Source organism: Hemicordylus capensis, chromosome 2, assembly GCF_027244095.1.
Source record: "Hemicordylus capensis ecotype Gifberg chromosome 2, rHemCap1.1.pri, whole genome shotgun sequence".
Classification (NCBI taxonomy): Eukaryota; Metazoa; Chordata; class Lepidosauria; order Squamata; family Cordylidae; genus Hemicordylus; species Hemicordylus capensis.
Genome location: NC_069658.1, coordinates 248009950 through 248153647, shown reverse-complemented (window position 1 = coordinate 248153647; position 143698 = coordinate 248009950). Strand labels below are relative to the sequence as shown.

Genomic DNA, 143698 nt, shown 5'->3' with positions numbered 1-143698 from the left:
CAGGGAGCCATCTTATTTTTTTATTATTTCTCTGTGTAAACTGCCCTGAGCCATTTTTGGAAGGGCGATATAGAAATCAAATAACAATAATAATAAAAACAGATAACCACTGGCAGACTTTCTATCTGTCTCCAGCCCAATCTGAATCCACATATCCAGTTAGATCCCATTCAGAAGTTGCTGGAAGTCATAGCTTCAGGTGTAAAGTTCCTTTAAGGTAACATATAACCCTTTTCGCTGCATTCCAATCCTTCTGACTTGGTGCCGAGACCTTCCTGCATAAGATCCCAATTGCTGAACACAGAGGCGTATCTAGGGAAAATAGCGCCTAGGGCAAGTACTGAAATTGCGCCCCCTGTCCAAACATCTGACACCCATCTTTCAGATAACTTTACCACAATATCAGCTGAAAAATACAAGTCAAGCTCGTTAATCTTTTCATATTTCAAAAACTATTTAGCAGTGGACATAGCCAGACCAAAAAATGCTGGAAAACTACAAATTTCAGTATGCTGGGGCTCATGAAATACCCAAATACTATGTGGAGGTGTACTTGTGCCTGTCTAATTCTCTACTATGCATTGTAGCATCACTATTACATAAGTTTTAAAAATCAATGGAGAATTTGACTTTTCCCAGATACTCTGTAAATAATTAAAGGATATGCAGAGGAAACTGTGTCACTGCTTGGAATATATTCTAGTATTTCAGAAGGACAGTTAAAATGAGAGAAAGAGAGCAAGAAACTCTCAGTGGGGCTTAATATTAAGGATTTCACACTGATTCAAAGACAAATTCACCATTAATAGCCATATTAGCAAGACATCACATTTAACTCACTTATCACAAGAAGCAAAGTAAGAGCAAATGAATATAATCCTAGCTCTTAAGCGTCAGCTCAGTATTCACAAGCCCTGATTCTCTGTACATAGTGCCAATCTGAATATGTGTACAGTGTCTTATATTATATTTTTATTATTATTATTTTTACCCGTAGCCCCTTTGGGGGGCTTCCTAAAGGCTGGGGGGGGGGTTTGCAAAGATTCCCCCTCACCCCGCTGGCCTCTAGGGCCTCGCAGGGACCATTTGAGCATGTGCAGTGGTCGTTTTTAAAAATAATCTTTTTTTTTTAAAAAGGCCACTGAAAACAAAATGGCCACCGCGCATGCTCAAATGGCCTCTGCAAAGCCTGGCATGACCTAGAGCCTCACAGAGGCCATTTGAGCATGCACGGTGGCCATTTTGTTTTTGGCAGCCATTTTTTTAAAAAAAATTAATTTTACAAAATGGTGCCCCCTTCAAGTGGCGCCCGGGGCACGTGTCCTGCCTGCCCTAACCCTAGATACGCCCCTGGCTGAACAAACTACAACAGAAGAGAGCAGAATCCTGCTACCCTAATCAGATTATTTGTTTGTTCATATCTATGTAAACTTGCTTTGGGATTCAAAAAGCAGTATATAAATATTTGTCATATTCACATTCAGGATGTGGAGCCCAACCAAAATGCTGATTGTGTGCTGCTTATAGAATAACATCTCACCTGGGCTCCTACCCACCTCACAATGGTCATGTGAACAGTCCTATACAAATACAACAAATATTTATATACTGCTTCTCAACAAAAGTTCCTAAAGAGGTTTACATAGATATAAATAAATAAATGAAATGAAATGAAATGAAATGAAATGAAATGAAATGAAACGAAACGGCTACCTGTCCCAAAGAGCTCGCAATTTTAAAAAGAAACTTAAGATAGACACCAGCAACAGCCACTGGAGGGATGCTGTGCTGGGGATGGATACAGCCAGTTGCTCTCCCCCTGCTCAGTAAAGAGAATCACCACTTTTAAAAGGTGCCTCTTTCCTCAGTTATCAGGGAACTATAGAATTTTAGATTTGGAAGGGTGGCGATCTGCTGATTGAGTGGTGAGGGCAAAAATTGACAACTTCCTCTTTCCCAGGAAGTACTCTGTGCCATGTGAAAATGTGTTGCAATTTGTGCAGCCCTCAAGGACATCTTTTCAGGTAAGACAGAGGGCTTCTGTGGGAAAGGGAGGTCATTGAAATACCCCACATATACACCAGCACTGGTGCTTCTTTTGTCTGGAACTCTTCAGAAGCACTGGCACTGTGCATCTCCCTTTGCACTGGTGCTTAGGATCTCAACCATTATTCTGAGTGGAGTCTGACCAGCAGATAATAGAGTGGAAATCCAATTTTGAAGCATGGGAGGGACACCTTTTGAGGTCTATGAACCGTTGTTGCTCTGCTATAGGAAAGGAGAATAATAATAATTTTATTTCTGAGGGATAGTTAGGAAGCAGAATTTAGTGGGCAACGTAGTGATTCTGGGTGCAGGACATGAACCAATACACCTTTCTTTAAATGCCTTTTAAAGTCGAGTGCTTATGAATGAGCAGCACTTCCTAAATAAACAGCAGTTGTGGGGATTGGCTAGGACTGGAATGAATACCTTCTTCCTTTGCCTTATGAACAGAGCAAATGCTCTGCCACTGAGCTATGGCCCTATGCCCTTGTGCACACAGCAGTGCACTCCATAGGCTGCGCCCGCTGAGCTTCAGGCTTCAGTATCTGCACCCGCAAGCTCAGAGGCGTATCTAGGGAAAACAGCGCCTAGGGCAAGCACTGAAATTGCGCCCCCTGTCCAAGCACCTGACACCCATCTTTCAGATAACTTCGCCATAATATCAGCTGAAAAATACAAGTCAAGCTCGTTAATCTTTTAATATTTCAAAAACTATTTAGCAGTAGACGTAGCCAAACCAAAAAATGCTGGAAAACTACAAATTTCGGTATGCTGGGGCTCATGAAATACCCAAATACTATGTGGAGGTGTACTTGGGAAACTAAACAGAGTGCCTGTCTAATTCTCTACTATGCATTGTAGCATCACTATCACATAAGTTTTAAAAATAAATGGAGAATTTGACTTTTCCCAGATACTCTGAAAATAATTAAAGGATATGCAGAGTAAACTGTGTCACCACTTGGAATATATTCTAGTATTTCAGAAAGACAGTTAAAATGAGAGAAAGAGAGCAAGAAACTCCTAGTGGGCCTTATACTAAGGATTTCACACCGATTCAAAGACAAACTCACCATTCCCCCTCCCCCCGCTGGCCTCTTAATTCACCGCCATAGCCCGTCCCGGGCTGATTTTTGGGCCTGTTCGGGCCTGCAAAGATCGGCTTGGTGGCCATTTTGGAAGCTGCAATGCATGTTCAAATGGCCTCTGTGAGGCCTGGCAAGGCCTAGGACCTCACAGGGACCATTTGAGCACAAGCAGTGGCCATTTAATTTTTTAAAAAATGGCCTCAGAAAACAAAATGGCCACTGCCTGCTCAAATGGCCTCTGCAAGGCCTGGCATGGTCTAAGGCCTCTTAGAAGCCATTTGAGCATGCATGGTGGCCATTTTGTTTTTGGCGGCCATTTTTTTAATTTTAAGAAATGGCGCCCCCCTTCAAGTGGCGCCCGGGGCACGTGCCCTGCCTGCCCCACCCTAGATATGTCCCTGCGCAAGCTGAAGGTACTGTGCACCGTGTAGCTGAGCTTGAGAACTTGCCTTCCAGATAATGATTTGGAGGTGGGCTCCCACATCCCTTGGCAAAACCATAGGCAACTGCTGATATTCTGTGTGTCTATCTACGTCAGGCCTGCTCAGCTTAGGCCTCCCAGCTGTTTTTGGACTACAACTCCCATCATCTCCAGCCACAGTGGCCAATAGCCAGGGATCATGGGAGCTGTAGGCCAACATCTGCAGGAGGGCCAAAGTTGACCTGATCTAGGTCAATGCTTCCCCCTGCCTTGCTTTCATTCTTGCTAATTATGTGAAGTAATGAGAAGCAATCAAATACTTTTGTAATATCACTAGCATATAACAAAGAATTTAGTACACGTTGAAGCAAATTCTGTGGATCAAATGGTTTTCCTCACCTTGTTAAACCATATGGGCCACATAATTGCATCCTGGTGAACAGTGAGCTTTATATCTGACCACTTCTGTCTCTCTAGACTCCCGACTTCCACTGTAGCAGTGGAGTAATTGCGAAACACCACCCAATTCACAATATCAAAGTTGGATGCCAGTTCTCCATTCTCATCTAAATAAACTCCATCCATGAAAGTATTGTTAATCTGGAAGTTCTTCAGGAAATGGTGAAACTGCAATGATAGAGGAAATGAAACACAAGAATTAAGAAAACGGAAATGATCCTGGATATCTGAATCCTGCTCTGAAATGTTCAGATATGAAGCTCACCATTTGGAGCTCTGATCTCCTGGGGAATCTGAACACCTCTTCTAGATTGAAAGACCATATCCTTATGTCCCCCTCCCTTCCCGCCTCACCATTTACAATCATTCTCAAAACTATTCCTGTTGACAATCTCTGCTTCAGCATTTAGGGGGAGAGGCGTTCAATATAGTGACTTGCTCAACATTGGACACAAGGGGTGTGGTGAGTACTGGGCTACTGGCCTCGCTAGGAGCAAGGCGGTGAGGGGAGGGGCACCTGAACCAGCCAATGAAACACTGGCTAGGAAGGACAGGGAGGCACCTCATGCTTCCAGTCAGTGAGTGCTTCATTAGCCAGCTGGTTGTGGGAGGGGGCAAGGGGGGTTCCTTGGCTGCCCCCCAGACCCTGGTGGCTGGGGGATGCTCATCCCCCCCTTCCTCTATTGTCTCCAAGCCCCTGCTTTTGGGACAGAGGACTATCTTGTTCGATATTTAGTTTCCTGTGTAAACTACTTTTAGAGCTTTTGTTGAAAAGCAGTATAAAAAGTATGAGGCAGAATAAACTGAAGCTGAATCCAGATAAGATGGAGGTACTTATTGTGTGGGGTCAGAACTCTAGAGACGATTTTGATCTCCCTGTTCTAGATGGGGTCACACTTCCCCAAAGGGAACAGGTTCGCAGTCTGGGAGTACTTCTGGATTCACACCTCTCCCTGGTTTCTCAGGTTGAGGTGGTAGCCAGGGGTGCGGTCTATCAGCTCTGGCTGATACGCCAGCTGTGCCCGTTTCTCGAGATCAATGACCTCAAAACAGTGGTACATTTGTTGGTAACCTCCAGACCTGACTTCTGTAATGCGCTCTACATCGGGCTGCCTTTGTACGTAGTCCGGAAACTTCAGTTAGTTCAAAATGCGGCAGCCAGGTTGGTCTCTGGGTCATCTCGGACCATGTTACTACTTTACTGATGGAGAGTTACACGGGCTGCCAATAGGTTTCCGGGCAAATACAGTTATAACTTACAAAGCCCTAAACAGCTTAGGCCCTGGGTATTTAAGAGAGCGTCTTCTTCAGTACAAGCCCCACCGCCCATTGAGGTCATCTGAGGAGATCTGTCTCCAGTGCCGCCAACTCGTTTGGTGGCTACACAGAGACGGGCCTTCTCAGCTGCTGCCCCAAGATTGTGGAATGCATTCCCTAATAAGATACGAGCCTCTCCATCTCTGGCAATTTTTAAGAAACTACTGGAAACGCATCTCTTTAACCAAGCTTTCTCAGCTTTAAAAAACTTGTTTTTAAATTGTTTTGGCTATTTAATTGGTGTTTTATGATGTTTTAATTGTTAATTATTATTTTATGTAGTTTATAATTTTTGTTTTGTTAATTGATTTTAATGGTGTTTTAATGTAAAACACCCTGAGCCTTTTGGAAGGGTGGTATAAATTTTTTAATAATAAATAAAAAGAGTTGTAGTGGTGGTGATAGGAGCACACGTACTATGTTAGTCAGGATGTTAGCTGGTATTTTATATTTGTTAGCTGCACTGGTTCTCCCCATGGTGCTGCAAACCAGGCACTGGTCCTACTTTACTCGCAAACAGGGTGTGGCCCCATTTGTGGTGTGGATATGCCCCCTGTGTGTCTGATGTCATATGCAGAGGCCAGGAGCCTAGCAAGGTTGGAGTGGGCCCAGAGACAAGATTTTAAAATGCCCCCCCCCCAAGCTGAACTCATGAAGTAAAGAAATCTTAAATGAGACTGAATAGTGGTAACAAAAAGCATAGTTATACACACACACACACACATCCTATGTTCCATAATAGAATATCATCCTAAATTATTTTTTTAAAGGTTTTGTAAACTGTGGACGATGCAAGTCATTTAATGGTACTAGAGAAAGACATGCTGTTCTGGTAGCTCCAGGTCTTAACACTCACATCAGTTTTGGAGGGTGAATACAACTGAAGGAAGTCTGGGCGGGTGCGTGGCTGGGGGCGTCAGTCATGTGACTTGCCTCTGAGGGCCCCCCCAGGCAGTGGGCCCCCCAGACAACTGTCTCCCCTTGCCCTATTATAGCTACGCCCCTGGCAGGGGCGTGGCTAGTTGCCACAGACCACAGTGGCAGCTATACAGAAGCCGCTGGTGGCATTGCTACACCCCTTCAGTAGAGGGACACTGTGCTGGGATGGAATATGACCAGCTGCTCTCCTCTTGGGTTGACAAGCAGGGGGAAATGCTCCTCACAGTACTGCAAATGCAATGCTGGCCATACTTTACCAGGGCCGGACTGGGGGCACTGAGAGGGCGGTGGAATGTATGTGGGGAGGGCGCCAGGTTTAGATCAGAATAGGTAACTAAGGGTGGGAGTTGGGGCGCAGGGGCGCCGCGTGGGTAGGGCACACCGGGAATATGCCCTGTTGCCCTGTGGGCCAGTCTGAGCCTGTACTTTACTCGCAAATGGGGCACACGTTTTGCCAATGAGGGGAAACGGCACCCTTTTGCGATGCAGACACAGCCCCTGTGTGTCTGACATCAGATGCAGGGGTGTGGCTGGGGGAGCCAGGTATGGCCTCTGGGACATGGAGGCCTGGGTTATTTAAACCCATTCGCACAATGCTCTAGCCAGCGTGGTGTAGTGGTTAGAGTGCTGGACTAGGACCGGGGAGACCCGAGTTCAAATCCCCATTCAGCCATGATACTAGCTGGGTGACTCTGGGCCAGTCACTTCTCTCTCAGCCTAACCTACTTCACAGGGTTGTTGTGAGGAGAACCTGAAGTATGTAGTACACCGCTCTGGGCTCCTTGGAGGAAGAGCGGGATAAAAAATGTAAAATAATAATAATAATAGTGCCTGTTGATGGTTTTCTCCCTTTTACTGTAGTTCCTTTATTCTGTGAGCCTCATTGGGAACTATTTTTAGTTCCATTTCCTCATTCCTTCTCCTATATAAACCACTATGCGAACTTTTTGTTTAAAAGTGATGTATAAATATCTCAGTAATAAGAATAATGGTGTATAATAGCTAATATACCCAGTGACTAATACTGGACATGCTGTGTCATAATGTAGTCAAAAGGGGGCAAGCTACTAGAAGTATCACAAGCCAGGGAGAAGTCCAAGCAGCAAGTTTTTTTAACTTGAAAACAAATAGTAATGTGAGTTTATCTGCAGAATCCAGATGATGTTAGAAGACATTGTTATATTTCTTGAAAAGCGGGGGTTTTCATGGCTTGTTAAGAAATGGCCAGAAGATGACGCTGAAAAATATCAGAACGTCCTCTTATGTCATCTGGAATGGATCCCATGGAAAATCTTTTGTAGAAATTTGTTCATGTTAACATGAATTTTGTTAGAATACATGTTAGCATTTGGGAAGTCTGCTAGAATTGCTTTGGACATGCATAACCTTTCACTACAGCACGATGTTTGAAACACAGAGCCTGGATTACAATTACAGTGGTTTACAAGTGTCTGTTGTTTTCAGTGGTGTACTGTGTGAAGGAAAAGAGATACCTGCCAAGGTTGTACCCTTTGAAGTCCCATCCTGAGTCCACTTGCTACCATCATCCTATTGGCTCTGGATGAGTAAGCAGCATTTAAGGCATGTGCCCAACTCCAGACACTATTGTAAAGAATGTAGTGGTCTTGAGCCAGGATCCTATCAATTAAATCTTGATCCAAGGTAGTCTTGGTCATTTTCTTTGTACACATTTTCTGGGTTTTCACAGATAATTTATGTTTTGAATATGAACAATCAAATGTGTCTTTCACATACTCCCAGGCAGTATCTAAAGGTTCTAGAAATTTGTCATATTGTGGCCTTTTCTTTGTATGGATTGTGAAGGACAAAGTACCATTAATGTACCGGAGAAATTCAAATCCTCGTCGCCTGGTATATGTGTGATCCCACAAAGCTGCTGTGATCCAAACTTTTCTCAGATTGACTTTGCGGTTGCTGCCAAACCCGACTATAAACTGTTTTATATCTGCCATGGAACGAGAATCTCCATAATAAAAAAATACATTGGCCTGTGTCTTCCTGAGTAACAAAATCATGTATTCAAATGTATGAGGGAATCTGTGTTGAAAATCAGTAACCATGGGGATGCTGAGTGAGAAGGCAATGCAGATACTATTCCTGATGAGTGCAGATGTCAAGCTGCTCATGAACTTTTTTGCATTGTCATTAACTGGAGAAATGAGACCGATCCAGTTCCACCTGAAATGCTGGAGGAGTTTGACAATCCCCAAGTATGGGGGTGTTTCTTTTGGGACCATCCGGTGGATAAATGGGAACCGAGTTTTATCATTAACTACATCAGAGACAAAACCATAACTGATCTAGTAAGAAAAAGAAGATGTTTATTTTGCTTTGTTTTGGGGACAAAACTCATTATTTCTTCGTCAAAAAACATTAATATGCTGCAACATGCCCTTTATCATGACAAAGGGAGGGATGGTTTTTTTTCATGGGAGGGGAAACAAACTATCCACTCCTATATTTATAAAACAAAATGGGAACTATTAAGATTCTATGAGACCTTCATAGATGGTGCTTGACTGTAGTTTGCAGAAATGTCACACTGCCTTACGGTAATATACTGCACATAATATTCTGCAAAATGTGCCTGGTTGGAGGAGAGGGAGAGCAGGGAAGCGTGAAAGAGGAGGAAGATAAAATCTTATATTCCTCTCAGGTGTACCCGAGGATAAGGGGTACACATGAGAGATTTGTTAGGCACTGGGATGCATTTCGTGACAAGATGAGCCTGTACAAAAGGGATGGGGTCCACATGAACCAAGATGGAACCAGTTTGCTGGCGCTTAAAATCAAAAAGGTCACAAAGCAACTTTTAAAATGACTCCTGGGGGGTAGCCGACAGGAGCTGGGCAGTATCTGGTTTGGCAAATGCCATCCCGTAAGGGGGTGCAAGGGTGTAAAAGATTCAGATAAAACAGAAGAGGACAGAGTAGAACCAGATAAAGAGCAGGCAGAATGCTGTGCTAGCTTGTCAAAGAGATGAAATGGCCAAAAGAAAGATAGCAGACACCAGGTAAGAGATTCAGCGTATAGGTGCCTATATGCCAATGCGACAAGCTTCCAAGCCAAGATGGCCAAGCTGCAATGCTTGGTTGCTAATGGGGGGAAATATAGTGGGCATAACAGAAACATGGTGGAACAGTGAGAACCAGTGGGACACTGTTATCCCTGGATATAAAAACTATAGAAAGGACAGAGAGGGGCGCCTTGGAGGTGGAGTAGCACTGTATGTTAAAGCAGGGATAGAATCTAACAAGCTAGAAAACCAAGGAAGTCCAGAGTCCACCATAGAAACTCTGTGGGTGACAATACAATGTGACAATGTAAAGAACCATCCTGGTCATACAGATCAATTTTACTTGGATGTTTTATTGTCAAATTTTAAACTTGTTACTTCTATAAACGTGGGCAAGTTCTGTTTTGTTGCATCCAAACTTCGTAGAGCTTGTATTAGCAATCTGAATATTTTGTAAATTATAATTGTATTACTTTAAATGTTAAGCTGGTCTAAGGACCATAATAAATTTACTACTACTACTACTACTACTACTACTACTATGTGACAATACAGACAGAGGTGACGTCAATTACCCACACATAGACTAAGTACATTCACATTCCAGTAATGAAAAAGAGGCCAGATTTCTAGATACACTGAATGACTGTGCCCTAGAACAGATGATTATGGAATCGGCCAGAGAGAAGGCGACCTTGGACTTAATCCTGAATGGTACACAGGACCTGGTGTGAGATGTCAGTGTCGTGGAACATTTAGGGAACAGTGCCCATAGTGTGATCCAATTCAGCACACATGCAAGGAGTGAATAGCCAAGGAAGTCTCACACAGACACTTTGAATTTCCGAAGAGGAAACTTCTCCAAAATGAGGAGTTTGGTGGAAAGAAAACTGCAAGGGAGAATCAGCAGAGTCACTTTGCTCCACAATGCATGGGGTTTATCAACAATCATAGAAGCCCAGTTATAATGCGTACCAAAAATCTTATTTATAATTTATTTATTTAAAATATGTATACCCCGCGCCTCCAGTGCACTACTGCTTGGGGCGGCTCACAACAATAAAGGAGGAAAGGTACCACCAAGTCCAGGAGGATGCCAGCATGGCTTACATGTAAAGTCAAGGAAGCTATAAAGGAGAAGTGGACGTCCTTCAGAAATTGGCCTGTCCAGATGAAGCGAACAGAAAGGAGCACAAACTCTGGCAAAAGAAATGCAAGGTGACAATAAGGGAGGCCAAAAGAGAGTTTGAGGAACATTTAGCTAAAAGCATCAAGGGCAATAACAAAAACTTCTTTAAATATATTAGAAGCAGGCAACCTGCCAGGGAGGCAATTGGACCATTAGATGATGAGGGAATGAAAGGGATTATTAAAGATGATATGGAGATTGCAAGGAAGCTAAATGAGTTCTTTGCATCTGTCTTCATGGCAGAAGATACTGAGCGTATACCTGTGCCTAAACTAGGCTTCTCAGGGATAGAGGATAAAGAACTGAGTCAGATGGAGGTGATGAGAGATGATGTTCTAAACTGTCTGGAAAAAATTAAAATTAACAAATTGCCAGGGCCAGGTGGCATCTACTCGAGGCCTTAGAGAACTCAAATGTGAAATTGCAGACCTCCTTGCAAAATTTACAAAATATACAAATATAGAAAATATCCCTACAATCAGGCTCTGTACCTGAGGACTGGAAAGTAGCCAATGTAACACCAATTTTCAAAAAGGGATCCAGGGAGGATCCATGAAATTACAGGCCGGTTAGCTTAACGTCTGTCTCAGGCAAACTGATTGAAAGCATTCTCAAGGATAAAATTGTGAAGCACATAGAACAATGGACCCTGCTGAGGGAGAACCAGCATGGCTTCTGCAAAAGTAAATCTTGCCTCACCAGCCTTTTGGAGTTTTTAGATAGTGTCAATAGGTGTATGGATAAAGCTGATGCAGTTGACATAGTATACGTGGACTTTTAAAAAGCTTTTCACAAAATTCCTTATCAAAGACTCTTGAGAAAACTTATCATTCATGGGATAAGGGAACAGGTTTGTGTGTGGATTGGTAACTTGTTGAACAACAGGAAACAGAGGGTAGGTATAAATTGAGAGTTTTCACAATGGAGGGAAGTAAGAAGAAGACAGGGATCTGTACTGGGACTGGTGCTTCTTAAATTTTCCATAAATGATCTAGAAGTTGGGGTAAGCAGCGAGGCAACCAAATTTGCAGATGACACCAAACTCTTCCGGGTAGTGAAATCCAAAACGGATTGTGAGCAGCTCCAAAAGGATCTCTCCAAACTGGGTGAGTGGATGACAAAATGGCAAATGCGGTTCAATGCTGGCAAGTGTAAAGTGATGCATATTGGAGCAAAAAACCCCAATTACACATAGAAACTGAGCTGTCGGTGACTGACCAGGAGAGGGATCTTATGGTCATGGGGGACATGATGCAGCGCCACGGTCCGCCAATCAGAAGGCCACCGGTGCCGTCTTTGTGCATGATGTCACATGCAAATGTGGCATGGCCCAGCCTTCTGAGCTAATTTCCAACCAGCATGGCTGCCTTTATTTTCCTTTCTCTCCCTCCTTGGAGGGAGATAAAGTGAAATAAATTCATCCATTTAAAATAAAAGGGCTAGGCTGCTTGTAAGAACCACCTTATTCCCTGCTGGAGCAAGAGGCTTAACATCTCTGGTGGTATTCAGGAAGGCTTGAAAATCTTAAATGTTTTATTGTTTTTAACTTTTTAATTTATTTTATTTGTAATTGTTTTGTTATCTTTCCCCCCCTTTAAACCATGGTATGATTTTATAGTTTGCAATATAAATATGCATTCAATTCATCATTAAGAATTTGAGTGGTCTCTTTCTGAGTCTGCTGGAGAGGAAGGTTGCAGGAATCTAGAACCGAGATGGCTAGGCATTCGAAATTTCCCTCACTGTTTCTTCAGGTGATGAAAAGGGAAGTCAGACTAAGATGGAGAATTCTTAGCACCGAGAGACTGGGCTAAAGGAAACACACAGGATATTATATGGGTCTAAAGAGCAACAGGGAAAGGAGTCCGTGTCGGGGTGGAGCCAGCATTGTGCAAATGGGTTCAAAGAACCCGGGCCGCCAATGGAAAGGGCCGCTGAAGCCCACATGGGGGCGTGGCTTGGGCTCCAGAAGAGCCCTGAACAAACTCCCCCTGCTCACACCCGGGCTCCTGAGAGCCCCGACTGAGCTCTCCCCTATGCTTTTCAGGCAACCTTTCTATCCAAAGAGGGAGAGAAAGGGAAAACAGATGCTTTCAGGCAGCAAACGCTGCCTGAAATGACAAGGGAGCACTCGGGCTCAACATACTTGGCCTCAAGCTCCGACAAGCCCGAGAGAGTTCTCCCCTGTCATTTCAGGCAGCGCTTGCTGCCTTTTCAATGCTGCCTGAAAAGCACAGGGGAGAGCTTGCTCAGGGCTCTCTGGAGCCCAGGCAGGGGGCCACTGGGCAGGGCTGGACTCAGGCCACCATTCAACTGGCTCCACATCTGGTTGGTGTAGCGATGTGGTGAGCTCACACAGAAGATCTTACAGCCTTATTCGCCCTTGCACATACTGCAGAGATGGCAAAAACCTTTTGTTTCTTTCATACATGTTGGCAAAAAGGTGAGACTTTGTCATAGTGGACATATACAAAAACATCTCGGGGAGGGGATTCCAGTTGTACCTGCTTAGTTTGAAGCCTCACATCTCCAGAATATTGTATGGTGTTGGCTGATTAAGAAGTCAAACCTTGGTCTAAAATAGAAATCCCTGAAAGGTATCTACATAATATAAAAAGCCTGCCTTTTCTGCCAGATCTTTGCAAGAATTCAAAAGTATTTGATAACCCATTCTTGATTGCCATGTTTAAAATTGGGGGGGGAATGGTATAAGACTTTAGCTCCACCATTCTCTCCTCTTATTCCATTCTTCAGTCATCCAAATTAACCCGAGATATATATAAATTATAACCTGGAAGCGAACAGGCAACCAGTGCAGAGACTGCAAAAGAGGTGTGACACTATTTAATATGGACATAATGATACTGAAGTTAGGAGGATACAAGTTGGACAGAAAATTCCCTGAACTCACTCATGACTCAGATTTAAAGCTGCAATTTCAGCAACATACTTTACCAAAGCTGAAGTTTTCTGTTAGTAAAAAACACACACCCAGCATTGGCAAGGGGAGCTATGATCCAGCTGTTGCCATTTGGTACCAGTTATTTTGCAAGCAAGCTTGCTCATGATGATGATGGAGGAGGAGGAGGGGGGTGGGGGGGGAACTGACTAGTGGCTGGAACTTGCAAGTTTATATAGGAATATCATTGGAATCAAGTCTGCAAGAAGAAGAAAATCCTATGTGCCTAATTATAAATGATGCATTTTTAAATCATGAGGAATTTTAACAGTTTGCCATAGTAAAATAGCATTATGTATGGTGCACATGGACTAGAATTTAACACAAGCTTCATTTATTACAGACCTTATTTCAGTTTTGGGGTGAGTTAATAGTGCATAGAAGGCTCATTCGTGCAATTATTATTAGCGAAGGACAAGGACCGTTGGGGAGCTGTGGCTGCTCCCATGTTCTGATCACCTGTGCGTTAGAAGCAAGGCCAGAGGTTGGGTGCTTGAAGGTGTGCTCATCCCCAGCCGCGCAGGATGAGCGCACCCTACCCAGAGTCTGTCCACCACTTCAGTTCAAGGTCAGAAGAAAAACTACCCTGCCCGGCCGGGCCTTGGCACATGATCAAGCTCCCCACCTCTGACCTTGTTTCTAACTCACAGATGATCAGAACATGGAAGCACGTGCAGCTTCTGAACGGGGGTAGGATGCTTGTCCGACCCTAACAATAATCAGTTGAACAAGCCTAGCCTACTGCTAAGTTTTTGTTATCTAGCTCCACTTTGTGAATGTTTTTCCTTGAAAAATGGTATTCTGTGTCTGTCTGTCTATTTACCTGCCATTTAGTGCCAGCCTCTTTTTAAAGCTACTCTTCTGAGCAACTGCCTAGCTCTGATCAGACCTTTTGTTGCTCAGAGCCGTTTCTTGACATCTCTAGAGAGATTGCAGGGATAAACGTAACCATGTACACTGCTCTGGGCTCCTTGGAGGAAGAGTGGGATATAAATGTAAAAACAAACAAACAAATAAGGTGGCTTTAGATTCAGGACATCTAATTTCTCTCCCACACATATACACTGTAATCATACCTGGGCGATTTTGTAGAGGCTCAAAATGGTTGAAATCTGAAATGACATTTCAGGGTCAGCCCCTTCAAGGGCTGCCAATAGGTTATCCTGTCTTCTTCCACAGGAATAATTTGGGACATTCTTCTGACCATTAGACACCAGGTGCAGCATGGCCTCAGAGGTACCTTTTTGATCGAAAAAGCTGTCATATATGTTGTAGCCCAGGGTGATGTTGGGTAAGATGCTGGGATTCTGGCTGATTTCATGAATAGCGATGATGAAAGACAGCAGTTGCAAGTAGTTTATCCGTCCTGAACTGCAAATAGGTGTATGTCTGTGTTACATCATCTTGTACTATTGAGCAAAACAGCAGATCCAAATCTTGCTTCTTTTAAGCCCCATTCAGATGTTATTGAGGGCAGCAGTGCTCACGGTTCGGGCTCTGAAAGCGAAGAGGATGCCCCACTCTGTCAGTGTCACTCCTCCCCTCCTGCCAGTCGCTCGTGGTTAACGGTGCCATTTGTGTGATGGGGAAAGTGCTGTAACCATGATGGCGGGAGTTCCCACAGGTGGTAGCCTCCAGTGATTCAGGCTGCCACTCGTGGAAACACTGGCCATCACAGTTACAGCATTTCCACCCTTCACTGTAACCATTAGCATTTCTGTTGGAAATTCTCTATGGTAAGAGAATCCCTTTCTCGTTATAGCAGAGTGCACAGAGGCACAACACAGCGGAATTTGCTTAGGCATGTGTCTATGCTGAGAGTAAAGTAACTTGGGGCCAATTCATAGTTTCAAATCAATATATAAGGCATTTATTAAGGAACTCCATTCTAGATAGGAAAGTGAGGAGTTAGGATCTCTAATCTATCTATCTAGCTGGATGCAGATGGATTCTGCATCTTCTCTGCACCCATGGTGCAGGGAGAGGAGCTTTCCATGTTGCAAGGTAGAAGGGCAGGTAGGGAAGAGAGAGAGGAAGGAAGTTAATCCCTAAGAGTACCAATCTACATTTCAAAGGGATAGTGTCAGAGCAGTAGAGAAGGGATTACCATTGTCTTGACCTTCTAGCCCTCTGACTCACTAGTCTGTTCTCCACTGTCTGAGACAAGAGACAGCGCAAAGTCCTTTAACTTCCAACAATTTTGAGATGGGGCTTTTCGCTCATTTCTCATCCGGAATGGAGGGTGTGAGTTCACATATCGGACAGATTTATCCTGAAGTCCCTGTGAGCTATCCGGGAGCACTCCAGATACTATTTGGGTTTTTCATTGAGCATTAGAGCGGACCCCGATTTAAGTCTCTGTGAGCAGGTGGCTGTGGTACTACTGGGGTTCATTCTGGAGGTCACTATCACCACCGCCCTCAATCCGGGGCTGAGAAGGTCCAGGAAGCAGAAGTACATCCCACTGCTCCTCCTCAGTCTCTGACAGGGGCTGTCACTGCCAGTAGGGTTTGGGGAGGGTGGAGAGAGTGATCTGACTGGGCTAACAGCCACCAACACTTCCTCCTCGGCTGCCCTGGGAAGAGCTGATTCCCTGACAGGCAGCTGTGCTGCGAGACCAGGCTTCTATGGATGGGTGAGCCAGCGTGCCATCGCAGCTGTTGGGGCGACTTGTGGAGTAGGCCCCTCTCGCCATCGCCCATGACAACCAGCAGAATTCATTATTGATTTTATTTATGTATTTATTCAATTTTTATACCGCCCTTCCAAAATGCTCAGGGCGGTTTGCAATTAAAACAAAACCATTAAAATCAGTTAACCATTAAAACAGAAATCATAAAACAGTATAAAACAGCAACAATTAACAATTAAAACATCATAAAACAGCAATTAAACAATCACAACAATTTAAAAAAATACTGAAAACCAGGTTACAACATTAAAACCAATTACAGCTATTTAAAAACCCTGGAAGGCCAGGCCAAACAGATAGGTTTTAAGGGCTCTCCTGAAGGCCAGTAAAGAATTCAAATTGCGGATTTCTGCCGAGAGTGCATTCCACAGCCCAGGAGCAGCTACAGAGAAGGCCCGCCTCTGGGTCACCACAAGATGAACCCATGGCAACTGGAGACGGACCTCCTCAGATGACCTTAATGTGCAGTGGGGATCATGCAGAAGAAGGCGCTCTCTAAGATAACTCGGACCTAAGCTGTTCAGGGCTTTAAAAGTAATAACCAAAAGCAATAAACCAGCACTTTGAATTTTGGCAACCAGTGCAGTTGTTTCAAAACAGGCATAATATTGTCTCTCCGGGTTGCCCCAGAGACCAATCTGGCTGTCGCATTCTGAACTAACTAAAGTTTCCAAACTATGTACAAAGGGCAGCCCTACGTAGAGCGCATTGCAATAGTCAAGCTGGGAGGTTACCAGCTGATGCACCACTGTTTTGAGGTCATCCTCTTCAAGGAATGGGCGCAGCTGTCAAATCAGCTGAAGCTGATAGAAAGCACTCCTGGCCATGGCCTCCACCTGAGATACCAGGGTGAGGCCCGGGTCCAGAAGTACTCCCAAGCTGCACACCTGCTCCTTCTGGGTGAGTGTAACCCATCCAGCACAGGAAGATCTAACTCACCCCTCAGATTCTGAGCCCCTACAAGCAAGCGCCTCCGTCTTGCTTGGGTTCAGTTTCAATTTGTTATCCCTCATCCAGCCCATTACTGCCTTTTGGCAGGCATTTAGAGAATGAGTGCCATTTCCTGAGGATGAAAAGGAGAAGTAGCTTTGGGTGTCATCAGCATACTATGCCGGATTCACGTAGTAGCAAAATTAGCATTTGCTATGGGCCCCGCATTTTTGAGGGCCCCGCACACCCAGCTTGAACAGCCCCTCTTCTTTCTGCTCTCTACTACTTGTGCCGCCTCTCTCCTCGCTGCCTGGTGCTCCCGCCCATTCTCCTGAGTTCTGAGTTGGCCACCGCCTGATTCCAATTGGCTGCCTGCCCCCCTGTCGCCCACGTGCTCCTTCTTCTGGGGCTAATAGGTGCAGGCAACCCGCCCCACGCTCCCTCCCTTCTCATGCCTGCGGGGCCCACACAACCTCCTTTATTATTCAGTGAAAACGACAATGACCGATGCACGCTTGCTTGTCGCCCATAGCCGCTCCACCAGCCTTCTCTCGCACACATACGATGCCATATTTCTGTGTGTGCTCATGAAGAAAGCATATCACTGACTGTCTACCCACCCCCACCACTCCCCACTGCCGCCATTTCCTACAGGGTGTGCTGCTGCCTGTGTGCTGAACCAAACCCACTAACCACCCCCCAAAACGAATCTGAAGAGCCGGGGCTGCTGCCAGGCACACCAGGTATGCGTGGGGAAACTTAAAGAGCGTGCACTGCTGAGAAGTGAGCTAATTCCTCCGGCTCCTGCCATGGTGACTCCTGTCTGCGTGCAGATTATTGAACACAAAAGAGGACTGGGGGACATTTTGCAAAGTTGTTTACAAAGCAAAGGTCAATTGACTTTGCTCTGTCTCATGTCTCAGTGACAAAGGGGGACAGACTAGTGAGTCAGAGGGCTAGAGAGGTCACATTGGTCATCCCTTCTCTACTGCTCTGACACTATCCCTTTGGTATGTAGATTGCTGTTCTTAGGAACTTCCTGCCTGCCTGCCTGGCCACTTCCTCTATCCTCTTCCTCCTCTCTTTCCTTTCTTCTGCCTTGCTGCAACATGCAAGCTCCTCTCTCCCCCTGCACCATGTGTGCAGAGATGCATCCATGTGCATCCAGCTAGCTAGCTAGATGAGAGATCCTATCTCTCCACTTTACCATCTAGAATGGAGTTCACTAATAAATACTCTTTATATTGATTTGAAACTATGAACTGGCTCCAAGTTATTTTACTCTTAGCATACACACATGCCTGGGCAGACTCCACTGAGTTGTGCCTCAGTGCACTCTACTATATTAGATTCCAGGGGTGTAACTACTATTAGGCAAGGGGAGGCGGCTGCCTGGGGGCCCACACGCCTCAAGGGCCCCCCCCAGAGGCAAGTCACATGTGAAGTGTGTGTGTGTGTGTGTGTGTGTATCAGCGAGGGGCCCATTGTAAAATTTTGTCTTTGGGCCCACTCCAGCCTTGTTACGCCCCTGTTAGATTCCCAACAAGTTTTGGGTTATTATTAGTTGCAAACTTTTTCCTGCCCATTAGATTAGTGCTCTGCTTACCATGGGTCAAACCAGGATGCCTCACCCACTGTTTTACCTGCTCTCCCCCTGCCACTGTCTTATGTTTGCTAGGATTGTTTCATGGCACAAAAACCATTGGCCTCAGGGCTGATGCAATGTGGTTTTGTTTGTTTTGTTTGCTCACAATGTCAAGGCATAAATAATGCTAACAATTGTATTCAATGATGGGGAAGTGTCTAAAAATGATATGCTTCCAACCACACACCATACTCTCTATCAGTCTGTGTGTGAACAAGGCACGTTTAAATTGTAGGTTTCTTACTTTTGACATTTGAAAGTAATAGTATTACTGAAGTGTCAGACATTTGTCATATTATCTGGCTGTATAGCAAATGAAAAAATTGAATTACTTTACTATGCAAGTAAATTTATGTTTCAATATTTATGTGCATTTTTAAAATTTGGGGCCCCTTCATAACATATGCTACAGGTCCCGCACTAGCTTAATCCGGCCCTGTCAGCATACTGATAACACCCAGCACCAAATCTCCTCATGACCTCACCCAGTGGTTTCATGTAGACATTGAAAAGCATTGGTGACAGAATGGAGCCCTGAGGGACTCCATATAACAGCTCCTGTTTTGAGGAGCAACAGTCACCAAGCTAAACCATCTGGAATCTGCCTGAGAGATAGGAGCGGAACCACTGCAAAGCAGTGTCCCCTGTCCTCAACTCCCCCAGGTGATCTAGAGGATACCATGGTCGATGGTATTGAACGCTGCCAAGAGATCCAGAAGAACCAGCAGTCACACTCCCTCTGTCGATTCCCCGGTAAAGGTCATCCATCAGGCCAGCCAAGGCTGTCTCAACCCCATAGCCAGCTCTAAAGCCAGTTTGAAATTAGTCTAGGTAATTTCCTCCAAGACTGCCTGGAGCTAGTCGGCCACCACCCTCTCAATCACCTTGCCCAACCAAGGGAGATTGGAGACTGGCCTGTAACTATCCATCGCTAAGGGGTCCAGGGAAGGCTTCTTTAAGAGTGGTCTAGCCATTGCCTCCTTCAGGCAGGGGGGCACCCTACCCTCCCTCAGCGATGCATTTATTATATTAACTAGGCCACCTCCAACAATCTCCCTGCTAGATAGAAGCAGCCAAGTTGGGCAAGGGTCCAGAGAACAGGTGGTAGGTCGCACCACCCCAAGCAGAATCACCCTTCGCTCTGCCTGGCAGTCTGCTCCTGGCCCTGCCTCGCACCTTCACACCTTCTGAGACATCTTGAGGTGTTTCAAATTGAAGCTCTAACTCTGATGGGGTGGTGGGAGAAGAAGCACCTTTTAGGTGGGTATTTTTAAAAGGGTTGTGGGGTCGGGGTGGTCTATTTATGCTGTATGTTCCACAGACAGTGCTATCTATAGCACACTGTGTACACACTGAAGCTAGGTGTTGCACTCAGAGGCACTTGGGCCAAGCAGACATGGAGACTCAAGAGCTGGGGGGAGGGCAGGTGGGCACCAGTCAGGCACCCAGCCACCGCCAAAATAATAATTTTTAAAAACCCTGAAAAGGGTGGAAACAGAAAGAGCCTGGCAGGCTGGGCACCAGACAGAAGTTAACAGACCAGCCTACAAGAACAAAAAATGAATCCAGGCAGGCACACAGCAGCAACAAAGGTGCAGCTTAGGGCTAAAAAGAAAAATAATTTTAAAAAATGAGCATGGCACCCCAGTTATTAAAGCCACTGGGGGTTGGCTACAACTACAAGCAAGAAGAAGAAATCCAAATAGGATTGAAATCAAAATAGGGGTTGCTGTTGGTACAATTAAAAATAAATAAAAACAATGAACAGTTGGGTTAAGAGAAGAATAAATAGATAAACCACAGGGCAAGAAAACAAGTAGGCAAGTCACAGAGGCCACCACCAGTGCTGAGCTGCTGCGGTCGCTCTCTAATCCGTCTCCTCTGAGGCACAAAATGGCTTTCTGTCTCTCTGCCTCCAAGCAGTCCCTTAAATACATTTTAAAAATCCCTCCTTTGGCCTCCCCCTCCCTGCTCTCTCCCCCAACAGCCAATGGGGGCACAGTTGCCCATGCCAACACTTGATCTGAGTGATAACAAGCCAACCTAGAAGCAAGGAGATCTCAAGCCAATCGGAAGCCAGTGCCAGAAAATCAATCAAACATGGAGACAAAATGGCACTCGAATCACTTGACTCGGTTTAAGCTTGAATCAGGATCAATTCGATCTGAACTTGAATCAAGCCCTTTGTTCTAAAGGCCATTCGATCTGAGTTTGAATCAGCCCAATTCAAGCTCAAATCAATTTGACACAAATTGATTTGTACAACTCTACTCGATATTAGCCCTGTTCACATGTTACATTCAACGCCTGTACAATGTGTATAGTTTGTATATACAGACTGTATATACAAACACAGTTACAGATCTCTATACAAGGACAGTTATTCATACATTATTTTGATCACAGGTACAGCAATACACTTCTTACCTGTATTCTGCTATTCAAGGGTCCTGTATCCAGGTTCACTTTTAACATGAACACAAGTACGGTCATTCACACAAAAACATGTACAAGTCTACTGACATCTTTATACTTGTACAACGTAATGTCTGAATAGGGCTGGTGTCTTAGTGTTCGTGCGTAACTAAATTTTTCCCTTGGGCGTAAACAAATAGATACCTGGGAGATTTGAAACAGGGAATATATCTGTTCTATAGGCAGGGGCGTAGCAAGGTTGGAGTGGGCCCAGAGACAAGATTTTAAAATGGGCCCCTCCCTCACTGAAGCTCAGCTCATGAAGTAAAGAAATCTTAAATGAGGCTGAATAGTGGTAACAAAAAGCATAGTTATACATACACACACACACCCCTACACCTATGTGCCACAATAGAACATCATCTTTTTTAACACATCCTTTTTAGAACACATTATTTTTTTAAAGGTTTTGTAAATTGTAGATGATCCGTCATTTAATGGTACTAGAGAAAGACATGCTCTTCTGGTAGCTCCAGGTCTTAACACCCACATCAATTTGGGAGGATGAATACAACTGAAGGAAGCCCGGGCAGGTGCGCAGCTGGGGGAGTCAGTCATGTGACTTGCCTCGGGGGGGGCCCAAGGCAGTGGGCCCCCAGACAACTGTCTCCTCTTGCCCTATTATAGTTACGCCCCTGTCTATAGGATATATCGCTCATGAAACTGGATAACACTAGATTTATCTAGATAGTAACACTAGATTACTAGATAGTAACTAGATATTAACTAAACTAGATAGTAACTAGATATTACTAGATCATAACACTAGATTTATCAGTTCATGACTACTTACAATTTAATGATGGCAGCTGGAGTCTTGTTGAAATCATATGGATAATATATATCTGGTCTTGAGGCTATGACGCCAGTAATTAGGTAGTCTCCAGGCTGGTAAAAAATTTTTGTGCCTCTGAAATCCTTTGCCAAATTCAGTGAGCATTTGGAGTTCTGCATATTTCAGGCTGCATGTGGAAGCAGCAGGAGAAACAGCAGCAGCAGAAGAAGCATTCAAGGCAGCTTTTAACAGTCACACCCTTTGTGACTCCTCTCTAGGATGTATCTAGCTAATGAAAAGCCAAAAGCCCTTTAGCAAGGCCACTGTGACTGTCCTAATCAAGGTGGAGGCCAGTCGTGGAGTTCAGAACTGAAGGGGCTGGTTCTGAAGCGGCTGGTTTTAAACTTCACACTGACACCCTCCTCCTGACACCTGCCCTAAATCTCAGCCCAAGTGCTCAGTGGCAGAGATGGTATTGATGCACCAGCCTTTGCAGGTTCAGTGCAAGACGTTCCCTCATGTTGCACTCGATTCTGATGTTGATTGCTTTCAAACCCTCTATTGGAAAAAGAATTCCCCAGGCTTCAGTGAGCAGAATAAATCACCATGTTTGAGACAATTATAAGGGGGAAACATCACCTGTGGCACTTCCTGGATTGTGTGGCTCCATGTGCGGCTGCACACCTGGAGAAAACATGTTTGTGAGAACGCAACAAATGCAGCTCTGCATTTGCACATAGGGCAGTAATGGGATGGAGGAACTTGTCCTGACCTTGACTGAGGAGTTTCCTTGATAACTGTCAGGATCAAGGTATTAGCTAACAGACAGGACTGGCTCTGGAGCTGCCCTTGGCGAAGTATGACTTTACTGCCCCTCCCCAGCTGAGTAATGCCAAGTATGCCCACCAGCCAGGAGTGATGTGTTGGAAGTTAAGGACTTTGCGCTGTCTCTTGTCTCAAAGACAGTGGAGGACAAACTAGTGAGTCAGAGGGCTAGAGGGTCAAGACATTGGTCATCCCTTCTCTACTGCTCTGACACTATCCCTTTGGATATGTAGATTGCTAATCTTAGGGACTTCCTTCCAGCCACTTCCTTCCTCTCTCCCTTCTCTTCCTGTTCCTACTACCTTGCAACATACAAGCAAGCTCCTCTCCCTGCACCATGTGTGCAGAGAAGATGCAGAATCCATCTGCATCCAGCTAGCTAGCTAGATTAGATATCCTAACTCCTCACTTTCCTATCTAGAATGGAGTTCTCTAATAAATGCCATATATATTGATTTGAAAATATGAACTGGCTCCAAGTTACTTTGCTCTCAGCATACACACATGCCTACTAAATTCCTCTGTGTTGTGCCTCTGTGCACTCTGCTATAATGAAAAAGGGTTTCTCTACCAGAGAGAATTCCCAAAATGATGCACCTGCACATATGTGGGGGGGGGAGCTCCTCCTTTCACCCCACCCTCAAGCCCTGAGCCAGTGTAGGCTGCCCTGCATGCCTGGGGAGTAAGAGGTCATTCACACAATCAAAAACTGTGTTCTACCTGGGTTTGGGAGCTGTGTGTGCTCTGAGTCTTATTGAACTCAGTGGAGTTTCATTTTAAGTAAACATGCATAGGGTCGGTCTTGCAAGCCTAAACATACATGAGAGTGCCCAGAAAATCCAAATAAACATATATGATGATGCTATTAAAGGACACTGTTACTGTTGGCAGTTAAGGACTTTGCGCTGTCTCTTGTCTCAAAAGACAGTGGAAGACAGACTAGTGAGTCAGAGGGTCAAGACATTGGTCATCCCTTCTCTACTGCTCTGACACTATCCCTTTGGAATGTAGATTGCTAATCTCAGGTTGACTTCCCTCCTCTCTCTCTTCTCTTCCTGTTCCTCTACCTTGGAACATGGCAAGCTCCTCTCCCTGCACCATGTGTGCAGAGAAGATGCAGAATCCATCTGCATCCAGCTAGCTAGCTAGCTTAGAGATCTTAACTCCTCACTTTCCTATCTAGAATGGAGTTATCTAATAAATGCCTTATATATTGATTTGAAACTATGAATTGGCTCCAAGTTTACTTTACTCTCAGTATACACGCATGCCTAAGTAAATTCCGCTGTGTTGTGCCTCTGTGCACTCTGCTAGAATGAAAAAGGGATTCTCTCACCAAAGAGAATTCCCAACAGTTACAACATGTAGAGCAAGCCATTGCTCCCAAGTACACTGTGGAAACTTGGCAGCAAGGGCTAACCTGGGCGCGGACTTGGAAATGGTACAAAACATAGATAAGCTGCTAATGCAAAATACTAATTTATTGAATGACAAATAAAGCACACAATCTTATTTGGGGAATCAATAGAATAGGTATCTGATTGTAATGCTAGCAAACCAAATTATTAACGTGAGAAATTTTGGAGACTAAACTTACTTGCATTTATAGTAACAAAGAAACAATGCATTCAGATTCCTTTATTATGGTCATCGACCAGCTAAATAATCATCATACATAACAAACTGGGAAAGAGTGAGTGGGGGTTACATCAAGTATCTCCTTACCAATTGTACAGGTTACAAAACAGAGTTTAGCCCCATTTAAGGAAATTGAATCAGTGTAATCAGACAACAAATGCTGATGATAATATATATCAATCTGTGCTGGATAATTTACTAAAAATTGGGAAATAAACCTATTACGGATATCCTTATAAAACATAGTAAATCATGTGCAGTTGTTTCAATAGCTCTGGTACCACAAGAGTATAACTGAGCTGTATAAAGTATTTCCTTTTATTTCCCATCTAAGACTGCTGTAGGAAATATGTTGAATTGGGCAAGAGTCCAAGATGTTCTAAATGTTGTTGTCGTTAGATGATTAAATGCATTCCGTAATGACCATTGAAATGAGTGGAATAACTATAGAATTTCAAAAGATGTGACTCCTAGAGAGTCTCCTTGATGTTGCAGTTAGGGATGTGCACGGAACCCACTGGTCTGGTTCGGTTCAAGTCTGAACCGGACCAGGCCAGTTCAGTCTGGCACCCCCTTGCCCCCCGCCCCCGGTTTGATCCAGTACAGGGCTTCATGAGGTCTTAAATTTTTTTTATTTTTTTTTTAAACTTACGCCCTCTGGGGGGATTCTACGAGGCAGCAGGAGGTGGGGTCCGCAGAAGTTCCCCCTCCCCCTGCCAGCCTCGCTACAGTCCAAAACTGACCCATTCGGCCATTCTTCGGCCTGTTCAGACCTTCCCCCCAGCACGGTGGCCATTTTGGAGGCCGCCATGCCTGCGCAATGGGCCTTTGCATGGCCTGTCATGACCCAGGCCTTGCAGAGGCCCATTGCGCAGGTGTGGCAGCCTCCAAAATGGCCACTGCACCGGGGGAGGAAGGCTTGAACAGGCTGAAGAACAGCTGAACAGGCTGGTTTTGGAATGAAGGGAGGCCGGTGGGGGACAGAGAATGTCCACGGACACATACCCCACCACCTCGGAGACACCCCCCCAGGGGTAAGTTTTAAAAAATTAAAGCTTTTTAAAAAAAAACTCACAACCCCCCCCATCCCGGACCAACCCCACTCCCACTCCACCGAATGGGGTGGGGGTGGGGTTGGTCCGGTATTGGACCGAACAGGGGGTGCTTCAGTTTGACCCCAAATCATTGAACCGAACCAGTTCGACGTCGAGCACGTTCAGTGTCAAACCTGTTTGTACATCCCTAGTTGCACTAGCTGTTTAACATGGCAACACTATGTGGGGATGGTTCCTGAGATAGGCAGGGAGTTAGTTGACGCACGATTGCTTTATTCTGCTAGTATGTTTGTATTTTTAAACTATGTACACGACAATAGGGATTCATAAGCTAGACGGTCTACAAATGCAATAAATAAATACATAAAGTGGGTTGCTCAGTATATAGAGAATCAGATGCCATCTTTAGGTTTCAACATCAGATGCTCCTTTGTATTCAAATCAGGCCTCAATAAAATGATGTAGCATTTGGGAATAAAGATGCAGCCCAGTAACCCTGTACTCGAGGCCAAGATAGAGAAGACCTGCACAGCCACCATGTATTTCCCCTTTGTGCTCAGGTAGGTTGGCACAAAGGTCACCCAAACACTGCAAAAGACCAGCATGCTGAACGTCATCAACTTGGCTTCATTGAATGCCCCAGGCAGCTTCCTTGCTCTTAAAGCAACAGTGAAACAGATGGCCGCCAGGAAGAACATGTAGCCAAGGGCAGCATAAAGCATGGTGACAGAGCCTTCGTTACATTGCAGTACAACCTCTCTAGACAGGGACTGTTTGTCAATGTCTGGGAAGGGAGGAGAGATTCCCAGCCAGACAGTGCAGATGCTGCCTTGAACAGCAGAACAGGAAATGACAATGTAGTTTGCAAAATTCTTCCCCATCCATTTTCTCATCTTATTCCCTGGCTTTGTAGCTATGAAGGCCAGCACCACGGTGATCGTTTTTGCCAACAAGGAAGAAACAGCAACAGAAAAGATGATGCTGAAGGCAGTTTGTCGGAAAAGGCAGGTCAGCTTCTGAGGCCGGCCAATGAACAGGAAGGAGGACAGGAAGGAAAGCAGGAGGGAGACAAGGAGAACATAGCTCAGATCACGGTTGTTGGCTTTGACCACTGGAGTTTCTAGGTACTTAATGAATATCCCTAAAATAAAACTTGTGTTTAGGGTCAAGAATAGGGCAAAGAAAACTAGGATGATCCCCAAAGGTTCTTGATAGGACAGAAAAGTTATAACCTTGGGGATACATCCATTTTGGTCCTGGTTTGGATACATATCATCCGGACACTCGCGGCAATAGTCAGCATCTGAAAAGAAAAAGAGTGACTAATGTCATGAATATCTCCCATACTCTGCTAATCATCCATATTCTAGTACACTTCATTAGGCTTGAGCTCGAAATGTTTCGAAGGCCATTATAAAGGCCTCCGAAACGTTTTGGCTCCGGGGGCCATTTCAGCACCGGCAGGGGTGGTACTTTAAGGGCGAGAGAGGATGCACTCACCCCTCCCGCCACATTTCCCCCACCAGCGCTCTGTTAATTTCAAGCCCTTCGGGGCGGCAGCGTTCCTCCCTGCTGCCCCGTTGCCGTCATTGGTACCAATTGCGCATGCGCCCATTGCGGGCATGCGTGCATACGTCAGACAGGTGCACACACGCAATTGGTACTTCCAGCTGATGACGGCAACGGGGCAGCAGGGAAGAACGCTGCTGCCCCGAGGGGCTTGAAATTAACGGAGCACCGGTGGGGGAAATGCGGTGGGAGGGGTGAGTGCATCCTCCCCCGCCCTTAAAGTACCACCCCCGCCAGCGCCAAAGTACTTTTTGGCACATCCCTACACTTCATAAAATATATATTTGGTGCAGTAAATTTACAGGCTACAAGAGCTAGACAATAAAAGGATGGGGCAAAAGGCAGAAATTGGCTAGGTGTAAATGGAATTATGAGAGTCTAAAGTTGTGTTGTAGGTCATGCTTAAGAACATATGAAAAGCGGCGCTGGATCAGGCCCAAAGCCCATCTAGTCTAGCATCTTGTATCCCACAGCAACCCATCAAATGCCCCTGGGAAGCCCAGGAAAAACAACAAATATTAATATACTGCTTTTCAACAAACGTTTCCAAAGTGGTTTACATAGAGAAATAATAAATCAATTATGCAGGAGATGAAGGAATGCCTCCTTTCATAAGAACAGCCCTGATGTATCAGGCCCAAGGCCCATCTAGTCCAGCGTCCTGTTTCACACAGTCAGAGGTGCACCTCGGTAATTTTGGAGCCTGGACCTAAAGGCTTTTGGAGGCCCCCACTCCCTTCAAATTAAGTATCATCATGTTCGGCTGGGCAACCACACCACCCGGGACAAACTAAAGAGGATGGGGGGGAGGGGCTGTGGAGGCCCTGGACTTTGGTCCTGAAGTCCAGGGGTAAGAACACCTCTGCACACAATGGCCCACCACACACCACTGGGAAGTCCACAGGAAAGAGCTGAGGGCATGCCCTCTTTCCTACTGTTACTTCCCTGCAACTGGTACTCAGAGGCACCCTGCCTTTGAGGCTGGAGGTGGCCCACAGCCCTCAGACTAGTAGCCATTGACAGACCTCTCCTCCACGAAGTTATCCAAACTCCTCTTAAAGCCATCCAGGTTGTTGGCTGTCACCACATCTTGTGGCAGAGAATTCCACATGTTGATTATGTGTTGTGTGAAAAAGTACTTCCTTTTGTTTGTCCTAAATTTATTGGCAATCAGTTTTATGGGATTACCCCTGGTTCTAGTATTATGCGAGAGGGAGAAACATTTCTCTCTATCAACTTTCTCCACACCATGCAGATCTATCATGTTGCCCCTCAGTCATCTTTTTTCTAAACTAAATAGCCTCAGGTGCTATAGTCTCACCTCGTAAGGAAGGTGCTGCAGCTCCTGATCATCCTGGTTGCCCTCTTCTGCACCCTTTCCAGTTCTACAATGTCCTCCTTAAGATACAATGACCACAACTGTATGCAGTACTCCAAGTGTGGCCACACCATAGTTTGGAATAAGGGCATTATAATATTAGCAGGTTATTTTCAATCCTCTTCCTAACGATGCCTCTCAGTACCAGTTGCAGGAGAGCAACAGCAGGAGAGAGGGCATGCACATACCTCTTGCCTGTGGGCTTCTCAGAGGCATCTGGTGGGCCACTGTGTGAAACAGGATGCTGGACTAGATGGGCCTTGGGCCTGATCCAGCAGGGCTGTTCTTATGTTCTTATGATCCCTAGTGTGACATTGGCCTTTTTCACAGCTGCTGGACATTGAGTCAACACTTTCAATGAGCTGTCCACCACAACCCCTAGGTCCCTCTCCTGGTCAGTCACCGACAGCTCAGATCCCATCTGTGTATATGTGAAGTTGGGTTTTTTTTGCCCCAATATGCATCACTTTACACTTGCCAACTCTGAACTGCATTTGCCATTTTGTTGCCCACTCCCCCAGTTTGGAAACATCATTTTGGAGTTCCTTGCAATCTCTTTTGGATTTCACTACCCTAAATAGTTTGGTGTCATCAGCAAATTTGGTCACCTCGCTGCTTACCCCAATTTCTAGATCATTTATGAATAAATTAAAAAGCACTGGGCCCAGTACAGATCCCTGGGGGACCCCACTTCTTACTTCTCTCCATTTAAAGAACTGTCAATGCATGCCTACGCTCCAGCTCCATTTCCTGCCATTGCTTCCCTACAGCTGGTATTCAGAGGCATGCTGAGAACGGAGGTGGCCTACAGCCATCAGGACTACTAGCCATTGATAGACCTGTCCTCCATGAATCCGTCTAAGCCCCTTTTACAGCCATCTAGGCTGGCAGCCATCACCAAATCCTGTGGTAGATAATTCCATAGATTATGTACTGTGTGCAAAAGTAATTTCTTTTGTTAGTCCTAAATCTCCTGGCAATCAGTTTCAGGGGATGACTTGTGGTTCTAGCAGTGTGAAAGAGAGAGAATTTCTTCCTATCCACAATCTCCACACCATGTGTAATTTTATAAATCTAATTATGCATGATGTAGAGAGAATGGATGCTGTGTAAGAGAATGTTCTAGGACTACTATCTGGCATCTCCACTGCAGAACATCCTAGGATCACGATCTCCACTCCAATAGGATCTTGGGCCAATCCTCTGACTGAGACTTTGGAAAGTTACTGCCAATCAGAGTTGACAGACCACAAGTGTTTAGCACTGTTCAAACAGAAATGATGTAGCAGATAAAATGAGCCAAATTGTTTTTAGCACAAGATAGGGACATTATTGCCGCTCCATTAGAAGGGCCAGCTGCCATCTGTCCCCCTCCCCTCTTCCCATCCGCTCCCACACAGCCATTGCCATCACTCTGCAGCAGAGAGTGAAGCAAGTAGCAAGGCCCATCCATCAGCCTGAGAAAGACCAACTGCCATCTGGTCCTGCCCCATCCTTAGGAATGGGGCCATATCTTAGTGGCAGAGCATCTGCTTGGCTTGTAGGCGGCCCCTGCTAACTTGGCAAAGAGGCACCTTCTAATGTGGTGACTCCCTTTATTGAACTGGTCTACCACGAACCGGGCCAGTTCATAGTGTTAGGGTTCAGGAGTTGCCAATGAGTTACCCCTGCTAACTTGGCAAAGAGGTACCTTTTAACGTGATGATTCTCTTTATTTAGCAGGGGGAGAGTAACTGGCCCTCTCCACCACCAGCACAGTACCTGCTGTGACTGTTGCTGGTGTCTATCTTATGTTTCTTTTTAGATTGTGAGCCCTCTGGGGACAGGGATCCATCTTATTTATTTATTATTTCTCTGTGTAAACCACTCCGAGCCATTTTTGGAAGGGCAGTATAGAAATCGAATTAATCTTCATTATCCCTGGCAGCATCTCCAGGTAGGGCTGGGAAAGACTGCCAGTCAACATGGACACTACTGAGCTGCAAGGACCAAGGATCTGCAGTAGAAGGCCATTTCCTCTGAGAAGAACGGAGTCCTCTGCAGCCTCTGCTATCAGGCTGCAGCAGAGGGTGAAGCAGATCAGTGAGACCCCTCCATTGGCTGAAGAAGACCAACTGCCACCTCAAAAGATTCTGAGCCCCTTGAAGGCAGGACTATTAAGAAAGAAAACATTCTGGTAAAAACTAATCTGCCTACTTTCCTTTCTCTACAATCTTAATGGATAATTACCATCTTTGCATGTTAGCCCAATTCCACCTTAAGTGTTCATGCATCCACCATCTTGAATTGGGCTGGATGACATCATCACAAACTATGCCACTGAGGTGTCCCTACATGTACCTACAATGGTACCAAATTTGGTCCAAATCAGGCAGTTCACAAGCTAGCCCACTTGCACCTCAAACGTGCACATATCTGACATCTTGAATTGGGGTGGAAGACATCATCATAAACTCCACTGTTGACGTATCCATATGTTCCCTACAGCTGTTCCAAATCTGGTTCAAATTGGTTAGGTTCACCAATTAGCCCACTTTTGCCTCAAATGTTCACACAACCGTCCACTTGAATTGGGTTGGATGACATCATCATGAACTATGCCATTGAGGTGTCCCTATTTATCTCTACAACAGTACCAAATTTGGTTCGAATCAGTTAGGCAGTTCACAAGTTAGCCCTCAATGATCATGTGCCCTCCATCTCAAATGATCATGCACCTCAAATGATCATGCACCCACCATCTTGAATTCAGGAGGATAACATGATCACCAACTACATTATTGAGGTGTCCCTATGTGTTCCTACAGCTGTTCCAAATTTGGTTCAAATCGGTTAGGCAGTTCAGAAGTTATTCCCCTTGTGCCTTAAACATCCTTGCATCCACCATCTTGGATTGAGGTGGATGACATCATCAGAAATGACACCATTGATGTGTCACTACAATTCTACCCCATTTGGTTCAGAAAGAGAGAGAGCGCGAGCACACGCGCGAGCTGGGTGATCTCATAAGCTTGCTTTCCTTAAGGCAACTAGGCTAAAAATGCTGTAAGCTGCTCTGAGACTATGGGACAGAGTGGGATATAAATCTAACAAAGAAAGAAAGAACCAACTAATATGAGCTAACATGATCCAGAGTGTTACATCGCTGTAACTCTCCGCCCTGGGGCTGCTGCAGACTTGGAAGCATCCCAACTCTGTGCAGAACCAACAGATGCACAGTGTAGTTTCTCCCATTGCAGTGAATGGGGGAAACTGCAGAGGCATGGCTTGCACAACTGCTGGTTCTGAACAATTCAGAATCCGTATGGGCAGGGTGGAAGGCAGGAAACAAGTTGCACGTGAGAGCTCCTTCCAGATCTCCGCTCCCAGGGCCATCCCTAGGGGTGTGTGGAGCTGGGGCGAATCAGCATGTGCGGGGCCTCCTTAACATTTCATATAATTACCAAATCATACTGATTGATGACATACAGTGTAGTGTGAGTGAGGTTTTTGAACATGTCCAACCAGCTTTAGAAATGCATTTCTAAAGAAATAAAAATAAAAAGCACAACACATGCTTCTGGGTCGCCAATCAACTTGAACATAGTGCATTCATAAATAAATAAATAAATAAATAAATAAATTTGTTTGTTCCAGAAGATTTTGTAATTTTCTGCCATGAAACAAACCACTTATAGGACTTTTGCAATGGGTTTTATAAAACACACACACACACACAACCCAACAATTTGTCCAATCCACTTCAATTTAAATATACATATTCCTCCCACCCTGCCCTACATCTCTGCTCAATACCAAAGCCCTATGGAAAGCCAATCCCTAAATATTCAAGGGTGGGGGGAATAACCACAAAAAGGAAATCACATCATACCTCCATTACTAAGGCTGAGCTGCCCTGGGTTGGGCAGAGAGTCCACAGAGAGAGCTCTGGTGCTGGATACTCCCTGCCTGCCTCCTTCTTTCCTGAACTTCAGGCTTCAGTGAGGCCTGCATGGAGACCTCTCTGGAAACCCCACCCACCTACCAAACAGCTGAGTGGCAGAGAGAGGGAACTCTGGGAGCCTTTAAAGCTGCATACAGACACAAAAGATCAGCTGCAGGGAAAGATAAGTGGCTGAGACTGGGGGAGAGAGGAGGGCAGGCTGCACTGTGGTGTGCCAAGAGCAGAGCCTGTGCCAGCACGGGGCTCTCAGGGCAGTTGCCCCGCCCTAAGGACATTGCCCCTCTTGTCCAACTCTGAGGACTTCCTGGAACCACTGCCAGCGATAGAGGAATCACTGCCCCAATGGAGAAGCTTACGTTTACAAAATAGGTCATGACCCCTTTAAATATAGCTGCCTCTGAAAACAGAGAGAGGAGCCTGAGGCTGGATACTGGGGCATGCCTATTTAAGGACTCGGTCTGGAAGAAGCGACACTGAAGCTTTGGTAACATCCAGATCAGGGGCGTAGCAAAGAACATCATCCTAAAAGGTTTTGTAAATTGTGGGTGATGCAAGTCATTTAATGGTACTAGTAGAGAAAGACATGCTGTTCTTGAGTGCATGCATGTGCCTGTTGCGGTGCGTGCGTGCCCATTGCTGCCGCCTCACGCGCCGCACACGTCACACATTGTGTGCACACACAACATGTGACGTGTGCGGCAGGTGCATGGCAGCGATGGGCATGCGCGTGCCACAACGGGCACATGCGTGCACTCAACTTCCCTTTTTGCCGGGCAACAACGGGGGCAGGGGCAGCAGGGAGGAACGCTGCCACCCCAAAAACTTTGATTAAAAGTCAAGCACCGGAGGGGGAAAAGCGGCAGGAGGGGTAAGTACTACCCCCCCGCACTTAAAGCTCCTTACCCTCCAGCAAGGGCATAACTACTATTAGGCAAGGGGAGGCGGCTGTCTGGGGGCCCCCACACCTCGAGGGGCCCCCCAGAGGCAAGTCACATGACTATATATTGTGAAGTGTGTGTATCAGCGAGCGGCCCATTTTAAAATTTTGTCTCTGGGCCCACTCCAGCCTTGTTACGCCCCTGCCCCCCAGTGCCGGACTGCCGGACTGGCCCCGATCCGGACCAGTTTGGAGCCCTCTACCATGGCCCTGGACCAGTCCGGTGCACATCCCTATCTTCAAGAAATTATTGAAGACCATCTTTGTAGAAAGGCATTTAGCTGCTGCTTATAACTGGAGGGTTTTAACTATTACTGTTTTAACGGGTAATTTTAAATTTGCTTTTAAAAGTCTTTTTTAATCAGAAGAGGCTTGCTTTGTATTATTACTTTTAAATTAGTTTTTAAGAGCGTATTTGTTTTACTGATTTGGTTAGCCATCCCAAGCGTAGTGTACTGGAGAGGTGGGGCATCCATATGGTTGAGCGAATCCCCCAACATGGTTGAGTGACTCTTTGCTCCATTCCCCAAGGGCTGCCTTTTCACTTACCGTTCTCAGTGGAGATTGTAATTCCCGTGCATCGAGCACAGCCTTTGCAACAAAACAAGTTCCCTTCCACAATCACGTTGGCATATCCTGGGTGGCAGGTTTTGGAACAGCTAGAAATAGGCACTGCCTAAGCATAAAAGGGGTTTAGACAGATTCATGGAGAACAGGTCTCTCAATGGCTAGTAGTCTGATGGCTGTGGGCCATCTCCAGCCTCAGAGGCCAGTTGCAGGGGAGCCACAGCAGGAGAGAGGGCATGCACATACCTCTTGCCTGTGGGCTTCCCAGAGGCATCTGGTTGGCCACTGTGAGAAACAGGATGCTGGACTAGATGCCAGCAGGGCTGTTGGCTGTTGTTCTTATGTGAGGGCATGCCCTCTCTCCTGCTGTTCCTCTCCTACAACTGCTATCCAGAGGCATCTTGCCTCTGAGGCTGGAGGTGGCCTATAGCCACCAGACTAGTAGCCAATAAGAACATAGAAGCATAGTGCATTGGGAAGGTTCCTGCTGCTGGGCCACTCCTTCCTCCTAGCTCTATGGCAGAGATTAGGGATGTGCATGGAACTGCGGCGGGGCCGTTCAATGCCGGCGGGTGTGCCACTTTAAGGGTGGGGGAGGGTGCACTTACCCCTCCCGCTGATTTTCCCCTGCCAGCACTCATTGCTGGTAAAAACCTTCGGGGCGGCAGCCTACCTTCCTGCTGCCCCTTCCCCCGCCTTGCCCGGAAGTGGCCAGAAGTACCGGGTGCGCATGCGCACATCGCGGGTGCACATGTGCATGCCCGGCCGTGGTTCTGTGCACATCAATAACCTTTAGGACTTAAGTAGGTGACACAACTAGGTGAAAGGGGATAGTGGAATGTTCCTTCATCAGTCACCCAGTGAGTTTCATGGCTGAATGGGGATTTGGATTTGGATTTCCCCAGTCTAGTCCAGCACACTAACCACTGTACCACACTGGCTCAGACTTCTTTCTTCTTCCTCTTTATTAACCATTAATTTAATGTTAAAGGTACCTCTCGCTGCCCCCCAGCACCGCCCCTCACTATCTATTTATGTATTTATTTAATCTGGAACACTCGGAACAGACTTGTTCTGTTCTGAGCTTGGAACAGGACCCCCTTTTTAGGAGTGTTCTGTTCCAAGCTCAGGACACTCAAAATGGCCTGTTTCAAGTCCGAACGTTCTGAGCTCAGATTGTTCTGCACATCCCTAATTCCCAATGCTGTTCCAGGTTCTGCCAAAAAAGCCACCCTGTCTTTTGTGCCCTTCCTTTTTATTGCCAAGGAGTACACATGAGATTTCACAGTCCCCCCACCCTTTGGAACATAGGAAGCTGCCTTATACTGAGTCAGACCATTGGTCCATCTAGCTCAGTATTGTCTACACAGACTGACAGTGGCTTCTCCAAGGTTGCAGGCAGGAATCTCTCTCGGTCCTATCTTGGAGAAGCCAGGGAGGGAACTTGGAATCTTCTGCTCTTCCCTGGCGCGGCTCCATCCCCTGAGGACGAGGAAGTCATGGATGAGGAAGTCTACACAGTTTCTACTTTATCCACGCTTGCGGTCCAGGGAGCAGCAGGGATGACTTTAGCTTGCAAGGCTGATCTCAAGCAGCAAAGCAATTCTTAGGCAGCTGGCACAGAGGCTCATAGGAACATAGGAAGCCGCCATATACTGAGTCAGACCATTGGTCTATCTAGCTCAATATTGTCTTCACAGACTGGCAGCAGCTTCTCCAAGGTTACAGGCAGGAATCTCTCTCAGTCCTATCTTGGAGAAGCCAGGGAGGGAACTTGGAACCATCTGCTGTTCCCAGAGTAGTGGCTCCATCCCCTGAGGGGAATATCTTACAGTGTTCACACTTCTAGTCTCCCTTTCATATGCAACCAGGGTGGACCCTGCTTAGCTAAGGAGACAAGTCATGCTTGCTACCACAAGACTAGCTCTCCTCTTAAGGGGAGCTATGGAACCAGCATGCGTGGAAGCCAGGGGAGCTCTGGAGAGCTCAAAGTTTCAGGCAGGAGTCTTTGCCAGTCCTATCTGGAGATGTCAGGGAGTGAACTGGCACCTTCTGCATGCAAGCAGATGCTCTACCACTGAGCTACGTCCCCAATTCTTAAGGGGAATATCTTATAGCAGACTGTCCGCTATGGAACCAGCAACAGGCAAGCTGGATCTGGCCGCTCTTGTGTTTGCAGGGGCCACACCCTTTCCTGTTCTTTCTAGAGAAGCTCTCCTCCCAAGGAGACCTATTGCAGGGAAATCCGTGAGTGGCCAAACAGGCGCTCTGCCTCTGAAGCTGTGACTTGGCCCAAACTTGGTGCAACCTCCTCTCCTGGGGACTTGGAGGCAAGGGGAACCATTTAGGATGGTGGCTGACCTCCCACTAAGTGGAACTAGATCCCTAGTCCTCCATGAAGTCTCTGTGGGTGTGGCAGACGCTGACTGTTCCAGTATCAGTGATTCTAGCTGGTCTTGTGGTAGCAAGCATGAATTGTCCCCTTTGCAAAGCAGGATCTGCCCTGGTTTGCATTTGGGGGAGGGAGTCTACGTGTGTGAGCACTGTAGGATTCTCCCCTTGGGGGATGGGGCCTCTCTGGGAAGAGCATCTGCCTGCTTGCATGCAGAAGGTTCCAAGCTCCCTCCCTGGCATCTCCAAGACAGGGCTGAGAGAGACTCCGACCTGCAAGCTTGGAGAATCCGCTGCCAGGCTGTGTAGACAATACTGAGCTGGATAGACCAATGGTCTGACTGGTTATATATGGCAGCTTCCTATGTACGCCAGGGTGGCTGGAGTTTTCTGGGCTCATACCAGAGGGGAGCACACTGCCATGCAAGGTCTGTGACAACTTCCACTAACTATTTAAACCGGCCGATGATTACAAGTGGGGAAGATGAAGAGGCCTGGAAGCCACATGAAGCGGGTGTGGGTGTGTGAATGACTGAATGGAGAACTGTGAAGGAGATGCGGGCAAGTAGTGGAAAGAACCTCCCCACCCCATTATACACTCAAAATTATACACTCAGCTCCCTGAAGCTGAGGCTGTTAAGGAGGAAATTGGAAGGCTAGTTCCATAGTGGGTCCAGAGAACAGTCTGCATACACCCCCTTAAAGTTGACCCTACACCAGGGCTGCATAATTCCAGCCCTCTCTGACTGTTTTTGGATTACATCTCACATAATCCCCAGTTGCAGTGGCCAGTAGCCAGGGATTATGGGAGTTGTAGGCAAACACGTGCAGGGGGGCCCAAGTTATGCAGCCCTGCCCTACACTCTATTAGAAAATGCTTCTGCTTATCCATGCCGCATTTAGATGACATCTTTGCCCATCATGCATTTTCATATTGCCATCTACTGGCCATTTGCTGGAAATCCATGATGAAAATCTCCTCTGTATCAGACCACCTTAAAAGTATTTCCAAAGTAGTCTGGAAACTGAGTGACATCGGCAAGGTCATCATCCAGATGCTGCATTGATAAGCGGAAGTAACTTGCATTTTCAAATTCAGTATTTCTCTGTCTGGTCGGACCCACAATCTGCAATGGAGGAGTGATAACTCAGGCAATAAGACCACAATGCAGCTCCCACAATGCAGCTCCCATCAGGTGGACCACTGTGTGAAACAGGATGCTGGACTAGATGGGCCTTGGGTCTGATCCAGCAGGGCTGTTCTTATGGTCTTAAAAAAAGATCCAAGTTCAAGGTTCTTTGCAGGGGAGGAACAGGGGTTTCAGCAACTGGTCTAAGTGACTGGTTCCAAAATCTCTTCCTTTCAGGGACTCGGGGCTTTATAGAGGGGCCCTTCAAGGCAGCAAAAAGATGTGAGATGTCAGAAACTTTTGCACAAAGTCTAAGCATTAATGTACTCCATCCTACTTCCCAGCATCATCTCACAATCTGGTGATGTTCTGTTCAGCCACATAGCAGGGGAACTTGCATGGTTTTAACAGCGCCACCTGCTGGGCAGCTATAGCTTTCTCAGAAGTACTTTTCTAGCAAGTTGGGTAAAAGGCTGGCTCTTCTCAGAAAGTAAAAACTGACCAGCAGGTGGCACTGCAAAAACTGTATGAGAACCCTGCTCTGCATCTGAACACAGCATCACCAGATCATGAGATTATGCTGGGAAGTAAGATGGAAGCCTACGGGAATGAGAGAAAGCTCATGCTTAGAACTGGCACAAAAGCTTCTCATGTCCTGCAACTTTTTGCCATCTGGAGGACCCTAGAACCTAATGATCTTAGGCCAAAATCCAATCTAGTGAGATATCATGGATTGTTATTCACCTGGAGAAATCATTGGTGTATCCTCCAGGTGCAGAAGGGAAGAAGGGCATGAAACTTCAGTCCTGACAACTGGGAAGCAATACAAAGATGCTGGATTGTCAAGGCCTGGTACAAACAACGAGGTACTGTGTCTTCTTCCTTTTATCCTTCCAATAAATAAAATGAAAAAGTCACACAAGGCACAAGGATGTCACATCATATTTTTAGTGCCATCTGCTGGCAATCTGTTCACAAATGGTATCTTTCCCAAATTCCTTTTTAATTCTAACTTGGGGGGGAACCCACAGTTTATTAATGGTTTGTCCCGGTTGCCATCAGATGGCACTATGAATATTACACAACAGCCTTGTGCCTCATGTGTATGGATCTCTCATTTCATTTACCTTCATAATTTGCACTGAATTAGGAATGTATCACCAACTTGAAGAGCCCCATCAGAACTTAGATGCTCAAAGGAAGAACATGAATTAAATGGTTTTCCTCACCCCTTTAAATGATGCAGGCCACACAATGTCCTTCTGCTTAATGATGAGATTAAAGCCTGAGGACTTGTATCTCTTTAGAGTTCCAACTTTCACTGTAAGAATGGATTTATTTTCCAGTGCCACCCAGTTCACAATATCAAAGTCAGCCGCCAGATTTCCATTTTCATCCAAATAAACTCCTTCCATAGAATTATTGGAAACCAGGACGTTTTTCAGAACATGGTAAAACTAAAAAGACAAAGAATATATCAGCATTTAGGATGCAGGGAACTATGATGAATGTCTCAGTTTTCTCCATTTGGATCTCCTAAGATTCAGGGGACATATGAATATGTCTTCCAGACTCATTATGGCTACATGGCGGATATTATATTATAGTAGTAGTAGTAGTAGTAGTAGTAGTAGTAGTAGTAGTAGTAATCATCACAATAGCTTTCAGGCAATTCCTGATTCCTCTCTTTATGCTTGGGCATTGTGGAGGACAGTCATTATATTGATTAAATTGGATACTTGCTTTGCACCCTGATGGGTCTTGTTAGTTTGGCAGTCTCAATCATTAGGAATGTTTTGTTTTGTTTATTTGATTATTAAACTGCTTAATATGAAACATCTCCAGGCTGTCCAGAGGAGAGCTGGTCTTGTGGTTACAAGCATGACCCTAAGCTAAGCAGGGTCTCTCCCAGTTGCATATGAATGAGAGACCACATGTGAGCACTGTAAGATATTCCCCTCAGGGGATGGAGCTGCTCTGGGAAGAGCAGAAGGTTCCAAGTTCCCTCCCTGGCAGCATCTACAAGATAGGGCTGAGAGAGATTCCTGCCTGCAACCTTGGAGAAGCCGCCGCCAGTCTGTGTAGACAATACTGAGCTAGATGGACCAATGGTCTGACTCAGTATATGGCAGCTTCCTATGCTGCTATGTTTACACAAAATACAGAGAATTTACGACAAACAATTAAAAAGCAATTGGAACAGTTAAAAACAATATTTTAAAAATTAACTAAAAGCCTGAAGAAACAAGTGTGGAGAGCTTTTTTTTAAAAGGCAGCCAGAGATGGGGAAGTTCTTATACAGACAGGCAACATGTTCCAAATGCCTGGATGGCTGTAGAAAAGGGCCGGTTCCAAGTCACTACCAAATGAGCCAGCGGCAATGGCAACCCAGCTACTTCTGATGATCTCAGGAGGTGCAGGGTTCATGATGATGATCATGATGATGGCACTTTCTTAAACAGAAGGGGGTGGCCAGACCCTTTCCGACAGAACTATAAAGGTCCCCTGGATTCAAACATGTTTCTCCTCGTGGCTTAGAATCCAGCCTTCAGAAGTGGATGCTTCTCGGAGCTAGTGGGAGGGACATAAAACAATGTGGAGCCCGATTTCCGGATCGGTTTCGGAAAGAGGCAGAGAGGGGCAGGGCCAGGATAGGCATTGCTTCCATGCAAGTTCCAAGCATGACCTGACTCCCTGTACACAGGGGTGTAGCCACAATTGGACAGAGGGGGATATTTATCCTTGGGTCATCAGAGCCAGGAGGGCCAGCCCCACTCTTGCCCTCTTCCCATACCTAGCCAGTGAACATACTGTTTGCTGCTAGAAGAGCAAGGCACAACCCATCTCCATCCCAGCTGGCGCTTCATTTAAAGGTGCGCTGAGTGCTTGATTTCTCTGCCTCGCTCCAAGCACAGCACAGAAAGACACACCCAGCCTGCACTTGAACGAAGTGCTGGCTGAGGAGGAGTGGGAGAAGGGCCATCAATATGCCTGACATTGATGCAAAACCCTGAGTGGCTTAGGTCCGAGTTACCTAAGAGAGCGCCTTTCTCTACAAGATCCCCACCACTCACTAAGATCATCAGGAGGGATCCATCTAGGGGTGCCACCATTTCATCTGGTGGCAACCTGGGACCCGGCCTTCTCAGTTGCGGCCCCTAAGTTGTGGAACACGCTCCCTATGGATGTTACAGAATTGTCTTCCTTGGAGGCCTTCAGGAGAGCCTCAAAGACCCGTCTTTTTAGCTTGGCTTTTAATGATATCTAGTTTTAATTTTAATTTGGCTTAAATGTGTGTTTTTGGTTTTTTTTAAATTGTTTTATTATGTGTTTCAGATTTTAATGTAAACCACCCTGAGCCACTTTGGGAAGGGCAGTATACAAACAGAATAAATAATACATACATACATGCATACATTCATTCGATTTCTATACCGCCCTTCCAAAAATGGCTCAGGGCGGTTTACACAGAGAAATAATAAATAAATAAGAGGGATCTCTGTCCCCAAAGGGCTCACAATCTAAAAAGAAATTTAAGATAGATACCAGCAACCGTCACTGGAGGTTCTGTGCTGGGGGTGGATAGGGCCAGTTACTCTCCCCCTGCTAAATAAAGAGAATCACCATGTTAAAAGGTGCCTCTTTGCCAAGTTAGCAGGGAGTATGTATATATGTATGTATGTATGTCCATAACATACAGTTATGGACGTGGGTGCATACCTCCAGCCTCAGAGGCAAGTTGCCTCTAAGAGGCAACTGGTGGGCCACTGTGGGAAACAGGATTCTGGACTCGATAGGCCTTGGGCCTGATTCAGTAGGGCTGTTCTTATGGAACATAAGTTTGCAATGTTGCACAAGAGCGCTGTTGCACTGCACAAGTGCATAAGCTGCACAAATCCCCTTGCACAAAAGTGCAGCCATAATATATAGTGGCCACACTGCCTCACAACTCCATCTGCACAATTTTTGCTGCTTGTGCAACTGCATAAATGTGTAACATTCCAGTGCATGTGTAATGTTGTACAGTATCTCAACTAGAGAGAAGAACGTGAGGGGTTCAAATGAACATTCCGCTCCTGGGCCCCTCAGAGTCTTAAAAAGATTCTGAGGAAAAGGCAAATGAAGCTAGTATGAGCTCGCTGTCTGAGAGAGCACCTATGTAGATGAGGCTGTGATGGAGCCTAAGAACTAGGCCTCACTCCAGGAAACACCTGGAGCTCACCTTGAGCAGCTTCCTAAAGAGGGTGGGTCTCAGTGCACCCAGCCAGGGGCTAATACCAGGCAGACATTGAGGCCACTGAAGACAGGAGAAAAAGTAGGGAGCAGCACAAGGAACCTGACAAACTGCATTTGCCTTGGACATGTGTCCATAATTCACTGCAGCACAATTTCCTCACTCCCAGTTTTTCAGAGCAGACGGAGAACAGCCCTTTTAATTCAGCCCTATGGTCAGTGAAGCCCCCCGCCCTCCCCAATTCACTGGTCTTTGGTGGTAGCTGTGTTGATTGATTTTTAGTGTGTTCTTAATGACATTTTATTACTGTTTTATTCACTGGCTGTTTTCCATTTTAAAGCTGCAATCACCATTACAGCAGACAGCAATTTTCAGAGGCACTGTGAAGAAAAAGGCATACCTGCCATGGCTGTTTTCTTTTAAGTCTTTTCCTGTGTCTCCCCACCATCCCATTGGTTCTGGATGAGTATGCAGCATTTAAGGCATGTGCCACAGCCATGATATTCTTGTAAGTAATATAACCATGGTTACCTAGGGTATTTCCCAGTCTCAAATGGAGAAAACCCCTTCCGCTCTGTAGATTTTCTGTCGTGTATTTTATATATGAGCAAGTATACCGCCGTTTTGCAGACAAAACATGGTTTGAATATGAACAACGTTTCTCGCCCAAATCACGTAAATCATAACGAGTTTTATACTGCGGCCTTTTCTTTGTCTTGACTAAGAAGGACAGAGAACCGTGAATGTGCTGGAAATACGCGTCATACATGTGGGAGTACGAAAAGAAGATATTCCATGTAACGGAGGTAATGAAAAGGCTTTTGTTGATGTCCTCTTTGACAAAGGAAAAAAATGGTGCTAAGTAGAGCATGGATTGTGGGTCCCCATAATAAAAAATGGCACCAACTTGGCTCTTCCTGATCAATGATCCCATGCGTTCAAAGCTTTTAACGGAATCATCATCAAAAGAAGAAGTCTTCTCTGGGATGGACAGGGAGAAAGCAACGCAGACACCGCCCTTCATGAGCTCAGAGGTTAAGGTGCTCATGTAGTGTGCGGATTTGTCATTGTCTGGAGCAATGAGGCCAATCCAGGTCCATTTGAAATGCTGGAATAATTTGACAACCCCCAGGTAAGGGGGATCTTCTTTCGGGACCACTCGATACAAAAAGGGGAACTGGGTTTTATCATGAAGAACATGATGATAAAAACCATAGCTGATCTAGGAAGGAAAATAAAAGGTTTGTTAGTTTGTTTTTCAGGACACCATTCAGATATTTGTTAACTACGGATAATTAATAACTACACAAATGCCCACTGTTGTGATGGAATGAAGGCCCATATATTAACATATGAAGCCAATGTATGTTAATCCTAACATATGCCCATCCTAAAACTCCTGCCCATGAGTTTCATTGGATGACCTAGCATTCAAGAGGAACACTTCTCTCTATCTCCTCTTTCTACACCATGCATAATTTTATAAACCTGTCATGTCTCCCTTTGTCATGTCAACTCAGTGCATGGCAGCTGTGAAAAAGGCAAATGCCATGCTAGGGATCATTAGGGAGGGGGTTGAAAACTAAAATGCTAATATTATAATGCCCTTATACAAATCTATGGTGCGACCACAGTTGGAATACTGTATGCAGTTCTGGTCACCATCTCTTAAGAAGGACGTTATAGAACTGGGAAAGGTGCAGGAGAAGGCAACCAAAATGGTCAGGATCCTGGAGCATCTTCCTTATGAGGCTAGGCTACAGCATCTGGGGCTTTTTGGTTAGGAAAAGCGCACCTACAGGGAGACATGATAGAAGTGTATAACATTATGCATGGAACAGAGAGAGTGGACAGAGAGAATTTTTTCTCACTTTCTCACAAAACTAGAACCAGGGGTCATCCCAAAAAACTGACTGCCAGAAAATTTAGAACAAAAAAAAAGTACTTTTCCCCACAGTGCATATCTGCCACTAGCCAATGGAGCTTAGACAAATTCATGGAGGACAGGTCTATCAAGGGCTACTAGTCTGATGGCTGTAGGCCATCTCCAGCCTCAGAGGCACGATGCCTCTAAATACCAGTTGCAGGGGAGCAACAGCAAGAGAGAAGGCATGCTCTCATTTCTTGGCTGTGGAATTCTCAAAGGCATCTGGTGGGACACTGTGAAACAGGATGCTAGATAGGCCTTGGGCCTGATCCAACAGGACTGTTCTTATGTTCTTAAGATAGTTACATATGTGCTTTGACTACTTAACAATATTTTAGTTGGTCCTCACATAGGTATTGCATAGGATCTCTCCATACTGGGGAGAGGGGTACATGTTCAATGTAAGTAAGTGTAAAATGATGCATATTGGGGCATCAGCTTATATCAAGTCAGACCATTGGTCCATCTTGCTCAGTATTGTCTACACTGACTGGCTTTCTAAGGTTTCAGGCAGGGGTCTCTCCCAGCCCTACCCAAGGATCCCTTCCTCTGAGAAGGGCCCCTATCCCTGGGACCTTCTGCGTGCAAGAAGATGCTCTACCATTGAGCTACGGCCCCATTTCTCATGTGGATTATCTTATAGCAGACAGTGCTCAAAGGTAGTAACTCATCCAAATGCAAACCAGGGGAGATCCTGCTTAGCAAAGGGGAGCTCATGCTCCTCACCGCAAGGCCAGCTCTCCTCCCCTTTGGCTTTTCTGATTTTTGTCTGATAGACCAACAAAATTTTTTTAACCACACTTGACAAATAGAACTAAAGAAAGAAATGCATACACCAGGGGAGGCCTCTGAAAACCACTTTCTGTACTGATAAAAAATTATATCCAGCCTCCAATTCGGACATCAGTGCTTCTTGATTTCTCTGAAAAGATTGCAACAAGGAATTAGACGCAGCCTGTACTCACACATACATGCACACACACTGCATACCTGTGGGATTTTGTACAAGTTCAAGATGGTTGCACTTTGGGAAGAGATTTCAGGCTCAACCCCTTCAAGAACAGCTAGGTTATTCTGTCGCTTCCCACAGGTGTAGTTTGGAATGTTCCACTGCCCATCAGAGGCCAGGTCTACCACAGCTGCAGAAGTCATTTTCATATCAGAATAGGTCTCATAGACGTTGTATCCCAGGGTGATATTGGGTAAAATCCTGGGGTTTTCATTAATGTGCTCGATGGCATGAAAGAAGACCTGAACTTTCCATATGTGGGAAACCTGTGGGCTGCAAAAGTGATATATTATTTATTATGCATTTACTTCAAACCATGTTTATATACCACTTTGCAACAAAGTCTTCAAAGTGGTTTACACAGCCAAAGAAAGGAAATAATGGTTCCAAAAGGGTTAAAAAAACAAAAACAAAGGAGGAGAGGTGGTCTTGTGGGGTAGTGCGTATGAACTGCCCCCATTGCCAAACAGGTGCCTTGGTTTGAATTTGGATAGGCGAGTACATGTGACTCACCTATCCAACTACATGTAAAGAAAGCAACACCCCAGCACAGTCACAGGAAATGTCACTGTTCCAGGATAAATAGGGACAGTTGTTCTCCCCTTAGGAACATAGGGGCATAGGAAGTTGCCTTCTGAGTCAGACATTTGCTCCATCTATCTAGGTATTGTCTACACTGACTGGCAGCAGCTTCTCCAAGGTTGCAGGCAGGAGTCTTTCCCAGCCCTGCCTTCAGATGACAGGGATTGAACCTCGAGCCTTCTGCTAGCAAAGCAGATGCTCTAACCACTGAGCTACAACCCCATCCCCAAAGGGAGCTAGCATGCATGCGTCTCTCACCCAGGCACTGAGGCACTGACCACCTCAAAACTCTCTTAGCTTCAGCGAAGTGGCTGTTTCATGTGCCCTCGTACTATGCTCTGAGCGTGCTTGCTAAATGAACAACCACTTAAGAGATGCCTCTTTGCCTAGTTCTCAGGGGTAAATGTAAAGGGATAAATACACTTGTCTATTACAGGGGTACGTGCATTACATTGAAATTGTAGGACGCCACATTGGTCTGACTACAAAGAAACATAGGAAGCTGCCATATCCTGAGTCAGACCATTGGTCCATTGAAATATGGAAACATTGTACATATTTGATATCTCACAATAGTCCTCATCACAGTTACCCCATTTGTTCCAGCTGCCGGTCATTGTAGACAATACTAGGCAAAGGTGGACCGATGGTCTGACCCTGTATAAGGCAGCTTCCCAATGACCCTAACATCCAACGGTCCACTTCATGGCTACTTACAAAAAAAACCTTCTGTCCTGAAAACACTTGAAACTGTAGCCATCAAGCTGAGGCTTCTGTGTAGATACTATCCCACTAATAAGGAGGTCCCCTGCCTGGTAATAATTCATGGGCTCTTGGTCCTCATGAAACTTCACTGGGCATTTGGCCTTCTGCCTTCCGTAGGCTGCATGAGGCAGAAGCAAGAGCAAAAGCAGCAAGAACATGCTGGGCCTCTCTGCCACCGCCCCCTCCCTCGTAGCTGCGTCCAACTACATATCTGGCCACGCCAGAGACCTCCTGCCCAGAGCAAGGCCGCTGTGACTCTCCTAACGCAACCGGAGTCCAGTCACGGCTTGTGATCGGAAGGGGCTGGAGATCAAACCTCACACCAGCAGGGTCCCTGCCTGCCCTACATCTCAGCCCCAGCTCTTTGTGTCACCAGGAGCTATTTATGCACCAGCCGTTGCAGGTTCTGTGCAAGATGTTGCCTCATGTTGCCCTCACTGTTCTGATGTTGATGTTATTGGTTTCAAACTCCCTCTTTGGGAGAGAAACATCCCTGGAGGTTTGGCAAGAAGACGACTAAATCATCATGATTTGGAGAATATGAGGGAAGCATCACCTGTGCCACATCCTGGGCCATGTGGCTCCATGCGCAGCTGGAGACAACTTGTTTGTGAGAGTGCACTGTGGTGGCTCCATATTCTCAGTGGAGTGGGCAGGGGAGCTTGGCTTAACTTTTACTGAAGAAGTATCTTCATCATAGCCAGAATAAAGATACTTGCTTAGGACAGCGGTTCATATTTGCATCCCCAGATGTCATTGGACTATAGCTCCCATCATCCCCAGCTACAATGGCCTTCAACCATTGTGACTGGGGGGCTATGTGCACAGTAGTCCAGAAACATCTGGGGACCCAAGTTTGAGAACCCCTGGCTTAGGATGAATATGAATGCGCCAAAATACGGCTCTGCAGAAAGTGTGGGGGTGAAATTGGAGACATGTGGAGTCCAAAATCCACCAACCCGCCTCTTGTTTGCCTTGAAGTCCATTTCTTCGATAGCTTTTGAAACCCATTTTCTTCATAGGGTCAAAGCCAAGTTGCTTATTACTGGTCAGGGATGGCTGGTATAATAGGGACCAGCACATCAGGTGACTGTATAATAGGGTGGAAGGGTTCAAAGCCACCCAGCTTGTGCCCAGTGCCGGGAGGGCAGGTGAGGTGGTGGGTGGCCCACAGACACCTGTGGCCCCTGGGCATCCCCCCGCCACTCAATGGTGGCTATACCCCTGATCTAGCCTATTCCTGCCAACAGGACTGGCATTAAAATGGGCCAGCTCCAAAGAGCCCATGGCCAACCCCTGAGACCCAAGTGGAAAAAGATGGAAGCCACGAGTGTGGTTGGTGAGAAATGCTCCAAGCTGCTGCCACTACCACCAAAGCAGTCCTCCCTGAAACCAATGTGGGGACTTACCTTAACGTGGCAATGGAGGCAGCTAAAGAAGGCTCTTTAGCAGCTGTGCTGGGGCCGCCATCTTGGGGCCACCGCGCTCACAGCCCCTGATTGGTGGTGGCCTGGGTTCTTTGAACCCATTCGCCCAATGGTGGCTCCACCCCTGTGTTGATTGTAGCATGTACAAAGGGAAGAGGGACATTTCTTTAAAGAAAAAAATTAAAAGGAAAGACTGCCAGTAAATAGTTCTCTCCTTGTTAGAAATTGAATTATTTATTTATTTATTTATTTACACAGTCAGGCAGGTGCTATTGACTGATTTGTTTGATCCAGACATCGAGTCCTTCCTAAGGACCTGGGGTGGCTGAATTTTATTGCCAATGTTGTTGCTGTTGTTATAGATATCGTTGCAGAATATAGGCTGTTCCCAGTAAAGTTGTTGTTGTTGTTGTTGTTATTAATTCCAGAGTCAGGTTTCCTGCAAAGATTTGGCAGTTGTGACTTCCTCTCCTCTGGGCATGGATGTTTCCTAATTGCCAAACAGCAAAGGGTTTGCAGGCCACATTTGGGAAGAACAACTTGAATTGTTCTAAAGGGAAGTTGTGGAAGGCGTTGAAGATTAGAAGGAAACCACCAAGATGTTATTATTTTTGAACTCCTTGTATAGCATATAGAAATAGGGGTGTGTAGACCGATTAGGGCATATCCCAGATCATGGTACCCGCACAATGTAATCTCCTTGAAGCCTAGCCTAACAATGACTTTACTTGTTAGTCAAGAATGAGAACAATCTGGAATCAACCCAAGTTTCAAATCATCATATAAGGATTTACAGTGACTCTCGTAACTGTGTTACTATATTGCCAATATCCTTGCCATTGGGGTCCCGATGGCAATCACTCCCAACCAGCTCTCCTGTTCTGGGAGACTTCTGAGCTTGAGACTGAGTTGTCGTCCAACCTCTGAAAACCTCTGGCCTAGTCAAGTGCCCTTGACATTTTTCCCACACTAGGAGGAAACAAGCAATGGATATAGGAAAATGCTGAAAGGCATCATATAATACTGTGCGGGAGGAGGCAATGGTCAACCCCTCCTGTATTCTACCAAGAAAACCGCAGGGCTCTGTGGTCGCCATAGACAACATGGCGCTAGAGTCCCTGTTTTGCAAGCAGAAGGTCCCAGGTTCAGTCTTGAGATAGGGGTGGGAAATGCCCCTCCCTGAAACCATGGAGAGCTGCTGCCAATCAGAGTAAACAATTCAGGGCCCGATTGACCAAGGATCTGACTCAGTAGTAGACAATGAAGCTATGCTCAGGAGCAGTGAAGACTGGGCTAGGGAAGCCCAGCCTGTTTTTCACCGCTTGTGAGAGCCAAATGGCTCCCAGCAGTGGCGAGCACTCTTATCTGGCTGCTGACGGGGTCCCGGCTCCGTGGAAGCCAGGTGAGTGGCGGATGCGCTTCCCCACTGTAGGGGCTGCTGGGTGGCACATTGCAGCTCCGAATAGCGTTCAGGTGCCGCCGTGGCGGAGGTGAGTCCCAAATTACTTCACTCTTAAAGTTGGCTCCCACCGCCCGCCCCCCCGCAGGCACATTCACGGGCCGCCACTGGGGATGGGGGCCCCAGTACTGCATCACATATTGGGGATCCGGGGGTGGGGCACCACATGGCAGCACTTCCCTGCCCCTGACCTCCAGAGCTACCGGGCAAGCCGTGGGCGGCCCGCAGGAGAGCCACTACTCACCTGGGTGGGTGGTCCACCCGCCCAGAGAACAACTACTGATCGTCTGTGGGGAGAGTAAGGTTAGCCCTCCTTCCCCACAGTTAGCCCCAAAGCTCTTCTCACTAATTGTGAGAAGAGCTTCAGTATGTTCCTACCATATTTACCTAAATCCAAGACAGCCCCCCTCCAGTACTTTCCTGTTAAATATTGTGTGTGGGGGGGGGCATATTTTGAATTCAGAGTCCTCTTTTTGGGGCATAAATATAGGTATAACTGGTATTTCACCTCTCTCTTTTAAGGCATTGTCTTGCATTCAGAGTCACCTTCTAGTTGGATAAATACGAATATTTATCCAATATGTTTATTTAGTGCCATCCATGTACAAGACCCTTTTTGAATAATGAGATCATGGGTCCCTGCCCCAAGGGACTTACAATCTAGATGAGACAATAGACAAATGAGACAACAGAGGAAGGGCAGGGAAGGGAGAGGAATATGCAATTGCTTCCATTATACCTACTTAAGCTTAGTTACAAAGGGCAATAGTGAACCAAGACATTTTGCCAAAGGTCTCATGGGGAAATGTTGGTTTAAAAAAAGGATGTAAAGCAGAGTTGCACAACTTCAGCCCTCAAACTGCTGTTGGACCACAACTCCCATCAACCCTACTGACCACTGTGAGTGGGATGATGGGAATCATAGTCCAACAACAACTGGTAGGCCAAAGTTGGGCATGCTTGCATGCAGAAGGTTCTAAGTTCCCTCCCTGGCATCTCCAAGAGGGCTGAGAGAGACTCCCGCCTGCAACCTTGGAGAAGCCGCTGCCAGTCTGTGAAGGCAATACTGAGCTAGATAGACCAATGGTCTGACTCAGTATACAGCAGCTTCCTATGTGCAGCTCTGATTTAAAGAAAATAAGAGAGGAGGGCATCATGCCAGGTTTCAATGAAACAAATCCAGGCAGATCCTTTCTTTAGGTAGAAACTGAAGATCATATTTTTTTAATTCAGGCCTTTTAGATCCACTCTAAGCCTGTCTGAATATTTTTTTGGTCTGCTGCTCTGCATCCCAGCCCACATTCAGAGCTCCACCCACGCAGGGCGTCAGGACACTTGTTCTGCGGCCCTATGTGCCAGGAGGCAAAAGCAGTTTACCCTTCTCTCCCCTCCCTGTAAAAGTCCATTACAGAAATGCATCCCTGAGGGCTGCACAACCACTCATGACCTAGTGGGGGATCTGAACCCAGCTCTTTCGTGCCAAAGTCCAACACTCTAACCACTACACCACCAGTGTTCCCTCTAAGGCATGTGCATGTGCATGCGCAGACACATTTTTTGATGTCTGCTCAGTTAATTTTAGGTTCCACTCAGATTGAATCAGGAAAACCCCATTCAAAATGCACATGCACATATACTGCCTTGATACTGCCACCCAGAACAAAACCCATTCCGCACACAGATGAAAAAAAAATTAGAGAGAACACTGAACTTAGAGAAAAAATTAGAGAGAACACTAGTGCCTTGGTTTTTCAGTCAGTGTTCATGTTCTTTCTTATATTATTCTTCTAACTCTCAGAAATCCACAGATCTTTATGTATGGATTCATTCTCTCTACTTGTAAGGCCTTGTAATCAAAATCTAGGAGAAAGAAAAGTCTGGAATCCACTGTTTCTGGACCTTTGGTATCAAGGACAAATGATACTGTTGCCTCTTTCCAAGTTTGAGAATGTATTTATTGGGATAGGTAATAAGAAAGTAGCCAGTCACATTTATTTATTTACAACCCAAAATCATCACAAAACACAGCTCCAATTAGAGCCCAAGAGAAGAACATGCTGCATGAAGCCAAATGAATATATATAACCATTAATTTAATTACAGTCACAAAACAAACAGAACCATCCGGTTGGAACTGAAAGCTCATGATATACTTCTTCCTAGTTTTCTCAGTAAATGAAACCACCTTTAGGCCATGAGACAAGACCAAATTTTGGCCTTCAGTACCAGCCACCTAATGGACCAGCCACCTAATGGCACAGCGGAGAAATGACTTGACAAGCAAGCCAGAGATTGCCAGTTCGAATCCCCACTGGTATGTTTCCCAGACTATGGGAAACACCTATATTGGGCAGCAGAGATATAGGAAGATGCTGAAAAACATCATCTCATACTGCATGGGAGGAGGCAATGGAAAACCCTCCTGTATTCTACCAAAGACAACCACAAGGCTCTGTGGGCACCAGGAGTCGACACCGACTCAACGGCACACTTTGCCTTTACCTTTTTACCCCCTAGTGCTGGAAAATAGGTGATAGCATTGTTGCCTTTAAGGCTTTCTGAGTATTATCACTCCTTCTTTATCCTCCGCCCCCACAATGATTAGAGTAAAATTCTAGTCATTTTTGCACAGAGAAAAGAGTTAGGCTAACAATGAACAAACTGTTGCATTCTCTCCATGGACTGATCTTTGGAGAACATTCCTACCAATTTTCATTTTCATTCCACTGACAGCATGCATCAAAATTTTATAGTACAGTTTTTTAAATTAAAATTTTATAGTAGTTTAATTTTGAAAATTAAAAGCTTTTAAAACACCATTGCAAATTTGACCACTGCAGGCCCGATGGCCAGGATAGTAGGCCACTGAACACACTGAAAGCTGAAGGTATTGCAATTCTATCACCTATTTTCCTTCTCTAGGGGTGTAAAGTAAAATAAAGTTGTGTCATTGAGTTGGTGTCAACTCCTGGCGCCCACAGAGCCCTGTGGTTGTCTTTGATAGAATACAGGAGGGGTTTACCATTGCCATCTCCTGTGCAGTATGAGATGATGCCTTTCAGCATCTTCCTATATCGCTGCTGCCCAATAGAGGTGTTTCCCATAATCTGGGAAAGATACCAGGGGGATTCGAACTGGCAACCTCTGACTTGATAATTTGTTTTATTTATTTATTATTTATTCCCCCACTGGGGCATTAGGTGGCTATCTCTAGGGGTGTAGACCCTTGTCAAAAATCACAATTAACATTCATTCCCCCAAATAGTACTGACCTCCCCAGCTGGCTCATGAACTACTTGTGGCAAATTTTTAAGTCCGAAGACAGACCTCTGGAATAGCTTTAGTGATCTGATATGACTTAAAGAATATGGAGGCACAAGTGTCCATACGCTGTTTTAAGTAGTTGTGCATCTGTGCTCTTGCACAAGACTGCCAAGACTGCCTTCCAGGTGCGCAGCAGCCCCAGCGGGTCATAAGAACATGGGGAGCTGCCTTCTACTGAGTCAGACCATTGGTCCATCTAGCTCAGTTTTGTCTACACAGACTGGCAGCAGCTTCTCCAAGGTTACAGGCAGGAGTCTCTCTCCACCCTATCTTGGAGATGCTGCCAGGGAGGGAACTTCGAACTTTCTGCATGCAAGCAGGCAGGTGCTCTTCCCAAAGGAGAATATCTTACAGTGCTCACACATGCAGTCTCTCATTCACATGCAAACACGTGCAAACAGAGCCAGCGTGGTGTAGTGGTTAGAGTGCTGGACTAGGACCGGGGAGACCCGAGTTCAAATCCCCATTCAGCCATGAAACTAGCTGGGTGACTCTGGGCCAGTCACGTCTCTCTCAGCCTAAACTACTTCACAGGGCTGTTGTGAAAGAGAAACTCAAGTATGTAGTACACCGCTCTGGGCTCCTTGAAGGAAGAGCGGGATATAAATGTAAAAATACAAATACAAATACAAACTAGGGCAGACCCTACCACAAGTCCTCAAGAGCCACCTAATGGCACAGTGGGGAAGTAACTTGCTTAGGGAGCAAGAGGTTGCTGGTTGGAATCCCCGCTGGTATGTTTCCCAGACTATGGGAAACTCCTATATTGGGCAGCAACAATATAGGAAGGTGCTGAAAGGCATCATCTCATACTGCAAGGGAGATGGCAATGGTAAACCCCTCCTGTATTCTATCAAAGACAACCACATAGCTTTGTAGTCGCCAGCTGTCAACACCGACTCGATGGTACAACTTTACTTTACCTCAAAACCAGCTCTCCTCTCCAGAATCAGAAACTGTTTTCTCTGCATCATAAACTTCAATGCTGGTTACACAGCATGTTGGCCAGCCTATTGCTAATTTAAAGAATTCCAAATCACCTTTGTATTTAAAAAAAGTATGCTCCTTTATGTCTTTACATAAGAATTACCTTTTAAAGAGCTTTATTAAGAATTCTTGTCAAAATGTCTTGAGTTTTAGTGCATGATATATATATTTCACCTTGAAAACAGCATACTTTAAAATTTGTTCTTATGTTTGTTTCATGCCCACATTCTTATGCACTACTTCTCACTTAATCCTCCTCCTCTCAATCCCTATGAAGCCCTGCAATACACAGAGATGATAACTTCAGTGAGTCATTGTTATTATCTTTAAAATGCTAAGGAGAAGAAGAACAAAAATGAAACTGAGCCAAGAAACAAAAGAAACTAGAGCCAGAGTAAGGAAAAGCCTAAAGTAACTAACACTTTAATAATACCAATATTATTCAGTAGAGCTTTTAGATACTTTATAGCTAAATGCTAAAAATTTTTCCTTTAACCGATTCCTCCTCATGAATAACACATTCCTGTTTCTACATTCCTGATTCTCATTTACCTCAATTATTACATCAACGTGATCCAATGGATCTTGCTTCTTTTACAGCAATTGTAATCATTGTCTTTTTTCCCCCCAAGTAAAGAGGAAAAAATCACATCTAAAATCCTTTATTCTGTTTTTCCTTTAAAACATCCTCTTTTATTTAGAGCAATTGCTGAAAGATCTGAAAAAAATATTGATGATTGAAACGTGGTGAAGAGCTATCTTCTTTTATCAGTTTTCAAAGTTAAACTGATCAGTTTAACTGATTCAGTCTTTTATCAGTTTTCAAAGTTGTCCTGATAATCTTTATTCATTTTTGAAAAAGAGCTATTAATCCATGGATCAGAATCTATTTTTATATTGACTGATGAACCAATGCAACCCCAAAACAGGAACCATTTGGCCTCTACTTGGAAAAGTAAGATTTAGTGTTCTGATGCATACTTTAGTGTTCTGATGCATATATTATTTTTCCTAGTCATATTGTCAACCCTCTGTACTATCACATAAATAATTACTGCTTTTCGTTTTTCAAAAGCTTTTGCTAACTGAAAAGCTTTATCCAGTTTCTATTTTATTAGTTTCTACTTTATGTTTTTCACTTTGATCTTTAACTTCCTGATTAATGAATTCATTTCTTAACGTATTTGTGCTCTTTTCTTCTAGCTTTGTCAGCCTTTTACCTAAACTCTTTTCTGCTTCTGCTAACCTCTTTACAATTTCTTGTTTATATATTTTTAATTCATCACCACATTTTGTTAACTTCCTTAATAAAGGCACTCTAGATTTCCAACTTCAAAGGTTTTTGCTGTGGTTTATGGCTCTGTGGTCTCCAGGAGTCAACCCGACTCAATGGCACAACCTTTACCTTTACCTTTTCCCCTAGTACTTCTGATAGACACTTTGGGGCGGGAGAAAGACACTTTCCTCTGTGGTACTGATAAGTAAGTTATCCAACATAAAACAAGGTGAATTTTGCTAGTAAAACCTTTTCTTCCTTTTTCTGTAGAATCTGGCACTGCAAAGAACATTAGCTGGATTTATCTCCTAAATGAATTATCTGATGTCTAATGAATGCCTTTTTTTGAAGGAAGGTTTTCCCACACTCAGGGCATTCATAAGGTTTCCCCTCTGCATGGGTTCTTTGATGTTTGATCAACGTATCTCTCCGAGAGAAGTTTTTCCCACACTCAGGGCATTCGTGTGGTTTCTCTCCTGTATGGATTTTCTGATGGTCAATCAAGCGACATGGATGATTGAAACTTTTCCCACATTCGGGGCATTCATAAGGTTTCTCCCCCGTATGGGTTCTCTGGTGTTTGATCAGTGTATCTCTCCGAGAGAAGTTTTTCCCGCACTCAGGGCACTCATGTGGTTTTTCTCCTGTATGAGTTTTCTGATGTTCAATCAAATTACACGGATGATTGAAGTTTCTCCCACACTCGGGGCATTCATAAGGCTTCTCTCCCGTATGGGTTCTCCGATGATTGATCAACGTATCCCTCCGAGAGAAGCTTTTCCCACACTCGGGGCACTCATGCGGTTTCTCTCCTGTATGGATTTTCTGATGTCTTTTCAAATGCAATTGCCACCTGAAGCCTTTCCCACATTGTGAACATTGATATGGCCTCTCTCCAGTATGGATTCTCAGATGACTCATTAAGTTCGTTCTCTGAGAGAAGCTTTTACCACAGTGAGAACATTTATGTGGCTTCTCTTCAGTATGGATTCTCCGATGTCTCATTAAAGTTGCTCTGTAACTGAACCTTTTCCCACACTCAGGGCATTCATAAGGTTTCTCTGCCAGAGAGCTACTCTGTTCACTAGCCCACATTTCTCTCTGTGAGAAGGATTTCCCGCACTCAGACCATTCATATGTTTCCTCTGTGGTGTGCATTCTCTGATGTTCAGCAAGCTGACCTTCTTGCTGGAAGCTTTCCCCACACACAGAACATTCGTAAGGGCTTTCTTCGGCATCTATCTTTACAAGTCCCAAGTTGTACTGGTATTTTCTTCCATGCTGGGAGGCCAGGGGCTTTTCTGCCCCAGTGCCTTCACCACCACCAGCTGTAAGACTTCCCAAACTGTCACCACATTTGTTCTTTCCATGCTGTCCTTTAGACTCACACCTTTGCTCTGGAAACTTGGTCATCTCAGAAACATTGTGGTGGGGCATTTCCTCTGGTCCAGTCCCAACTTGATGAGAAGACTCCATCTTGATCTCTCTTCTCTTACCTGGAGAGGGAGAAAGAGAGAGGAAAAAGCCAAAACATGTGCCCATATTCTGACAATCTTTTCTGAAGACTACTGTCGCTTCCTTTTCGCTGGCCTTTCATCCTGCCACATCTTATTGTCTTTCTACCATTCGCAAAAAGCCTTGGCTCTCTATAGTTTCTCTCCATCTACTTCAAGGTTAATAAACAAAGCTTTCCATTTCCCCTCTCCCATTCTAAAGGGCCACCTGCTCCCAAGGGTTTCTGCCTGCTTGAAAAGATCATGTGAGGGAGCTCTGCTCCACATGCTGACAATGAGGGTTGGGAGGGGAGTGGAGGCTGTCAAGCATGTAGGACAGGCTTTCTCAGTCATTGCCCCCAGACTTTGGGATGCTCTCCTGGCTAACATCTGTTCCTCAGTCTCCATCACAGTTTTTAGAAAACAAGTAAAAACATGGCTCTTCACCCAAGCTTTTATATATGAGAACTATTTTTTGCTGCTACTGCTACTGCTTCTCTGTTTTGTGTTGTTCTACTGTTTTATTTGATATATGTTTTTAACACTTTTAAATAGAAGTGTATTGTTTGTATATTCAGATTAATATTTGCACTTTTAATTGTGTATTGTTTTAACTTTGCATTGTTTTGATTAGATTGTAAACCACTCTGGGATTATTTTAATGAAAGGCGGTATATAAATGCAACAATAAATAAATAAATATGAACGTATGAAGTGCCTTACACCAAGGCTCAACAATCCCCAGGTGCCAGCTGGCCACAGTACCCAAAAATGTAAGCATGTCACCTGAGCCATGGACTGAAATGACCAGGAGGAGTGGGCAACCCAAGCAGGGGGGGCAGGATGCTCCCCCCCCTCCTGTTCCGTCACCTTCCTGAGCCACATGGACACAACCAGGAGAAGAAGCGAGCAAGAAAGTCAGAGAGCCCATCCCACCATGAAGCAGAGAGCATTTCTGGGAGTGAGCAGCAAGTCCACCACCCACTAAGCGGAGGGCTTTGCTGGGGTAAACAGTGAATCCACCAGCCCCTCTGTTTCATTGCTTGCCACATGAAACAGAGGGCAGCCTGGCTCCTAAATTTTGGGGATGGCTCCTAGAGCCAAAGAAGGTTTGTCAAGGCCAGCCTTACACCAAATTGGACCATAGTATGACCTAGACTAGTATTTTCTACCCTGACTGGCAGCAGCTTTCCTGTTTTTAATACATTTGAGATCGTTTTAGCTGGTGATGGCAGGAATTAAATATGGGACCTTTCCCATGTGGCAGATGCTCTGCTACACATTCACGACCCTTCTCCATATGAAACTGCCTTATACAGTCAGAGCACTGGTCCCTGTAGCTCTGTAATATCAATCAATAACACTGAGTGTGTGTGTGGGGGGGCATAAAATAAGAGAACATTCTTGCTGGATCAGGCCCAAGGACTATCTAGTCCAACAGCCTTTTCCCCACAGTGGCCCACCAGCTGTGTTTGGTGAGCCCAAAGCAAGAGATGAAGGCATTCCCTCTCTCCTGCTGATGCTCCCCTGCAACTGGGATTTAGTCTGGTGGTAGCCTAAAGCCATCAAGACTAGTAGCCATTAATAGACCTGGCCTCCATGAATTTGTCAATGCCCCTCTTAAAGCCATCCAAGCTGGTGGCCATTACCACATCCCATGGCAGATAATTCCATAGATTTATGGAATCTATGGATTTATGTGTTGTGTGGGAAAATACTTCCTTTTGTTGGTCCTAAATTTCATGGCAACCAGTTTCCTGGGATGACTCCTGGTTCTAGTGTTGTGAGAGGGGAAAAAAAACCTTTCTCTCCACCCACTCTCTCCACACTGTGCATAATTTTATAGACCTCTATCATGTCTCCCTGTAGCCACCTTTCCCCCCGCTAAACTAAACTAATTCTAAACTAGGTTCTCCCCGCATCCCCACTTCTAATCTAGAATTTGATAAAACCTCATAACACATTAAAGTGATTTTTCCCAAGTCAGACCATTTAGTCAGGGTTATTTTACTGAGTGGCCAAAAAAGAAAGAAAACCCCCTCAAAAATTGGGGTCAAATCTCAAGGTCAAAGGGACATGACCCTTGAAACCTAGAGGGTACACTGACATGGATTTAGCCCAGTGCATTTCAAGTCTTCTGACACTTCTTCAAGAGCAATTGGTATCAGTATAGACATGAGAAAGCATTCTATGATTGTCCAGAGACAACTGCATTCTGAGAAAAAGAAAATATCTCAGGCCCAGGAAGAAAATGAAGTTACCAAAACCAAGTGCAATGACCAAATCAAAAATGAGAGAACAATAGTGAGAACTAGATGTCTGTGGACTTCATAAGAACACAAGAACAGCACTGCTGGATCAGGCCCAAGGCCCATCTAGTCCAGCATCCTGTTTCACACAGTGGCCCATCAGATGTTTCTGGGAAGCTCACAGGCAGGAGTTGAGGGCATGCCCTCTCTCCTACTGTTACTCCCCTGCAACTGGTATTCAGAGGCATCTTGCCTCTGAGGCTGGAGGTGGCCTATAGCCCTCCAACTAGTAGCCATTGATAGACCTCTCCTCCATGAATTGCCAAAAGCATCTGGTGGGCCACTGTGAGAAGAAGAATACTGGGCTAGATAGGTGTTGGGCGGCCTGATCCAGCAAAGCTCTTTTACGCTCACAATGTCCACCACTAATCCTGGCAATTTTGGCAGCTGTCCACTGTCTGGCTCTTACAATTTGGGGCTGCCTCCTAGATCCAAAGAAAATTTGTCAAGGCCTGTTCTACTTTTTCTATTAAAGAAAGAACCAATCTGCTGCAGCTTTGAAAGTTTAGCTCTCTTGGGCTAAATTACCACATCCACCTCTTTCCCCTCTAAGACAAACAGACCTCAAATCCCTAATTGCATACTCATCAGTATGCCACATGGGACTCATAATCACAGCCTCTCGCGTTCAGATTCCACGAAGTCTCAGAGGAGCTGCCGCCTTTATAATTGCTCCCAAATTAACATCGTCATCCCACATTTTTGCTCAGCTAATGCTAAGTATTAATGCACCTGTGGCTGAACCCTCCTCCTATCCAGAGGACTCCCAATTAACCTCACTGCTAACAACAGGCAGATGGCTCCTGGCCAGTTGAACAAATACAGTTCTTCCTTCCACCATCAATTTAATAGGTGAACTTCTAATTATCGTGTCTCTATTGAACTGATCTACACTAACCATCTTTTTAACCGGCCTGGGGACCTTAATTACCTCTGCCTACACACACTACATATTCCTAATAATATAACAGGGCAAGTCACCAACACACCCTGATCTCAACCTCTTCCAAAGCACACACAAGAACACTTTTTAATTAGCCCTTCAGGCTTTACTTTCACTGAGCACTCATTTGAGACTATTTTACACTAAGGAAAGGGTAGTGAACTTTTGGTCTGTGGCTGGTGTGGGTGGCAGTGGGGGCATTGTTTGGAGCATGAAATGTTGGAGTGGGGAGAATGGAGGGTGGAATGCTAGCGGGAACGACCATTGGGATTTGGGGGGTTATGGTGTAATTGCGGCTTGGGACTGAGGCGGAGGGTGGATTAGATCATTAGGTGATGTAGGGTCAAGTCAGGAACCTGTTAGATGCTATAACGTAAGATGACAGATAAACATATACCTGAATAAGTATAACAGACACATTTGAGGACATTTTGGCCTGGTTCATTCAAATCTAGATTTAATGTAAGTTACCACCAGTAAGTTACCACCAGCAAGTCGTTCTTTGGGGCCACCCAATGGCACAGTGGGGAAATGACTTGATTAGCAAGCCAGAGGTTGCCAGTTCGAATCCCCGCTGGTATTTTCCCCAGACTATGGGAAACACCTATATCGGGCAGCAGCGATATAGGAAGATGCTGAAAGGCATCATCTCATACTGCACAGGAGACAGTAATGGTAAACCCCTCCTGTATTCTACCAAAGACAGCCACAGGGCTCTGTGGTCGCCAGGCATCGACAGAAACTTGATGGCACACTTTACCTTTACCAACATTAGCATGATAGTATGAGCCCATGCCAAGGCTCTTATTTTGACTGGGAGCATATTCCAGAGCTCTGGGGCAGCCACAGAGAAGGCCCGGTCCCTTAAAGGAGAGACACACACATACCCAGCACCAGGCAAAACACAGCACTGCACAGGGAGAATGGTTATCTCTGCATGCTTATTTATTTATTTTACTTATTTTAACATTTATATCCCATTCTTCCTCTAAGGAGCCCAGAGCGGTGTACATGGTTAACCTCACAACAACCCTGTGAGGTAGGTAAGGCTGAGAGATGCATGACTGGCCCAGAGTCACCCAGTGAGTTTCGTGGCTGAATGGGGATTTGAACTCAGATCTCCCCGGTCCTAATTTAACACTCTAACCACTACACCATGCTGGTAGTTCCCAGGGAGGCTGTGCAGAGCATCTAGCTTCACATAGGACCAACAAACAGGTAGTCAGAGAACCACATTTAAGGTTGACTGGTAGAGATTTGCACGAACCTGTTTGGCGTTCTATTCTTAGAACGCTGAACAGGTCCGAAACCCCTGTGTTCGAACTGGTTTGAATGCGGGGATAGGGGTGGCTTTAAGGATAGGGGAAGGTGCACTTACCCCCACCCCCACCCCCACCCTGCCACGCTTCCCCCTCCGATGCTCTGTGTAGAAATAGTCCCACAGGATGGCAGCATACCTCCTTGCTGACCTGTTGTTTCAGTGACCAGCAGTCACCGGAAGTGCGGTGCATTGCGGGTGGGCCCACGTCGTACATGCGTGCAACGTACGTGCGCAACACACGCACAGCACTTCTGGTGACTTCCGATCACTGAAACAACGGGGTGGCAAGGAGGTACGCTGCCGCCCCACAGGACTATTTCTACACAGAGTGCCCAGGGGAGGAGGAGGAGTGAGGGAGCTGGTTCCATGCACAGCCCCATTGATTGGGTCACCAGTGCAGCCTGAGCCATACAATGAAAAACACTGCTTTAGAGCAAGCTATCCTACCAGAATTACCTGGGTATTGCTAAGAAACAAATACATAGGCTTAAGATTTCAGACTATGTTTACTGCAGTATGAACAGGAGGTACCAGAAGGTGCCAATGATTCAGAGATTACATATCTGTGGACAAAATAAAGCACTATTTCCTTTACTGCCCATTATATGGAGAGCCCCCCAAAATGTATACTTCCTCTGTTAAATATGGGCAGAACTAACTCCTCAGTTGAAGTTCTATGTTTCCTATTGGACAATACTCAAGATTTTGTAACCCATAAGGTGGCTCTGTTTGGTTTGGCAGCCAAGAACATCAGGAAAAGGGAACTGGATAAAATTGCCATCAACCTTTACAGAGATCCAGAGAAGTAGAGGCTGAAATTTCTGCTAATGTGTTTCACTGATCATAAGGCTTACCATGTACATAGTGAAACCATTCCGTCATGGCCTATGGCTAGTCCAATAAAGTTATACCTGATCTCATATTTGATATATACACAATAGTCTTTATTGCACTTGCCCCATTTGTTAGCAGGTCTGTTACTGAATTCACAACGTGATATAACTTCAGACTCCACCACCAACCATGTCTTCAAAGAACAGTTACTTTTCCTCACTGTGTAACTGTAAACAACATGTCCTCACTTTTTTAAACCGCCGAAGTACTGTTGAAATCAGGTCCTTTCTCTCTGCAAGCCTTACCACATAAATTACTCCAACCCCTCACCTGAATCTTGGTCCTGGAAAAACATCTTCTCCCCTTTTTCTGGATGGAAGGTGAGGTCAAGTTTGGGAATCAAAAGTCCCTCTGGAAAAAGGAGAGAGTAACAGAATTATTGATTTATATTTTATGTATTTACAATATTTACACTCACTCCTCCAGTACATTTCTGCTCAGGGTGATTCACAAAATCAGTAAAACCGACATACTATATAAGCCAGTATAAAACCCACCAGATACTGAGCTGCAGATAAAAAATTAAAATGCTTCTCTAAAGAGATTGGTCTTCAGCAGCTTCTTTAAAATCCTGAGGGTTTTATTATATTGTTGTTGCTGCTGCTGTTGTTGTTGTTGATAGTGATAGTAACAGTAGGTTTTGTCTTTTCCATAACTGGATCCAAAGAATATTAATACATGTTAGCCTTTTCTAGACAAGCAACAGAGAAGGTGCCAGCTTTTTAATGAAATGAATTCCTTTTCATTATTATTATTTTAATTTTTAAAACTTTAACAATAAGCTACAAGTTTGAAAAGAACAATCCAAAATAAAATAGATCATCAAAAGCATTACACTGTCCATTGCAAACGTGTGTGTGTGTGTTCACATATTGTGCATGATCCAATCAAAATGAAATACTTTAAAATCCTATTGGCTAAATTACTCAATGGAAGTCCTACTGAAATTAATTAGGCCTGTAGTGAAACTCCGTAGTAGTACTATTGAAAAATTTAGTTTGAATGTCAACCATTGATTTCAAATGAAAGGTTCATGATTAAATCAGTCCCACTGAAATCAAGGGGCTTAAAAGTGCTTTGTTTTGCCTGGATTGTGCCTATTGTTTGGCCTCATTATAAGCATTTCTTAAAAACTCTATTGATTTTAAACTTCTATACTGCATTCTCTTCAATAAAATAATAATACCCAAATCATCTTTTCAAAGACTTAAAAATTGCCAAGGCATTTGCTGGGTTTACTTAATGTTGGCAGAAGAGATCCTTACCCAAGGAACCTACATTCCCACAGATCTCCTCTTTGACTTGCCAGAACATCGTTCTTTGTCCTGGATGTACTTGAGTCCGATCATCTTTGTCAAAAGATGCCTCCTGCTCCTTGAAGCTTGCCGGACCCTGAAATAGGCAACATCCTTCAGTAAGCCACATTCACATGCTATGCTCATAGGAAACTGCCATATACCGAGTCAGGCCATTGGTCCATCAAGCTCAGTATTGTCTACACAGACTGATAGCAGCTTTTCCAAAGTTGCAGGCAGGAATCTCTCTCAGCCCTATCTTGGAGATGCCAGGGAGGGAACTTGGAAGCTTCTGCATGCACGCATGCAGGTGCTCTTCCCAGAGCGGCTCCTTCCCCAAGGTGAATATCTTACAGTGCTCAAACATGCAGTCTCCCATTCATATGCAACCAGGGCAGACCCTGCTTAGCAAAGGAGGGTCAAACAATTCATGCTTGCTACCACAAAAGCAGCTCTCAGGTACAGGTACAGATCTGTACTCGCAGGTACATTTATTTACATGTTGTGTTGAAAAATCAATCAATCAATCAATCAATGTTATGTTGAGAAAGGGGCCATAGCTCAGTGGTAGAGCATCTGCTCTGCATGGAGAAGGGCCCAGGTTCACTCCCTGGCAATTCCAGGTAGAGCTATCTGAAGCCTTGGAGAGTTGCTGCTAGTCAGTGCAGACAATACTGAGCTAGATGGACCAACAGTCCGAATTGGTACAAGGCAGCTTTCGATGCAACATAGATATAGTAGAGATTTGCATGGAACTGTGGAGCTGTGGTCCGGCGCTGGTGGGGGTGGCTCTTTTAAGGGCGGGGGAGGGTGCACTTACCTCTCCCACCGCTTTCCTCCCGCCAGCACTCCGTTAATTTGCCAAATCAAATTATTTGATTTCTGTATGTAAATCATTTGGGAACTTTGGTTGGAAAGTGATATATAAATACTCATCATATTCGTATTAGGTTGGGTTTGTCCAGGTGACCTACTACTGATTGATCTCAGGTAGTGGATGGAATCTTAGCAAGCTGTTTCCAGGAACCCCTCCGCAAGCAAGACATTTAGGGAAATGTTCTGCAAGGCTTTATCTGCTCTCACCAAAATCTTAGCACACAGAAACAAGGCAGCTCGACCAGCGGGTCAGGACTGACTGGGAGGTCCAGTCAGACCCAGAACAAATGTAATGCAATGCAGTCCTTTTATACCTTCTGCAATTTGCTGACAACAGTTTTTTTGTCCTCAAACATAGTAGGTAGTGCCACCCCGCACGCACACATTTCCTAGAATATTGTCTACATGGCACTGACATTTTTTCAACTTCCCAGAATCATGCCCATATATGTGCTTGTTTACAGGTACCATTGACTGGTACTCCTGTCCACAGGATATTGCAGAATCCTGTTTTTCCATTCCTTGTCCTTTTTGTGCTATCGCCATCAGCTTTTTCTCCCACAAGTACCTCACTTCAACGGCCCACTGACTAGTTGCTTAACTCTAGCCCTATGCACACTTCCAAGTATCAAGCACAAAGTGAAAAACAGTTTCCAGAAGCATTTCTGGCCTGCTTGATTCTGTTCAGTTCCCAAACCTTAGCCCTGCTAAGTTTAAGCATAAGCCTATTTATATAGATAACTATTGTTTTTAAAGATCAATATAGAAATTGCGCAACAAAACACGTAAGAGAAGGTTGACTGCGAACCGGACTGGCCTTCAGGAAAGGTGGGCCGGTCCGTGACTGAGCTGAATCGAGCCTGATTCGAGGCAAACTGGTTCGGCAGTTCATGCTGCTATGTAAAGGGGACTCCAGTGGAGACTCCCCTTTGCTTTTAAAGGGGAACTTTTAAAAAAAATTCTTTTTCAAGGGTTTGCCAGTGAGGGCAGCAACACGAGGCACCTGTAAAAGTAAATGCTAAGGTGCTTACTGAGCGAAGAGCTGGTCTTGTGGTAGCAAGCATGACTTGTCCCCATAGCTAAGCAGGGTCTGCCCTGGTTGCATATGAATGGGAGACTTGATGTGTGAGCACTGCAAGATCTTCCCCTCAGGGGATGAAGCCACTCTGGGAAGAGCAGAAGGTTCCAAGTTCCCTCCCTGGCAGCATCTCCAAGATAAGGCTGAGAGAGATTCCTGCCTGCAACCTTGGAGAAGCTGCTGCCAGTCTGTGAAGACAATACTGAGCTAGATAGACCAATGGTCTGACTCAGTATATGGCAGCTTCCTATGTTCCTATGTTCCTACTGGCAGTGGTACCAACAGTGGCGCTCCCCCAAGCCAGCAACCCACGCAGTGGCACGGCTATGCACTCACCTGGCCTCCGCACATGCATGGAGGGCATTTGTGTGGTCACATATGCACGGAGGCCAGGTGAGTCTGGAGCCATGCCAACACATGGGCTGCTGGCTGGTGGGGCGGGGGCGCCACTGCTCGGTGCCTCTGCCGGTAAGCACCTTAGCATTTATTTTTATAGAGGCCTCTTGCTGCTCTCGCCACCCTCTCACCAGTAAGCCCTTTTAAAAGGATTTTTAAAGAATTCCCCTTTACAAGTAAAGGGGATTCCTCACCGGATTCCCCTTTACATAGCAGCACAAACTGGGATCTGGGCCAGCCTGTTGGTTTGACTGAACCAGTTCACGGACCCATGGTTCGATCCCCATTTGGTTCAAATTCAGACTGAAATGCGCAAAATGGCCCGTGCCCACCCCTAGCGAGGGAGAGAAGAAAGGAAACACCCCGCCAGCAACGAATTTCCCCAGCCAGCTGGGAAATAAACTCAGGAGGGCCAGGCTGGCTCCTCCGGGTGCTGGCCACACCCCTTGCATGTGATGTCACATGCAGGGGGCATGGCTGAGGCTGGCATGAGAGGCTGGCAGGGAGAGGGGCGAACACGAGCCCCCTCTCCCCAAGCCACATGATCGGACTTCCTATCTGTAGCCTGCATTTCAGGGTGCCTGTACCCATGTCCGCTTATAAAATAACCGCAGGTACAGTCATTCATACAAACACATGTACATGTTTACAGACATCTGAACGCAGGTACAACGGAAGCATGTGCTGAAAGTTGAAAGTGGCTAGGAGAATTGTGGCGGCTACTCAGTGGGGACGGTAAATGCACTCTGCACCATAGCTGCCTCATAAGAACAGCTCTGCTGGATCCGGCTCAAGGCCCATCTAGTCCAGGATCCTGTTTCTCACAGTGGTTCACCAGATGCCTCTGAGAAGCCCACAGGGAAGAGGTGAGGACATGCTCTCTCTCCTGCTGTTGCTCCCCTGCAACTGGCATTCGGAGGCATCTTGCCTCAGAGGCAGGAGGACTAGTAGCCATTGGTAGACCTGTCCTCTATGAATTTGTCTAAGCCCCTTTTAAAGCCAACCAAGCTAGGGGCCATCACCACATCCAATAGCAGAGAATTCCATAGATTAATTATCTGCTGTGTGGAAAATTGTTTCCTTTTGTCCGTCCTAAATTCCCTGGCCTTCACTTCACCACGCAGGGCCCATTGCACAGGCGCAGAGGCCTCCAGAATGGCCATTGCAACAGGGGAAAGGCCCGGAAGTAGGATCCATTAGTTAAACTTGGAACTAAGAACATAAGAGCAGCCCTGCTGGATCAGGCCCAAGGATGCCTATCTAGTCCAGCGTCCTGCTTCACACAGTGGCCCCCCAGATGCCTCCGGGAAGCCCACAGGCAAGAGGTGAGGCCATGCCCTCTCTCCTGCTGTTGCTCCCCTGCAACTGGTAGTGAGAGACAACTTGCCTCTGAGACTGGAGGTGGCCTCTAGCCACCAGCCAATAAGAACAGAAGTTGCCAATAAGCACAAAGTAGCCAATAAGAACAGTGCACCAGGGACAGAGTGCCAAATGCAGCCTCGTATGCCTCCTATTTCCCCTATTCGCGGTGGCTGCCACTTCCCTCAGCACACAACCACCCACAGGTGCCACCTCCTCCCCCTCTGAAGCAGCACTTCTCAGCGCACTCCCTTCCTCACACACCAAATTGTTTGTTTGTTTGCTTATTGTTCCATTTCTATACTGCTTTTCATTAAAATAACCCCAAAGCGGTTTACAATACAATTCAAACAATGCGCAATTAAAATACAAATTAAAAGTGCAGCTATTAAATATAAAAATAATATACCTCTATTTAAAAGTTTTCAAAGTATGAAAAGAAGGAAGTGAAAGAGGAAATGACTTAAAGCAGGCCTGCTCAACTTTGGCCCTCCCAGCTGTTTTTGGACTACAACGCCCTTAATCCCTAGCCAGAGTGGCCAATAGCCAGGGACTGTGGGAGTTGTAGGCCAACATCTGCAGGAGGGCCGAAGTTGAGCAGCCCTGACGTAAAGGAAGAGTGCAAGAGGTGTTCTGTGCAGTAAGGTCATTCAAGCATCTACTGTACTCTATTGCCCTTTTTCTTTCACCTCCTTTTTTTATTAATAGTCCAGGGAGGGAAATGGAAGGTGCACATTGAGTGAGAAGGAGGTGGCTCTTTCTGGAATGGTGGCTGTCCCACTATTAAGCAGAGTCACTCCAACAGCAGAAGGCGATGGAGGGGGCAGGGGGCATGGCACCCCAAAGATTCACTACTTGAGGCAATTGCCTCATCTCGCCTCATGGGAGAACTGCCCCAACTCTCCACAGTTAGATATACTCTGTTCCTTACTTTGTTGTTTTATATCTGCTAGCCAGAGATGTGGATGGACTTTTTTCCCCACAGAAATTTTTCCAAAATAGAAAGCATTTTCAGACAATTTCCCCATATTTATTTCTTCTTTAAAAATTGTTGCATAAAATACATTAGTGCCAATGCAATATTAGGTAAGTCTAGCAATTTCATCATTGCAATTGATGTTTTTCAGGTGATTATCCCTAGGAAGAGTGTGAGAGAGTACATATATGTAACAGGAGGGTAATATAGCGGGTTTGTTTTGTTGTGTTATTAAACATATAGGTCAAGTAACATATCAAATCACATCATGCTCTACTTAATGCAGCAGAAAATTTTGGATAGCAGAAGTTTTCTGAGAAAAACCATGCAAATGTTATGCAAATGAGGAAAAAATGCATTTCCCCAGAAAAATTTCCAATTCAAAATTTGAAGGAGAACCCACATCTCTGACACAGGCTCAGACTAAGCCTAACCCTGCCCTCCACGTACCTCAGTCAGCCCAGCCATTCCCCGTCCCTCAGGAGGAAGCAGCGGACTGGAATGATTTGGGAATGTTGTTCCGTTGGCTGAAGGAAAGAAGGCAAGACGGATTTAAGAAAGGATGATGAAGAAACAGCTCAAATATCCGTAAGACAAATTGAGAGGGACCAATTGCCCATCCCGTCCGCATGCCAAAATGACACAACAAATGTACAGCACGAGGCATGTTGGGTGGGCTACTCCACAATTACACAATTCCCTCACCTAGGAAGTCTGAGCTTGACCATATTCTGTGAAATACAGTTGGAGCGCTTATTCTTTTTCTTCTCTTCCTATAGCATTTCACGTGGTAATATGTTTAAAAGAGAATCCTTACCCAGCAAATCAATATCCACTTCACCTTTCTGCTTCATATCCATGTAGGCCTCTCTCTGAGAAGAGTTTGACGGAGTCGCTTCTGCCACCAAGGAACTCCTGACCGCCTCCTGCATTGGCTCCTAGAACACCAAAGGAGCTCCAATTCAGAACAGAAGGAACAGGGCCACAAAGACAAATGCCAGAGGTACTATTTTAGATTTTGTTGGTGCATACGGGAAGTTCCAACAATTTCCAAAGTCAATTTATTGCAACTATCTGTTTCTACTCAAAGACAACGATGAGTTGGAAAGCCTCTGCAAAGAGTTTATTAATAAAGATGTATTTTAATATAAATTAACCACTGTTAAAGGATTCTCAGCATTGGGTCCCCAGACATTGTTGGAATACAACGCCCATCATCCAAAGCCACAATGGCCTTCAGTGCTCAGAACTATGGTCAAACAACTTCTGGGGACCCAAGTCTGAGAACCCAAACGGATTGTGAGCAGCTCCAAAAGGATCTCTCCAAACTGGGGGAGTGGGCGACAAAATGACAAATGCAGTTCAATGTTAGCAAGTGTAAAGTGATGCACATTGGAATGAAAAACCCCATCTTCAAGTATATGCTGATGGGATCTGAGCTGTCGGTGACGGACCAGGAAAGGGATCTTGGGGTCATGGTGGACAGCTCGTTGAAAGTGTCTATTCAATGTGCGGCAGCTGTGAAAAAGGCAAATTCCATGCTAGGGATCATTAGGAAGGGGATTGAAAATAAAACGGCTAACATTATAATGCCCTTATACAAAACTATGGTGCGACCACACTTGGAGTACTGCGTACAATTCTGGTCACCACATCTTAAAAAGGACATTGTTGAACTGGAGAAGGTACAGAAGAGGGCAACCAAGATGATCAGGGGCCTAGAGCACCTTTCTTACGAGGCAAGACTACAACACCTGGGGCTTTTTAGTTTAGAAAAAAGACGACTGCGGGGAGACATGATAGAGGTCTATAAAATCATGCATGGCGTGGAGAAAGTGGAGAGAGAGAGATTCTTTTCCCTCTCACACAACACTAGAACCAGGGGTCACTCCATGAAATTGATTGCCAGGAGGTCTAGGACCAACAAACAGAAGTACTTTTTCACACAACGTGTGATCCACTTGTGGAACTCTCTGCCACAGGATGTGGTGACAGCCAACAACCTGGATGGCTTTAAGAGGGGTTTGGATGACTTCATGGAGGAGAGGTCTATCAATGGCTACTAGTCAGAGGGCTGTGGGCCACCTCCAGCCTCAAGGGTGTGCCTCTGAGTACCAGTTGCAGGGGAGCAATGGCAGGAGAGAGGGCACGCCCTCAACTCCTGCCTGTGGCTTCCAGCGGCATCTGGTGGGCCACTGTGCGAAACAGGATGCTGGACTAGATGGGCCTTGAGCCTGATCCAGCAGGGCTATTCTTATGTTCTTATAACCCCTGCCATAGTTATTTGGTTTGGGAATCTTTAAAACCATAAGAACACAAGCTAGATCAGGCCCAAGGCCTATCTAATCCAGCATCCTGTGGCCCAACAGATGTGACTGAGAAGCCCACAGGCAAAAGCCAAGGGCATGTCCTCTCTCCTGCTGTTGCTCCCCTGCAACTGGTATTTAGAGGCATCTTGCCTCCAAGGCTGGAGGTGGCCTTTAAATCCCTATTCAGAATAAAAAGCACCAACAGGAAAAATGGGCAACCCTTCCGTCAATTCTCATCTGGAAATAATCAAAACCTAGCAAGAGGCTTGCCTAGAAACCTTTGGGCCCTGGAAAGAGTCGATGACATCATCATGCACCAAGGCATACATGCTTCCTACTCTACTGCACCATTATGTTCCAGAGATGGATAGAAAGGGTGGGAAGGCTTACTTCACAGAATGAACGACATTGGCTGAAGTCCAGACTAATGCTGCACCTGCACAATGAACAGAGATGTACACACGCAAGAAGATCACAGCTCTGCAGATGCTCAAAATTGCACTTTCATAACAAGGGTAGGGGAAGAGGATGTGAGAGTCTATTTCTGAAATAGGTTGCGTACCTTCCACACAAGCTCCTGACTAAGTGCATCTGCATAGTTCAAGATTTTACACAAGTGCATTATTCTAGATGTTAGCCATAGACTTTGCAAATAAATTTGCAAATAAATAAGCATGAAGCTTATTTAAAACCACAATAATAGAAGCTCAGTCAGAATGTATACGAACGAAGAAGGAGGAAAGGTACACCAAGTTCAGGAGGATGCTAGCATGGCTAACAAGTAGAGTCAGGGAAGCTATAAAAGGGGGAAAAAGACTTTCTTCAGGAAATGGAAGTCCTGCCCAAATGAAGAGAACAGGAAGGAACATAAACCCTGGCAAAATAAATGCAAGGAGACAATAAGGGATGCAAGGAGAGAGTTTGAGGAGCATATTGCTAGAAGTCACAAGGGGAATAACAAAAACCTCTTTAAGTATATCAGAAGCAGAAAACCTGCCAGGGAAGCAGTTGGACCCTTAGATGAAGAGGGTGTGAAAGGGATTATTAAGATAGATAAGGAGATTGCAGAGAAGCTTAATGAGTTCTTTGCATCTGTCTTCACGGTGGAGAGAATACTAACCATATACCCATTCTGGAACTGAGCTTCTCAGGTTTAGAGGTGGAAGAACTGGGCCAATGTGAGGTGACGAAGGAAGATGTTCTAAACTGTCTTGAAAAACCTAAAATCAACAAATTGCCAGGGCCAGATGGCATCCACCAAAAAGTTCTGAAGGAACTCATATGTGAAATTGCTGATCTCCTAGCAAAAATATGTAACTTGTCTCTACAATCAGGCTCTGTACCAGAGGACTAGAAAGTAGCTAATGTAACCCTGATTTTTAAAAAAGAGATCCATGGGGGATCTGGGAAATTACAGGCTGGTTTAGCTTAATGTCTGTTCCGGGCAGATTGATGGAAAGCATACTTAAGGGCAAAACTGTTAAACATGCAGAAGAACAGGCCTTGCTGAAGAAGAACCAGCATGGCTTCTGCAAGGACAAGTCTTGCCTCACTAAACTTTTGAAGTTCTTTGAGAATGTCAACAGGCATGTGGATAAAGGTGATCCGGTTGAAACAGTTTAGTTTGGTTAGGTTGTCAACGAAAAAGATTTGGTTTGGTCTGGTTGTCAACCAGAGTTCCCCACCAAAGGTTCTTGAGTAAACTTAGCAGTCATGGGATAAGGATTCATGTGTGGATCAGCAGAGGTGGAGGGAGGCTGACAGCGGCCTGTGTTCAGACGCAGGGGGCTGGCGAGCCACACACCCCACATCTGATATCAGACGCGGGCCGTGGTCTCCCTCCCAAGCAGGGCTGCACGAGCGATTTTCCCCACCTTTAACGGAGATCGGCCCCGCTGCATTGACAGTGAGGCTAGGAGCGGCTCTCCCTGCCTTTAAAAGTAGGGATGTGCATGGTCCGGAGCGGTCCGGACCGGCACTGAAGGGGGGTCTCCCTTTAAGGGCGGGGAGGGTTTACTTACCCCTCCCGCTGCTTTGCCCCCTCCAGCGCCCGTATTCTTAGTAGAAGCCGCCCCTTCTGCCTCCTCCAGTGCCAATGCCGCCTGGGCGCGCGCGCGGCTTTGCTTTTAAAAGTTCCTTTTGCTGGCGCTGAGGCATTAAACACCAAACAGAAGCCGGCAGAGCACCGCGCCGGCCGGCGGCTCCCCCATGCTCAGCCGCCCAGCAGCCACTGAGAACGCCCAGCGAGGACGCGCCGTCGCCATCGCCGACGCGCCGCGGCCCCCAGGCAACCCTAACTTCCGGCTTCCATGCGACTTCCCCCCGCATACAGAGTGGCAGAATGCAGCCACTCTGTATGCGGGGGGGGAAGTCGCATGGAAGCCGGAAGTTAGGGTTGCCTGGGGGCCGCGGCGCGTCGGCGATGGCGACGGCGCGTCCTCGCTGGGCGTTCTCAGTGGCTGCTGGGCGGCTGAGCATGGGGGAGCCGCCGGCCGGCGCGGTGCTCTGCCGGCTTCTGTTTGGTGTTTAATGCCTCAGCGCCAGCAAAAGGAACTTTTAAAAGCAAAGCCGCGCGCGCGCCCAGGCGGCATTGGCACTGGAGGAGGCAGAAGGGGCGGCTTCTACTAAGAATACGGGCGCTGGAGGGGGCAAAGCGGCGGGAGGGGTAAGTAAACCCTCCCCGCCCTTAAAGGGAGACCCCCCACCCGAACCGAACCGGCCAGGGGACAGACCGGTCCGGACAGTTCGGAGGCCTTTGCAATGGCCTCCGAACTGGTCCGGACTCATCTCTATTTAAAAGGGAGGGAGAGCCACTCCAGCCATGCTGCCAACGCAGCACGAGCCGATTTCGGTCCCAAACAGGGCCGCGCAGCCCCATTTGGGAGCAAAATAATGCCCCCCATGTCTGACATCAGATGTGGGGGCATGTCTGGGGCCACAAGGCGCAACTCCTGGGGGCAGCAGCCCGGGTTCATTGAACCGCACAATGGTGGCTCTGCCCCTGTGGATCGGTAGCCGGTTGAAGGACAGGAAATGGAGGGTAGGAATAAATTGAGTTTTCACAATGGAGTGAAGTAATAAGTGGGGTCCCCCAGGGATCTCTACTGGGACCAGTGCATTTTAACTTGTTCATAAACTATCTATAAGTTGGGGTAAGCAGCAACGTGCCAAAATTTGCAGATGATACTAAACTATTTTGGGTTGTCAAATCCAAAAAAGATTGCAAGGAGCTCCAAAAGGATCTCTCCAAACTGGGAGAGTGGGCAACGAAATGGCAGATGCGGTTCAATGTAAGCAACTGTAAATTGATGCATATTGGGGCAAAAAAAAAAAAAAGCAACTTCACAAATACACTGATGGGATCTGAGGTGTCAGTGAATGACCAGGGGAGGGATCTTGGGGACATGGTGGATAGCTCGTTGAAAGTGTTGACTTAGTGCGCGGCAGCAGTAAAAAGGGCAAATTCCATGCTAGGGATGATTAGGAAGAGGATTGAAAATAAGAACGTTAATATTATAATGCCCTTATACAAATCTATGGTGCAACCACATTTGGAGTACTGTGTGCCGTTCTGGTCATCGTATCTTAAGAAGAATATTGTAGAACTAGAAAAGGTGTAGAAGAGGGCAAGCAAGATGATCGGGGCCTGGAGCACCTTCCTTATGAGGCAAGGCTAAAGAATCTGGGGCTCTTTAGTTGGGGGAAAAGGTGATAAAGGGGAGACATGATCACAGTGTATAAAATTAGTAGAGAAAATGGACAGAGAAATGTTTCTCCCTCTCTCACAACACTAGAACCAGGGGTCATCTCATGAAACTGAAGGCGGGAAAAGTTAGGACAGACAAGAGGAATTACCTTTTCACACTGTGCATAATTAATCTATGGAATTCCTTGCCATGGGATGTGGTGATGGCCACTAGTTTGGGTATTTTAAAAAGGGGCTTAGACAAATTCATGGAGGAAGGGTCTATCAACGGCTACTAGTCTGGTGGCTATAGGCCACTTCCAGCTTCAGAGGCAAGATTCCTCTAAATACCAGTTGCAGTGGAGCAACAGCAAGAGAGAGGGCATGCCCTCACCTGTTGCCTGTGAGCCTCCAACGGGATGCTGGACTAGATATGCCTTGGACCTAATCCAGCAGGGCTGTTCTTATGTAGAACCACCATGCAAACAAGTACTTCTAGGGAGTACAAATTAGGGGTATGCACGGAACCGCCACACTGCAGTCCGGCATTGGGGTGGGCGGTCGCTTTAAGAGTGGCGGGAGGGTTTACTTACCCCTCCCGCCGCTTTCCGCTGTGGCGCCGTAATTTGTAGAGTAATTGGGGCAGCAGGGAGGTATCCTGCCGCCCCAATTACTCTACAAATTACGGCGCCACAGCGGAAAGTGGCGGGAGGGGTAGGTAAACCCTCCCGCCACTCTTAAAGCGACCCCCCACCCCCAATCCGAACCACCCAGGTCTGGACCGGTCCGGGCCCATCCCTAGTACAAATGTAGTCTGCTTTCTGCTCCTTTTAACATGATGACTCTTGTCTCTTACCTAGGACTCTCTCTCATGTACTGTAAATTTGGCTTGCTTCTGACTGTCAGCACATGGTTTACAAAGTCCATACTCTGAGTGGTCTCCATCTTGAATCAACATGGCAGACTGGCAAACAACAACAACAAAATATCCCCATCATGGCCCCCTAGGACAGGGGTAGCCAAACCTGGCTCTTCAGCGGCTGCTGAACTACAACTCCCATCACCTCCAGCCACAATTGGCTGGGGATGCTGGGAGTTGTAGTTCAGCAGCTGCTGGAGGACCACGTTTGCCCTCCCCTGCCCTAGGACCTCATTCAATATGCTGTGAGTTTGGTTTGTATCAGACTACAAACACAAATGTTAGTAGAGGAGAACAGACACAGAGACACAATGCTCTTGTAAGCCATTCTTCCCTTCAGAAAGTAGGCTATACAATGAGGTTCAAGATATTTCATATGATAAAAAAAGAAAACAAACCGGCAAGTGGAACACAGATAGCAAGAAATGCAGTGTGGATCACTCAAAAATAAGAAGTGGATCACACCAAACATTTCTAGTCCGGATTCCGCTGTAAAGAGAAACAGGCATAAGCTTTTGGTCTGACCTGCCATTTCCACGAGTCAGCTTTCTGCCGATTCATCAGGAAATCCTCCACCAGGGCCACTGCCTGGGCACAGTTGTCTGGTCTCCCTTCCCTGACCCAAGACTGCAGATCATGTGGCAGGATGGTCAGGAACTGCTCCAAGATCAGCAGCTCTAAGATCTGCTCCTTGGTGTGTCTCTCCGGTCTCAGCCACTGATGGCAGAGCTCCCGAAGTTGGCTGTAAATCCTTCGCGGGTGCTCCACCTCCTGGTAGCGGAACTGCCGGAAGTGCTGGCGCTGCAGCTCCATTCTCATGGCATCCTCTCGCAAGATGGTGGCCTTGACCTTCCCATAATCCTCCCTGTCTGTGCCTTCCAGCCTGCTCAGGGCCTGCTCAACATCCCCGCTAAGTGCTGGCAGGAGCCGGTTCACCCACTCTTCTCCAGGCCACTGACAGGCTTCCGCAATTTGCTCGAAAGAGGATAGAAAAGTCTTGATGTTGTCCCACGACATGGCCTCCATCAGAAGTGGGCTTCCCCAAGCCTTCTGAGGAGAATCCAGCCCCCTCAGAAACTCCAGGCATTGGGCTTCCCCATGATGCTGCATCCCCTTACCCAGTGCTCTCCACTCTGGCTGCTCTGTCGCACATTCTGGTAGACCCCCAAAATGTGCTTTTCCCACCCCTTCTGGTCTCACTTCCAGTTCAGGGCCTGCAGGGTTTTGCTCCTCCATTTTGACCCTTGGCTAATCCAAACCCAGCAATCCAGTGATGGGTTGATCCTAGTGCATACCTTTTGTTTCAAGGTTTTTGCTAGAAACATGGAGTAAGGTGGACCCAACTTCTGCTCCCTTAGCCAGGGTCAGGTCAGTCCCAAGGCTGATCCTGCTGCAGCACTGACAGGTCTTACTTAGGGACCACGCAGGTGAATTATCGGAGGCATCTAACAGCATTCGATTCCCTGGGGCTATCTTTGCTTTGCATTAAGGTAAACGTCTTTCTGCAAGGAAAAAATGCACAATTGATTACTGATACATTTGCTCTTTCCAAAAGCTAAGAAAAGTGGGAAATAAACCAATAGAGAGCAACTATTCCTCATATAGTTGATTGCACCTGATTTCTTAAGGTGCAACTAGATATTATTATCTATTTATTTCCAAAAAAAGCTGGAAATGTTATGATCCTTTATGGGCCCATAACTGGGACATCTGTAGGTAAGAGAGGTACAGCATACTCAGGGTAGTGTTGGAAGTGAAGGACTATGTCCTGTCTCTTGTCTCAATGACATAGGAGGGCAGACTAGTAAGTCAGAGGGCTAGGGGGTCAAGACATTGGTCATCCCTTCTCTACTGCTCTGACCCTATCCCTTTGATATGTAGATTGCTACTCTTAGGGACTTCCTTCCTCTCTTCCCATCCTTCTACCTTGCTTGCAACATGCGAGCTCCTCTCCCCTGCACCATGTGTGCAGAGATGCAGAATCCGTCTGCATCCAGCTAGATAGATAGATTAGAGATCCTAACTCCTCACTTTCCTATCTAGAATGGAGTTCTCTAATAAATACCATTTATATTGGTTTGAAACTATGAACTGGCTCCAAATTACTTTACTCTCAGCATACACACATGCCTAACTAAATTCCGCTGTGTTGTGCCTCTGTGCACTCTGCTATAATGAAAAAGGGTTTCTCCTACCAGAAAGAATTCCCAACAATGTGCAGATACATCAGTATCACAAAAATCTGTTGGAAAACATCCTAAAGATGTGTTGGGTGGGGTGGTCAACCCCCTCCCCAACTACCCCATTGTAACTCAATGGAGCAGAATGTTTGTAGTCTCAGAGGTCACCTAAACAACCAGGTGGGTGGGTCTAATAGAACTCAGTGGCAAGGGGTGGGGGCGGAGTAGGGCTCAAACAAACAGAGCAGAAAATTTCTAAGCCTGAAAAAAACTCCTTCAAGACAATCATAGCCCCTTCTCTTTCTGAGAGGAAAAGGTATATAGAACTCTTCAGTTTTCTCACCAGCCATTTCACAGCTTTGTGTTTCTGAGCACGAAGGGGTTTGACACATTTAAATTCTTGGTATGCGGGCTGAGCCCCTGCCCACAGATAATGTAAAAACAACTGTATATGTGTGAACTCCTCTGAAGAATGAAGGGGAAGGCTTGCACACTGAATCTGCTGTCATGGTATGTGCACACACAACACATACAATCACACAATAAACTAACAACGTTCAGCATAAGATATCATCTTTCCCACAATCCCTATGCTGCAACATTATTATTTATATATCACTTTGACAACAGAAAAGTTATCAAAGTGGTCTACAAAGAAAAAAGAATAGGAAGAGGATGGTTCTCTCTTCCACAAAGGGTTCACATTTTAACAAGACACTCAAGGGCAAAACCAGCAACAGCTGCTGTAGGAATGCTGTGCTGGGGCTGCATAGGAATAGTTGTTCTAACTTCTCCCCCATGAAATGTAAGAGAAGCACCACTTTTTAAAAGGTGCCTATTTGCCCAGTTAGCAGGGGTTGCCATACGGTGGCAAGAGGACTCAAACTCTTTCGAAAGCAGAAAGGAAGGAATCCTTTTAAAGGATTCTTTTAAATTCCCTAAAAGGAATCTTTTAGCTATTCCTGAAAGAACTGGAAAGGTTGTTGTCCTTGTGGTCATATAACTGGAGCACCAGTGGTGAGAGAGAGGAACCAGCTGACACAGGGTCAGGGTACCACCAGTGAGCTTTCACACATATCCGTTTGACAACATTCTGAAGAAGAAGAATTAAGGGGCAACCCCTCTGCCCAAACTACCCCAATGCAATGCAGTGAGGCGGAATGTTTGCGGACTCAAGGGCACTTAACAGACAACCAAGTGGGCAGAGCTAATGGAACTCAGTGGTAAAGAGCAGGAGAAGGAAGGCTTGAACAAAAAGAGAAGGAGATTTCCCAGACAAAAGAATACTCTTTCAAGCAGTGGTGGATAGCACAGGCAGGGCTGGTGTGGGCAAGGGTGGGAAAATTAAAAAAAAAGGAGCACACAAAAACACAAGGAACAGTCACTGGAAGGATCCTGTGCTGAGGCTGATTGGAGATAGTTGCTTTACTGCTGCTAAATATAAGATGATCAGCAGTTTTTAAAGAGGCCTATTTGTCCTGTTAGCATGGTAGTCATATGATGGCAACAGGACTCAAACTCCCTTGAAAGTGGGAGGGAGGGCATTTATTTCATTTATTACATACAATCCTGCCCGGCAGGTTTAGGTCAAGAGTGACTAACTGAAAGTGAGGGTCTGAACCTGGATTCTCCCTAAGTCCTAAACTGACACTCTGGGGATGATGGGAGTTGTATTCCAACACATCTGGAGTCCCTTGAGAACCCCTGCCTTCAGCATCTCCAATGCCACACCTTATACTCCATCCCACCCCCAAAGAAACGAACCCTGCTGGATTATACTGCAGAGATCCATCAAACCCAGGCTCCTGTTTCCAACAGTGGGCAGCCAGACACCTCTGGTATGGAGACATACACTGCCTCTGGACATAGAGGACTTTCACTTTAAAAATGCTTTTACTTCTTCCAAATCAGGGGTTCCCAATCTTGGGTTCCAATGGCCTGGGGGTGGTGAAAGTCGTAATTCAACATCATCTGGGGAGCAAAGGTTGGGCACCCCTACCTGACATAATCACATAAATTCAAAGCAACTAATGCCAGTTCAGGCCACCTAATGGTGCAGCAGGGAAGTAACTTGCCTAGGGAGCGAGAGGTTGTTGGTTTGAATCCCCACTGGTATGTTTCCTAGACTATGGGAAACACCTATAACGGGCAGCAGCAATATAGGAAGATGCCGAAAGGCATTATCTCATAGTGCGTGGGAGATGGCAATGGTAAGCCCCTCCTGTATTCTACCAAAGACAACCACAGGGCTTTGTGGTCCTCAGGAGTCATGGACGGAACAATTTTTCATTTAATGCTACTCCACAGTTTAATTACTCTTAATCTGTAGGTTGGAGTCATTCCCTTCAGGCACTAGTCCGAAACAGAATAGCAATTAACCAAATCTGTGTGACAAAGCCTTGGGTACAAAAGAGATGTTACAAAATCCCAGATGCTGGAGACAACTCCCATCATCCTCAGCCACCATGGCCTTCGACTTTAAAACATTTTTACTTCTTCTGACGAGCTCTCTACCTTGGGTCCCCAGATGCTTGACTACAACTCCCATCATTCAGCCACTGGGCCAGGGGATAAAGGGAGTTGTAGTCCAATCACACCTGGGGTCTCGAGGCTGGGGACCCCTGTTTAGTCTTTAATTATCATTTCTTGCCGCAACAGATTAATACAGCCTACCCCTCTGCAATAGGCCATCTTGAGGATACACTGTGTATTGTGGACCCAGGATTTGACTTCTCTGGAGAAGGACCTGGGGCAGAAACCCACACAAATATATTGCAACCCCCTTCTCTTTTCGGTTCTTGAGCGAAAGCAGCCCTCTTCCGGGGAGAAAGGGGACCTTAGGACCAGCTGCACAGGCGCAGGCATACCCGCCGCCCGCCCGCCCCCCATCCCCACATCCTATCTTTGCAAGCTGGGAGATTTCTCTCGCTTTCCATCTTCCCTTCGCCTACATCTCCTGAATCTTCATCTTTCTTTGGCGCAAAGGGTCTCCTTTTAATGCTCACCTCTCCCGCAGCCATTCAAAAGCAAAAGTCTCTCCAAGGGAAGCTGGGGGGGGGCAGTTCCCTAATGACAACCACCCCCACCCCCTTCTCAAATTTCTCAAGTGCTCCGCAAACCAGAGATTAACCCTTTCGCCTGTTTCGGAGAAGCAGCCCCCATGAACCTGCTGCGATCAGCTAAGAGGAAGACAAAAGGCCCCTGCCCTGCCCACGTTAATTCCTTCCCCACCTTTTTTCCGACAAGTTCCATCCCTCTCCCTGCATGGAAATGATGGGGAAATAGCCATGCCAAGCAGCGGGCTAATCAATCACACAGCCAAAGACCGAGCAGCTTGTTCGGCCAATTTGCAAAGAGCAGGGAGCTCAAAGGAGTTGGCCAAACTAGCAGCATGTTTATCGCAAAGAAAGGAGGGGCAGCAGGTTACAGATGGACTAGAATTTGTGCTTGAATTATGGGAGAAGATATGGTAGTTTAATAAAATCCATAAGCCCTATTCCCCGATACATCCCACCCACTCCCCTCGCCCCAATTTAAGCCACATATGGTGCCTCAGTAACCTAAAACAGTACCTAGGGGAGTTGTCATAAAAGGCAAGAGGTCTGGACCTTTATACGATGTAAAACAGAAGTCTAATAATGTTAAAGTGCCATCCAGAGAAGCACGACCCCCAGGGATGTAGCTATAATTGAGCGGATGGGTTCAAAGAACCTGGGGGCCCCAGCTCCTGAGGGGGCCCCCAGCCCCACCCCTCCCTATTTTCTTCATTATCTCCCTCACTCAGAAAGGCCACTGGGGAGAGGGGTGAACACAGCCCAGTAGCTACACCCCTGCCCACACACCCACGCATTCAAGCACTGGATTCAATCAGGACTTCCCAACCTTGGGTCCCAAGATGCTGGACTACAACTCCCACCATTCCCTGCCACAACTGGGATGGGGATTGTAATCCCGCAACATCTGGGGACCAAAATTGGGAGGCTCTGGATTAGATTAACCGGAGTGCAAAGGAGGAGAGGGCCCCTCTTTCTTCAAATGCTGTGTTCAAAGGTGAGGGATTACACAGCTACAGCTCAACGTGTGAGGAGTAAGGAGAAAAGCTACACTAGCGATAATTCCACACAGCTATTAAATAAAAAAATAAATACAAGAGCCCCCTCCTCATCTTGTCACCCTACCGAAAGGGGTATTATATGTATTCTTGTACATTGTTATCCTTTTCTTTTCATAATAGTATTTACATATTGCTTTTCAACAAAATAAGTTCTCAAAGTAGATTACACAAGGGAAATGAAAAGTTCCTTGTCCCCAAAGAGGCTCACACAGTCCAAAAAGAACCGCAAGAGAGACACAACTAATAGCTGTGGGGAGGGACGCAGTGCTGGGGGTTGGATGGGGACAGTGGCCTCACCCCTGACCATGGCTGAACAGAAGAAAGCCACCACTTGTAAAGGTGCCTCTTTGCCCAGTTAGCAAAACTTGTAGGAATAATAGCAAGGAAGGGATTATTTAGAATATTTATATACCACTTGCCATCCGAAATGATGAATGCATAGAGGCCAGTAAAGACTATATGGATATATAGAGTTTGTTTTACTTCTTTACTAGAAGACTCTCCCAGCCTTCCTCCACCGAATTAAGAGCAGGATACACGGTCCTCCTCGCACATTTTCTGCACACCACAGCCCTGTGAGGTGGGCTAGGCTGAAAGCCTAGGCTAGGTGACTGGCCACAGATGACCCAGTGAGCTACATGGCTGAGTGGGGATTTGAACTGGGGTCTCTCTGGTCCTTGTCCAGCACTCTGTTTGTTTATTTGTTTGTTTGTTTGTTTATCATATTTATGCCCCACCCCTCCAGTGCACTACGGTTCAGGGCAGCTCACAACATTAATACAATAGATACAATGTAAAATAAAAGACTAATAAAGCTAAACAAATCAAAAGACCAAGATAAAACCACATTTAAAATTACAATTTTTTAAAAAAAGTTTCAAATTAAAAATTATTAATAAAAAGCTAAAAATGGAGAACTATAAAAACTAAATAACCTACCATATATACACAGCAGATAAAACATTTAAAAGCCTCTTTTAAAAGATGTATTTTTATTTTTAAGCACAATGAGTGAGGGAGCATGGCGAAGCTCTTCGGGGAGGGCTTTCCAAAGCTGAGGGGCCACCACCAAAAAGACCTAGTCTCTAGCCCCCGCCAACCAGATCTCTGTTAGTGACGGGGCCATGAGCAGGCCCTGAGATGACAAGTGGAGGGCCCTGGCAGGTTCATATGGGTGAATGTGGTCCAACAGGTACCCCGGCCCCAGGCGCGGAGCCAGCAGAATGGCAGCCTGGGTCTGGGTCCGACTCCATCTGGTGGCCCCTTTAGTGACGTCCCCTGCGTGTGACATCATGTGCATATGAGTGTGGCTTGGGCTCCAGAAGAGCCCTGAGCGAATTCCCCATGCCCAGGCTCCGGAGAGCCCCGAGCGAGCTCTGCCCTGTTTCATGCCTGACAGCATTTATTTCCCTTTCTCTCCCTCCAGATGAACTGGATCTGAGCTGTCGGTGACTGACCAGGAAAGAGATCTTGGGGTTGTGGTGGACAGCTCATTGAAAGTGTCATCTCAGTGTGCAGCAGCTGTGAAAAAGGCTAATTCCATGCTAGGAATCATTAGGAGGGGGGTTGGAAATAAGAATGCTAATATTATAATGCCCTTATACAAATCTATGGTGTGGCCACATCTGGAGTACTACGTACAGCTTTGGTCACCATATCTTAAGAAGGATATTGTAAAACAGGAAAGGGTGCAGAAGAGGGCAATCAAAATGATCAGGGGCCTGGAGCACCTTCCTTATGAAGCTAGGCTACATCATCTGGGGCTCTTTACCTTGGAAAAGAGGCGACTAAGGGGAGACATGATTGAAGTGTATAAAATTATGCATGGAGTGGAGAGGGTAGACAGAGATAAATTTTTCTCTCTCACACACAGCACTAGAACCAGGGGTCACCCCATGAAACTGAAAGCTGAGAAATTTAGGACCGACAAGTGGAAGTATTTTTTCACACAGCGTATAATTAATCTATGGGATTCCTTGCCATGGGATGTGGTGATGGCCACCAGCTTGGATGGCTTTAAAAGGAGTTTAGACAGATTCATGGAGGACAGGTCTATCAATGGCTACTAGTTTGATGGCCATGGGCCATCTCCAGCCTGAAAGGCATGATGCCTTTCAATACCAGTTGCAGGGAAGCAAAAGCAGGAGAGAGGGCGTGCACATACCTCTTGCCTGCGTGAAACAGGATGCTGGACTAGATGGGCTTTGTGCCTGATCCAGCAGGGCTGTTCTTATGTTCTCATGTACCGGTTTGCACCAATTAGATCTAATTTTCCCCACTTTAACCAAAATATAGTCACAAGCGGTGGTTACTACTGCATTTCAGAGCAAACTTGGTAACACACCATATTAGACTGTTACACCAAAACCAATACTGGTCTCTGTGGCATCTTAAAGTGCAGGCTCTCAAACTTGGGTCCCCAGGTGCCGGACTACAACTCCTATAACTGGGATGATGAAAGTTGTAATCCATCAACACCTGAAGACCCAAATTTGAGAAACCCTGCCTTAAAGGATAACCAAGATGCGAGAAGTCTGGAAATCAAGTCCTATGAGGAATGGCTGAGGGAGCGAGCTGGGTATGCTTAGCCTGGAGAAGAGAAGATTGAGGGGAGATATTATGAAGGTAATGATGTGCTGCTGAGTTGGTGTCGACTCCTGGCAAAGACAGAGCCCTGTGGTTGTCTTTGGTAGACTACAGGAGGGGTTGACCATTGCCTCCTCCTGCGCAGTCTGAGATGATGCCTTTCAGCATCTTCCTATATCACTGCTGCCTGATATAGGTGTTCACGCCAGTGGGGATTCGAACCAGCCACCTCTGGCTTGCTAGTCAAGTCATTTCCCCACTGCGCCATTAGGTGGCTCTGGAGATTATACCCTTCTTCAACTATCTGAAGGGCTGTCACACGGAATGGGGATGCAGACTTGGCCTCTGTTGCTCACAAAGGCAGGACTAGAAACTGTGGGATGAAAGCAGATTTGGCTAGACATTAGAAGCATTTCCTAACTGTAAGGGCTGTTTCTCAGTGGAACAGTCTGCCTCATGCTATTATGTGCGCTCCATTCATATGGGTTTTTCTTTAGGGACTGCTTTATTTCTATGACATTTATCACCAGCTCGACAGTTAACAGATACAGATAAGGAGAGCATGGCTCCTGTACTCTTGATAACTGAGTAGCAGAAGAAAATTTGCCTAATACAAAACTCGCTTCTGCATAACAAGCCACCCCCGACAAACTCTGCTTTGCTTCTGCACAACTGGGCAGTTGTGGGGAAGGTGTGCTGGGAAAATGGGGGAAAGGTTCACCTCTTAAATGTTCTGTCTGTTAAACAGTGTTAAAATCACAGGAGCCCTGGCCAAATTTAAGGGATTAGGCACCTGGAATAACAAGCAAATTAATTGAGCATTGCCAGCTTTTCCACCTGCACTGCTCCTGTGCTTTTAAACACCAGCAGAAATTGGGCTTTTTCCTAACACAGAGAGAAGCTAATGGGACAAGCTTCACCAGCTAAACATTTGCATATCAGGTTAATTCTAAAGATACCAAGAACAGAGCCAATAATGAGAAGTCATGAACAATTGCAGCCATTTCCAGCTAGCTGATTTGCCTGTGAAGCCCTGTAAGAGTTAAAGCAACCAAGCACAGGTTCCTAGATGGGTCTTTAGGTAGCAAAGCTGGTTTCCGGCTTTATCTCCTCTTTCCCCATGGTAAGGATAGAAGCAGAAACTGGATTTTGGCTCATAGAGTCCTGGTGAGTTAAAGGGATTTTTGTTCCTCTGCAAATCAGAGCAGGTTCTTGGAGAGGGTGGAAAACCATTAGAGGCATGAATGTGAAGAAAGGAAAGGAAGCTTTAGCTAAAGTTTGTTTATTCCCCCACCCCAAAAAATTTCCCTTGCTGGATATCACAGTTTCAGTAGTGTGTTTGCTTCACACTAATGAACCACGTGCCTGTGAAAGCTAACAAGAGCCTTGTTCATATATTACACTGTATGTGTGTGTACAGACACCTGAATGACTGTACATTCAAGTGTACATGTGTTTGTCTGAATGACTGTGCATGTGTTCAGTTCAAAAGAGACCCCCTCAAATGCAAGGGAATGAGAGGAAATCTATTATGGTTGTATGGTGTTGAACATAACCTGTGGACTGATGTGTACTTGTGTTCAGATCTCTCTGTGTGTGTACACACACACACACACACACACACTGCACAGAGACTGTACATGTGCTGAACATATATTAATAAGGCAAAGCAGAACACGAAGAAGATGGCCTTCTACGTCTGTTTGTCTGTAGCAAGTGGTACCCTGATATCCCCTGTTCACTGGCAAAAAGGGCTTTTCAAAGTGATGATTATTTTATATTAAAGGAAGCTGCCTTATACCATGTCAAACTGTGGTCCATCTTAGGGATGTGCATGAACCATGGCTCGAGCACTTTTAGGGAATTCGGCCCAGGCACCTTTTTTCAAAAGGAGAGCAGGTAAGGTCTTGCTCTCCACTGCCCCATTCTCCTCTGTGCTCCCTGCATGGCATCAGCACGCACACGGCATCCACGCAGTGGTCAGCATAGTCAGCAACACCATGCCGACCACGCAAATGGCGCCTGTACATGCGCAGGTGCCATATGTGTACTGATGCTGTGCGAGGGGTTATTGGGAAGCAGGAAGCTGCATGGGCTGCAGAGAGCAGGTAAGGACCTGCTCTCCTTTTTCTTAAAATTCCTGGTCTGAATTCCCTATAAGTGCTCGAACCGTGGTTCGTGCACATCCCTAGTCCATCTAGCTCGGTATTGTCTACATACACTAACTGGCAGCATCAGCTCTTCAGGCTTTCAGGCAGGAGTCCTTCCCAGCCGTACCTGGAGATGCTGCCAGGGACTGAACCTGGGACCTTCTGCTTGCAAAGCAGATGTTCTACCACTGAGCTTCGGCTTGTAAGATTTTATTTTGTATTGAATAGGTGTATGGGTAGGTTAGCCATATTGATTATCAGATGGATGCTTGACATGGGTCTGTTTGCTTGACACAAGTTTGGGCCTTGGTCTCAGCATGAACACCCCCCCCCCCCGAGTGAGTGCTGAGTTCCCCTATTTCAACAAATTTTCCATGCTGTCAAGAGCTTTTGTCTAAAATTAGTGAAGATTGGCCTGTCAGCTCGGACACACTTCCTCATTTATCGATACCTCAGATCGAAAGTAGCCAGGGCTCGGTGTTCCATTTGGAGGGGGGTCGCTGGTCAGGCGAGTTTGCTGGCCAATCAAGCACAGTACACTGTATACTTGTCAGAGGTCCGATATTGTTCTATTCTACAATCCTTGTCTTCTTGGTTCCATGTAATATTCTAATTTTCTGGGATTGTGGATTTGGGGTTTTCATGAGCTGTACGCCATGATCATCACAATTATAACAAATTAAGGCTTGACTTATCTCGCTTTGCATGTAATGTGTCTGTCTCATATATCAGTTTCACCTTTTAATTTGCATTACTGAAATTAATGGACTTTTGCATGATATTCTAATTTTCCGAGTTTCACCTGTATACTGCAATTCATCTGAATATTGGTAAGAAAAATAAATCTGCTTTGATTAAATATAACCTCTCCATTTCTCCTCGTGTCTTCTTGGGTCTTGGGATTCTTGACAGCCAGTACCATCAAAAGAACCTATTAATCAGTGTGAGGATTTTTGGAGCCCTCATTTATTCCTGGTTGCAGGATTTTGGGGTGACAAAAATCTCTTACATATTTGGTGTCAGCAGTGGGATTTGAACCCACGCCTCCATTTGGGGTGACAAAAATCTCTTACAGGCTACACCCCCATTTAGCATGGGGACAGTCACTGTTCTATTCAGCCCAACATAGCATTGTGAACCCCTTTGGAATGGGGAATGAATTACCTCTTCTAACCGGGCAAAGAGCAGCTTTCAAAGTGGTGGCTGTCTTAGGAAGTGGAAAGCAACTGTCTTTATTCAACCCAGCATAGTATTCTTCCAGTGGCAGTTGCTGGTGCTTACCTAGTGTTTCTTTTTAGATTGTGGACTCTTTGGGGACGGGGAACTATTTCATTTTATTATTTCTATGTAACCCATTTTGAGATTTAGTTTTTTTGCTAAAAAAAATGGTGTATAATAAATAAGACTTCAACTACGACAAATATTTATATACAGGTGGCCCTTGTTATCCACGGACTCCGTATCTGTGGTTTCACATATCTGTAACTGGGTCTTAGACACCTAGCTTCGTTATCCGTGGGTAGGAAAATAGGTGAAATTCGCCTATCTGCAGTTTTGAGTGGCTGGGAATGACCCAGAATTGGAAATTACTTCCAATGTCCTTTTTGGCCATCATTTTCCAGCAGACAGCCATTTTGTGGCTCTTTTAAAAAATAATAACTTTTTGACAGGATGGGGAGGGGGGGCGTTTGCTGGAGACCTAGATAATAAGGTTTTGTCCTTTTATTTTATTTCTGCCCCCTTGCTTTTTTTGCCCCCCCCCCCGCTTTTGGTTGTTGTTAGGAACTAACGCCCCCAATTCCTATTGACTCAAGGTTTCGTTATTCACAGTTTCCATATTCACACCTATAGGCGAGAATAGAACCCCCTTGAATAAGGGCTTCCTGTACCACTTTTCAAAGTGCTCAAAGCAGTTTAGGTAGGAAAATAAATAATTAATAGCTGATTCCCCATCCCCAAAGGGCTCACAATCTAAAAAGAAACTCAAGCTAGACAACAGCAGCAACATTGGAGGAATGTTGTGCTGGGGCTGGAGAAGGACAGTTGCTCTCCCTCTGGTAAATATAAAAGAATTGCCACTTTAAAAGTTGCTGCTTTGCTCAGTTAGAAGGGAGCTATAAGTAAAGTGTGCCGTCAAGTCGGTGTTGACTCCTGGAGACCACAGAGCCCTGTGGCTGTCTTTAGTAGAATACAGGAGGGGTTTACCATTGCCATCTCCTGTGCAGTGTGAGATGATGCCTTTCAGTATCTTCCTATATCGCTGCTGCCCGATATAAGTGTTTCCCATAATCTGGGGAACATACCAGTGGGGATTCGAACTGGCAACCTCTAGCTTGCTAGTCAGGTTATTTCCCCGCTGCGTCATTAGGTGGCAGCATGGAGCTAGCAGCTGAGTAATTCTCACAGCTTCAAGGAGAAATTACACCAGAACTGTTCTGGTGCTCCTACCTCAGATATCGAAACTAGCTGCAGGTATAGTCTGCAGACAGTCAAAGCATAGTTTAACTAATCAAAGCAAGCGTAGAAACAGGATGCTGGATTAGATAGACCTTTGGTCTTATCCAGTAGGACTCTTATGTTCTTGTTGCAATTTGTGTATCTTTCCAGCAGGATTTACCAATCAGAAAAATCTCCCAAGAATTCTCTTGAATGGACCAATATTGGTCCTCAGAAGTAGAAGAGTTGTAGCATCAATGAAAGCGATGCTTCCTCACTGGACAGGCCAATTACACTGACTTAACATACAGCCAGGATTCCTTTCCCCTACCCTTCTCAACAGAGACAACGTTTGAATACACAGTCAGGATTGGAAGAAGGGGCAGGACTCCCAACAGGGGCTGCATTAGAGTAGAAGGTGACGCTAAAAATGAAAATGGATCCACAGAATCCACTGGTAAGCCTTGGGATAAGGAAGGCATTAGGAGGGACAGAAAAAATGCCCCATGCCACTGAACCTGGTGGCATTAAAGAATTCCCAAGCTGTGCAGCATCAAAAAGGGTTAAACAGGACCCTGATGGAGGACAGTCCAAAGAATGGGAAGACCAATGGCAAGTGTTTTTGAAGGCACTGGATTCCCCTCACTCAGGATGGCGAACTTCACAGCTGAGCAACCCAGAGGCATGGGATGATGCTAAGGCTTTTCTGGCCTCCTTTGAGCAAGTTGCCAGAGCCTGCCAGTGGCCTAGAGAAGAGTGGGCGGCCCGGCTCTTGCTGGCACTTAGTGGAGAGGCAGAACAGGCCTTTAGCAGCCTGGAAGCCAGAGACAGAGAGGACTATGGGAAAGTGAAGGCCGCCATCTTGCGAGGGGATGCCATCACAATGGAGACCCGGCGCCAGCACTTCCGGCAGTTCCGCTACCAGGAGGTGGAAGATCCGCGGAGGGTTTACAGCCAACTGCAGGAGCTTTGCCACCAATGGCTGAAGCCAGAGAGGCACACCAAGGAGCAGATTCTGGAGCTGCTGATTCTGGAGCAGTTCCTGACCATTCTGCCACCAGAAATCCAGAGCTGGGTCCGGGAATGTGGCGCAGAGAACTGCGTCCAGACAGCAGCCCTGGCAGAGGATTTTCTGATGAGCCAGCAAGAGACCGAGATGTGGAAGTGGCAGGTGAGATTTTGAAACGATAAGAGATGGCCTCATGGTTGGACTAGAAGACCTCCAAGGTTCCTTTCAGCTCTAAAATTCTGCGTTTTGTGGCCCCCGTCTACCCCTTTTCTGGGTCTTGTTTTTTAAGAGGCCTACATTAAAAATGCATACATGGCAGATATGTGCTGGGGCAGCATAACTGACAGATCTTTAATATTATGGGTATGGGGTAAATCATAGAATGTTAGGGTTAGAAGGGACCTTGGAGGCTTCTAGTCCAGCCTCCTGCTCAGTGTATGAAACTGCTGCTGCATCCCAGACAAGTGGCTGCCTAGCCTCTATTTCAAAACCTCCTGTAAAAGGAGAGCCCATCACTGTACAAAGCAGATTGTCACTGTCGAACAGCTCTTATAGTCAGGCAATTCTTCTGATGTCTACCCTAAACCTGCTTCCTTTTACTTTCAGCCCCTTGGTTCTAGTCCTACCCTGCAGTGTTCCCTGTTAACAGGGATTCCCAGCTGTTGTTGACTACAATTCCCAGAATCCTTGGCCAAACACCACTGCAGCTGAGGATTCTGGGAGCTGTAGTCAACAACTTCTGGAAATCGCTGTTAACAGGGAACACTGCTGTCCGCAGGAGCAACCAAGAACAAACATGTTCCGTCTTCTATGTGACAGCCCTTTCATAAGAACAGCCCTGCTGGATCAGGCCCGAGGCCTATCGAGTCCAACATCCTGTTTCACACAGTGGCCCATCAGATGCCACTGGGAAGCCCACAGGCAGGAGCTGAGGGCATGCCCTCTCTCCTGCTGTTTGTTGCTCCCCTGCAGCTAGTACTCAGGGGCATCCTGCCTCTGAGGCTGGAGGTGGCCTATAGCCCTCAGACTAGTAGCCATTGATTGACATATCCTTCATGAATGTATCTAAACCCCACTTAGAGCCATCCAGGTTGTTGGCTGTCACCATACCTTGTGGCAGAGAATTCCATAGGTTGATTATACGTTGTGTGGAAAAGTACTTCCTTTTGTCAGTCCTAAACTTCCTGGCAATCAGTTTCATGGAATGATCTCTGGTTCTAGTGTTATGCAAGAGGGAGAAAATTTTCTATCAACGTTCTCCACACCATGCATGATTTTATAGACCTCTATCATGTCTCTTCTCAGTTGTCTTTTTTTTTTCTAAACTAAAATACCTATAGCCCTGAAGACAGCTATCATATCTCCCCATAGTCTTCTCCAACCATTACTCACACATGGTGTTGGTTTCCAGGCCCTCACTGTTTCTGTACAAGCTCCAGTCCTGCCCCAAAGTGGAATACAAATAACTCCAGTCGTAATACGGCTTACTAACCTCACTGGAATTATCCCTGCTGTTTCAGGTGCCGCTGCCACCCAAAGATGCGAGCATGAATCCACTGGATAATGGGAAGAGAGATTTGTATGTGCAGGCCGAGGAGGGGGAAGGCATAGCTGTTGGTTCTCCAGGTAGGGATTTATGATTGTGGGAATTCATTGAAGTTGATTTTTTTCAGCAGACAAGAAAGAGAGGGAAGTGCAAGGCAGTTCATCACTACCCACCTTCTCCATTTTATGAGAATTACCGCTGAGCTTTTACATCAGACCAGGGCTACACAACTTTGGCCCTCTAGCTGTTGTTGGACTACAACTCCCATCATCGCTGATTATTGACCACTGTAGCTGTGGATGATGGGAGTTGTACTTCAACTAGAAGGCTGAAGTTGTAAAGCCCTGCATTAGACCAATTCACAGTCGCATGGTGTTGCTGGAATGTACCGTTTCACATTGCGAGTGGGGGAGATCACTCGTTAAATGCTGTAATGTGTGATATTAATAACAATGAACTCCCTGCTTATAAAAAACTAACCCCTCAATATGCCAGGGCTCTCCCTGCCCTGCTAGTTGTCCATGTGCAGAGAAATTATAGCTAGGAAATACACATGCCACACCTTTACTCGTATGTAGGCCTGAATATCTCCTGTGATTTCTCCCATTTGCAGTCGGAAGGGTTGCTATCCTGGAAGGGCTGTACTGCACAACATGTGCTGGTTTTGTCTTGTGGAAGGGATCCACTGGACTACCTTGTCCAGGAGTGGCCAACCGGAGGCTCTCCAGCTGCTGCTGGACTACAATTCCCATCACTCTCCACTGCATTGTACTGGGAGGGATGGGAGTTGTAGCCTTAACAGTTGGAGAGACTCGGGTTGGCCATCCCTGACCTAGCCCAACTGATGGCTGCTGCCCTGAGGCAATGTAGCATAAGAAGGTCAGAACTGGCTTGCTGGATCAGACCAAAGGCCTGAACTAGTCTCACACTTGGGGCGGGGGGGGGAGGGAGCTGTGTCAAGGCCGTACCACATGAGTTTCTAAGTAGGGGCTCACGTGACTGAACGCTCCTCCAAAAAATTCTCACACAGAAAGCTTGCATGCCTGGGAGAAGGCTAGGTGGGAGCCTGTTTCCTTGACAGCCTTGTTTTCTGCGTGCAAGCATTTCTTTTCCCCCTCCCTTTTCTAAAATGAAGGAACATTCAGTCATGTGAGCCAGCATTTGCAGTCTGAAGTACTACAGTCCTGACAAAGGTTCACCACCTGAGTGAGAACTAGGCCTGTGTCTCTTCCCCTACTGCTTCCCACCATCATCGGGAAGGGGCCAGCGTGGTGTAGTGGTTAGAGTGCTGGACTAGGACCAGGGAGACCCGAGTTCAAATCCCCATTCAGCCATGAGACTAGCTGGGTGACTCTGGGCCAGTCACTTCTCTCTCCGCATAACCTACTTCACAGGGCTGTTGTGAGGAGAAACTCGAGTATGTAGTACACTGCTCTGGACTCCTTGGAGGAAGGGCGGGATATAAAATGAAATAAATAAAATAAAATAAAATAAAATCATTATTCCCTGCCATTTCTTTTTCTCGTTCTCTTTGCTGTGCACCTACCGCACCTCACCTGCCTGGCTATTTGCAGTGTCCTCTCATATGAGGGGAGAAAGAAGAAGCATGTTGTGTTTGGGCAATTATCCAATTGGACAGCGCCTTCATAGGAGTGGGGGACAAATACAGCCAGTGGGGGCGGAGGGGGGTGCCGTTGCCTCAGGGCAAACCATTGTATTGCTGCACCTGAGGTGAGGCATGATATGCTGCCTTTCCCCACACTCCTTAGGGGGCAGCCCCCTTTCAAAACTGCCCCCTGCCAGCTTTGAAAGTGGCATGGGAGGCAGTGAGGAGGGAAGGGTGCAAGCACCCTCCTCTTCTTTCCTGGTGCTGTCTGCAGACTTTGCATGGAGTGTGAGAGGTGCTCCTTGCAGAGCTGGTCCGATTGGTCCCAAACAGCTGGTTCGAGGGTGGCAGCAGGGGGCATCTTGCCACAATGTTGACCTCCCAGTAATTTGCCTCCTGAGGCAGCCGCATCACCTCGCCTCATGAAAGGAAGCCCCTTCAGAACTCTCTCCAACCACCCTTCTGTCTCTTTCAGATGGTGGAATAATGCCCTCAAGTCATTCCATATCATTGCTTCCCACTGAGGGACGTGAATCTTCTGAAGGAGCAGCAGTCGAGGTATGTAACGTGACCATGCTACAGAAATATGAAACCAGAAACGAATTCTGCTAACGGCTATAGTTGGAATAGAACAGGGTTTTTAAAAATTAATTTGGTTTTTAATGTTTTATTTGTTGTATAGATCCAAGTTACAAAGTTACAAGTGGTGGAGAGATAGGAACTAACTGGTCAACTGGCTGGGATGGGGTCGTAGCTCAGTGGTAGAGCATCTGCTTGAATGTCGAAGGTCACACGTTTAATCCCTGGCAGCATCTCCAAGGAGGGCAAGGAAAGACCCCTGCCTGAAACCTTGGAAAGCCACTGCCAGTCAGTGTAGACAACACTGAGGTAGACGGACCAATCATCTGACTCGGTATAAGGCAGCTCCCTATGTTACCTGTCTGCCCATCAGACCCTCAAAGCATTACAAGAAATAATGCATTTTATTATATCTAAAATGTTAAAACCCACAAAAAAGCACTAATCCTTCCATGACATGAGAACTGCAAATATATCAAATAAATAAATGCCCACTTTCTCTCTCTATAACATTAGGATGGAAACTATGGAATCGGGGGGGGGGGGAGAAGAGTCCAGAGGAGATAAATCTTGAGAGGTTTTGTGATGGATGGAGAATTAGCTAAACCAGGAGTGGGCAAACTTAAGGCTTTTGAGAGCTACTTCTTTTTCTGCCAGAACCGTGGGAGCTATCAGCATGAAATGGTGGCTCAGGGAGGTGGCACCTGTCACAAAATGGCAGCGTGTACAAAAATACACTGACAAAATAAGGGATTTTAACATCAAAACCATTCAATTCCAGGAGAATCTTGCTGTGGGACAGAAGGGGAGCAAGAAAGCTGTTTTGTGGAGGAAGAAACTGGGGAGAAATTAGTAGGAGTGGAAGTAAAAGCAACCCTGAACACCCAAAGGAGGAATTAAAACTAGTACAACCATGCCTCCACTCAGGCAGCCAATCAAATTTGCTGCATTGACTAGAAAGGAGGGAGAAGCAAACCCAGATACCTGGAGAACTACTTCAGTTATGTCTGGGAACCACCATCAGCTCTTGAGTTACATAATGCCCACCCCTGTGTTAAACTATTACAGGCTGAAAGAGAATTCTAAAGCTGCATTCTAGGAAAAAGGCCTTGGTTGCCACAGCTCAGTGGTAGAGCATCTGCTTTACATGCAGAAGGTTCTGAGTTCAATCCCTCATGTCGCCAGTTAGAAGGGCAGGAAAGGTCTCTCCCCACCTGAGACCCTGGAAAGCTCCTGCCAGCCAAAGTAGATAACATTGGGCTGGCTGGACCAATGGTCTGGTTTAGTCTCATATGTTCAACCCTGTTTACTGGGGAAGGGCCATAGATTTGCATGCGTCTCAGTTCCTATAGGGCTGGGAATGACTCCTGCCAAATGAATGAATGATAGGCATTTAGCACACAATATGCCGGATCTGACAGTCATAGAGAAGAATTGGGTTCTGATCACTGATATTGCAATCCCAGGGGATAGACAAGTCGGCGAAAAACAACTGGAGAAAATAACTAAATACAAGGACCTTCAGATTGAAATTGAGCGGCTCTGAAAAAAGAAAACAGTAGTGGTGACAATAGTTGTGGGTGCCCTTGGTGCATTACCAAAAAAAACTTGAACACCATCTTGACACCTTGGGCATCGATAAAATCACAACACATCAGGTACAGAAGGCCACACTACTTGGGACAGCATGAATACTACGATGCTATCTTTAATTTTTCTTTGGTTATCCTAGACCCTTGAAAAGGGCCCAATAACTAAAGTACCAAATCCAGTCAATAACATCTGGAAGACTGTGTGTATATAGCATAACAATAATAATAAACTTTGTTAGCTGCCCCAAAACAAAATATTCTCTGGGCGGCTCGCAACACAGAAAAACCTTGGACTACTGCTGCACAACTTCAGCCCTCCTGCAGATGTTGGCCTTCAGCTCCCATCATCCCGGGCAATTGGCCACTGTGGATGGGGGTTATGGGAGCTGTAGTCCAAACACAGCTAAAGGGCCAAAGTTGTGCAGCCCTGATGTAGGTAATACTCAGCTAGATAGACCAATGATCTGACTCAGTAGAAGGCAGTTTCCTATGAATCCTCCTCCATACAAAGAGTTCCATCCACACAGAAAAGTGGCATCTTAGAAGAAAAACCTTTAGCCTAGATTCTTCCCTGATACACTAGTTTATGGGGAGGAAGAGCTGTATGTTGTCTTCTCCATAGAAGTGATGCTCTCTCCATCGAAGGCAACCTCATGGATGGAATTATCTTCTATCCAATACTAGTGATTTTATCTTCCCTTGCAAACACTTTTATGACTCTTCTTCTCCAGACCCTGTGAGAACTAAGCCTGAGGCTGCAAAGTCTGAGTGGGGGGCTTCTTCCTGTTTCAGGGGTCTGTGGACTTTGAACTTGCCATGCATTTCACTGAGGGGGAATGGGCCCTGCTGGATCCGGGACGAAGAGCTCTGTATAGGGAAGCCATGCCAGATAACTATGGTAGTGGAGCATCTCTGGGTAAGTAAGGATCCCTTTCTGTCTCCATTATGGCCTAGGGGAAAGGAATAGGCAGGGTGGTCTGCTTTAAGAAGCAGAAAGATAATTTAGTTTTCTGGCCTAGTAAAAAAATTTCAGCAGGACAAAATAGTTTTAATACCTTATCATATTTCTTATTGTACTTATTGGGTTTTCTATTATACTATCTCTTACTCCGAGCTATATATACTACAGACTTCTTAAAAAAAAACACCATTCTGCATGCTGTATAAGTTATGTCAATTAAGGGGAACAATACAAATTTTTCTTCTATTTATTGCCTGGTGTGCTAGCTCTCAACTTGCAAGGAGCTTCTTTTATTTATTGCCTGGTGTGCTAGCTTTTTACTTGCAAGGAGTTTCTTTAGCATACGAGAAGCGTTCAAGATGAATATTCTCTATGCGTACCGTTCATTCTACCACCTTATCCACTGCATGTAGCCTCCAGTGCCTGCCCTCTGAGTTTTCACCAGGTGTTTCCCTCACATGCTTTCCTTTTTGCCTTAAGGGCTAGAAGCTTGACAACTACTTCTCCTTTTAATGAAAGATGAGGTTCTTAGGAGGTGCTTATTGTAGCCATCACCACATTCTGTACTGCTTTTTTCTGTTTTGCTTGCCTGTGGAACTCCAGCACAGACGCAGACCTTTTCTTACTCTTTTATGGAACCTGGTACTGTCTAAGGATGTAACGTTTGAATCCGGACATTTTAAGGTTCCGCATTAGTCACACCCTTTTGCAAGCTTTGTGTGGTTCTTCAGCGTCTCCACACCTCCAGCTATGGTGGCTGAGGATGATGGAAGTCGTAGTCCAATAATATCTGGGCACCCAAGTTTAGGAGTAGATAGTAGAGTGGTGTGGACTAGCTGGACCAATAGTATGAACCCCTATAAGGCAGCTTCATATAGAACACGGGCAGTGCAGGAAAAGAGCCCTCTTCAGGTGATTGACCCACAACAAGCCTTGCTTCGATTGGCTACTCCCAAAATAAATGCTTTTTTTCTATTTGGAGTTTACTATTTGGTGTGTACTTGCTCCACAGGAAGGCTCACCTTTCTTTTTCAACTTTTGAAGCTCGTGGGCTGCTCATAGTTCTGCTGTTAGCTTTCTTGCTTGTCCTATATTATTATTATTATTACTTCTGCTCCTAAAATACTTAAAATGTCAAAGTGCTCTACAAAAAAGGCATGAGCCCTGCCAAGAAGCGTATATATAGAATGGTGTATGCTGAAGTATATACAGTAAAAATGTCACCGACTCCAGGGTGTCCCAAATTCTTCCCCAAGGAAAGCTTGCATATAACTTATCCTGCTTCTAATCACTGGAAATGACAGGAGCCAGTGCTAGCGCCCTGGCCATGATAAAACTGCTTTTCAGTCTTAAGGAGCTAGAAACCTGCTTAGATTCTCAGCCTGCCAAAATCTGCAGTTCCCAGGACTTGGACACTACAATCTGCAGAATCTTATGCAAGCCCTGCCTAATTGCTGGTTGTGGGTACAGTCAAGAAGCTGCAATGGAGGAAGTGCAAGGGGTTCGCATAGGTGTCTATGTTGTCTGACTGCATGACACTTTTAACTTGCCACTGAATGCATGAATGGACTCGGTTTCAAATGCATTGCCCGTTTGAAGTGATGGGGAAGCCTTCTGTGGCATTTTATCAATAATGGGAATGGATGTGAATCAACTTTCTGTTGCCTGGTGTGCCTTCTGCAGTCCTGTTTTTCCTGCCACCTGTAAATTCCCCACCATTGTCCTGTCTTCTCCATGCTCGTGGTCTTGTCTTTCTCCCCTACTCCCAACCACTGTTCCCTCTAAGGTGTGCGCATGTGCACACGCTCTCACATTTTCTGATGTCGGCTCAGTTAATTTTAGATCCCGCTCAGGTAGAATCAGGAAGGCCCCATTCTGAATGCACATGTGCACACTCTGCCTTGATACTGCTGCCCAGAACAAAACTCATTCCGCACACAGAGAAACAAAATTAGAGATAACACAGCCCGCAACCTTGATTCTTCCCTTTCATTTGACCATTATGTAGACTAAAGTGGGTACACTTCTTGCCAGAGACTTAGGAGCTACCATATGAAATACCAGCTTGAAGAGACCTAAGAACAACCCAAGGCCCATCCAGTCCAGAATCCTGTTTCACACAGTGGCCCACCAGATAACACATAGAAAGCTGCCATATACTGAGTCAGACCATTGGTCCATCTAGTTCAGTATTGTCTACACAGACGGGCAGTGGCTTCTCCAAGGTTGCAGGCAGGAGTCTCTCTCAGCCCTATCTTGGCAATGCTGCCAGGGAGGGAACTTGGAACCTTCTGCTCTTCCCAGAGCAGCTCCATTCCCTAGGTGGAATATCTTATGTTATTCACATGTAGTCTCCCATTCAAATGCAACCAGGGTAGGCCCTGCTTAGCTAAGGGGACAAGTGATACTTGCTACCACAAGACCAGCTCTCCTCACCAGCTCGCCTCTGAGAAGCCCACAGGCAAGAGCTGAGGGCATGCCCTCTCTCCTGCTGTTGCTCCCCTGCAACTGGTATTTAGAGGCATCCTGCCTCTGAGGCTGGAGATGGCCTGTAACCCTCCGACTAGTAGCCGTTGATAGACCTCTCCTCCATGAAGTTATCCAAACCCCTCTTAAAGCCATCCAAGCTGGTGGCCATCACCATATCCCGTGACAGAGAGTTCCATAGATTGTGTGCTGTTTGAAAAGTACTTCCCTTTGTTGGTCCTAAATTTCCTGGCCTTCAGTTTCATGAGATGACCCCTGGTTCTAGTGTTGCAAGAGAGGGATAAAAATTTCTTTGTCCACTCTCTCTACTCCATGCATAATTTTACAGTCAGTCAGTCAGTCAGTCACAAAATGGCGGCTTAGAGAGGCAGAGGCAGTTACAAAATGGCAGCTTGTACCAAAAGTTTATGTGAACAGAATATGGGATTTTAACATCAAAACTGCGTAATTCCAGGATAATTTTGCAACAGGGGCAGGAGAGAGGCAATAAATAAAGACTGCTCTGTGAGGGAAGAGACTGGAGAGAAATTAAGGCGAAAGAAAGTAAAAGCAATCCTGAGAACCCAAAAAGAGAGAGATTGAAAATGGTGGGGCTATGCCCCCAAAGTCTGTCCTGGAGAGCTACTTCAGGCAAGCCTGGAATATAGCAGTAGCTCCTTAGCTTCCAAATACCCACCCCTGATATATGCTATAGTCTAGCTTCTGGGCAAACCTCCTGCTGCTGGTTCCCCCTTTTTGACTCTGCCTTCACTCTCACACACTTCTTTGGCTACCCGATTAAACTCCTGGGACTGATCTCGCTGCAGGTTTAGGGTTGCCAGCGTATCACTCAGATTTTAAGCATCTCACCCACATTGCTTAAGCCACCTGGATTGGCTTGGATTTCAGCTTTCCTTTAAAAAAAAATCTAAGCTCTAGCCCTTTTAGAAACAGAGTTATGGAGCAAAACATGCAGTCACTTTTCTTCTAAACCACTGGACTTGGATTAAGAGAGGTAGAGTTCAGCACAGGAGGTTTCACTTTCACAAGTACAGTAATCCCGAGGAATGTTGCCTTTGCTTGTTATCAGCAGGAGATCTCTATCAGGCAGTTGAGAGGTTAGCTTGCTTTTGATGTGCCTACTAGGTTGTGTATTGTAATGTTTAAGGACCTTTTTGCATGCCTACTTAGAAGTAAGCACCTTTTGGTTTTAATCAGATCTCTCTAAGTGTGTACAGAATTGCAGCATTAATTTAAAAGCTATGCATTTTTTTGTTCTATTGCTGCTGTTAATATGTCAAGGAAAATGGTCAGGCAAAGATATCTTCCGCAACTATTGTTGGTAGATATCTAGAGCAATTACAAGTCAACTGGAAAGTGCAGCAGCTAAATTGCATATGCAAATTATTTGCAAGCCAATTTACATAATATGCAAATTAGGCACCCAGCTTTGGCAAGCCAGAATATGGCAACCCTATGCAGGTTGCATTCTTGGCTATCTTCCTGTAAAGGCCAGCTCTGGTCCTAGCACCCCTTGAAAAGCAGCTTGAATTGGAGAGGGAGGAGTAGAAGTGGGCAAGAATGAAAAAGTTAGGGGCTGTTCTGGGAGGCTTGGGTGACCCACCTTCTGAGAAATAAAGTAGCTCCACTTTCACCTTCATTTCCTGCTTGAATTTCCCAGAGGTATCTAGTGGGTCACTGTGGAAAACTGGATGTTGGACTAGGTAGACCTTGGGCCTGATCCAGCAGAGTTCTTTTTATGTTATATAAGGAGCTGCCACAGAAGTTGAGAGACTCTCACAACATCTCCACCTTCCCTCACTCTCCCCAGAGGTTAGTGGGCTTTCTCCTAAAGGCCCTGCAATGATGCAAGAGCCATATTTGTTGTTGCTGTTGTTATATTATATTAAAATACTCCACCTTTTTTAAGTCTCATGAGGCAGCATACAAAAGTGACAAGAAATGTCACAATAAAACACAGTTAAACTCATGAAAACAAAGCAGTGTTTCCTATAACAGGGGTTCCCAGATGTTGCTGACTACAATTCCCATCATCCCCAGCCAAAGATCACTGCAGCCAGGGATGATTTGTAGTTGTAGTCCACATCTGGGAATCCCTGTTGCAGGGAACACTGCTGTAGAGCCATAAAAATAGAATAATAGCAGCAATTAAAACCCAAATTGTTATAAAAGATTCTAGTAATAAAGGCCTCATGGAAAAGAACGGCCTTAATGACCTTCTTAAATATTATCAGTGACTCAGCCTGCTGAATCTTCCCAAGGAGAGCATTCCATGGTTGCAGGGCCACCATGGAGAAGATCTTGCCTTTAGTTACCTCCAGCCAAATTTGCAACAGTGCCAAGCCAGAAAGCGGGGTTTATAAAGTTGAGTGTATGGACAGGTTCATATGGCTTAGGTGCTCCTTCAGAGTCTTCTTCTTTGAAAGAAAAAAGCCCATTAGCTGGTGGAAAGGAAGGATTTGTTGCCAAAAGACGCCATGGTGGGACTGCCTTCCTCCTGCCCTGCAGTTAGCTGGTCTTGTGGTAGCAAGCATGACTTGTCCCCTTAAGCTAAGCAGGATCCGCCCTGGTTGCATGTGAATGGGAGACTAGAAGTGTGAGCACTGTAAGATATTCCCCTCAGGGGATGGAGCCGCTCTGGGAAGAGCATCTAGGCTCCAAGTTCCTTCCCTGGCATCTCCAAGATAGGGCTGAGAGAGATTCCTGCCTGCAACCTTGGAGAAGCCGCTGCCAGTCTGTGTAGACAATACTGAGCGAGATGGACCTATGGTCTGACTCAGTATATGGCAGCTGCCTATGCTTCCTATGTTCCTAGAAAGAATAGGAGCTGCCACTGTCTGCTCCCCAGAAAGCCCTGGGTGTACGACACCCCAGCCTGACACCAGCCGTTACCAACCATGAGGATTTTAATAACACTTCTTCTACCCTTTTTCTTCCAGTTCATCCATTTGGGGGGGAGTTTGTGTTGCCATTTGTCATCTTTCCTCCCCTCTTTCTAAGTTTTATCTTCTAGATGGGTAAACTAACTGGATTGCAATGTAGAGTACTTATACTACCGTTATCAAGCGGATTCTCGGAGGTATTAGTCCTTCAGTTCCTTCCCCTGTTCCCTGCAGAGAATGGGCTGACGATGGAGTTCAAAGGGGAGGCTTTTCAGTGGAGTGGCCCTGAGACAGCTGTAACCCTCATGGAAAGATCCACCGGGAATGTTTCCTTGAAGCCCGAGACTGACAAAGGAGGAGATCTCGATTCAGAGAGACTAAACGGAAGGAATCCTGCTAGGAGATGCCGTGGGTCTATTCAGCTTGCAGAAGATACCAGGCCCTTTAACAGATGTGTGCCCCACAAGAGTGAAAGAAAGCATCCGTGCCCTGAATGCGGGAAGAGATTTCACTACCGATCCCATCTTGCAAAGCATCAGATCATCCATACAGGTCTAAAACCCTACAAATGCATTGCCTGTGGGAAAAGCTTCCAAAGGAAAGACAACCTCATTGCGCATCAAAAAATCCATACAGGAAATAAACCATTCGAGTGCCCTAGTTGTGGGAAAGGCTTCCCAAGGAAAGGGAACTTGCTTGCACATCAGACAATCCATACGGATGAGAGACCATACGAGTGCCCCGAGTGCGGGAGACGCTTCCGTGAGAGGGTCAGATTAAGTAGGCATCGGAGGATCCACACTGCAGAGAAACCATGCGAGTGTCCTTGGTGTGGGAAGAGATTCCGAAGGAAAGGAAATCTGCTTGCACACCAGAAAATCCACACGGGAGAGCGCCCATATGCATGCTCTGAGTGCGGGAAAAGTTTCAGCGAGAAGGCCAAGTTGATTCGACATCAGAGAGTCCACACGGGAGAGAGACCTTACTCATGTCCCATGTGTAAGAAAAACTTTAATCAGAGGGAGACCTTAATGAGACATCAGCGAATCCACACGGGAGAGAAACCGTATGAGTGCCCCGAGTGTGGAGAACATTTTAGGCAGAAAGGGACCCTCCTTAGGCATCAGAGGATTCATACAGGACAAAATATTAACATTCCATAAAAAGGACGGAGGAAAATGTATCCCCCTAAAGACAAGCTTATCACTCATCAGAGAAAGGAATTAATACAATTTCACTGAGAAAAAGAGCGTCTACAACAAAATTAGTCATGTGCAGAATGAGGCCGTAGACTGAGGTGACAAGTTTTGTAGGGAGATGTCATAGTTTTGAATGATCTGTCAAACTTAAAACTCTTCTAGATAATCAGTACATCAGGGAGAGAAGTCTGCGAAGTCTTTCTTCCTGATACAATAGTGTTCTTCTGGCACAGAGGTTTTTTTCTTTATTAGGCATGGAGCATTTAAAAACAACTCTCCCTTTACATTTTGAAGGGCATGGACACTGAAGGAAGTGGTGAATGGCTTAAAAAGTGATCTGGACGAGATGCCCACCGGTACATGCAATAAGGACCGAGCTGTGCCAAGCTGTGACGTTGCAGGAGGACATCCCAATGTGCTCTTGGGGTATCCCTTTATCACATGAAGGGGCTGAATTGCCCCTCTGCCATCTGAATTGCCTCTGTACCTCTTTGAACAGGTATTGGGAGCACATTTATTTATTTATTTATCAAATTAATATACCGCCCAAACTTTCATCTCTGGGCGGTTAACACAAAACAATTTAAAACACATATAAAAAGTTAAAACAATTCAACAATTTAAAATCAACCACAAAATTAAAACCAACAAATTTTAAAAAGCTGAGAAGGCTTAGGTGAAGAGATGGGTATATAAAGTACAATAAATGGACACATCCTCCTCCACCCACATCATGACAGGCGTGCTCTTGATACCACCCCATCCTTAACTCCCTATTACTACACACTAAGGCTGGTCTTGCTTTTGTTTTTTCCTCCTCCTTCACACGGCAACAAGATAGAGAAAGGGACTGAAAGAGGTTCAGTTTAACTTCTGTTCTCAGCAGCGTGGGAGCTACTTCCCTGTGACTTCTTCCCACGGGACTCCAGTATTTCGGAACCACAAGGCCAAAGGCCCGGCCTCCTCCAATCAGGAGGGAGAATGATATTCACATGGGCAGGAACCTATCATGGGCCCTGCCCACATGTGGTGTGGAAACAAGCCATATAGAGGAGATTCCTGCACTGCTATGCAAATAGTCCAGAAGGGATAAGGCCAATCTAAAATCAAACCAAATACTGTTGATAACATCTATAGCTTGTCAAAATCAAATGACAGTGCAATTAAATCACAAATATAAAAATGGTCGAGTGAGATACAGGGAAAGAATTAAAAGAAAACATGTACAAAGCCTCAGGAAGACAAAGTGTGTTGAAAATTTTGGGGAAAAATCATGGCTTCCAAGTACTAATTTTCCTTTTTTGTGTCGGGGTGGAGGAAATAATGTCTGTTTATGACAGCATCTCTGTTTTGCGAGGAGAAAGTTCTATTGATAGTGTGTGAATATGGGAAAATCAATAAACTATATTGAAGCAAATGGCTTTGGGAGTGAAAGAGGATTATGATTATGGTGATCTGGAAGCCTCGAATTTGCATCTCTCTTTCCCTTAGCGGTTCTTGACCTATGCTGTCCTGGTCTGATTTTATTTTCTAATCAACATCCTTCCTTACATTATATCTAGTGTCCAGAAGACTGCTGGAGAGGCTGAAAAGTGCCACTGCTTCTGCACTTCTATCCAACTGTACTCCCAGCAAAAGGGTGAATGTGCAATGCAAAAGGAAAAGCAGTATGAGATCTGTGTGCATTCTGTGTCATCAGGATGCTTGTCAGTAAAGATCTGGCTAACTAGCTTGCAAGTCCCAAAATTATGAACTGACCCTGTACAGTTGAGTCTGTGTCAGAATCATGGCACCTGTGAAACAATAGAATCATAGGCAGATATTCAGATTAGCAAAGCACATGCACAAACACGCTGTGCAAGCACAAGGATGTTGCACTATGCCAATGCAAAGCTGCACAACCTCTACTGCACCCCCTGCTGGGTAACCTCTTCCTCAGGGGCGTAACTAGGGGAGAGGGGGCCGTGTTCTCCCCTCTCTCCAGTGGCCCCTCGCAGTGAGGGAGATAATGAAGAAGATAGGGAGGGGTTGAGCTGGGGGGGGGTGCCCTCAGGAGCCCGGTTCTTTGAACCCATCCACTCAATTATAGCTACACCCCTGCTCTTGGGAATGCTTGTGCAAGAGCACCCTTTCAGGATTCTGTGCAGTCACAAAATTTTCTTGAAGGTATGCAACTTTGTTTGTTTGGAGGTCAACCATAGGGGTGTCCTCAGAAAGCCCTGGCAGGGGGCAAATCAGCCAGTGCGGCAGGGCCCTTCCACTTAATTTTAATGTCAGCAACAAGAGTGGGGCTTGGTAGTCGCCCTGCTTGCCCCGCCATAAGGACAGCCCTCCGTAGAGTTTTAGAGTTCGAAAGGACTTGGGAAGTCTTCTAGACTAGTCCAGTCTCCTGCTCAGGGCAGAAGAAACCCCCAAGTAGTTGTATTGGGCTTCCAACAAAACAGCATCAGCGGCAGGAGTTGCTGGATTTTTCTAGTGCTCAGACCAGTAGGGCACACACCTAAAGCTGTAGAGCGCAACTACTTTGGCCCAAGGCATTTTGCTACCCAATCTTTGTTCCAACTGATGTTCGTCATGGTGATACAGAGGTTGTGGGGATGGAGCTGTCGCTCAGTTGTAGAGCATCAGGTTTGCATGCACAGGGTCCCAGGTTCAATCTCTGGCAGCATCTCCCGGTAGGGCTGGGAAAGACGCCTGCCTGAAACCTTGGAGAGCCACTGCCAGTCAAAGTAGACAATACTGATTTAGATGGACCAATGGCCTGACTCAGAGGAATGCTGCTTCCCATGTTTGTAAATCTAACAATGATTCCCTTTCACCCCATATGTCTAGTAAGGTATATTTTAATCCAGTATTTGTCACTCGTTGCTCTAGAAAAGCCCCCTGGCTTTTTTTGGGTGGAGCACCAAAAGTGTTGCCAATAAACTGCTCCATAGGCATAGGCAGAGATTTGGGTTTTCCAGAAAAAAATTCCCATGCATCTGCATTTGCTGTACACATTATTATTTCGAAGGGAAAGGGGTTATATCCTGAATACTGAGCTCTACAGGGAGTTGCTCTGTTGTGGAATTCCTTTAATAATGATTACCTTTAATTTCCTGGGGAGGCTTCGGTTAACTTCCTATGGGTGTTCTCTTAGAAATTCCTCTTAAAACAGAAGGCTGAGTAGGTGATCTCCCAAGGGAGACAACTGCATGGGGAAGGAGGGCACTGATTTTCAGCATGGCTTACTGTATGGATTTAAGAGTCTTATCTGTAGGAGGGAGTCTGTCCTTGGCTTATCTAAGTGTTTGCTCACAGCAATAGAGAGAGAAACTGCATTCCATTCTCAGTACTTTGAAGCTTGGTCTGTTCTGAAACCTCCTGTGTAGGCCTGGGGGGTGGGGGCAGTGGATATCAGAGTGCCATTTCCTAGTGCGCTACAATCACACTAATTGAGGGCACTTAAGAAAAGTCTGTCCAGAATGACCCACTTCTTTGAAACAGAGGAATGCACACAGGCAGAGGCTTCCCTGTTACTAGAAACAGTAATACAGACAAGATTCAATCTGGGGGTGTACTGGGGTGCAAGGGTAATATGCAGGCATAAGAGCAAAGTAGCCACAGAAAAAGAAAGTATGGGGGGGGTTTTCTGGAAAGTGGTTCATTTTGGAAAAATTTCAGTCCAACATCTCTGAATAGGTTAACAATCACAGTTGACATTACTGTTATATCACCATTCACATCCATAGAGTTTGCTTTATTTACTTACTTATAGAATTTATTTTTTTAAAAAGGTAAAGTTGCGCCATCGAGATGGTGTCAACTCCTGGTGACCACAGAGCCATGTGGCTTTCTTGGTGGAATACAGGAGGAGTTGACCATTGTCATCTCCCACACAGCGTGAGATGATGCCTTTCAGCATCTTCCTATATTGCTGCTGCCCAATATAGGGGTTTCCCCCAGTCTTGCTCTGTAGGCAAGTCATTTCCCTGCTGCACCATTAGGTGGACACAGTATTTATAGGGCACCCAAGACAATTTAGAACCACTGAGGCCATAATGAGGAACTATTATTATTATTATTATTATTATATTATATTATATTACATTTATATCCCGCTCTTCCTCCAAGGAGTCCAGAGAGGTGTACTTACACTGAAAGAGTTTCTCTTTCACAACAACCCTGTGAAGTAGGTTAGGCTGAGAGAGAAGTGACTGGCCCAGAGTCACCCAGCTAGTTTTATGGCTGAATGGGGATTTGAACTCGGATCTCCCCGGTCCTAGTCCAGCACTCTAACCACTACTACTCCCATCACCCCCAGCATATGTGGATGGAGTGATGGGAGTTGTAGTCCAACAACAACTGGGGACCCAAGTCTGGGAATCCCTGCTTTACAGAGAAACAAAAACGAAACATGAACCTGCCCCAAGGAACTTACAGTCAAAGATTGTGACAGGGAAGGAAAATAAAGGCAAGGCTAAACAAACAGGAAAGACATTCACACAGGGCATCATTAATCTGTGAAATTCGCTGCCCAAAATGAAGTGATTGCCACTAGTGGCTTTAAAAAGGGTATTGGACAAATTCATCTAGGACAAGTCTGCCAATGGTTTTGTGGAATCTCCAGAGGCAGTATCTCCCCTCTTGCCACTCTTTCATCATCATCATTACTATTACTATTATTACATTTATATCCTGCTCTTCCTCCAAGGAGCCCAGAGCCTACTACATACTTGAGTTTCTCTTTCACAACAACCCTGTGAAGTACCTTAGGCTAAGAGAGAAGTAACTGGCCCAGAGTCACCCAGCTAGTTTCATGGCTGAATGGGGATTTGAATTCTGGTCTCCCCGGTCCTAGTCCAGCACTCTAACCACAACACCACGCAAGTTTCCCAGGTGGTCTCCCATCCAGGCACAAAGTGCCTACTTAACTTCAGTAACATGGCTGCATCATTTGCCTTTAAACTGGGCTCTGAGGCAGAAGTGCATGTTGGTAATTGTGGAGCCTTTGGAGGGACCCCTAAAGGCCTCCCCTGCAATTAAGCATCATCACACTTGGCTGAGTGACCGCACCAACCGGGACAAACTAAAGAGGATTGGGGGGCGGACAGGGGCTGTGGAGGCCCTTGCCCGTGGCCCCTTAGACTCTGAAATGGGTGTGATTGCACCTGGCCTACCCAGTGAACTGAGGCCAGTATTTGAACCCGTCTCCTGGGTTCAAGTCCAGCACTCTAGCTACTTCACCATACTACCTCTCCCAGTGTACATGTTTAAGTGTCATGAAAAATTGCCATCTTCCCTTCCCCGCTGAGCTTCTGGTGCCATTTTTTCCAAAAGCAGCTTGATACACTTGAAATGTTCTCATCACTCATATCCAAACCAGGAACAAACTTCACCGGCTGAATTTCTGCCTGCCACACTGCTGAGAGAGGCATATGAGCAGAGACAGGGAGGGAAAGGTGGCAATCCTGCTTTGACAAGAGAAGGCAGCTTCTCCTTTCGACCTCATAACTAAACTCGAGAAGTGCCACTGGGAAAGCGATACCTGTTGAATTTCTGTTGTGAAAGGCCCAGGAAGCTTTTTCAAGGAAGACAGAAAAGGTGGCAACCCTCTTTCCTCCTTCCCAAACCCCCACCCCGAGGCGTGGTTGATTATTAATCCACTGTTTCTGGCCGCCAGAGGGCTCCGGTCATTTGCTCGGGACAGGAATGAAGCGCTCTCTTATTTTCCCGGTCCGTTTAGCGGAATGCACGCTTCCTCCGACACTAGATTCTGTATCCGGGCGGTGCCCATGTGAACGGCGACTGCAACCCCCCATTGCTGCATCGCAGGGATTCGAGAGACGTACAAAAGGTTCTTGTTTCTTACCTGGGGAAAGCCAAGCGAAGGCGTGTGGACACAACCTTAAACCGGTTTGAAACCAGTCTCTCCAGCACACTCGTTCCTGAAAGAGGCAAACTCCAAAAGAGAGGACTGGTTGTAATCTCTCGCAGCCCAAAGTCTCTCCAGGGGAAAAAAGCCCCCACAAAATGCCTCTTCAGTAAGATGTATTAAACTGGTTTCTGGTTCTGCAACAGACGCTTGCTTCGTTCAGTTGCATGCATGATTCCATTTCCTTGCAAGGAACTCTGGGAAATGTAGTCTTGGCCGCAAGTAAAACATTGAGAAATAAAGATATTATTTGCTTGAAGAACTACAATTCCCAGGGTTCCGCGGCAGGGGAAGCCAGTGGGCGTCTAACCGGTTTAAGTTTGCAATGTAGACATTCCTGCTAAGATCCAAGGATTAGAGACTGTGCTTGCGAGCTGTCTTGCAAGATTAAATATATACTATTTTAAACAAAAAAGAGAGACGGAGAGAACCTCGACCTTGACTGAAAACTACACGTGAAGGTGAAAGGGGGGTGCACTTTGCACATGCTTAGCGGCATTTTCTTCTTTAATAACAGCCACCGCCGAAGCTTTCCTCTTTTTCTGCGGACTCAGTTGGCTGCGGGCAAGGGCTGTGCTTGATCATTGAAGAGCCGGGGTGGGGGTGGTGAGCTTTGCACATGCTCAGAAGCATTCTCTCCTTTTCCGTTGTTTCAACCTCTTCCTGCCGAAAGGCCTAATCTCGCCTTTTTCCGATCGCCTGACAGGTGGGGCGATGCTCTTTGCACATGCTTAGAAGCACTTTTGTCTTCATGATTGCGTTCTTCTATATTCTCTAAAAACGTTTTTCTTCCACCTCGGTCTAAAGCTGAGTGGGAGAGAGGCCTATAATTTATCATGAAGGGTGTCTGTGTGATTGCCATTTGCACGTGCTCGGGAGAATGGTTTCTCCCTCTTCCTGGCCCCCACAAACTTCTCTTCGACTTCCCATGGTGGGTGGTGGTAGTTGGGCTACTAGCTTATTGGGAAGGGAGAATGCACTCTATATGCGTTCAGAGACCTTTGCATTTTGTTTGTTTATCTTACTGCCATTATACATGTTTTGAAGCTGTGGCCTTGCACTCCTGCTCTCAGCCCTGACTTGTATTTAATCCTGGCTTGCAGCCTGTGTGGGAAGGAGTGGAGTGCAAAATCACCATCTAAAACTCTTGATTATAGCTTTGTAAACTTAAATCCACTGCTCTTCTGCCCTGCTGAGAAAACTGGGTTGCTTGTTTTCTTCCTTTTAGTACCTTTAAACATGTTCCCTTCCTCTTCCAACCCCCCCCCCCTTCTCCTCTTCTCTTCTGTCCCAACAGGACCACAGTATCTTCTTGGAGATCGTCCCACTCTGACCATGGATAGTGGAGGTGAAAGGGCTGCGAAGGCGCTCATGCAGGTATGGGTGTGGGGAGGATCTGAGGAATTATTCTGCAGCTACTTCCACTGACATTTTTTAGTTCCCCTTTAAATTCTGTTGCACAATCTAGAATAATAACTGGGGACATTGGTCATACATAGCTCAGTGGTAAAACACATATTTTGCTTGTAGAAGGTTCCAGGTTCAATCTCCACCCCCCAAAAAATCCTGCCCGAGACTTTGGAAGTACTTTTTTATACAGCGCATAATTGATCTTTGGAATTCTCTGCCACAAGATGTGGTGATGGCCACTAGCTTGGATGGCTTTAAAAGGGGCTTAGACAAATTCATAAAGGACAACTCTGTCAATGGCTACTAGTCTGATGGCTGTTGGCCACCTCCAGCCTCAGAGGCAAGATTTATTTATTTATTTTTATTCGATTTCTGTACTGCCCTTCCAAAAATGGCTCAGGGCAGTTTACACAGAGAAATAACAAATAAATATTATAAATAAAATGGATCCCTGTCCCCAAAGGGCTCACAATCTAATAGATGCCTCTAAGAGATGCCTTTTAGTATTTAGGATGCCTCTCAATACCAGTTGCAGGGGAGCAGCAGCAAGAGAGAGGGCATGCCCTCACCTCTTGCCTGTGGGCATCTCAGAGGCATCTGGTGGGCCACTGCAGGAAATGGGATGATGGATTGAGTGGATCCTTGGCCCTGATCCACCAAGGCTGATCCATCCCTTTGGCCTGATCCACCAAGGCTGTTCTTATGACTTGGGAAATTTGTCAAGAGAGTGTAGTATTGGGCTCTTTATTTATTATGTTGTTGGATTTTTATTCTGCCTTTCCTCCAAAGATCGAAAGGTAACTTTGCATGATTCTCCCTGTAAGAGTAGATAAAGTTCAGAAAGTAGTCTTTCTTGCACACTGTCTTCAACTTGCATGCAATCGGTGTACAGTGTTTGCACACCCAGGCCCAATCATGACAAGACACGTGCGATTGGATGAACTAGGGCCACTTTTATTAATAAATTACAATAACCTGCAACGAGGAATTCACAGTTAGAGTGCGGGTCATACTGCACGGGAGGAGGCAATGGTCAACCCCTCCTGTATTCTACCAAAAAAACACCACAGGGCTCTGTGGGCACCAGGAGTCGAAATCGACTTGACGGCACACTTTACCTTACCCCCTCTGTGGGTCAGCCTCATAAGGAGGACCACTCACCATAGGGCAAAGGACTGGGTGTTGATTCAGCCTGGTGCCAAGTCCAGACGTCACCACAGTTGTGAGGCTTTAACTGCTGAGGGGAGGCGAACCAGCCCCCGCTCCACCCAGGCCACACCACTCTTGAGTGGTGGGCGCCCAGCCTCTTGAGTAGTGGCGGGTCCTAGCCCAAGGGCCGCAAAACCTGCAAGGGCTGTTCCTCGGCTGGCCTACTTGTACCTGACCACAGACAAGTGAGATATGGGCCTGTTTGCCCAAGGTTTGGTTAAACAACCATTGTTTCTCTTTGCTTAAGCCAAGCACCTTGTATTAAACCCTGGTCAGAAAGCTGCCATTTTGTTTTGGACTCCATTCCATTGCGCTGAAGAAGTGTGAAGCCCCTGTCCAGGACTTCACCCCACCCCAGTGATTGGCAAGGAGACGTTCAACAAGTTAATGGATGCAAATAGCCTGGCAAACAGCCCCAGGACATAATTTTCCTATTGAAGTGGAAGGGGTAATAATTGTTGAGCGTCTTTGGCCTTTCCCATTTTACACATGCACAGAAGATTACTTCCAAACCAATAATGCCCTCTTTATTTTATTTTATTTTATTTTATTTTATTTTATTTTATTTATTTATTTATTTATTTATTTATTTATTTAATATACCGCCCTTCCAAAAATGGCTCAGGGCGGTTCTCCTGGTTTGAAAAGTTATCTTAACTATGGTATTGATTGTCTTCCTGTAATCTGAGGTGAGAGATGAGTAATCTTCTGTATGCTTTTTCTCTTTTTGTGTTTTCACCATATTACTTCTATGAATATTTATATACTGCTTTGCAACAAATGTTCTCAAAGCAATTTACATAGGAGAATAAATAATAAATAGGATAGCGCTCTGTCCCCAAAGGGTGCATGCTCTAAAAACAAATATGAGGTAGATACCAGCAACAGGTCACCTTAAGTGGCGCAGCGGGGAAATGCTTAAGTAACAAGCAGAAGGTTGCCAGTTTGAATCCCCGCTGGTAGTGTATCAGGCAGCAGCGATATAGGAAGATTCTGAAAGGTGGCATCTCATACTGTGTGGGAGGAGGCAATGGAAAACCCTTCCTGTATTCTACCAAAGAAAACCACAGGGTTCTGTGGGCGTCAGGAGTCGAAATCGACTTGACGGCACACTTTACTTTACCAGCAAAAGCCACTGAAGAGATGCTGTGCTATGGTTGAATAGGGACAGTTGCTCTCCCCCTGTTAAATACAAGAGAATCGCCACTTTATAAGGTGCTTCTTTGTTCTGTTATTAGGGGAATAAGAGAGTGGAGTTTTCTAACAAGAGTTAGTTGTCTCTGAAGAGGAGAGATTCATGGATAAGTATTTTTTCCTAGGTCAGACATTGGGCCCCAGGTGTTGTCAGATTATTCAGGGCCCCAGGTGATGTCGGATTACAATTCCCATCATCCCTAGCCACAATGGCCTTTTGGATTAGGGAAGTTGTCGTCCAAAAACGTCTAGGGACTCACATTTGAGAATTCCAGCCTAGGCTTTAGACTTGCTTTGTTCCTGGCTGGGGCAAAGAAGAGCAGCCATCCTTCCTACGTGCAGCTTAGATTTTAAACAGGAAATACCTCTAGATCAGGGATTCTCAAAGTTGGGTCCTCAGATGTTATTGGACTTCAACTCCCATAATCCCCAACCAAAGGCTACTGGGGGTGGGGATTATGGGAGCTGAAGTCCAATACCATCTGAGGACCCAACTTTGAGAATCCCTGCTCTAGATCTTCACAACAGCCAGATGGGTTGGCACGCTAGAAATATATATTTCTGTGCTGCCTTTCTCATTTCCATCTTGAAGCTTTATTGCCTCTTTAAACTGATCCCTTTTAGAAAAAGAAAAAGAAATGATAACAAGTGTTTTACTTTTTACTATAATTGGACTGTGCTTGTTTTCATTCTCATTGATAGGCCTACCAACCCTTACTTGGTTAAATGCTATGTAATGGGTTTATGTTCTAGAATCTTCCTAAAGCTCCAGGAAATTCTCAGGCCAGTGGTGAATGCCCTACAGCCATTTGGCAGCTCAGCAAGGCCTCCAGTCTGCTTGAAGTTAATTAGTGGTGGCAGCAAAAGAGGGTTTTAAAGCATGCCTGATGAGGATTGGGACCTGAGTGCATATTGGTGGTGGTATAGTAAAGAGCCCAGCCCTTGGCCTCCTCGTTGTTGTTGTTGTTGTTGTTATTTACATTTTATATCCCGCTCTTCCTCCAAGGAGCCCAGAGCAGTGTACTACATGCTTAAGTTTCTCCTCACAACAACCCTGTGAAGTAGGTTAGGCGGAGAGAGAAATGACTGGCCCAGAGTCACCCAGCAAGTCTCATGGCTGAATGGGGATTTGAACTCAAGTCTCTCCAGTCCTAGCCTACCACTCTAACCACTACACCACACTGGCTCCTTAAAGAATCCTAGAATATTAGAGTTGGATGGGACCTTGGAGGTCTTCTAGTCCAAGCCACTGCTCAGTGCGGGAATCTGCGAGAGCATCCTTGACAGATCGCCATCAAGCCATAAGAACATCTTCTTGCATTTCTTTTTCCAGAGTTCATGTTCCTTTCTATTCTCCTCTTTGGGGCAGGACTTCCATTTTCTGAAGGAAGTCTTCTTCCCTTTTATAGCTTCCCTGACTCTACTTGTTAGCCATGCTGGCATCTTCCTGAACTTGGTAATACCTTTCCTCCTTCTTGGTATACATTCCGACTGAGCTTCTATTATTGTGGTTTGGAATAGGTTCTGTGCTTTCTGGAGTGATTTGACCCTCCTGACTTTCCCTTTCAACTTCCTTTTTACCAGTACCCTCATTTTTGAAAAGTTTCCTCTTCTGAAGTCCAACCCATCTGAGTTGGACTTCCTTGGCAATGCGCCACTTGATGGGTCTCTCCTTCTTATTTATTATTATTTCTCTGTGTAAACCACTTTGGAAACCTTTTTGTTGAAAAGCAGTATGTATATAAATATTTGTTGTTGTTGTATATAAACTGAATTGGATCACACTATGGTCACTGTTCCCCAGTGGTTCTACAACTCTGACATCTCACACCAGGTCCTGGGCACCATTCAGGATTAAATCCGAGGTCGCCTTCTCTCTGGTTGGTTCTGCGACCAACATTTGTAAGGCACAGTTATTTAGCATGATTGGAAATCTGGCCTCCCCTTCAATACCCGCATGTGAATTTGTCCAGTCTATGTGAGGATAATTGAAGTCACCCATTATTAAAGCGCTCTCGCTTGTATGCCTCTCTGATTTGCTTCTCCAACACCAGGTCACTCTCGACATTTTTGGTCCAGAGGGCAATAGCATGTCCCTAGTAATACATTTCCTTTCAATCCTCATATTGTCACCCACAATGATTCTGCGGAGGACTGTTTGAAGGAGAGCCCATCACTGCACAAGGCCAACTGTTGCACTATTGAACAGCTTTTACAGTTAGGACATTCCTCCAAATGCCTAGCCTAAGTTTGCTCCCTTGTAAATTTGCTCCTTTTGTTGCTAGTCCTGTCCTCAGGAGCAACAGATAATAAATCTGCTGCTGCTTCTATGTGATACTTGAAGATGGCTATCGTATCTCCCCTTTGTCTGTCCATCCTCCAGTTTACTCATAACCCAGCTCCTTCAGCCATTCCCATTCCAGTTTATCAATTTTATTTATTTATTAGAAGCATTTAATATTCCACCCACTCCAAAGACTTATATACAATGACATGTAAATAAGGTAACATTAAAAATTACAATCAAAATTTACATTAAAAATTGGAAACTAAAATAGATAAGAGAATTCCAAAGAAGTGGGGCAGCAACTGAAAAAGCCCTTCCGCGGGTCCTAGAACTCCGAACCTCTCGAAAATCAGAGACCGACAAAAGGGCCATCTGAAATGATCTAACAGGATGGGATGTAACTGGATGGGAGAGGTCCATGGGAGAGATCAATGTCCTTAAAGTATGGGGCCCAGAAATGGATACAATATTCCAAGTGAGGTCTGACCAGAGTAGAACAATTACTTCTTGTGAACTGGACACTATGCTTCTGTTAATGCAGCCTAAGATTGAACTTGCTTTTTTAGCAGCTGCATCACACTGCTGGCTCATGTTCAACTTGTCCACTAAGACAGCTAGGTCCCTTTCACATGTACTGCTGACAAATCAGGTCTACCCCATCCTGTACTTGTGCACTTGATATTTTTCCCCCCTTGCTGATCTCCACAGCTTGTCTGATAGTGAGTTGTCTATATCGGCAGATAGGTTGTGGCTTGTATGTACAAGTTTTCACATTTTTACACGAAAATTTCACATTCTTGGCGGCTTTGTGGTTTTTTCGACTCTTCTTTCATTAGGAGGTATCAAAGGAGCATCTGGTGGACCTGAAAGAGGAAGGTACGCCTAATGAGCTGAGGGGCAGCAAGGAGATGCTGATAGAAGATGACAAAGAGGAGGAAAACCTGGCCAGCAGTGAGTTAGTGGTAGGTGTTTCACTTTTCTTTCCTTGGTTTTGTTCCATTTAATTCATCTGTAGAAGGAGGAGGATCTGAATCAAAGCCTTCTGGGCTCAAAACCTGTTTTCTCTCTTAAGCAAGATGTGGCAGAGTAGAGTAAACAAGTGATAGAACAGACTGCTTACCTTCAGACTGCAGGTGGGGAATACTTCTCCATGGAGAAAACTCCTTGCAAGTAAAAAGCTAACACAACAGGGAGTGATGTCAACTAGAACTTTTCTCTCAGACATACTAGATTTTGAAATGTTGGAAAATACCTTCATAATGATGATAGCTTAAAAGAAGCTCTTAAAAGCAACTTCTTTCTCCTTAGCCAAGATTGATCTAATTGGTGGTTTGTTCCAGACTCCAGAACATTTTTCTGGGCTTATCAGTCAGCCGGCATCTGCTTCTCATAGTCCACCTTTGGCACCACAAGATAATGAGGTAAGCGTACAATTTATTGCCTACACCAGGCCTGGAGATCCATCTCAGTCAGGACCTGTGTTCCCTGTAACAGATTCTCAGAGGCTGTTGACTACAACTCCCAGAATCCTCAGCTGCAGTCCCCAGCAGGGGATTGTGGGAGTTGTAGTCAGCAACATCTGAGGATTGCTGTTACAGATAACACTTGTCAGGACATTATCAGAGATTCGCGTTCTATAGAGTTGCAGGGTAAATTATTGCTACCCTGTTGAGTTTGAGATGAAATGGCAGATTGGATCTGCATGGAAGGGCTTCATCGGGATGTTGGATAGCTTCCTGACCAAAAAAGGCACCTTCTTTTGGGAGAAGAGCTATACTCCTTTTTCTCTCCTTCTTTTGAGCCTCTCTGGCTATTTCAGGAAGCCTGAAGAGAACAAGCCCCGATTCTGATGGGGGTCTCTCTCTCCAGCAGAACTGGAGAGCTGGGCCTCCCTACCTTTTATTGTCGCCTTCCCCCTAAAGGAGGAAAAACATCATTTGTAGGGAAATATAAATTATACCAGATCTGTCCTTCAGGCAAGGCAAACATGGCAACCACCTGGGCCTCGCTCTTTGCTGCCATCAAAATTAACTGGAAAGGTCCCCCACACTGGCTGATATGCCCCAAGCCTCACACCCTGCAAGGGCTCTCTAAGGACACCCCTGAGTTACATGCAGGGGTGTTGGACATGCGGGGGCCACTGTCCTGAGACCTCTTCCGCTGCCAGGACTCTCTCTCTTCTCCCCCTCTATTTCTCTGTGCCCTGCTGGCTTTGGGGGCTGGTGAGGGTGACGCACTTTTTCTTTTGAAAAAGCGGCTTTTTGCTGCCCGGCAGCAGTGCAGTGCCTCTGGAACTGCCGACAGCTCACCAGGCAAACTGGCATTCTTTGGGGAGGCTACTCTGCCCCCAGAGCTGCAGTATCCTCCACGCCATGTGCGCAGGCCAGTTCAGCCCTGTGGGCAGAGCAGCCTCCCCAAAGAATCCTGGCTTACCCTGTGAGCCACTGAGCTCAGAACAGAATGCAAATGTTGTTCCATGCACATCCCTAGTTCCTAGTCCTCATGGCTTCTGAAAACTGCTTTGATAGCAAAGAGAGTTGTACTTAGGAAGCCTAAGGTTCAATCTCTGTTTCTTTAAAGGTTATTTACTTCGAAGTTTATACCCGATTTTTTCTCTCTCCAGCCAATAAGTTTCCAGAGATTGGTGAGACTCTGGAGGGCCACTGCAAAATGCTGGGCCAGTTGGGGAAATGGGCTGGTGACTGATTCCGGGGTGGGCGCTAGATAGTTTGCTGGCTTTAATCTGCTCTGTGATATTCTTCTTTTGCCATTGTTTAAAATATTTTGATTTACTGCTTTTCAACAAAAAAAAAAGAAGCTACATATCAGCAACACATTTAAGAATATGCCCCCTGAATAACTCAAAATTCTGTGGAGGGAAGGGGAGTGTGGAGAATCTTGGATTAAGAATCTTGATAGTGACTTGTGTACCGGGTTGATAAAAACATGGTTTTAAAATGATCCTGGTGATGTGTATAACCTGTACCAGATACTCTAAGACTGTAAATTGGAAGCCCCGGTAGTGGCTTTATCCCACAGGCTAAAGTTTTGGCAAGGTATTTATTTCCTTTTTGCTTCTCTGTTCATCTACGGTAGTCAAAAGAAAGGTAGGATATAAATATCAGGATACAAGTTTTCCCCCTTATTACAGATTTCCTGGATAGTATGTCCTTGGGGACATGGCTAGAACCAAAATTTAAAACTGGGTAATCTGGTAGCCTAAGCCCAAGGAGGTACTGAAAGACTGAATAAAGTACATCTTGGTATACAGAATATTGGAAGTACTGAGGACAGTTTCTCTGTAAGTTTTAGCCATCTAATTGCTCAGTGAGGAAATGACTTGCCTAGTGAGCAAGAGGTTGCTGGTTCGAATCCCCACTGGTATGTTTCCCAGAATATGGGAAAAACCTCTGTTGGGCAGCAGCAATATAGGAAGGTGCTGAAAGGCATAATCTTATACTGCATGGGAGGAGACAATTGCAAACCCCTCCTGTATTCTACCAAAGACAACCACAGGGCTCTGTGGTTGCCAGGAGTCAACACCGATTTGAGGTCACAACTTTACTTTACTGTTTGCTGTTGGATGTGCTGAGGAAAGTTTCTCTGGAAGTTTTAAAATTAAACATGAGCCCTTATACCTTAAGCCTGGAGTCTAACACAATGGACTCATAATTTAGATTGGTACATTTAGGAATCCTGTTCCCTGAACAGTGCTAAGATCTCAGAATTCTTCCTGGACATGGCAGTTTTCAGGATTAGGCCCATACCTTTCCAGATGTACTTTGTCTAAATGCTAGCTTATAGCTTTAAATAATAGAAGAACTAATAGTATGTATGGTTTGTGCCTTCTAACATTGACCTTTTCCTGTCTTGTCCTTCCCTTTTCCAAGTTTATTTTTATTCCTAGATCAAAAACACTGGAAATTAAAGTTTTAAAAAAACTTTTCCTGTTTCCTTTGATGCATGTTAATTCAAACATCCCTTTTCTGCTAATTGTGCCTTTTAAGAAAGGGCATATATGCACCCCTGGGGCAGACTTGAGTATACATACACATGGGGGAGAGTGGAGCAGGGCCTAAGCCTTGCCCAACCCCAAACGTTTTTCTACAAAAATTGTTTGTTATATTTTATCCATAATATCCTTGTGACAGAACTCCCCAAAACCATTGACGCTATCTAAATGGAGTGGGTGTGGTTGTTGGGGTGGGTGTGGCCATTGGAGTGTGACTGTCACGATGAGTATCTTCACTTCTAAATTTGCAACTACACCACTGGTTATACATGCATACCACCCTCTGTCTCGTTACATGGGAAAGGGGACAGCAAAACGGGAGCAAACTCCATGGCCACATCCTGTGCTCTCGTTCTGATTTGTTCCCTCTAAGCCCCACCTATATTTGGCTTACCCAGATGACAGACCGAAAAGTGAAAGAGAAGTCAAAGAGTGAAAGTGAAGTCCCATAATCGGACTTGCCATGCAGGCCCCTCTCAAGCAAATCACTTGTCGAAAACTTCAACAGAAACTCCTGCAGTGCTCTGTTTTTAATATTGTATAAACAGTCCAGATTTTAATATTGGCCTTCCCCCCCCCCCGCTTTCTCTTGTCTTCTCTTTCCCCATCCCCAATTGTTTCATTGACAGGAGTTGCAAGGAAATGTGAATGACCCACCAGACATGATGGATGATACTGCTAAAGCATTGGAGGACAGCAGCAGTGAAGAATTAATAATAGAAGATGCTAAAGAGGAGGAACATGGTGTCATCGATGGGGCACCAGTAGGTTCTATGTCACCATCAAATCCTCCCTCAAACCAAAACGCAGCTCGAAACAACCATTTTCATTAAAACAAAATAGCACTCCAAAACAGCATCCTGGCTTTGCTCCCATCTGAATGGGAGCACAGGAGCCCTCCCATCTGAATGCTGGAACTGTGATTTTTCTTTCAAGTGCAATTGAGAGAAAAAGTCCTGTTCAGACATTATGTTGAACACTTGTACAATGGGTGTACAGTGTAATGCAGGTACAGATCTGTACAGAGGAATGATTATTCACACATTACATTGAACGCACATACAGCAATACACATCCTATCTGTACCCTGCATTTGAGGGTGTCTGTACCAAGGTTTGCTTTTAAAATGAATGCAGGTACAGCCATTCATACACAAACTTGGATGGATGTACAAATATCTATACACTGTTGCCATGTTGTGCACTTGGATGCACCCCCAGACGAGAAGCTTGGTCATTTTAGTCTACAAGGAAGTGGACTCTTAGTCTGTTGCATTCTTGAGATTCCAGACACATGAATCAGAACCACGGGTGGTTCTGATTGGTGCCCTTGGGCCATTTGCGCAGCTAGAATGGGACTGTGAGATGCCACTGAGTGCATCTAGGCATGTACAGAGAGTCAGGGCAGCCCAGCCTAAGAGAGTACAAAGGAGATGAAGGGCAGTGGAATGCAAGCTTCCTTCCCGCTTAACAGGCCTTTGCAGATAAGGCAAGCACTCCAGGACACTTTCCCTCCTTTTTTCAGTAGTTTCAGGTGCATCATGCTGGAGAGAGGTGTGTCCCCTTCCCTCTTTATTTTTAGTCTGCCTCTTTGGCTGAAAAATTCTTGTTAAAGGGAACACCTAAAGCAGTCACTCACAGGGCTGACCCAGAATCACACCTTATATGGAATCATGTGACCCCCCCCCATTCAGACTCTCAGTTCATGTCTTAGAGACTATAAGAGCCTTCTCTCATGAGATTCAGTGGTTGTGTATGGGCTCGATACACACACACACGCTTGCTCCCTTGCTTGCATGGCCACCCACGGAAAGACACCCAAGTGGATAGATGATCCCACCTAGACAGCTGGTAGCTATCAGAGCAGGTGGCTATGGAAGGAGAGCTGGTCTTGTAGGGTAGCGAGCATTAATTGTCCCCTCTGCTAAGCAGGATCATAAGAACAAGCCTGCTGGATCAGGCCCAAGGCCCATCTAGTCCAGCATGCTATTTCACACAGTGGCCTACCAGAGGCCGCTGGAAGCCACAGGCAGGAGCTGAGGGCATGCCCTCTCTCCTGCTGTTACTCCCCTGCTGCTGGTACTCAGAGGGATCCTTGTTTGCAGTTGAATGGGAGATTACATGTGAGCACTGTAAGATGTACCCCTTGGGGATGTGGCCGCTCTAGGAATAGCACTTGCAAGCAGAAGGTTCCAAGTTCCCTCTCTGGCATCTCCAAGATAGGGCTGAGAGAGACTCCTGCCTTCAACCTTAGAGAAGCCGCTTCCAGTCTGGGTAGACACTCCTGAGCTAGATGGACCAAGGGTCTGACTTGGTAGAAAGCAGCATCCTATGTTCCTATGAATGTGGCTTTGCTCTATCCCTTTCCCTGAACTTTCACCCCAAACCTCTATCCCCCTTTAGGAACATAGGAAACTGCCATATACTGAGTCAGACCATTGGTCTATCTAGCTCAGTATTGTCTTCACAGACTGGCAGCGGCTTCTCCAAGGTTGCAGGCAGGAATCTCTCTCAGCCCTATCTTGGAGATGCTAGGGAGGGAACTTGAAACCTGGTCTTCGCAGAGCGGCTTCATCCCCTGAGGGGAATATCTTGCAGTGCTCACACATCAAGTCCCATTCATATGCAACCAGGGCAGACCCTGCTTAGCTATGGGGACAAGTCATGCTTGCTACCACAAGACCAGCTCGCCTCTCCTAGCATGGTAAGTGTGTATTGGGGTAACCTAAGTTATTTCCAGAGAGTCTGCAACCCCCTTATGCAAAGTTAATCTTTCAGCACCCCATTGAGGAGCTAACTTCTGCTTTTACTCTGTAAGCTTTATCCTTCAATGAAAACCCTTTTTGCTTCAAGACACATGTCTGCATTCCTTCGCTTTAAACTTCTCCTACGTTCCAGTGTGCCATACCACAATTAACTTCCTGGTACCTTAAACTTAAGAACATCACTGTGTGCAGGTTTGCACCAACCGAGCTAATCCCGCCCCCACTCCCCACAATTCAGTCAAAATATAGTCACATGTGGTTACTACCACACTTCCAAGCAAACCTGCTAGCAACATGCATACAACATAATTTCTGAATAGGGCTCAAATTGTGATCAAATCACAGTTCAGATCCAGGTCTATTCCTGCAGCTTGCAGGACCTTGTTCATGTAGCAGGCAATCATGTTCCTGCCAAGTTAGAACCATCCAGCATATTACGTTGAACTTGGTTTTAAGTTTTCTCTTGTCTGAAACAACTAATTTTTTTTGGACTGTGAAATGTTGCTTGATGTAAATGTTTGTTGATATTTTGGAACCTGAAACAGAAGTGTATTTAAAACATTGGTGAAAGAGAAAGTTTTCTTTTTCTTAATTATTTTTTAATTATTATATTTTGGCAATCTTTTTGTTAGGTGTCACCAGATTCAGAAGTGATTGACCTAAGGAAAAAAAGAGAAGAGGAGGATGTAGAAGCAGAAAACAGCCATGAGCAGATCGTGGTAGGTTTCTTGGGGTGTTCTCCTGCTGTGCCTTGTGTGAAACTGCAGGTGACTCGAGTAGGCAAGCCAAGCCACTGTCCTGGTGAAGCAATAAATTGAGTGGGAGACACAGAAGCCCTATTCGAACATTATGTTCAACACGGGTTGAACATGGGTACACTCATTCATATGTTTCACACATTTATTTATTTAAAATACCGTATGTATACCCCACCCCTCCAGTGCATTTCACATGGAAAAAGAAAGCAGTATACTTTCTGTCTGTACCATGCATTTGAGGGATGTGTATCCCTGTTCACTTTTTACATGAATGTAGGTACAGTCTTTAAAGTGTTGGTTTTCTTATGTTTAGCAAGGGGAGAGCAACTGGCCCTATTCAACTCCACACAGTACAAAACAACAGCCCTGGGGGATGAGGTCCAAGGCCTATCTAGTCCAGCATCCTATTTTACAAAGTGGCCCACCAGATGCCTCTGAGAAGCCCACAGTCAAGAGGTGTGGGCATGCCCTCTCTCCTGCTGTTTCTCCACCTGCAACTGGCATTCAGAGGCATCTTGCCTCTGAGACTGGAGGTGGCCATCAAACTAGTAGCCATTGATAGACCTGTCCTCCATGAATTTGTCTAAGCTCCTTTTAAAGACATCCAAGCTAATGGTCATCAGCATGCCACCTAATGGCACAGTGGGGAAATGACTTGACTTGACTAGCAAGCCAGAGGTTGCCAGTTCGAATCTCTGCTGGTATGTTTCCCAGACTTTGGGAAACACCTATATCGGGCAACAGCGATATAGGAAGATGCTGAAAGACATCATCTCCTACTGCACGGGAGGAGGCAATGGTAAACCCCTCCTGTATTCTATCAAAGACAACCACAGGGCTCTGTGGTCGCCAGGAGTCGACATCGACTCGATGGCACACTTTACCTTTACTTTACATCCCATGTCAGAGAATTCCACAGAATAATTATGCACTCTGTGGAAAAAGTACTACATTTTGTTGGTCCTAAATTTCCCAGCCTTCAATTTCATGGCATAAACCCTTGTTCTAGTGCTGTGAGAGAGGGAGAAGACTTCCTCTTTGTCCAGTCTCTCTACTTAGTGCATAATTGTTATACACGTCTGTCATGTCTCCCCATAGTTGCCTCTTTTCCAAACTAAAAAGCCCCAGGTGCTTTCTGGTCTTCTGGGAGAGCCTTACCCTGTAAGGAAGGTGCTCCAGGCCCCTGATCATCTTGGTTGCCCTCTTCTACAATTACACAATACAACCCTGATTATCTTGGTTGCCCTCTTCTGCTTCTAGTTCTACAATGTTCTTAAGATACTGTGTCCAGAACTGTATGCAGTACTTCAAATGTAGCTGCACACATGTCTAGCTACTTTTCAGTCCTCTGGGATAGAGCCTGATTGTAGGAACAAGTTACATATTTGTGCTAGGAGATCAGCACATTTCACATTTGAGTTCCTTCAGAACTCGGGCAGATGCCATCTGGCCCTGGCAATTTGTTGATTTTTAGTTTTTCAAGACAGTTTAGAACATCCTCTCTCCTCCTCTCAAATTGGCCCTGATCTTCAGCCTCCAAGCCTGAGAAGCTCAGTGAAGATATGGTCAGTATCCTCTGCCATGAAGACAGATGCAAAGAACTCATTCAGCTTCTCTGCAGTCTCCTTATCCTCCTTAATAATCTCTTTCACTCCCTCATCATCTTAAGGCACCTCCCTGTCAGGTTTTCTGCTTCTGATATATTTAAAGAAAGCGGTTTTTGTTATTCCCCTTGACACTTCTAGTGATATGCTCCTCAAACTCTCTTTTTGCATCCATTGTCATCTCCTTGCATTTTTTTTGCTAGAATTTATGTTCCTTTTTGTTCTCTTCGTTTGAGCAGGACTTGCTTTTCCTGAAAGAAGTCTTCTTCCCTTTTATAGTTTCCTTGATTCTACTTCTTAGCCGTCTTTTCCTGAACTTGGTGGTACCTTTCCTCCTCCTTGGTATACATTCCAACTGAGCTTCTAGTATTGTGGTTTTAAATAAGCTCCATGCTTTCTGGAGTGATTTGACCCTCCTGACTTTCTCTTTCAGTTTCCTTTTAATCTGTACCCTCATTTTTGAGAAGTTTCTTCTTCTGAAGTCCATCACATCTGTGTTGGATTTCCTTGGCAATGCTCCACTTGCATATAAGCTGCACTGGATCACACTATGGTCACTATTTCCCAATGATTCTACAACTCTGATATCTCACACCAGGTCCTGGCCTCACTTGGGATTAAGTCCAAAGTCACCTTCTCTCTGGTTGGTTTTCTGCGACCAGCTGTTCTAAGGCACAGTCATTTAGCATGTCTGGAACTTTGGCCTGTGAATTTGCCCAGTCTGTGTGAGGGTAATGGAAGCCACCCATTATTCCAGAGTGCGCTCTCTTTCTCTGATTGGCTTCTCCAACTTGAGGTCACTCTCAGTGTTTTAATCCAGAGAGCGATAGCAAGTCCCCTGCAAGGCATTTCCTTTCAGTCCTCGTATTGTCACAGTGTCCTTCCAGTGGCGATTGCTTTGTGTGTGTGACTGTGAGCCCTTCAGGGACAAAGAGCCATCATCTTATTATTATTATTAATTTTCTGGGTAAACTGTTTTGTGAACCTTTTTGCCGAAATGTGATATATGAATAATAGTAAATATGAAGCTCCGACAGTAAATATGAAACTGCTCCCAAATTATTGGTCCATTTAGCCTAGGAGGAGGATGATCATGAATATTTATATACTGCTTTTCAACAACACCTGTTTTTACATAGAAAAAGAATAACATGGACCATGTCCCCAAAAGGGCTCACAATCTGAAAAATAAACTCAAGGGAGGGCAACAGCCGCGGGTAGGATGCTATGCTGGAACTGAATAGGGACAGTTGCTCTCCCCCTGCGAAATATAAGAGAAGCACCACTGTGAAAGATTCCTCTTGATCCACTTAGAAGGAGTAATTTATTCCCTGCCTCAAAGGAGCTCACGGTCTTAAAACAAACAAAAAGAAAACACTTGGAGGGATGCTGCGCTGGGGTTGAATAGGGACAGTTGCTCTCCCCCTGCTAAATATAAGGAAGTCGCCACATTCGGAGTCCTTACTCCCAACTAGTAATGCTGTCATGCATACAGATTATTCTTTCGGCCATTTTCCTCTCTGTTACCATATACTTGACAAAAAGTATAAAGATGAAATTTGTAGTGTGGGTCCAGACAAAATTTACCGTCTGTATATTTGTCTTGACCTTAAAGGCCAAGTTGAAGACAGATCATCTTGGAGAGAATCTATGTGGTCTATCTATGAGTTGATACCGACCTGACGGCACTTGATCGATCAGTCAATCAATATTTGTCTGGCAGTTCTGTGCTGCTGACTGTGTCAACATTCTGTGTCAGTGGATTCCATGTTTTTAACCATGCACTGTTCAAAGATGGACTTTCCTTTGGTTGTTTTTAGTCTGCTGCCTGTTGTCTTCATTGTATCCTGTTTTTTGTGAAACAAAGTCAAGTCTTTCCTTATATTATCTCATGGTGTCTTTCTTTTTCTTCCCCCCCCCACCCTTCCCCTACGGGAGGCTGAAAACATTGAGAGCAGGTAAGAATTGGGCTATTCCTGTGCCATAGTCTGAACTTTTGTCCCATTCCCTCAGTGTATGTATTTCTGCTAACACAATATTTTGCAAACCATAATCTGCCAGCAGCTAACATATAAGCTATCAATTTGGTATTTTCTTTAGAAATCTCTTTTGAATACCATAAAAGAGGAACAAAAGGATTTGAATCTTTATTTTCAAAAATTCTGTCTTCATAATTTTCTGCATTCCTTTCTTGATTCAAGCCCAAAATTGCTTTTCATAATTGCATGTTCACCATGTATGAGGGAAACTCCCTAGCTCTCTATTTACATTGCCAGCACACCATATTAGAATTCCCATTAATCCTCTCTAATAAAACGCTTGGTGTCCGTCCGTGGACGGACACCAAGCGTGTGTCCGTGCCTCCTTGCCCTGTTCTGCGCCTGCGCGAAGCGCAGGCCCAGAACAGGGCAAGGGAGACACGCTCGCCAACACCGGCAGCCATCTTGGGCGGCCAGAAGCGGCCGCCCCGAAGAAGCCGGAGAGGCGGCGGCGGGGGAAAGTGACCGAGGCGGCGGCAGAGCCGCCGCCTCGGCCAAAATAGATGGAGGCCGGGGGCGGAGCGGAGGCCATGTAACTTTAAAAAAAAAAAATTGCTCCCGACGCCGCCCACCGCCCACCCTCCCTCCCTCCCAGCTGCCGAGTCCCCCTTACCCTGGCCGACTGCTGTCGGCCAAAGACTGCCCTCAATTTAAGAGGCAGAGAGGAGCTCGCAAGCAGAGCTCCTCTCTGTGCAAAGCCTCTTGCCGAACTGCCGCTTTGGGCGCAAGGGACGCAAGCGCCCAAAGCGGCAGTTCGGCAAGAGGCTTTGCACAGAGAGGAGCTCTGCTTGCGAGCTCCTCTCTGCCTCTTAAATTGAGGGCAGTCTTTGGCCGACAGTAGTCGGCCAGGGTAAGGGGGACTCGGCAGCTGGGAGGGAGGGTGGGCGGTCGGCGGCGTCGGCCGCGGGAGCAATTTTTTTAAAAAAGTTACATGGCCTCCGCTCTGCTCCCGGTCCCGGCCTCCGTCTCCCCGGCCTGGCGGGGGCAAGTGCCTGGGCCGATTTGGCCCTTAAAGGTGGGGGGGGGGCGTACGGCGGAGGGAGGGGGATTGGCGGCGGGGGGCCAGGAGCCCCATTACTAGCGCCCGTTATTCAACGGGCCAAAATTCACTTGTGCTATATAATATCCCTGGAGGCTCCAATAGTTTGCATTTGAATGGAAGACTGCTTGTGTGAGCACCATAAAATATTCCCCTTATGGCAGGGGTGGGGAACCTTGGCCCTCCAGCTGTTGTTGAACTACAACTCCCATCATCCCCAACCACAATTATTGTGGCTGGGGATGGTGGGAGTTGTAGTTCAAAAACAGCTGGAGGGCCAAGGTTCCCCACCCCTGCCTTATGGGATGGGGCTGATCTGGGAAGAGCGTCGGAAAGAGCATGCAGAAGGTTCCAAGTTCCCTATCTGGCTTCTCCAGTTAGGGTTGAGAGAGGCTCCTGCCTGCAGCCTTGGAGAAGCCGCTGCCAGTCTTTGTAGACAATACTGAGCTAGTGGTCTGATTCGGTATAAGGCCGCTTCTGTGTTCCTGTGCAATATAGCTCCTTTTCTAAGTAACCTTTTCATTGAACTGAATTGAATTAATTTCCACTTTTCTGCCCCCGCCCCCATCACCACCACCACCACCAGGGGCGACAAGGAATCTCCAGCCCTGAGACTTGAGGAAATAAGGCAGAAATACAGCGACTTGTGTCAGAACAGCGCAGCCTTCCAGGAGACGATGCTGCGACTCAAAGGTGATTCTCCTCCAGTTGGTGTCAGTGGGCAGGGCATTTGGGGTGAAAGAATATAGGAACAGCCATGGTTGAACTTGGGGAGCTGCAGTTCCCACCAACCAAGTGTGGTAGAGGATGATGGGAGTTGCGGTCCAACAAAATCTGGGGAACATTGGATTAGATCAAAGTTGTGTCTAGTCCAGCACTCTTGTCTCTGCTAGCTGTTTACAGCCGAATGGCCCTGCAGGGTCATAGTCATATGTATCCCAAGATCCTTAAGGTCCTGGCTTAATTTTCAACTCTCATTTTAAAAATGCATAAAAATAAACCTTAGCCATTTTGCTTATGGAGATAAAAGTTTAAAGATTGCAGGCGCTACCCAGCTACTTAGCAAAAATAAATCACATGCCATGACTCACAGAGGTACATGAATAATTAGCACTTGGGTGCTTCTAAAAATTTAATTCTCATAAGGGTTTAAGTTTTTTAATGTTTAAAATGTAACAACTTTGAACAGTTGACGGTTTTTGTTGTTGTCTTGCATGGGTCTCTTGTCCCCCCAGTGCATCCCTAGGCCACCCTAAAAACCTCTCATTATGGGGCGGCATGTGCACCAAGATAAAGATATCCTATTAGTTATGCAAATATTCATCTGTTCTGTTGAAGGGCTAGAAACCCCTGCTAACTTGGCAAAGAGGCATCTTTTAACGTGGTGATTCTCTTTATTTAGCAGGGGGAGAGTAACTGGCCCTATCCACCCCCAGCACAGTACCTCCAGTGACTGTTGCTGGTGTCTATCTTATGTTTCTTTTTAGAGTGTGAGCCCTTTGGGGACAAGCATCCATCTTAATTTATTTATTATTTCTCTGTGTAAACTGCCCTGAGCCATTTTTGGAAGGGCGGTATAGAAATCAAATTAATAATAAATAATAATAATAGTTGAAGCCAGCTGAAGGGCCAGTCACTGACCACTGCTTACTTCTCTTGTACGCCCTACCACAATTTTAAACAACTTATTTTATTTAGTTAGTTAGTTATTCGATTTCTATACCGCCCTTCCAAAAATGGTTCAACTTCCACTCATGAGGGCTAGGAACTTGCTCCTACAGTTTTGTTTGTGTGTGTGGTTTCTCTCTCAAGAATACTAAGATTCTTAGGATGCTGATGTCTGGTCAGAATGAAATGAAATAAGGTAAATAATAAAAGAAATAAAGAATGAAAAGAAATAAGATAGGGAAAGTATTCATGGCTGAAGTTTACAAAAAGGTATGCACAGACAATGCCCTGCCCAAATTCCTTCCAATCATACATTAGATACCTAAATGGCTTCCATTTTATCTCTGCCTCAGTAAGGACTAGAATCTTGAATTAGTAAATGGTATCTGCTTAATTTTCACCTTTTAGCTAGCTGGAATCTGTGTTCTGTTCCTCATTCTGACTGATCTTTCTCTCTGCAGCCGGCTGGGTAAGCAAGAACAAGGAAGGGGAGCCTTCACTGGGCAGCTCAGAGCGATTGCAGCTCAACAGGATTATGTGGGGCGGAGACGAAGTCAGCTTTCCCCAAGGAGAAGGCCAGGCAGGAGTCTTTGAGAGCCGCATTGAGCCAGATGGCTGTCTGCTGGAGAACAGAGGCCTGATCTCCATTCCTTTTGGTGGGGGCTTCTTCGATTTCAGTGAGTTCGCCGTCCAGCAAAGCTTCCTCCAGAAGAAGAACCAGGAGATCTCCAAGAACTTTGGGGCAAGCCTGAGTGCAAGTTCCCAGCTCAGGGGGCCAGAGAAACCTCAGCCAGTCGAGAAGCCCTACAAGTGTAACGAATGTGGCAAGAGCTTTGGGAAGAGGTCGACCTTGAACACCCATGGGAGAACCCACACAGGGGAGAAACCATTCAAGTGCTCGCACTGTGACAAAAGGTTCAGCCAGAGTTCCCACCTCCAGCTGCACGAGAGGACCCACACTGGAGAGAAGCCCTACAAGTGTCTGCTGTGCGAGAAGAGCTACAACCAGCGCTCCAGCCTCATTATCCACGAGCGAAGCCACACGGGAGAGAAGCCGTACACCTGCCTGGAGTGCGGAAAGAGCTTCAGCCAGAAGGCCACCCTTGTCCTTCACGAGAAGAGTCACCGGGGAGAGAAGCCGTACAAGTGCTTGGAGTGTGGGAAGGGCTTCAGCTTGAGCGCAGACCTCATCCGGCACCAAAGCATCCACACGGGAGAGAAGCCTTACACCTGTTCGGACTGCGGGAAAAGCTTCAGCCAGAACTCTCACCTCATGGCCCACATCCGGACCCACACGGGCGAGAAGCCTCACAAATGTCTGGAGTGTGGGAAGGGCTTCAACTGGAGCTCGGAACTCATTGCGCACGAGCGGACCCACACGGGTGAGAAGCCGTACCAGTGCCTGTACTGTGAGAAGAGCTTCAGTGTCCGCTCAAGCCTCAGTAAGCACGAGCGGACCCACACGGGAGAGAAACCGTACATCTGCCTCCAGTGTGGGAAGGGCTTCATCCAGCGGTCCAGCCTAGTGGCACACGAGAGATCTCACACGGGCGAGAGGCCATACATGTGCTTGGGTTGTGGGAAGTGCTTCCGGGAGAGCTCCCAGCTCATTGCGCACGAGCGGACGCACACCAGTGAAAAGCCCTACGTGTGCCCAGACTGCGGGAGCTGCTTCAAGGCGAAGGCAGCCCTGGTCCGGCACCAGCGAAGCCACATGACTCTACACTCTTTTATATGCTCCGAATGCAGGAAGGTTTTCTCATCGGGCGAAGAGAACCCTGAAAAGTGCCCCGAGTGTGTGAATCTAAGTCTGATGTCTGACCTCTCACAGGCATCGGAAGAGGCCTACCCGGAGGTGGCAGAAGAGGCCTACACGGAGGCAGCGGAAGAAGAGAGTGAAGAAATCAAAATGTGAAAATCTCTTGTCAGTCAAAGCTCCCAACCTTTTCCCAAGAAGAGAATGATGTAAAGGAACCAAGATGCAGCGGATGGTGAACTTTGTTTTGTGAAGAAGGAAGTGACAGTGGGAAGAACTGCCTCATGAAAACTGGTTGATGACTAGGCAATGGGGATGAAGAGAGAGCCCCCCCTTCCCTCCTCCTTCCTGTCAGCCTGCTGCTAACTTCCCTCCTCACCATTGCCATATTGCCTCCCCTTCCTTCTCCCCTCTCCTCCCCACATTTCCTATCCGTACACATTTCTCTCTTCTATGCTGTTCTTGGCAAGCGAAAGAAGAAAGGAGAACTGTAGTTGCTTAGCAACAGGCTGCCATGTTCTTCTCCTTCCCAGTAGCCTGGAATCGGGAAATGGCAAGTGCCTGGCCAAGAACAGGTGGGGGGGTTATCTTCCTTCCCCTTGCAAAAACTATACATTTCAGGCCCCTGGAAGGGGGAAAAGTGAGAAGTGCACATATGAGAGAAAGGAAAAGAAGGAAAATGGAACCTACCACAGTTGTGACATCTACTGCATTTCTCTTCCACCCACGATACCAGCTGGAAATACTCTTTCTGGCAAGCAGCTGATGCATATTGGCAATCTGGGAACCAAATGGCACCTCTTGAGGGCCTGGTTTGGACCAGATTCTTCTTAGTTGCTGACGCTATGCGGACTATTATGTAACCTCAATTTCACTAAGGCTTTTTGAATGAATCCCCACACACACACACACAAAAAGAACTTTCCATGAAATAATTTATAAAACAAACCAGAGGTGGACACACAACTTTGAAGTGTTGTGTAACAGCGGCCCCAAGCAGGCCAAAGGCCAATCCACAGGAGTTACCAGTGTATGATGAGAATTTGAACCTACACAGATGATTTTGCCCCAAAGGGCTTCTTTTTCTCCCTGTCTTTCTTTTAGTTGGCCCTGAGAGATGGATTGAACTGTGGCAACATAGAGGAGTGGACCAGTAATAGAACAAGAGAAGAAAATGCCTTAGATGAATTGCGTTTTGATTGTGGAAAATGAATTCTCTTTCTGTCTTGTTAGCATTCAGCTTGAGTAGCAGGCTCAACTGGCAATATGTGTTATTTATTTTGATATATCGATATAAATATATGATCTTGCTCTTCTTTGTCACAGTGAGGGTGGGCTTCTACCTGAAGCATCTGGGTTGGTTGAATTTCCAAGCCATGCAGTACCTCCTTTTCTCCACTTTCCTGCCCAGCTCCAGATTTGGATGGAGAGCATGGAGAATAAAGCCTGCTTTACAGATGCAGCAGAATGAGGAGAGTGGACTGTACTGTTGCATGAAGAGAAATTGCATTTCTGCATCTTAACCCATGGTATGTCTCCTTAAACCCTGCAAATAAAAAGCTAAAACACATCAGAGAAAGAATATCTAACCCAGCCTGCTTCCTGTTGTGCCATTTTTCTACTTGCAGGGAGGTTGACTTATGCAGGGGAACACTTTTTTAACAATGTGGTTTTGCTTTCTGCATGATCTTGCTTTCTCCCTTTTAAGCCCTGCAAACAGAAAACTAGTGCATCAGAGAGATGAGATCCACCCATTCCCTTCTGTGCTTCTTTTTTACTGGTAGGGAGCATATTTTAAAGACAGGAGAGCATTTAAAAATGCAGTCCAGCCCATCTGCATTCTGTCAACTCATTCTGCTGCAAGTCTAGATTCTGTCTTCATCACTTTGATGAAACCATTTTCCAGAGTTCCTTGTCAGAAGAATGACGACAGTCAGTTATAATCTGTAGTAAAAGCAAGCCCTGGGATAGCAAAGAGAGCTTGGCTTTGAGCTGTAATGAGCATATTAAGATCCTCTGTAATATCCTAGGAGCCCTGTAATTAGCTGAGTACCCCTATTAGTATTACACAGAATGGGGTGATAAAATGCTGGACTGTATCACTTTGGTCTGAAGGTGGGGGAACAGGCTGTAATGGATGCCAACTTCTCAGACCCTTTGGAACCCTGGCCTTAGATGAACAGCAGCTGCAGTTCGAATGTCTGCCTGTGTCTTCTGAGCAGTTCAGCTGAGCGGGTTCATGGGAAACCCCAGTGCCTGTTCCATCATGTGTTCATCTGAACTGATTTGTGGCTGCGTCAGAAGTTCTCTCTCTGATGTGGTATGGTCTTGTGGGACTGTACAATCCCTGGTCATATGTGGAAGGGTTGGACAAGGATGCCCATGTCAGAAACCACCTGCATATGACAAGCATAATTGGAGAGGCTCCTGGATTGCTTGACCTGCAAGTGTTCTGGGTGCAGAAAGATGGACTAGTTCCAGGAGTTCTCAAAATGGCTGAAGGGCCACTGTGGCTGGGGAGGATGGGGGTAGTAATCCAGAATCTGGGCACCCAAATTGAAGAGCCCCTGGAACCCATGTCTGTTTAACCATGGGTGGATTTTCAAACATGTAGTTTCCTCCACATGCACCACTGGAGATTTCCCAGACACTGGAATCTGCTCTTTAAAAACATTACATTTTTAGCTGAAATACCAGGTAGGAAAACGGCACCTGTCTCTCTTCTGTATAGCATCTGTCCCAATGCCACCTGAATCCGTACATTCTAGGGGCAGGATATAGTCACAGGCAAAACCCTCCTTGTTTTATACATCTGTTAGCAGGAAAGGAGAGAGATGATTGGCTATTTGCCTCCAGCTGCTGATATTGAAAATTCTTCCAATACTGTATCCAAAATGGCTGGCTGTATGTTCCCCAATTCTTGCTGATTCTTTTTATTTTACAATTGTACTATTCTTTCTATCTGTTATTTCAGGCTTTTCTTTTGAGTGTGCTTTTTTCTTTCACTTCTTAACCTCAATAAAATGATCTCTAAAAAGGCAAAAGGTTTCCTGGCTTGTTCTCTTGCAGCTACCCTAATATGAAAAAAGTGTGTGTGTGTGTGTGTGTGTGTGTGTGTGTGTGTGTGTGTGTGTGTGTGTATACACACATACAAGTATCCTGTGGCACCTTAAGGATGTTACAGATTATTTAAGGATGTTACAGATTGTTCCGTTTATAAACTGCCCTTCCTAAAGTGGCTCAGAGCGGTTTACTTTAAAATCAAAAACGCATAATAAAACAATTATCAGAAAACATTTAAAGCAGATTAAAATTAAAACTAGATATCATCCTGGTCCATGTTGAATTTCCCCTGCATGATTGCCCTCCACAATAATACTTCTTCCCAAGGGGCCAGTTTACCATAAGTGCCAAATGTCAAGTCTGGGAATGGGCTGAAACTGCTAGGAAGCAGATTTAAGTAAGACAAGAGCTGCTCAACAGTCTGCTAGTGCAGTGGTGGGCTCACCTTTGCTGGAGGTGTGCAGGAAGAGCATCCCTGATGTGGGAGAGATGCAGATTCCTGTACGGTGCAAGGGGGTTGGACAAGAAGACCTCCAAGATCCCTTCTAAATCTAACATGTTGTTTTTAAGGGACAGAGAGTTGAAGGGGGTCATAGGCAAGACCCACAGGGAAGCAGGAGCCCCTGGCCCCCTTTCTCCCTCCACTGTTTGTCTCTGCTTAGCAGCTTACTTTCCCTGCTCCTCCGAAGAACAGCCCTGCTGGATCAGGCCCAAGGCCCATCTAGTCCAGCATCCTGTTTCACACAGTGACCCACCAGATGCCTCAGGGAAGCCCATAGGCAAGAGGTATGTGCATGCCCTCTCTCCTGCTGTCACTCCCCTGCAACTGGTATTGAAAGGCATCCTGCCTCTGAGGCTGGAGATGGCCCACAGCCACCAGACTAGGAGCCATTGATAGACCTTTCCATGAATCTGTCTAAGGCATCCAAGCAGGTAGCCATCACCATATTCCATGGCAAAGAATTCGATAGATTAATTATGTGTTGTGTGAAAAAGTACTTCCTGTCAGTCCTAAATTTCCCACCCTTCAGTTTGATGGGGTGACCCCTGGTTCTACTGTTGTGAGACAGGGAGAAGAATTTCTCTCTGTCTACCCTCTCCGTTCCATGCCTAATGTTATACACCTTGATCATGTCTCCCCTTAGTCGCCTCTTTTCCAAAGTAAAGAGCCCCAGGTGCTGTAGCCTAGCTTCATAAGGAAGCTGCTCCAGGGCCCTGATCATTTTGGTTGATCCCGCCAAACTCCTAGAAAAGTTAGCTACTAAGCATAAGTTATGGCCAGAGACCAGCAATGGTAGGAGAAAGGAGGTCAGGGGCTCCTACATCCCTTAGGACTTTCCCATGAAGGGGATCCCGTTCAACCCTTTCTGCCAATCTTCAAGGCAGCTTTAAGAATTCTTTACTGGCTTATATGTGGCTACTTTGGCATGATGAATGCAATGGGTAACCAAATTCTAACACTCCCACAATATTTAGAGCACTGGAAAGGGCATAGCTATAATTGAACAGTGGGGGGAACACAAATTTCCTGGGCTGTTGAGGTGGGGAGCCCATGTGCTGGACAAAAGCTTGCTCTTTCCTTTCCCTCTCCCACCTCCTCAACTCACTGGCATGCTCCTGGCTCCTGATGATATTTATTTGTTTATTTATTTATTTACACACACAGTCAGACAGGTGTTATTGACTGGTTTGTTTTATCCAGACATCGAGTCCTTCCCAAGGACCTGGGATGGCTGAATTTTATTGTCAGTGTTGTTGCTGTTGTTATAGATATCATCGCAGAATATAGGCTGTTCCCAGTCAAGCTGCTTTTTGTAATTGGCTGATGGTGATTTCTGTGGCCCCTATGGTGTTGAGGTGCTCTTCAAGGTCTTTTGGAACTGCACCCAGGGCGTCAATGACCACTGGGATGATTTTGGTCTTTTTCTGCCACAGCCTTTCCATTTCAATTTGTAGATCTTTGTATTTGGTGATTTTTTTCTATTTCTTTTTCTTCTGTTCTGCTATCCCCTGGTATTGCTGTGTCGATTATTTTAACTTGTTTTTTCTTTCTTTGTGACTACAGTTATATCTGGTGTATTGTGTGGCAGATGTTTGTCTGTTTGTAGTCGGAAGTCCCATAATATTTTTACATCTTCATTTTCTTCAACTATTTCAATTTTATGGTCCCACCAGTTTTTGGCTACAGGTAGCTTGTATTTTTTGCAGATGTTCCAGTGTATCATCCTTGCTACCTTGTCATGCCTTTGTTTGTAGTCAGTCTGTGCGATCTTTTTACAACAGCTGATTAGGTGGCCCACTGTTTCATCTGCTTGTTTACAGAGGCGGCACTTGCTGTTTGTTGTTGATGTTTTTACTTTTGCTCTTATTGCATTTGTTCTTAGTGCCTGTTCTTGTGCAGCCAGTATTAAACCCTCTGTTTCCTTCTTCAAGTTGCCACTTAAGCCATTGCCAGGTCTTGGTGATGTCTGATTTTCCACTTATATTGTGCAAATATTGACCATGCAGTAGCTTATTTCTCCATTTTTCTGCTCGGTTCTTGACTTGTTCTTTCTTGTAGGCCTGCTTTCTTTCATTAGTGTTGAATAGTTTCTTGTTATTGACCATTTGAAGTGCATCTTTTTCACTGTCCTTGATATATTCTTCAAGACCTCTTTTCTCCTCCTCTACTGTGTGATGGACTTGCAGCATTCCTCTTCCACTTGAGCTGCGAGGGAGGTATAGCCTATCTACATCACTGCGGGGTTGCAGAGCATGATTGATGGTCATTCTTTTCCTTGTCTTATGATCTAGCGTCTCTAGCTCTGCCTGGGTCCAGTCTTTTATTCCTGCAGTGTATCTGATAACAGGTATAGCCCAGGTATTTATGGCTTGTATGGTGTTCCCGCCATTGAGTTTGGACTTGAGGATTTTTCTAACTCTCCTGATGTATTCACTTCCAATGTTTCTTTTAACTTCAGTGTGTGCGATGTTATCAGCCTGGAGAATGCCCAAGTATTTGTAATGTTCTTTCTCTTCCAGGTTCTTGATGTTGCTCCATTGGGCAGTTCTATTCCTTCTGTTTTTCTTATTTTTCCTCTGTTCGTTATTAATGCAGCACACTTGTCTAATCCAAACTCCATTGCTATATCGCTACTGAATATACGGACAGCGTTTAGCAGTGATTCGATTTCTGACTGGGACTTTCCATACAACTTCAGATTGTGCATGTACAGCAGATGGTTGATTTGACTTGATGTTTTAGATGTTTGGTATCCGAGGCCTGTTTTGTTTCGTATTTGTGAAAGTGGGGTCCTGGCGATTACAAACAACAGAGGGGATAATGAGTCCCCTTGGAAAATGCCTCTTCTAATGCTAACCTGTCCAAGTGTCTCGCCATTGATTGTTAACTGTGTACTCCACGTGCTCATTGCTTTTTTTTAAATAAATACCTGAATGTTTTTGCTGACACCAGTTGTTTCTAAACATTTTAGTATCCATGTGTGAGGCAATGAATCGAAGGCTTTCTTGTAGTCAATCCATGCAACACTTAGATTGGTTTTTCTTCTCTTGCAATTTTCTAAAATCATTTTGTCAATCAGCAGCTGGTCTTTTGTGCCTCTGGTGTTCGCGCAATTTCCTTTCTGTTCAACTGGAAGCTGTTTGTTAGTTAATAAGTGTTGCATCACTTCATCTGCTGTTATTCCAATTAATAATTTGAACATGGTTGGCAGGCAGGTTATCGGTCTATAATTACTTGGAACTGCACCTTTTGCTGGGTCTTTCATGATGAGATGAGTTTTCCCAGTTGTTAGCCATTGTTCAATATCACCGCCTTGCAAAATGTGATTGAACTGTTTTGATAGTTGTTTATGAAGGCTTGTTAGGTGTTTAAGCCAAAAGCCATGCAGTTCATCGTCGCCTGGTGCATGATTTTTAATTTTCTTTGCTCTTTCACTTATTAATTCTGGTGTTATTATTAGATCTTGCATTTGTTGGTTACATTTTTCGAGCTCTTTCACCCAGCCTGCTTTTTTATTATAATCTATTGGATTGTCCCATAATTTTCCCCAGAATTGCACTGTTTCTTCTTTATTGGGCGTTTCTAAGTTTCTTTCGGTTTCTCCTTCTGTGCTTTAGTAGAAACGTCTCTGATTCGACTGGAACTGGAGATTCTGCCTGTGTTGTGTGATTCTCGCTTTGTATCTGCTAATCTTCTTTGACATTGCTGTTATTTGCTGCTTTATTATTTCCAGGACTTCTCTAATTTTCCTTGAATCTAGGTGGTATTTTTGGATCAGATATTGTTTGGTGTTTTCATTCTTCAGCTTCTTGTCTTTCATATCTTTCAGTTTACTAGCATCTGATCTAAGCCTGGAGATTTTATTTTCTAATCTAATCTTCAATTTAGGTGATGTACTGCTTTCTTTTTTGACAGGTCCACTGATCTTATATCCGAGCTCTTGTGTTTGTTGTTATTGTTACTGCACTGTACATTAGTTGGTTTGTTTCTTGCAAATTGTTAGTTGTTATTTCTGCAAGTGCAGCATTGACATCTTTTAATACCTGAGCAAGTTGTTTTTGGGCAACTGTTTTTAGAGCTAGAAGTCGAACCCTGGTGGTTGTTTGGTTCATGTGCTCAGTTATTTTTTGCTTTAGTTCTTGTTGCTTTTCTGTTAAAGGGCATTCGGGTTTTTGAGGTGAAGGCAAAGGGGAGGTTGCCTGGTTTTGATTTTGAAACAGTTCAGCAACAGTGGCATCCTCTATTTCCAACACCACCTCCACCTGCGCCTGAGCAACTTCTTCAATTGGTGGTAATTCTTCTTCCATATCTTAAGCCTGTGCTCTTTGCAGTTCTTCCAGCTCAACTCCTGTGAATACTTTATTTCTTATTATGAATCTTCTCTGGTCTGCTAGCCTTTGTTCTGTTATTTCTGTATCTGGAAGCTTCTCTTTCCAAATGTGGTACATTCTTTTTTATAGTATATATAGAAATCTATATATAGATTTCTATATCACCCTTCCAAAAATGGCTCAGGGCAGTTTACACAGAGATATAATAAATAAATAAGATGGATCCCTGTCCCCAAAGGGCTCACAATCTAAAAAGAAACATAAGATATGCACCAGCAACAGTCACTGGAGGTACTGTGCTGGGGAGGGATAGGGCCAGTTACTCTCCTGACCAGAAGTCCTTTCTTGTCAGGGAGGGAGAGGAGTGTCAGGCAGTATCCCTCTCGCTTCCCAACTGGCTTGTCAGTGCTCAGGTTCAGCCCACATCAAAAAGCCAGGGAAATGTTACTGAACATCAGACATCCAGTTTTAAGGAGAACAGGAGGGAGGGGTGCTGCCTGGCACTCCTCCACCTGCCCTCCTGAAGCTCAGGTGCACATTGCAGCAAGTGCGGAAACTGAAGCTTATAGAGGAGTGGCTTGCCCATGGCCAACGGGTCACTTTATGGGTGAGGTAAGATTCTCAGATCACACCTTACCCCAGCCCTATGCTCTGAAAACTGAGGTGGTTTCCCTCCTGTATGGATTTTCTGTTAACATAAGAACAGCCCTGCTGGATCAGGCCCAAGGCCCACCTAGTCCAGCATCTTGTTTCACACAGTGGCCAATCAGGTGCCACTGGAAGTCTACAGGAAAGGAGTTGAGGGCATGCCCTCTCTCCTGCTGTTACTCCCCTGTAACTGGTACTCAGAGGCATCCTGCCTTTGAGGCTGGAGGTGGCCTATAGCCCTCCGACTAGTAGCCGATGATAGACCTCCCCTCCATGAAGTTATCGAAGCCCCTCTTAAAGCCATCCGGAATTCCACAAGTTGATCATGCATTGTGTGAAAAAGTACCTCCATTAGCTGGTCCTAAATTACCTGGCAATCAGTTTCATGGGATGACCCCTGGTTGTAGTGTTATGGGAGAGGGAGAATAATTTCTCTCTATCCACTTTCTCCACACCATGCATGATTTTATAGACCTCCCCTAAATTGTTTTTCCCCCCTAAACTAAAAAGCCCCAGGTGTTGTAGCCTTTCCTCTAGACCCCTGATCATCTTGGTTGCCCTCTTCTGCACCTTTTCCAGTTCTACAATGTCATTTTTTAGATGTGGTGACCAGAATTATATGCAGTACTCCAGGTGTGGCCGCACCAAAGTTTTGTTTATGGACATTATAATATTAGCTGTTTTATTTTAAACTAGTATTTTTAAGCCCGTTATGATAATGGGCGCTAGCTTTCTATCCCGTCTTTTCTGTCTTTCTCTCTCTCTTTCTGTCTCTTTTTCCCCCCCTTGTCCCCTCTCTCTTTTTGTTTTTGTTGTTGTTGTTGTCTCTGTTTTTGTTCTTCCTTATTTTGCTTATACTTTTGGGTGTGTGTGTGTGGATGAATAACGGCCAAAATGGCCCATGAGAAGGTGGCCGCCCCCGCCTATCGCCCTCCCGCGCACCCAGCTGCCGGAGCCCACCTTACCCGCTCCAGCCCGAAGGAGAAGAGAGGAACTCGGGAACAGAGCTACTCTCTGTGTTAAGCTGCTGCCCATACTGTCGCAATGGACGCAATAGGCGTCCTTTGCATCCATAGCGGCAGTTTGAGCAGTGACTTAGCACAGAGAGGAGCTCTGCTCGTGAGCTCCTCTCTTTTCCCTCGGGCTGGAGCGGGTAAGGTGGTCTTCGGCAGCTGGGTGGGCGGGAGGGCGATAGGCGGGGGCGGCGACCTTCTCATGGGCCATTTTGGCCCTTAATCTTTTTGTGGGGGGAGCGGGGAAGGTGATTTTGGGCAGCTGGGAGGGCGGGTGAGCAGGCGGGGGCGACGGCTGTGAGCGGGCGGGGGCCTCGTTGGCGGCTTCGCCGCCACCTCGCCCAGCTTCCCTGTTCCCCGTCTCGGTCTTCCCCCGCCGCCATTGCCCTCGCCTTTTTCAGGGCGGCCGCTTCTGGTTGCCTCGGCCTCCTCTCGCCGTGCTGCAGCTCATGGCCGAGGCGGCGGCTCTGCCGCCGCCTCGGCCACTTTCCCCTGCCGCCACACACCGGCTAATGGCCGCCCGTGGCTGTGGGACACTGGTGTCTGCGGTCCTGTGTCCCTTGGGCTCTTCTGGGCCTGCGCTTCGCGCAGGCCCAGAACAGCCCAGGGAGGCAGGGACGCAGATCCCCAACATTCCAAAGCCACGGCCACTCACTTAGCCTTTTATTATATAGGATCCCCTTCCTAATGATCCCAAGCATTGAATTGGCCTTTTTCCCAGCTACCGCACACTGAGATGACACTTTCAACAAGCTGTCCACCACAACCCCAAGATCCCTCTCCTGGTCAGTCACCGGCAGCTCAGATCCCATCAGCGTATATTTTAAGTTGGGGGTTTTCATCCCAATGTGCATCACTTTGTACTTGCCAACACTGAACCACATTTGCCATTTTGTTCCCCACTCCCCCAGTTTGGAGAGATCCTTTTGGAGCTCTTCACAATCCGTTTTGGATTTCACTACCCGGAAGAGTTTGGTATCATCTGCAAATCTGGCCGCCTTCCTACTTACCCCAACTTCTAGATCATTTATGAATAAATTAAAAAGCACCGGTCCCAGTACAGATCCCTGGTGGACCCTACTACTTACTTCCCTCCATTGTGAAAACTCTCAATTTATCCCTACCCTCCGTTTCCTGTCTTTCAACCAGTTAGCAAGCGACACGTACTTGTCCCCTTATCCCATGACTGCTACGTTTTCTCAGGAGTCTTTGATGAGGAACTTTGTTGAAAGCTTTTTGGAAGTCCAGGTAAGCTATGTCAACTGGATCACCTTGATCCACACATTTGTTGACACTCTCAAAGTACTCCAAATGGTTTGTGAGGCAAGATCTCCCTTTGCAGAAGCCACGCTGGTTCTCTCCCAGCAGGCTCTGTTGTTCTATGTGCTTTACAATTTTATCCTTGAGAATGCTTTCTATCAATTTGCCTGGAACGAATGTTAAGCTAACTGGCCTGTAATTTCCCGGAACACCCCTGGATCCCTTTTTGAAAAACAGTGTTACATGAGCTACTTTCCAGTCCTCCCGTACAGACCCTGATTGCAGGGATAAGTTATATATTTTAGCAAGGAGGTTGGCAATTTCACATTTGAGTTCTTTAAGGACTCTTGGATGGCTGCCATCCAGCCCTGGTGATTTGCTAGTTTTCACTTTCTCCAGACAGTTTAGAACATCATCTCTTGTCATTTCTATCTGACTCTGTTCTTTAGCCTCCATCCTTGAAAAGCCTGGTTCATGAATAGATATATGCTCAGTATCCTCTGCCATGAATATGCTCAGTATCCTCTGCTTTTGCACAATAGGTTGTTGTCATCAGTTAAAGTTTGTTCCCAAAGTATCACCATTCATCAACCCTGCATGGTTTGGTTTGGTTTTTGTTTTTGGTGTGCAGCAAGATGGGCACCAATGAAGCTTTTCTCACAGTCAGAGCACTTATGAGATTTCTCTACCATAAGGATCTTTGGTGTCGGGTAAACACTGACTTCCACCTGAAGCTTTTCCTGCAGTCTATGCATTTGTACAGTTTTTCCTTTGCATGGTTTACCTGGTGGGAAGCAAGTTGAGCCCTCTCACAGAAGCTTCTCCCATAGTCCAAGCAGTTGTATGGCTTCTCCCTTGTGTAGATGAAGGTTCTGATCAGGATGGAGCTCAGCTGAACCTTTTCCCACTGTGCAAACATTTGTAGGGCCTCTTCCCTGTGTGGGTCCTTTCATATAATATAAAGTGCACTCTCTGAACAAAGCCTTTTCCACAATGAGAACACTTATAGGGCCATTCACCTACGGGGATTTTCTGATGTCTAATGATGTCCAAATGCCAATCAAAGCACTTTTCACACCCCAGGCATTTATGTGGTTCCCCTCCAGTGTAGGTGTTCAAGTTAAAACTCTGTCTGCAGTCAAGACATTTATTCCACTTCTCATGTGTATGGATTATCTTGTGGATAGCATGGAATGCCCTGCAGATGAACCTTTTTGCACAAAATGAACGATGATATGGCCTCTCTCCCACATGGATTCTCTGATGTGTCAGGAAAACGGACTTCCTGTTGAAGTTTTTCCCATACTCCAGACAGTGATATGGCATCTCACCTGGCAGAGTTCTTTTGTGTGCAATCAGTTGCACTTCTTGCCTGAAGCTGTTCCCACAAACTAATGATAGGGTTTCACCCCGGTGTGTATCTGATGATGCCTGAGCATGTTCGCCTTTGAATGGAAGTACGGTACTTGCCACATTTCTGACCAGTGTTCCCTCTAACAGTGATTCCCAGGTGTTGCTGACTACAACTCCCAGAATCCCCAGCTGCAATGGCTTTTGCTTGGGGATTCTGGGAGTCGTAGTCAACAACATCTGGGAATCCCAGTTAGAGGGAACACTGCTCCTGACATTTGTACAATTTTTCCATTTTAGGAACTCTTTTATGTGCTGAAATTTTGGAGCTCCCTGCAAAACTCAGCTCACAAATGGCGCATTGATGCACCTTTTTTTTTTTTTGCATGTTTTCCCAGCTGCAAGAAAGTGTGAGCAGCTCAGATGGGAAAGACCCCCTGTTTGAAACCTTAGCAAAACTCATGGGGGAGAGATCTAATCATGGCTTTTGGCTACAATAGCTCAATGGCACCTCCATATATTCAGGGCAAGTATACCCAGAGGCACTCTTACCCCTAGACTTCCAGGCCGAATCTGTTAATGCAATCTTCCTTCTTAAATCCTTGGACACTTCATATTCAGGACAACACTTCCCATATCCTGGATGGGACGTCAGATTCCTGGGCTGTCCAGGCCAGTCCTGGACATGTGGCAACCCTAACCAGGGGCATATGTTGACTAGCTGAGATGCAAATAGGTGGTGTGGTTTTTCCTGGATTGGAATGAAAGACTTAACACATCAGTCTTGCACAAAACAACCCCTGCTAACTGGGCCAAGAGGCACCTTTTCAAGAGGTAGCTCTCCCATATTTAGCAGGGGGAATGCAACTGTCCCTCTTCAGCCCAGCAGAGTATCCTTCCCAGTGGCTGCTATTGGTGTCTCCCTTGTGTTTCAGATTGTGAGAACTTTAGGGACAGGGAGCAATCTTGGGGCCCTCTTGTGGCACATAGTTTGGCAATCACTCCTAGTAACTAGGCCAAGAGGCACCTTTTCAGGTGATGGCTCTCTCACATTTAACAGGGGGCAGTGGCAGCCCACCCAAGTGGGGCAGGGGAGGTGGAAAATAAGCCTCCGGTGCAGTCTCTAGCATTGCCAACAGTCCCACATTATGCGGGATGTCCTGCATTTTCAGGGGGGAAGTGCTTGTCCTGTTTGGGATGCAAGTTCTCCCATTTTTTTACCGCTTGAAAAAAAAACTTTAAAATTAAAAAAAACCTTCTAAAGCCACTGCTGAGTGGCGGCGGAGTGGGATGGCGGCGAGAGCTCTCCCACCTCCCAAATTCTGAATGGCTCCTGCTGAGGCAGGGGTTGGGCTGGGGCAGGCAGGCACGCTGACTGAGGGACTGGTGGCATGTTGAACGACTTACTGAAACCAAACCAAACCACTCATCAGTGAGTGAGTGACTGACCAAGGAGGAGCAGCCAACCAAGGGAGGAATGGAGGCTGTTGGAGGAGAGAAGGTGGCCGGTGAAAGACTGTCCAGTGCCTTCCTCCAGCCCCGCCTTCCTCCAAAGGAGGGAGATGGGCCGATTTTAGTCTTCTGTGCAGGTGTGGTTTGGCAAGGGATTTTTAAAAGAACAGTTTTGCAGGGTTTTCTTGGGTCGGGGGACATTTCCAGGGGACACGGGGTGATTTTTGGGTGTCAGGGGTGATTTTCAGGGTTTGGGGGGGTTGAGGTCATTTCTGTGGCTCGGGTAATTTGGGGGGGTCAGGGGGACATTTCTGGTGGTTGGGGTGATTTTCGGGGATCAGGGGCGATTCTATTTTTTTACCTCATTTTCAGTCTTCCCTTGACCACGATTCCCCTAACCCCCCTCTTTGCCATTGCTTTCAATGGCTTTCCAACTGTGAATTCGCCGGCCACGTGGTTTTCTGGGAACAGAACCCTCGCAGTTGGTGAGGGACAATTGTACTGATAGAATGTAATGTTGCTTCCTGGCCTCTTCTAAACCAGAGGTTCTCAACCTTGGGTCCCCAAATGTTGTTGCTACAACTCCCATCATCCCTAGCTACAGTGGCTATAGCCCAACAGCCTCTGGGGACCAAAGGCTGAGATTCCCAGGCCTAACATGTTCCGAGCTCTAGCTCTTTCTGAAAGGGCAATTGCGGAATTGTATCCAAAAGGCCTCCTGCACCCTTTGATGTCTCTTCTGTTTCTCCCTCGCTGCCCCTTATGCTTGAAGCACCTACATGATGCCTCCTCTCTGACTTCCTTGAAACCTCTCCTTGTGTGTATTGTGTTGCAACATGCACACAGATAA

The 143698-nt window shown here is 45.8% G+C and overlaps 3 protein-coding genes across 11 annotated transcripts; 1 reads left to right on the top strand and 2 right to left on the bottom strand.

Annotated features, from left to right (window-relative positions):
• Window positions 1–25591: 25591 nt before the first annotated feature.
• LOC128347223 (vomeronasal type-2 receptor 26-like) lies at window positions 25592–33923 on the bottom strand. Its single transcript, XM_053301531.1, has 3 exons — window positions 33867–33923; window positions 26723–26793; window positions 25592–26506 (listed from the first exon to the last, which is right to left on the bottom strand). Exons 2-3 carry the CDS (start codon window positions 26759–26761, stop codon window positions 25883–25885), a joined length of 663 nt encoding a protein of 220 aa, XP_053157506.1. The 5' UTR covers window positions 26762–26793; window positions 33867–33923; the 3' UTR covers window positions 25592–25882.
• A 17954-nt stretch (window positions 33924–51877) lies between these two features.
• On the bottom strand, window positions 51878–107787 carry LOC128342596 (zinc finger protein 436-like). Of its 5 annotated transcripts, XM_053290066.1 has the most exons (8): window positions 107427–107787; window positions 75544–75750; window positions 74774–75223; window positions 68153–68273; window positions 67786–67862; window positions 62621–62747; window positions 61626–61706; window positions 51878–55891 (listed from the first exon to the last, which is right to left on the bottom strand). In XM_053290066.1, exons 2-8 carry the CDS (start codon window positions 75571–75573, stop codon window positions 54687–54689), a joined length of 2091 nt encoding a protein of 696 aa, XP_053146041.1. In that variant the 5' UTR covers window positions 75574–75750; window positions 107427–107787; the 3' UTR covers window positions 51878–54686. The 5 variants fall into 5 exon arrangements, with proteins under 5 accessions (XP_053146041.1, XP_053146036.1, XP_053146037.1 ...); XM_053290061.1 differs by having other exon boundaries at window positions 74774–75750; XM_053290062.1 differs by lacking the exon at window positions 107427–107787 and adding an exon at window positions 79434–79498 and having other exon boundaries at window positions 74774–75750.
• LOC128342581 (zinc finger protein 239-like) lies at window positions 84219–132273 on the top strand. Of its 5 annotated transcripts, none has more exons than XM_053290004.1 (13): window positions 84219–84295; window positions 87886–88885; window positions 90244–90349; window positions 92351–92433; window positions 94839–94962; window positions 108787–108866; window positions 114426–114551; window positions 114930–115010; window positions 118231–118365; window positions 120998–121084; window positions 124686–124741; window positions 126392–126498; window positions 127935–132273. In XM_053290004.1, exons 2-13 carry the CDS (start codon window positions 88145–88147, stop codon window positions 129386–129388), a joined length of 3180 nt encoding a protein of 1059 aa, XP_053145979.1. In that variant the 5' UTR covers window positions 84219–84295; window positions 87886–88144; the 3' UTR covers window positions 129389–132273. The 5 variants fall into 5 exon arrangements, with proteins under 5 accessions (XP_053145979.1, XP_053145982.1, XP_053145983.1 ...); XM_053290007.1 differs by lacking the exon at window positions 124686–124741 and adding an exon at window positions 124666–124685; XM_053290005.1 differs by having other exon boundaries at window positions 84229–84295; window positions 87889–88885.
• The last annotated feature ends 11425 nt before the right edge of the window (window positions 132274–143698 follow it).

Excerpts from the sequence above, each read along its gene's own strand:
- LOC128347223 (XM_053301531.1), bottom strand. The coding sequence starts at position 26,761 with ATGTATCCAAACCAGGACCAAAATGGATGTATCCCCAAG. Across the intron at positions 26,507-26,722 it reads AAAATGGATGTATCCCCAAG|AAGCTGACCTGCCTTTTCCG; the intron begins GTTATAACTTTT and ends GGCCGGCCTCAG.
- LOC128342596 (XM_053290061.1), bottom strand. The coding sequence starts at position 75,484 with ATGGAGGAGCAAAACCCTGCAGGCCCTGAACTGGAAGTGAGACCAGAA. Across the intron at positions 68,274-74,773 it reads CTGACTCGTGGAAATGGCAG|GAGCCAATGCAGGAGGCGGT; the intron begins GTCAGACCAAAA and ends TTGGTGTTCTAG. Across the intron at positions 62,748-67,785 it reads GAATGGCTGGGCTGACTGAG|GGTCCGGCAAGCTTCAAGGA; the intron begins GTACGTGGAGGG and ends TGCCTATTTCAG.
- LOC128342581 (XM_053290004.1), top strand. The coding sequence starts at position 88,145 with ATGAAAATGGATCCACAGAATCCACTGGTAAGCCTTGGGATAAGGAAG. Across the intron at positions 88,886-90,243 it reads CCGAGATGTGGAAGTGGCAG|GTGCCGCTGCCACCCAAAGA; the intron begins GTGAGATTTTGA and ends CTGCTGTTTCAG. Across the intron at positions 118,366-120,997 it reads GTGTCATCGATGGGGCACCA|GTGTCACCAGATTCAGAAGT; the intron begins GTAGGTTCTATG and ends TCTTTTTGTTAG.